This window comes from Chlorocebus sabaeus, chromosome 28, assembly GCF_047675955.1.
Source record: "Chlorocebus sabaeus isolate Y175 chromosome 28, mChlSab1.0.hap1, whole genome shotgun sequence".
In the NCBI taxonomy this organism is placed as follows: Eukaryota; Metazoa; Chordata; class Mammalia; order Primates; family Cercopithecidae; genus Chlorocebus; species Chlorocebus sabaeus.
The window spans coordinates 14157724-14301902 of NC_132931.1; positions in this window are offsets into that span (position 1 = coordinate 14157724).

A 144179-nucleotide genomic window follows, 5' to 3' on the forward strand; every position below is an offset into this window, starting at 1 on the left:
GGCGTGATCTTGCCTCACTGCAACCTCCGCCTTCTGGGTTCAAGCGATTCTCCTGCCTCAGCCTCCTGAATAGCTGGGATTACAGGTGCATGCCACCACACCCTGATTTTTGTATTTTTAGTAGAGATGGGGTTTCTCCGTGTTGGTCAGACTGGTCTCAAACTCCTGACAGGTGATCCACCCACCTCAGCCTCCCAAAGTGCTGGGATTACAGGTGTGAGCCACCACGCCTGGCCAATTTTCTCTATTCTTTTGGAAACTTTTGTTGTTTTTGTTGGCGTTGTTGTTTTAGGGACAGGGTCTCACTCTGTCATTCAGGCTGGAGGGCAGTAGTATGAGGATAGCTCACCGCAGCCTCAACCTCCAGGGCTCAAGCAATCCTCCCACCTCAGCATCCTGAGTAGCTGAGACTGCAGGCATGCACCACCATGCCTGGCTAATTTTTAAGTATTTTGTAGAGACAAGATCTCACTATGTTGCCCAGGCTGATCTTGAACACCTGACCTCAAGTAATCCTCCCACCTTGGCCTCCAAAAGTGCTGGGGATTACAGGCGTGAGCCATTGCAGCTGGCTGAAAGTTTTTAATTTACAAGAAACTTTGTATCTCAATTCACTAGAGAAAAAAATGCCCCCACCTCCGTTTCTGGCTCACGATCATTTTGAATATGAAATTGGTGAAGGAAATATTCTTTCCTAAGAGTTTTTACTAAGCAGATTGTTCAGTTTTTCTTTTTCAGAGAAAGCTCTATGCCATATCTTTCTTGAGACCAAATTTGCTTAATTCTTACCTCCCTGACTGGTGAAAAGATTCACCTTGGATAGCATTACTGCTTGATTTTCATGATTCATTTTTTCTGGCTGGGCCGTGTAATTTCTCTCCTTGTAATTTTCCTTGATATGCGGTGTGATTCACATACTAAGCTTGTTTTTAGTCATTTCCTTGTATTTAGGCTTCTGGGGAACATTAGTGTTTTACTAATGGTGTTTTGGACCACGCCATATCATAATACCAGTACAGCAACACAATAATAATCAACACTGAATGAAAGCCTCGTCTGCATCTGGCGCTGGTCTAAAGGCTTCCATTCTCATCTCATTATACTCTCACAATAGCCTCATCTGTGGAATCCCCATCCTATAGATGAGAAAGCTGAAAGGTTAAGTAACTTGTCATGGACATATGATAGATAAATGGGAAGCTTTTGGGCTGGCACGGTGGCTCATGCCTGTCATCCCAGCACTTTGAGAGGCCAAGGTAAGGGGATCACTTGAGGTCAGGAGTTCGAGACCAGCCTGACCAACATGGTGAAATCCCATCTCGACTAAAAATACAAAAATTAGCTGAGCGTGGTGGCACACAGCTGTAATCCCAGCTACTCGGGAGGCTGAGGCAGGGGAATCACTTGAACCTGGGAGGTGGAGATTGCAGTGAGCTGAGATTGTGCCACTACACTCCAGCCTGGGTGACAGAATGAAACTCTATTTCAAAATAAAAAGGGAAGCTTTATCCCTAGGTTACAGAAGATGGAGAAACTGAGCCACAGAGCCACCCAACTTGGATTTGCTCAGTGCCAGCAGATGTGAAGGTGTGGAATTTACAGGTCTAGCACTATCCATTTGCTGCCCCCAACAAATAATGAGGTAGGCTTTGTGGAGTCACCAGCCATGGCTGGAAGTTCAGGTAACCTGGATTCGGGTTCTGCCCCAGAAACAGGTCACTTTTCACCCCGCAGCTCAGTTTCCCCATCTATAAAATGAAGAAGGCAGACCAGAAAAGGAATGACATGTTGGGGCCGGGCATGGTGGCTCACGCCTGTAATCCCAGCACTTTGGGAGGCCAAGGCGGGCAGATCACCTGAGGTCAGGAGTTCGAGACCAGCCTGGCCAACATGGCAAAACTCTGTCTCTACTAAAAATAAAAATAATAATAATAATAAATAATTAGTCAGGCTTGGTGGCACACACCTGTACTCCCAGCTACTAGGGAGGCTGAGGCACAAGAATTGCTTGAACCCGGGAGGCAGAGGTTGCAGTGAGCTGAGATCGCACCACTGCACTCCAGCCTGAGTGACAGAGCGAGACTCCATCTCTAGAAAAAAACAAAAAAAAAGAATGGCACATTGGTAGCTTGAGGGCCTGTGGAAGCCACAGGATGTGTTTTGTGTGCTTGAAGGGAGTCACATACATTTGAATTCCTTAAGATGGCCAGTTTAGACACTTGACTCCACAACTCCTTATTGTATTAAACAATCTAAGGCAGGTGCCAGGGGTTCATGCCTGTTGTCCCAGCTACTTGGGAGGCTGAGGAGGGAGGATTGCTTGAGCCCAGGAGGTCGAGGCTGCAATGAGCCAGGATGGTGCCACTGCACTCCAACCTGGGCGACAGAAGGATACCCTGTCATAAAATAATAATAATAATGCATAAACAAATCTGATTCATACATTTTTATCCTTGCCTGGCCCCTGTTGGCTTCTGAGATTTCAAATTCAAGATGAAATTATCCCTAAGACCAATGTCAATTGTGCTTATTTTCCCCTGGAGTCCTCAAACCAAGGGGCGATGTGAGGCCCCAGAAGGGCAGGGTAAATGAGGAAACAGGAGCGGTTTGCTGGCCCTGCAGGTTCCCTGTGTCCTGGAATCGTAGGCACTTGGCTGGCCTTGCCCTGAGCTGCCACAGTCCAAAAAAGAACTTCGTTTCCTGCAGCACCTTTATGCTGACTTTTTCCACGCCCGGCTCTCTGATGGACACAATCAGGGTTGCTATTATCTCTCAAGCAAAACGACATTGCAGAACACCCAGGCATCAGGTGGCCCGAGATAATGTCAGGGCAGCTCAATAGGGTTCCTCTCAGCCCTAATGAGAAACACAAAAGGAGCAAATCATGGAGACTTTCTATAGAGCCTTTCGGAAAGTGTGGGGAGGGAGGCAGGGGGAAGAATCCCAGCAGTAATAAGAGCCTTTTTGAGAGGAACTAGTGTTATTTCTCTGCTCTCAAGCCCAGATTGAGTTCCGTGGGTGAGAGAACTCGCCTCTCTCTGGGTGGATTTCTTCATGGGCGCTCAGGGAAAACATCTCGAGCCAAAGATAGAATTAAATCAGCAAATGATGGTGGGAGTGTGCGTGTACCCCTGGCAGAGGAACCCATACGTGAATTCTGTTCCTTTGTTTTGGCTCTCAGCTAGAACCCCTTGTCTCAATTAATGTTTTTAAAACAACATTATTGAGGCTCAGCCGATATTTTACCTTCTTAAGGTTGGAACTTTTGTTTATGTCTACAAAGCTCTTCTGACGTACAGTAGGATTAAAATTATATAGAGAGGAAGTGGAATCCTTGAAGATAAAATGCATGAGCTACTTTTTCTTAAATGCTATATATTTTTACATTATTGTGATATGAAATTCTTAAGAAGCCAGAGCACCTTGACAAGATATTTTATTCTTTTTTTGCAAACCTTGTAGCATTGATTATTATGCCCTTATATGTACATGTTGGGCACCCCGTGAAGATAAGCTGAATTGAGTTTATCAAATATTTATTAAGTCTTCTACATTTAATGTTATAGTTTTGCTAGATTAGGGAACCTCCTCTAATAGTTTTATCCCAATTCAAATTTTGCAAGGTAGACTTAATTTTCTCAATTTATCTCAAATAGCTTGAAAAGTATGAAACATTTCACCATGAACATAAGTCACTGTGAAATAGACCTAGGCTGAACTTTTTTTTTTCTTTTTTAGAGACAAGGTTTCACTCTGTCACCCAGGCTGGAGTACAACGATATGATCATGGCTCACTGCAGCCTCAATATACCAGGCTTAAGTGATCTGCCTGCCTCAGCCTCCTGAAAACCTGGGACTACAGGCACGTGCCACCACGCTGAACTAATTTTTAAAATTTTTGTAGAGCTGGAGTCTTGCTATGTTGCCCAGGCTGGTCCCAAACTGCTGAGTTCAAGTGATCCTCCCACTTTGGCCTCCTAAAGTTCTGGGATTATAGGAATGAGTCACCGTGCCCAGCCCATTTTTCTTACTTAGTACACCCCATGTGTAGTTAAAGTTAAGCTGGCAGAATCCTTAAACAGATCTTTAAATAACCTTCTCCTTGATTATCAAAAAGCATTTGTCTGATCCTTCAGAGTCCCAGCCATCTTAGAGCTTAAAATAGGTTTGTGAACAGTGCAAAGCAAAAGACAAAAAAAAAAAAAAAAAAAAAGCAAGGCAAAGAAACTCGCCATCTAGCCAACTGCGTCAAGAGGAAATCCATTCCCACTTGTCTGCATTTGATTGAACCTTGGTGAACCGCCAACGCCGCACACCGTGGAGGAACCAGATTAAAGACCTACAGGAGACGTTTGATAGATCTTCTCAGACAGGTGCTTCTCACACCTCCGCAGTTTATCTAAGGCTCACTTCACAAAGGCTTGGAGGAAGCTCTGCCCTTCCAAAAGTATATGAAGTAAGAGAAACCCAAAGCTGAAAAATGAGATGCTCAGCTTCAAGCTCAGAATTGTGTGAATGGCAGACAGCAAGCCTCTTTTTATTAAAATCCTAGGTATTGGACGTTGACCACATACAGTGGAAATCATTGTCGTTCACACACAAATTCATTTGTTCATTTATTCAGCCAATTTGGATGGAACACCTACTATGTGCAAGGCACAAGGCTAAGACTGTGTAAGTGACTTTCTACCCAACCAGTTTATGAGTACATGCTACAGGCATGGCTACTTTGTGACTCCATCTCATTGCTCTTGTCTCTTTGGAAGAATAAGGATTTTTTTAACCCAGTTTTCCCACTTGTCCCACAGACTAGGTGATGGCAGATGTCTTGGCCAATAGGCAAAATCTCACTTGGACTCAAAATACCTGAGATCTCAACTCTTTTTTTATTTGGAGACAGAGTCTTGCTCTGTTACCCAGGCTGGAATACAGTGATGTAATCACAGTTCACTGCAGCCTCAACCTCCCAGGCTCAAGTAATCCTCCTGCCTCAGCCTGCCTAGTAGCTGGAACTACAGGTGTATGCTACCATGTCCAGCTAATTTTTAATTTTAATTTTTTTTTTTTTTGTAGAGACAGTGTTTTGCTCTGTTGCCCAGCCTGGTCTCAGACCCTTGGCGTCAAGCAATCCTCCCACCTCAACCTTCCAAAGCATTGGGATTACAGGCCACTGCATGAGCCCCAATTCTTTTTCAAAATCTTAAAATTCCAGAAAGAAATCATTACAGTGTGAGTTGTGTCCCCCCCAACCCCCCAAATTTATATATTGAAGCCGTAACTCCCAGAGCGACTATATATGGAGATAGGGCCTTTAGGAGGTGATTAAGGTTAAATGAGGTTATAAAGGTAGAGCCCTAATCTAATAGGAAAGATATCTTTATAAGAAGAGTAAGATATATCTCTTTCTCTACCCATGCACAGAGGAATGTTCATATGAGGACGCAGCCAGAAGGCGGCCCTCAGCAAGACAGAAAGAGAGCCCTCACCAGGAACAGGTCTTCTGGCATCTTGATCTTGGACTTCCCAGCCCCTAAAACTATAAGAAATAAATGTCTGTTGCTTAAGCTGCCCAGTCTGTGGTATTTTGTTACGGCAGCCTGAGCTGACTAAGATAGAAACAGAGCAAACGTCCCCTAAACTGTTTTTCAGGTAATGGTACCTCATACAATGCCAAGCACACAGGGTAGACAACAGGCATTTGCCAAGTGAATGGTAGAGAGAAAACCCAGGGGACCTCTGATCTTTGAGGCCAAGCAGTGAGTGGGGAAACAGGACCAGTTACCATGTGGCTCAACTCTCAGCTTCCTTTTCCGTGTCTGAAAAATGCAGTTGCTCCTCAATTTAGACCCTTACTATTTTATGGGAAGACACTGTAAAGGTTGACTGATGACCCTAAAACAGCTGAAACTTGAAAATAAAAACTAAAAATGAAAACACTTGATCTTTTCTTCCACATGCCTTTCCCTGACCTACTTCCTCCCTTTGCTGATACCAGGGCAGGATGACAGGTCAGGATCACCTGAACTCCTTGATCTATTGTGTTCATGGCAACTCCCTCTTAAATGAAGAAGACGCCTGCCCAGTTCTTTGGTACTATGGAATGTTAGAAATAACAACCTCTTTGGATATCAGGGGAAGGCCTGTGTTGGGGGAAAATTATAAAGAAGGATTTGCTTGTATTCAGTGTGTCTTCTTCCTACCCCCAAGGGGCCGATTGCTCCAAGCTACCTGGATGCCCCTAGCACGTCTGCTCTGACAAAATAATTCTTAGCAAGGCCTTAGAGATGAATAATTCTCAGCAAGTCCTTAGGGACTAACACTGGCCATGTTATAGGTGAAATTTGACAAGGTTTATATGCATAAGCCATTTCTTTCTTTCCAGGGTTCATGCCTGAAATTTGGGTAACTTCCAGCAGATCAATGATGGCACTTAAGCTAGCGATACGGTCCAAATGGGAAAACTTTCTATAGTGGGGTCAAAAGTTAGCAGGCAACAACCAAACAAAAAGTTAGCATGCTATTCTCCCTCACCGTGTGATTTCTCTAAAAACAGCAGTATTTATTTAAATGTTTGGTCTATTACCTAACGGTAATCAATATGTAATATAACTAATATTAGCATAATAATTTACCTTCGGAAGGAGGATATATAATCCAGAACATAACGTAGGAGAATACTTCAGGCATGGTGGCTCACGCCTGTAATCCCAGGGCTTTAGGAGGCCAAGGCAGGAGGACCACTTGAGGCCAAGAGTTTGAGACCAGCCCGAGCAACATAGCAAGATCCCATCTCTAAAAAATATTTAAAAATTGCCCAGGCATTGTGATGCATGCCTATAGTCTCAGCTACTCAGGAGGTAGAAGTGAGAGGATCCCTTGAGTCCAGGAGTTTGAGGCTGCAGTGAGCCATGATTGTGCCACTGCACTCCAGCCTGGGAAACAGAGTGAGATCCTGTCTCAAATAAAATGTATAAATTAACTACATGAAAAAAGACTTCTCTATATATCCAAAGTCAAAAGACAATGAAGAGGCCAGGCATGGTGGCTCGTGCCCGTAATCCTAGCACTTTGGGAGGCCAAGGTGGGTGGATCACCTGAGGTCAGGAGTTCAACACGAGCCTGACCAACATGATGGAGCCCTATCTCTACTAAAAATACAAAATTCTATTCTATAATACCACCTACTTAGGAGGCTGAAGCAGGAGAATCGCTTGAACCTGGGAGGTGGAGTTTGCAGTGAGCTAAGATTGCGCCATTGCACACCAGCCTGGTCAACAAGAGCAAAATTCCATCTCAAAAGCAAACAAACAAACAAACAAACAAAAACAAAAGACAGCTAAGATACTTTAAAATTTGTTAATTTATAAATGTAATTTATGAATTTATTGATATTAATAACTTTATAAATTTATTAATTGAATAATTAATATTAACATTGATAACTTTATAAATTCATAATTTATAAAGTGAAAAAGTGAAATAAAAATGGTCCTTAAAGTATAATTGACCCTTGAACAACACGGACTTGAACTGCATGGGTCCACTTAAATGCAGATTTTTTTTTTCAATAAAAGAGGCTGGGCACGGTGGCTCATGTCTGTAATCCCAGCACTTTGGGCGGCCGAGGTGGGTGGATCACCTGAGGTCAGAAGTTCAAGACCAGCCTGGCCAAAATGGCAAAACCCCGTCTCTACTAAAAACAAAAAAATTAGCTGGGCATTGTGGCGAGTGCCTGTAATCTCAGCTACTCGAGAGGCTGAGGCACGAGAATCGCTTGAACCCGGGAGGTAGAGGTTACAGTCAGCGGAGATTGCACCACTGCACTCCAGCCTGGGCAACAGAGTAAGACTCCATCTCAAAAATAAATAAATAAATAAATAAATAAATAAATATTACACTGAGTGTGCCTGTCTCTCTTGCCTTCCCTTCCACCTCTGCCAACCTTGAGACAGCAAGACCAACCTCTTCTCCTCTTTAGCCTATTCACCGTGAAGACTATGAGAGTGAAGACCTTTATGATGAGCCACTTCCACTTAAGTAGTTAGTAAATATATTTTCCTTATGATTTTCTCAATAACATTTTTTCTCTAGCTTACTTTATTGTAGGAATATCATATATAATACACATAACATACCAAATATGTTAATTGGCTATTTATGTTATCAGTAAGTCTTCCAGTCAACAGTAGGATATTATTAATTAAGTTTTGGAGGAGTCAGTTACACATGGGTTTTTAACTGCACAGGGAGCCAATGCCCCTAACCTTGGCATTGTTCAAGGATCAACTGTATAAAAATACGTTCAGCCGGGCGCAATGGCTTATGCCTATAAGCCCAGCACTTTGGGAGGCCAAGGCGGGTGGATCATGAGGTCAAGAGATTGAGACCATCCTGGCCAATATGGTGAAACCCCATCTCTACTAAAAACACAAAAATTAGCTGGGCGTGGTGGCACACGCCTGTAGTCCCAGCTACTTGGGAGGCTAAGGCAGGAGAATCGCTTGAATCTGGGAGGCGGAGATTATGCCACTGCACTCTAGCCTAGCGATAGCGAGACTCCGTCTCAAAAAAAAAAAAAAAAAAAAAAAAAAATACGTTCAACCTCACTCATGATAAGAGAAATGCTCATTAAGACTGCATTAAGATACCATTTCTCTTCTACCAGATTGACAAATAATTAAGAAGCATAACAACTTACTGTGTTGTGGAGACTGTAGGGAAATAGACACTCTTACAGATTATCGATGACAGTGAAAATTATTACAACCCTTATAGAGAGAATTTGTCTAGCTCACAAAACTACATATGCTTTTTCTTTTTCACCCAGTAAGCCCACTTCTCGGAATTTTTGCTGAAGATACCACCTCCAACAATGGAAAATATTGGAAACGACCTAAATTCACATATGCAACAGAGTGGTTGAATAAACTGTAGTGCATCCACTCCATGGAGTCCTATGCAGCAGCAAAAAATAAGATCTTGGCTAGGCACGGTGGCTCACACTTGTAATCCCAGCACTTTGGGAGGCCAAGGCGGGTAGATCACCTGAACTCAGGAGTTCGAGACCAGCCTGACCAACATGGAGGAACCCTGTCTCTACTAAAAATACAAAATTAGCTGGGTATGGTGGTGCATGCCTGTAATCCCAGCTACTCAGGAGGCTGAGGCAGGAGAATTGCTTGAATCTGGCAGGCAGAGATTGCAGTGAGCCAAGATCACACCATTACACTCCAGCCTGGGCGACAAGAATGAAACTCCATCTCAAAAAAATAAAATAAGATCTCTATGAATTTATTGAGACTAATTTTTAGGATATATTCTTAAGTTAAAAAAAAAAAGTCAAATGTGAAAGAGCATTGATGGTATGCTACCTTTTGTGCAGAGGAAAGGGTGAATTAGAAAATATACATCTATCTGCTCATTTGACTGAAGAGAACTACAGGAAAGATAAAAAGAGACTAATATGATTGGTTACCTACAGGATATTATTGGGGATGGAGTAAGAAGGACAGAAAGAATGGGAGGGGAAATGACACTCCTCTGAATATATCTTTTTGTATGATCCTGACTTCAGGACCATGTTAAGGTTTTACACAGAAAGAAAGGAAGAGAAAGAAGAAAGTAAGGTTTTACACAGAAAGAAGGAAGGAGAAAAGGAGGAAAGGAGGAGAAATGGAGGAAGGAAGGAAGGCAGGAAAGAAGGAGGGAAGGAAGGAAGGAGAGAGAAAGGAAGAAAGGAGGGAGGAAGAGAGGAAGAGAAGAGGAAGGAAGGAGGGAGGGAGGGAAAAAGGAAGGAAGGGAGGGAGGAGAAAGGAAGACAGAGGAAGACAGGAATGAAGGAAAGAGGAAAGGAAGGAAAAAAGGAAAGGAAAGAAAAGGAGAAAGGGAAAGAAACAAGGAAAGAGGAAAGGAAAGAAAGAAAGAGGGAATGAAGGAAGGAGAAAAGGAAGGAAGGAAAGAAGAAGGAAGGAAGGAAGTAAGGAAGGAAGGAAGGAAGGAAGGAAGGGGAAAGGGAGACAGAGGAAGACAGGAATGAAGGAAAGAGAAAAGGAAGGAAAAAAGGAAAGGAAAGAAAAGGAGAGAGGGAAAGAAACAACGAAAGAGGAAAGGAAGGAAAGAAAGAGGGAATGAAGGAAGGAGAAAAGGAAGGAAGGAGGGAGGGAAGAGAAAAGAAGGAAGGAAGGAAATCAACAAGGATCAGGGAAGAATTCTAAAATTGACTTTAAAAAACCCAAACTGAACCATAATTCCAAAGAGCAGCATAACTACAGAAATAAGGGAAAAAAGAACAAACCCAATGAACTTTTGAAAACAATATTTGAACTGTATGCCCTCAGGTAAAAAACAAAAAGAACTCTAAATAAATATTGAACTCTAACTAGTAGCTTTCTTTTTTCTCAGAGACATGAGCTAGCAATTCTGGAACTACTTTCTGATCATCCTGGGATTGAGCAAATGAGTAAGTACACTTACTGTGGATAATGGGAGTCAGGTTTCTTACTGTCAGAAAAGGAGTGGAAAGGGGGAATGATGGAATGAACCCTGTGGTGTTGGGTTGAAGTTGAATTGTATGAGTGTGAACTCATGGGTTTTAGTATAACTAGATTTAAAAACAGATGAATATTGAAAAGCTATGTATATAGGTGTGCACACACATATGTATGTGTGAATGAATTTACCAATACCTATTACTCAGTTCTGTGTTCTCAGGAAAGTGCTGACACCCCGCTAGCAATGAACACACCTAGTGCCCAGATTTTGGTTTCTAAATACTATTCACCAAAAGGAACCAAGGCTCTTTGGGGAGATGGCTAACTCCAGGGTGAGACAAGAAACATACAAGACAAGACTGGACTATCTTGTACCAAAAAGTAAAGAAAACAATAGTAAAGAAATGCTCAAAGAATCATAGGAGACTGTCAAGAGGACACAGTGGTTAGTCAGAAGGTGTTGCCAGTGGTAAAATATGGAATATTTTGAGCATCAAAATAAATAATGATAGTAAAGCATTCTAACCTATGGAATGCACAAATCCACATGGCCATAAATAAATAAGGAAATAGGGGGAGAGAAAGTTCTTCCTTTTTATATATTTGATTATTTTAATGTTTATATATTGCTTTTTAAGCAACTTTATGGATGTAATTCACACATCAATTTGCCCATTTAAATCGTAAAATGCAGTGGCTTAAGTATACTTACAGAGTTGTGCAGCCATCACCACATCTAATTTTAGAACATTTTCATCATTCCAGGAAGAAGCCCTGTACCATTAGTAGTTATTCCCCAGTGCCCTCCCAACCTTAGGCAACCAGTAATCTACTTTGTCTCCGTAGATCTGTCTACTCTGGATATATCACGGGAATGGGTTCATATAATACGTAGTCATCAGCTTCTCTCGCTTACTGTTTCAAAGTCCATCCATCTATGTTGTACCATGTATCACTACTTCATTCCTTTACATTGCCAAATAATATTCCACTGTATGCATACACCACATTTTCATTTATCCATTCATCAGCTGATAGTCATATGGGTTCCTTCCATGATTTATTTAGTTCTTATAAATAATGCTGCTATGGCTGAGCACAGTGACTCACGCCTGTAATCCCAGCACTTTGGGAGGCCAAGATGGGTGGATGGCTTGAGGTCAAGAGTTCGAGACCAGCCTGACCAACATGGTGAAACCCTGTCTCTACTAAAAATACAAAAATTAGCCAGATGTGGTGGTGCATACCTGTAATCTCAGCTACTCAGAAGAATTGTTTGAACCTAGGAGGCAGAGGTTCCAGTGAGCCAAGATTGCCCCACTGCACACCACCGTGGGTGATAAATTGAGACTCCGTCTCAATAAAAATAAATAAATAAATATGCTATGAATATTCACCTGCAAATTTTTGTGTCACTATATACCTTAATTTCTTGGGTAGGTTTCTCTATGAGTGGATTTGCTGGACCATATAATGCTGTGTTTAACATTTTGAAGAATTGCCAAACTATTTTCCAGCGCAGCTTCACCGTTTTTACATTCTGCATTTTACGTTCCCACCAGCAATACGTGAGTCTTCTGGCTTCTCCTCATCCTGTTACTGTCTTTTTTATTATTATTATTACAGTCTTCCTACTAGATGTGAAACTTTATCTCATCATGGTTTTGATTTGGATTTCACTAATGACTAATGACATTGAGCATCTTTTCATGTGCTTGTTGGTCATTTGCATGTTTTTGTTGCAGAAATGTCTGTCAACATGCTTTGTCCATTCTGGGTGATTTATCTTTTTTTTTTTTTTTTTTTTTGAGACAGAGTCACGCTCTGTCACCAGGCTGGAGTGCAGTGGCGCAATCTCAGCTCACTGCAACCTCTGCCTCCTGGGTTCAGGCAATTCTCCTGCCTCAGCCTCCCAAGTAGCTGGGATTACAGGTGTCTGCCACCATGCCTGGCTAATTTTGTATTTTTAGTAGAGATGGGGTTTCACCATGTTGACCAGGCTGGTCTCAAACTCCTAACCTCAGGTGATCCACCCGCCTCAGCCTCCCAAAGTGCTGAGATTGCAGACCTGAGCCATCACGTCCGGCCGATTTATCTTTTTACTATAGAGTTGTAGGAGTGCTTTACGATTTCTGGATACAAGCACCTTATCAGATACATGATTTGCAAACATTTTCTCCTATGCTGTGTGCTGTCTTTTCATTCTCTTGAAGGCATCATTTGCAGCACACATTTTTAAAATTTTCATGAAGTCCAATTATATCTATTTCCTTTTGTCACTTGTGGTTTTGGTGTCATACCTAAGAAACCATTGCCTAACGCTGATCCAAGATCATGAAGTTTTATTCCTATGTTTCCTTTTATATATATATAGTTTTAGCTCATATATTTACATCTTTTATCATTTATTTATTTATTTATTTATTTATTTATTTATTTATTTGAGACACAGTCTCTCTGTGTTGCCCAGGCTGGGGTACAGTGGCATGATCTCAGCTCACTGCAACCTCCACCTCTTGGGTTCAAGCAATTTTCATACCTCAGCCTCCTGATTCTGGGAGGATTGCAGCTATGTGCCACCATGCCCGGTTAATTTCTATATTTTTTAGTAGAGTCAGGGTTTCGCCATGTTGCCCAGGCTGGTCTTGAACTCCTGGGCTCAAGCAATCCTCCTGCCTCAGCCTCCCAAAATGCTGGGATTACAGGCGTAAGCCACTGCACCCGGCTCTTTGATCCATTTTGATTGTTTTGTGTGTGGTCTGACATAGAAATCTCACATCATTCTTTGGCAAATGAATGTCCAGTTGTCCCAGCATCGTTGGTTGAAAAGACTAACCTTTACCCCATTGAACTGTCTTGGCAACTCTGTCAAAAGTTGAATGTCCGTGATGTAAAAGTTTATTTCTGCACTAAAAATTCTGTTCCATTCATCTATATGTTTACTCTTATGCCAGGACCACACTGTCCTGATTAATGGAGGTTTGAAGTCAGTTTTAACTCAGATAGTGTAAGTCCTGCTTCTTTCTTTTTCAAGATCATTTGACTTCTCTGGGTACCTTGCACTTCCATATCAATTTTAGGGTCTGCTCATTAATTTCTGCAAAAACAAAACAAAACAAAAACAAAGTAAAACCATACACACACATACATCAGCTAGGATTCTGATAGGGATTGCATTGAACGTATAGATCAATTTGGAGAGTTGTCTTAACAATACTACGTTTTCTGACTCATGAACAAGAATGTTCTAAATAAGTGTTTTCACTTATTTAGATTTTCTTTAATTTCATAAAGCTCTTTCTTACTGTAGAAAGTCAGCAAATAATTGCAGAAGGAATGATGGCATTAGAAGATTACCATTTGGCAGTTACCCTAGGAATGACTGATTTGGGTAAGAACTATCCGTGGATGATAGAATTGTCAGAGGCATTTAAACCAGAGCAACTCCATCTTGAATAGGAGCCGGGTAAAATGAGGCTGAGACTTACTGGGCTGCATTCCAAGAGAGTGAAGACATTCTAAGTCACAGGATGAGATATGAGGTCGGCACAAAATACAGGTCATAAAGACCTTGCTGATAAAACAGTTCGCAGTAAAGAAATTGGCCAAAACCTACCAAAACCAAGATGGTGACGAGAGTGACCTCTGGTCGTCCTCACTGCTACACTCCTGCCAGCCCCATGACAGTTTACAAATGCCATGGCAACGTCGGGAAGTTACTCCAGATAGTCTAAAAAGAGGAGGCATGAATAATCCACCCCTTGTTTAGCATATCAAGAAATAACCACTAAAATGGGCAACCAGCAGCCCTCGGGGCTGCTCCGTCTATGGAGTAACTTCTTTCATTCCTTTACTTTCCTAATAAACTTGCTTTCACTTTACTCTATGGACTCTCTATGAATTCCTCCTTTCGTGAGATCCAAGAACCCTCTCTCGGCGTCTGGATCGGAACCCCTTTCCTGTAACAAAACTAGTGGGTAAAACTTTGAAGAGTAACAGGATATTTACATAATCTCAAAGTACCACCTTAAAAGATACTTATTGAGGTCAGCCGCAGTGGCTCACGCCTGTAATCCCAGCACTTTGGGAGGCTGAGGTGAGCGGATCACTTGACATCAGGAGTTTGAGACCAGCCTGGTCAACATGGTGAAACTCCATTTCTACTAAAAATACAAAAATTAACCGGGTGTGGTGGCAGGCACCTGTAATCCCAGCTACTCTGGTGGCTGAGGCAATAAAATCACTTGAATTTGGGAGGCGGAGTTTGCAGTGAGCCAAGATCATGCCACTGCACTCCAGCCTGGGCGACAGAGCGAGACTCCATCTCAAAAACAAAAACAACAAACAAACAAACAAAAACTATTGATAGAAAGGGTGAGACTATTTTCTTTCCTTTTTTTTTTTTTTTTTTTTTTTTTAAAGACAATCTTACTCTGTCACCCAGGCTGGAGTGCAGTGTGGCCTGATCTCAGCTCACTGCAACCTCCACCTCCCAGGTTCAAGCAATTCTCCTGCCTCAGCCTCCTTAGTAGCTGGGATTACAGGCACGCACCACCACACCCAGCTAAATTTTGTATTTTTAGTAGAGACGGGGTTTCACCATGTTGGCAAGGTTGGTCTCCGACTCCTGACCTCCGATCACCCGCCTCAGCCTCCCAAAGTGCTGGGATTACAGGGATGAGCCACTGCGCCTGTCTGAGATATAGCATATTTAAGGTGGAGAAACACTGTAGGCACCATCCTAACCTTCCTTTACCATGAAACCCTTATACCGAAATCCTTTGATAGAAAAACTATCATTAACCCCATTTACAGATGAGACAACTAAGACTTCTAGAGACAAAATAACTTGCAGAAGGTTACACAAGATGGTGAGTTGGGGAAGTTTTCTGACTCGAAAGGCTGTGTTCTTAATTGCAGTGTTACACTAGACATTTTATTCCCGCCAGCAAATCTATTGAGTAAATAATTTATTTAAGTGGAGAAATGTCAGCACTGTTCTGAATAGAAGTCTTTGGTATATCAATAAGAGTCATGTATAATGGCTCTTTATGCAAATGTCCTACTTGGAGTCTTTGCCAAGAAAGAGCGTCTCCCTTGAGAAATGTATCTTCCTTGTTTTATCAGACAATGAGGATTATACAGCCCATTTCCCTTTTTTCTTCTCTGCCAGGGGACTTAAGCTAAATCAAATGCCCAAATGGAGAAACTCATTTGGGTGCCTGGCAAAGCCTATTTCTTTTCTTTTTGAGACAGAGTCTCGCTGTGTTGCCCAGGCTGGAGCGCAATGGCATGATCCTGGCTCACTGCAACCTCCGCCTCCTGGGTTCAAGCGATTCTCCTGCCTCTGCCTCCCAAGTAGCTGGGACTACAGGTGTGTGCCACCAGACCGGGCTACATTTTTTTGTATTTTTAGTGGAGATGGAGTTTCACCATGTTGGTCAGGCTGGTCTCGAGCTCCTGACCTCAAATGATCCTCCTGCCTCGGCCTCCCAAAGTGCTGGGATTACAGGCGTGAGCCCCCGTGCCCAGCTAAGATCTATGTGGGGGGAGCTGTATTGTTTTTATTAGTTGTCCTGTTCCTATTGTGTTTAGTTTTGTAAATAAATAACCTCAAATCCTACTCAGAAGTCACTAAGATCTAAAGAATAAATCAGTTCATGCGAATATGCGAAACACCACTGACCTGTACACTTTAAATGGGTGAATTTTATGGTCTGTATATGTCAAAAAAGCTCTTTTTAAAGAGCAAATTGTCAAGGTGTAGTGGCTCACACCTGTAATCCCAGCACCTTGGGAGGCCAAGGTTGGAGGATTGCCTGAGCCCAGGAGTTTGAGACCAGCCTGGGCAACACTGTGAGACCCTATCTCTGTAGAAAAATATAAAAATTAGTTGGGTGTGGTGGTGCACACATGTAGTCCCAGCTACTTGGGAGACCGAGGCAGGGGGATCACTTGAGCCCAAAAGTTTGAGACTGCAGTGAGCTATGATGGTGCTACTGCACTCCAGTCTGAGTGACAGAGTGAGACAGTTTCAAAAAATAATAATAATAATAAAAAGAAAGAATGAATGAAAGTGGAAAGAAAAAAATTGGGGGAGGGGGGGAAATAAAACAGGCAGGACTCTGAAGCTACCCAAATCAGGAGATGAAAACCCCTGTGCACGAAGCAGTCTGAGTTGCTGGGGAGGAGACATTTGGGGGTTCATTTGCCAGACACTTTGGAGATATAGTACTGTATGCCAGCTGCCTTTCACTGTGCAGTTGCTCAGCTCCTGGTTCTCTTCCATCAGATGTATCGGGGGACCAGGCTCCAGCCCTCACCTCCCATGGGATCAATCTGTGAGGCTGAGATACAGCCTTGGCCCCAGTTCATTATTTGGCCTTTGTCTTAATGGATTGTCACATCTCTTGACTCCTAGTTGATTCAAGCTTTTCTGCTGATTGCACCTTCGCAAATGTCCCCCATCCTTGTCCTAGAATGTCGTATCCTGGGTCTGCAGAAGAATGGAGCCTTTGGGTCCATCCTGTTACTGTTTTGGAAAAACCTCCCTGTCTATTCCACTGCCGTTCCTTCTCTACTTTCCTTCCTTCCTTTCTTCCTTCCTTCCTTCCTTCCTTCCTTCCTTCCTTCCTTCCTTCCCTCCCTCCCTCCTTTGCTCCCTCCCTTCCTTCCTTCCTTCCTTCCTTCCTTCCTTCCTTCCTTCCTTTCTTTCTTTCTTTCTTTCTTTCTTTCTTTCTTTCTTTCTTTCTTTCTTTCTTTCTTTCTTTCTTTCTCTCTCTCTCTCTCTCTTTCTTTCTCTCTCTCTTTCTTTCTTTCTTTCTTTTAGAGAGTCTCACTCTGTCACCCAGGCTGGAGTGCAGTGGTGCCATCTCAGCTCACTACCACCTCCTCCTCCCAGGTTCAAGCAATTCTCATGTCTCAGCCTCCCAATTAGCTGGGACTATAGGCACCCGCCACCACGCCCAGCTAATTTTTGGTATTTTTAGTAGAGATGGGGCTTTGCCATGTTGGCCAGGCTGGTCTCATACTCCTGACCTCAGGTGATCTGCCTGCCTCAACTTCCCAAAGTGCTGGGATTACAGATGTGAGCCACCACACCCAGGCTGTTTCTTTCTTTCCAAAGTGAAAAACCCAGAGTTTTGTTTCTGCCTTGGAGGTACAAAGTCAGGGAAAACGTCACTCCTATCCTAACAATAAGAAAACCATCACTTTTCCTGAACCCATCAGAAAGGTGAAGTTTGCAGGGCAACCAAATAGTCTGAAATCTAAGGAAAGATGGGCTCTTCTAAGGAAAAATGGGATGCAGCCACTGAATCAACTCTGACAGAGCACAGGGGGAAAAGCCTCTAGGTGACATATAAATAGGTAAGAAGAATTTAGATAAAAAATTTAATGAATTTCTAAAGACCAAGAGAGTATAGAGCTCTGGTACGAATGTGGGCTTTTCTCTTCATCTCTCCATCAGGAGCTTGCACAAAAGATTAGACATAGAATGGGACACTAGATCAAACCTTCCTTGCATGCATGCCTGGATGAGGGAAGGAGCTGCTCCTGTAGGAGAGACACAGAACTCACTGAGACACTTGTCCTCTTGGAACAAAGACCATGAGCTGCTGGGTGAAGAGCACAAAACACTGTCACCCCCAGGGCACAGGTGAAGACCCATTGCAGGTGGGAGAAAAGTAAAAGAATAAAAATATATCTTAAAAGGAGGAGCAGAACATCATTCTGGGCCCAAAATTTTATACTAATTCCATTAGAGGTCTTTAGCTGGTTGAGGGAAATAAATTTTCTCCTGCAGAAGACACACCAAGGATGCAAGGCAGTGTTTGCCCACTATAAGTAGGAGTGTGGGAACACAGAGAAAATCCCACTGCCAAGACCCAGGGACACAAGACCTGCCTAAGATTGAGGCTGGACCAGGAAAACAAGGAACATCCTTGTCCACAACCACCAGGCTAGTAAGCACCAAGTGACAGCAATCAGTCTACTGCAGTAGGAGAGCCAAGAACATAGAAATCTTCTCTGAGATGTAGGCACACAGGGAAGGCCAAAAGATGACAGTGTCATGAAAGCATTGAAAAAACCCTCCAGCAACCCAGCCCCCACAGCAAGCACAAGACAGCTCTAGAAATATGCAAGCTGATAGTGCCTTGACAGTAAATATAACAACAACAAAACTCAGTTCCAGTTTCATTCCTGACTAGATTGACTCAACTCCCCCCTCCTGCATACTAGCAGCCAAGCAAAAGAAAAGGCTTGCCATTTTCTGGTATAAATGCTTACTTGTCTCTACTGTTCTGTATACCATGTTCAGCACTCAATCAAAAACTACAAGACACATCAAAAAAGAAAGTGAAAACACTCCTCTGTCAAGAGATAAATCAATCAAGAGAACTAGACTCAGAAGTGATTTAGATGTTAGAATTATAAGACAGAGATTTTAAAATGACTATGATTGATATGTTAAAGGCTCTGGTAGAAAAGATGAAAAATATTCATGAACACATGAGAAATTTCAGCAGAGGTGAAAAAAAGCGTGTAAGAAAGGGTCAACTGTAGATGTTAAAAATACTTTTTAAACAGAAATAACAGAGATTTTTAAAATGCCTTTAGAGATCTCATTGAAACATTTGACACCACTGAGAAAATAACTGGATGTTAAGGGAGGTCAACGAGAATTACCCAAACTGAAACATACATACACACATAAAAATAGAGTAAAAACATTTTACGAGACATTTTACAAGATAGAGCAATAATTAATAGTCTAACATATGTGAAGGCTGGGCACAGTGGCTCATGCTTGTCACCCCAGCACTTTGGGAGACCAAGGCAGGAAGATCACTTGAGCCCACCAGTTTGAGACCAACCGCATTATGAGACCTTGTCCCTACAGAAAAATTTTAAAAATTACCAGGGTTTGGTTGCACACACCTGTAGTCCCAGCTATTCAGGAGGTTGAGATGGGAGCATGGCCTGAGCCTGGGAAGTCAAGGCTGCAGTGAGCCAAGATCATGCCACTGCACTCCAGCCTTGGCAATGAGCAAGACCTTGTTTCAAAAAAAAAAGTTTAACATAGGTGAAATTGAAATCCCAGAAGGCAAAGAGAAACAATGAGACAGAAAAAATAGTTGAGGAGATAATGACCGATAATTTTCCAAAACTAAAATCACATTAAATTATGGATTTAAAAAATCATAGGGATGCATAGAGGGGAACAACACACACTGGGGCCTGTCAGAGGGCAGGGGGTGGGAGGAGGGAGAGGATCAGGAGGAATAGCTAGTGGATGCTGGGCTTAATCCCTGGGCAATGGGACGGTCTGTGCAGCAAACCACCACGTCACATGTTTACCTATGTAACAAACCTGCACATCCTGCACACGTACCCCTGAACTTAAAAGCTGGAAATTTTAAAAAATAAACTTAGTCAATATTAAATGTGACTTTTAAAAACTCATAGGACCACACTAGAACACATAGCTCATCGCCAAAATACAAAAAACCAAAAAACTCAGACGCATCCCATTCAAACTTCTAAAAAGGAGTGATAAACAGAGTATCTTAAAGGAAACTAGAAAAAAAGCAGACACATTACATACAGAAGCACAAATAGAATTATAGTAGAAGACTTCTTCTACTATACACCCCAGAATTCTAGTGCTCGAAAATAAACAAGAAATAAAGACTCTTTCCAGACAAACAAAAGCAGAGATAATTCATTATCTGCGGATCTGTAATACAAGAAAAGCCAGAAGACTATGGTACCAGACAGAAATTTGGATTTATACAAAGAAGCGAACATCTCTAAAAATAGCTTGATAAATATTTAAAAACTTTTTCTTGTCCTACATTGTTCTAAGAGGTCATTGACTGTAGAAAGCAAAAACCATAGCAATATATTGTGATGAAGGACTTGTACGTAGATTTAAAGACTCTAAAACACTCAAGAAAATAAAACGATACAGTCGAGCAAAAGATTTGAAAAGACACTTTACCAAAGAAAATATCCATACGGCAAATACACCCATGAAAAGATATTCAATATCATTAGTCATAAGAGAAATGCGAATTTAAGCCACAGTGAGATACCATTACACACATACTAGAATGGCTTAAAGCAAATAAACAAACTACAGAGCCTGTCAACACAGAACGCCTGTGAGCATGGAAACAAATGAGGCTTCCACTCAATGTTCATGGGAATACCACACGGTACAGCCACTTGGGCAAGCAGGCTGGCAATTTCTTTCTTTCTTTTCTTTTCTTTTTTTTTTAAATACAGTCTCACTCTGTCACCCAGGCTGGAGTACACTGGCATGATCTCGACTCACTGCGACCTCCACTTCAAAACTCCCGGGTTCAAACGATTCTCCTGCTTCAGCCGCCCAAGTAGCTGGGATTACAGGCACGTGCCACCATGCCTGGCTAAGATTTTTAATATTTTTTACTAGAGACAGGGTTCCACCGTGTTAACCAGGCTGGTCTCGAACTCCTGACCTCAATGATCTACCCACCTCAGCCTCCTAAAGTACTGGGATTACGGGCGTGAGCCACCACTCCGACTTGGCAATTTCTTTCTTTCTTCCTTCCTTCCTTTTCTTCCTTCCTTTTCTTTCTTTCTTTCTTTCTTACTTTCTTTCTTTCCTTCTTTCTTTCTTTTTCTGTCTTTCTTTCTTTCTTCTTTCCTTCCTTCCTTCTTTCCTTCCCTCCTTTCCTTCCTTCCTTCTTTCCTTCCTTCCTTTCTTTCTTTCCTTGCTTCCTTCCTTCTCTTTCTCTCTCTCTCTTTCTTTCTCTCCTTTTCTTTCTCTCTCTCACCCTTCCTTCCTTCCTCTCTCGCTTTCTTTCTTTCTTATTTATTTATTTATTTATTTGAGATGGAATTTCGCTGTTGTTGCCAAGGCTGGTGTGCAGTGGCACGATCTCGGCTCACTGCAACCTCCGCCTCCCAGGTTCAAGTGATTCTTCTGCCTCAGCCTCCCAAGTAGGTGGGATTACAGGCATGCACCACCATGACTAGCTAATTTTGTATTTTCAGTAGAGACAGGGTTTCACCATGTTGGTCAGGTTGGTCTTGAAATCCTGACCTCAAGTGATCTGCCCGCCTTGACCTCCTGAAGTGCTGGGATTACAGGTGTGAGCCCCCGTGCCCGGCCTTGGCAATTTCTTATAACATTAAATCCATCTTTACCACATGACCTAGGTATTTACCTGAGAGAAATGAAAACTTATGTTCACATAAAACTTGAACATGAATATTTATGACTGCTTTATTCATAGTCACTGAAAGATACCAGAAATCATCCAAGGGTCCTTCAACTGGGGAAGGGATTAACATACTGGGGTGTATGCCTACCATGGAATACAACCAGACAGTAAAAAGAAATGGACCATTCATAGGCACAGTAACAGTAAATTTAACTGAAAGAAGCCAAATGTAGAAAGACCACACATTATATGATTCCACTTATATGATATTCTGGGAAAGGACAGAAAACAGCTAGGCACAGTAGCTCATGCTTGTAATCCCAGCACTTTGGGAGGCCGAAGAGGGTGGATCACCTGAAGTCAGGAGTTGGAGACAAGACTGGCCAACATAGTGAAACCCCGTGTCTGCTAAAAATACAAAAATTAGCTGGGCATGGTGGTGCACACCTGTAATCCCAGCTACTTGGGAGGCTGAGGCAGAAGAATCGCTTGAACCCACAAGGCAGAGATTGCAGTGAGCCAAGATTGCACCACTGCACTCCAGCCTGGGTGACACAGCGAGACTTCATCTCAAAAAAAAAAAAAAAAAAAAAAAGGTGGGGGCAGGGACAGAAAATAGATAAGGGATATAGAGGCAGGAGATGGGTAGGAAGGTTGACTATTTCAGGGACACATGGGAACATTTTGAGGTGCTCAAATGGTTACACAACTCTATGTCCTTGTTAGAACTCACAGAGCAATGCATTAAAATGAGTGAATTTGACTTTAGGTAGATTATATCTCCGTTAGGAAAATAGACACACCAAGCTCTATTCTCTTTTGTTTTGGGTTTCACACAGTTGAGAAGCTGTGAGCCGTTGGTATAGTGACCCCAAGTCCTTCCAGCACAGATACTGTGGCATTCTGGACAGGAAATGACTTGAAACGGGACAGTTCAGCCTGGAGGTGTGGAGCAGCTGCCACCGATTAAACCACTGTCTTCAAGACAGTGTTTGGGAAAATCAGCTTCTATTTACTGAACACATTTTCGTTCCTATCCCAGCAGGAGCAATGAGTTCACTGCAGGTTGTCATCCTTGCAAAAATTTGTAAAGTGCTTATCCTACCAAATCATGCCTCTTGGGTCCCTAGTGGGAAGGGCACCATCTTTTTGCCGGGCTGTCTGAATGGAGCAGCCCTCTTGGTGGCCTTACAAACAGGGCAAGCCACATCCACGTCTGTCCCCAGGTGCATAGCATTGTGACACGTTTATGTACAAGGAACTTGGTTAAAATGGGCTTCAAGGCTTTGAAAGGGCATCGTGAGATAGAGGTGCTGTTGGAAGTGGAGTGGGGTACAGGCCAGGGCTTCCATCGGACAGGCCTAGGTGGCCACGCACGTCCCTCCCCTCTTGCCCTTGTCATGCAGGGAGTGCCCGTTTGCAGAAAGTTTAAGCCATATGACTCAATGAGATTCAGCCTCTTTTCAGCCACAGCCGTGGGCAGACAAATAGGCTCCCTTGCCCAACTCACAGCCCCAGAATTCTTCCTTCATTGTGGGTGCAGATCCACCTTGGGGAGTGGTAGGTCTTGTTCATCACGGTCCCTCCAGAGCCCAGACAGAGGAGGGAACCAGAAAATGTTTTTTCAAGGCCACGAATGAGTGGATTTGTTTCTCTGGATGCAGCTTGGACATCCAGAAGCCAAGCAGAGTCAGGCAGAGGCCTTGCTTCTCGGAGTATCAACCCCTCTTTGCAAACCCACCATGAGGCCAATGACGCTCATATGTTTAAACCTGCGGACGTCCAGCCCCTGCTTGGGTCACATCCGCTAACCTTCCATTGGCTCAAGCAAGCCCATACCAAGGGAAACCATGATGAGGGCAGGGAAGGAAGGAAGAATTGTAAGCAAATAATGCAACCTGCCCACCACAGCTAGCCTGGAAGTGTCTCAACGCCATGCAAATGTGCCTGCTGTTGGGGTTGGACCAGGGTGCCAAATCTCCCCGGACAGAGCTAGGACGGGTGGGGGAGGGGTCCTGTCCAGTGACTTTCTTTCGTCTCCACACAATCTTTCTTTATATAAGTTACACATTAAATCCAATTATAGTCCTGCTGACTGAGGACTCTCTCTTTAAGGTGACTTTGCCTACTCCGCTCTGATGCAGGGCATCTCAAGTCCATCATTCGACTCTGCAAAGGGAGCCCCTTTCCTTCCTGCCCTGTCCTTTCAGGATGCCTTGCTGAGACCCCCAGGTAGCTGCTTCATGGGAGAGTCACTACTCTAGGGCAGGAACCATATAGTATTCATCTTGAAATTTATTTTTATTTTATTTTCATTTTTTTAGAGACAAGGTCTTGCTCTATTGCCCAGGCTGGAGTTCAGTGGTACAATCGTAACTCACTGCAGCCTCCACCTCCTGGGCTCAAGCAATCCTCCTTCCTCAGCCTCCTGAGCCACAGGGACTACAGGCACACACCACCACGCCTGGCTAATTTTTAAAAAACATTTATGTAGAGACAGGGTCTTGCTCTGTTGTCCAGCCTGGTCTCAAACTCCTGGCCTCAAGTAATCCTCCCCCCTCGACCTACCGAAGCACTAGGATTACACGTGTGAGACACGCCACGCAGCACCTATGATAGAATTTTTCTGATGCTCTCAAACACCGATGTGGGGTTGAACTTTGGCTTTTGACAAAGGCTGGTGATTTCAGCACCAATTTTCAACGTCTCTCTCCCCATGAAGCTTCAGTTCCAAGAAAAGGGTGGTTGTCTTGATCACCAGGGTGCCTACGGTGCCTAGGAGGGTGCTTGTCACAGAGAGAAGCCGATAAACCACTGATGAATGAATAAATGAATGAATGAATCCTTGTTCTGCTCTTTCCACTGTCAGCTGCCGGTGACTTTTCTTTGCCCCTCAGCCTGACAGCCTGAGAATTCTCAAGGCCATCTCTGCATTGTCCCTGCCCTGACGCTGCCAAACAGACGCTTTATCGGCGGAGGACAGAACGGAACGTTCCCTTCCCCGCACCTTTTTTCCGTTCGGTTTTCCCGTTCGCCTCCCTCAGGCCCAACAATGGCTAATTCAAGGACATGAGTCATGCAGACGCTGGGTGTGAATTGATGGGGGCTGCGGGACAGATGTCACAAAAATCACATCTCCTGACAAGGTACTGCTCTCTTTGTTCACTTAGAGGCCAGCCAAGAATTAGTCTTCTGGCCATAAAGGGGCCAGAAGTACAGCCCCCCGCCCGCTCACGCCCTCACCAGATAATTCCTATCTGATGGGTCGGACACAGGGGCTGTCCCACCCGATGTGCTTCTGCGACTTCTGCTCCCGGCTCGGGCTCCGCGTGTGGCTCGAATGTAGCACGTCACACAAGGAGGCCATTGTGTTCTGTTTGTCTTTGCAGAGAGAGCCGTTTCTGGGAGCAGGCACTGTGCCTGTTGCCTGAGAACCATTCAGAAGTGAGCACTTGAATTCCTGACTGTTCTGTTCAGCTATTACTCAGTTTTTGCCAGACATTCAATACACACACACAAAAAGGTACCCTCCCCGTCTCCAATCAATACACACACACACAAAAGGTGCCCTCCCCATCTCCAAAACACTGACAGAAAGACAGAGATCCATCCTGCTGCTATTTTCGTTCTCCTTGTTTCTTTTTTCTTTTCTTTTCCCTTTTTTTTTTTCTTTTGAGATGGAGTTTTGCCCTTTCACCCAGGCTGGAGTGCAGTGGCATGACCTCGGCTCACTGCAACCTCCACCTTCCGGTTTCAAGCAATTCTCCTGCCTCAGCCTCCTGAGTAGCTGGGACTACAGGCACCCGCCACTGCTCCTGGCTAATTTTTGTGTTTTTAGTAGCGACGGGGTTTCACCGTGTTGGCCAGGCTGGTCGCGACCTCCTGACCTCGTGATCTGCCCACCTTAGCCTTCCAAAGTGCGGGGATTACAGGCGTGAGCCACCACGCCCGGCCCCTATTTCTCCTTGTTTCTGAGGTTAATGGGTGGCCCCCAGGGTCTGCAGGGCCATTTTTAACAGGCTCCTCCTGGCTGTGAGCTGAGGGGTGCACGCGCTCACCATCAATGCTGCCGTCGTCTGAGAAGAGTAAGCCATGATCAGAGACCAGAGACCCAAGCTTCATGGAGCAGGGAGGGATTCCTGGGCCTTAAGTGAGGCTGTGTTCTGGCTGCCTGCCAGGGACATGGCTCTGGATCCAGCTCTGGCCACTAATTAAGCCCCACTAGCTTTGCTGCCTGAGACTTGTGCCCCTAACTTTATGTCACGAGTACTCTCCCTCCACCTTTCCCGAAGTTTTTCCTTATTTCCAAATTATTCCACATCCTGCCTGCAGTAATTGGGGGCAAACCTTTCAAAACCTTACACTGCATCAAGAGGGAACATTTCTTAAAAATTGCTTCCCCAGGGCCAGAAGTGGTGGCCCACGCCTGTAAACCCAGCCCTTTGGGAGGCCAAGGTTGGGGGATCAGTGAAGGCCAAGGGGTAGAGACCAGCCTGGGCAATATAGCAAGATGCCATCTCTACAAAAAAATTAAAAAATCAGCCAGATGTCGTGGCTCATGCTTGTGGTCCTGATTATTCGGGAGGCTGAGGTGGGAGGATGGCTTGAACCCAGGAGGTCAAGGCTGCGGTTAGCTATGATTGTGCCACTGCACTCCAGACTGGGTGATAGGGCAAGACCATTTCCAAAAAAAATAAAAAACAAAAAACATAAGGCCGGGTGAGTGGTTCATAAAGTGCTATAATCTCAGCACTTTGGGGGGCTGAGGTGGGAGGATGACTTGAGACCATCCTGGACAACATAGTGAGACCTTGTCTTCACAAATAAATAAATTAATTATAATAAAATTAGCTGGGCATGGTGGCACACGCCTGTAATCCCAACACTTTGGGAGGCCAAAGCAGGAGGATTGCTTGAGGCCAGGAGTCCAAGACCAGCCTGGGCAACATAGTGAGACCCCATCTCTAAAGGAAAACAAATTAGCCAAGTGTGGTGACACGTTGCCTATAATCCTAGCTACTCGGGAGGCTGAAGTGGGAGGATCGCTTGAGCCCAGGAGTTGGAGGCTGCAGTGATTCCTGATCATGCTACTGCACTCCAGCCTGGGCAACAGAGCAAGACCCTGTCTCAAAAACAAAACGAAACAAAAAAATGCTTCCTCGGCCAATATAGAATCAGAAAAATAAGGTCCTCTGACTACTCTTTTCAGATGTATCTTCCAGACTGCGGCTCCCATTGTCAAGGGAGTCATTTTGTTTCTGTAAAGCATGCGTCATCTCTTACTTCTAGGTAGCGTTTTGGGGTGGGGAAAGGAGTTGGGCAGAAATAAAGATGTCTAGGTGCCTTTTGTTCTGCGCAGACACACGCCTGAGAAGTTTTCAGTGCCAATAAAAGGAGAGTCTATCTAGTCACAAGACGAGTCTACTAATTTAGTTAAGCCTACAAAGCAAGTTCCTTATCCGACTGTCTTTTATGATAATTGCTGCGGTGTCTGGCCCTGATAGAAGAGAAACTACAGCCCAGAACCCAGTGTCCTAATGACCTGGAGATGGCGTGGGCTTCACAGAGAAAAAGACAAATGTCAATTAGCACAGAATTTTGAAGACGAGCCAGAAATGTCTCCAAGCAAAGGCCGGTGGCTGTGGATCAAAGGTTCCCTCCGACGCACACGTATTTCCTCTTTGTTTTGCCATCTCTGAAATTAACTAACCTAAAAATATATGTACATTTAAGTAGGAGCTAAGGGCCGGGTGCGGCGGCTCACACCTGTAATCCCAGCACTTTGGAGTTCAAGGTGGGTGCATCACCTGAGGTTGGGAGTTCAAGACCAGCCTGGCCAACCTAGGGAAACCCCCGTCTCTACCAAAAATACAAAAATTAGTGGGGCATGGTGGCATGCACCTGTGATCCCAGCTATCGGGAGGCTGAGGCAGGAGAATCGCTTGAACCCACAAGGTGGAGGTTGCAGTGAGCTGAGATTGTGCCACTGCACTCCGGCCTGGGTGACAGAGCGAGACTCCATCTCAAAAATAAATAAATAAATAAGGAGCTAAGACACCACCCTCCCCGCCCCTCTATCAATTAGTAGATTCTTCTGGAATACGGGACCCAAGAACTGGGATAGTCTCAAAACCAGTGTGACATTCTCCAAACATCACAAAGTTAGTGAAAGATACTTAGATGGGGTTGGTTACAGCCTTGGTTTCTCATCCTGAGACCGAATTCTTCCATCTCCCTGCCAGGGTCATGGCTACCTGGGACCCACAAACCTCCCAGAATGTACAGGGATCCTACGGGAATAGACACGCCTTAGTGGATTCTTCTGGGAATTTCATGGCCTCCGTTTCCCAGTATTCAGGCTGATGTGGAAGGAATGCAGTTTGGACTCCACCCTCTAAAAGGACCTCCGTAGTCCTGGCCAGGACAGCAGACGTGGCAACTCTCATATTCCTCCCTGATACTCTGCCTCTTATCTCTCCCCAAGGCCACTTGTAGAGAAGCTTTCTTGCCTGAGGGCAGATGGGCGCACCTTGCGAGTTGTCATGGGAACCAAGGTTAATTAGTCGACCTGGATTTCAACTCTGATGTTGCTAGAGTGTCTCAGCAAAGACCCTCGGAAATAGCTGTCTCTGGTTGCATGATTCCCTCAAATGAAAAGTGCCCATAGTCTCTGCACTGCTCTGCCCTGGACTTCCTTCCCTATGTGTCATCTTGGGATTTTTCTGTAGTGTGGGACAAATCCTGTAGGAGTAGGGAGCAGCCCATCCGTCCACCTAGGGCTAAATCTAATAAACTAAGTGAAATGAATGCTTCTGCTATTATCTGAGGCAGAAAGTCTATTTGGGGCTAAACTCTTCCCCAGACACCGTGTTGTCATTTCTGCCAAAGGAACTGGACTGAAACACAGAAAAGCAAAGCTATTCATAGGGAAACTAGCAAATCCTCAGGCCTCACTCTGGTGTTAGAGGAAGGACAGACAGACAGACAGATTTTCCCATGCTGTAACAGACTCAATCACAGAATGTACACAAGTAAATGAGAATGCTTTGTCCATTACAACATGCCAAGGAGGCATGAAGCATTGCCATGATGACTTGAGGACATGACACACATCCCCCTCTTCACCCTGTCGTTTACTCATTCATCCATCTATCCATCTGCCTAGCCATCCATCCATTCATCCATCTATCCATCCATCTAACCATCCACCCAACGAGCATTTGTCAGGCACCTGTTATGTTTAGACCCTGACTTAGTCCATTTTGTGCTGCTACAACAGAATACCTGAGACTGGGTAATTTATAATGAGCAGAAATTTATTGACTCACACTTCTGGGGGCTGGGAAGTCCAAGATCAAGGGCCTGGTGTCTTGCAAGGGCCTTCTTGCTGTGTCATCTCATGGCAGAAGAGCAAAGAGTGGGCTAGAGGAGCAAGAGATCAAATTTGCAGCCTCAACACCTTTCATAACCAGCATTAATTCATTAATGAAGGTGGAGACCCTATGATCTAAACACCTCCCATTAAGCCCACCTCCCAACACTGTTGCATTGGAGATTAAGTTTCCAACACATGCTTTCTGGGGGACACATTCAAATTATAGCAGCCCTGATAGCAATTAGCATAATGCTGGGTCCACAGCAGGGGGTTAATTACGCTGCTGAACAAAGATACTGCCAAATATTAAAATATTCTGCTTGCCAGAGTCTCATAGATCCTCAAATGTATTCCCTTTCTTTGGTTGGCATTATTAAAGTTGTACAACCAAACTCCCTATTTAGTATTCTTCTGATACAATATCAGAGAAACTATATGAAATAAGACTGATAGGAGCAAACCAGACATAACTAAATCTTTCATTGGAATAATTTCACTTGTTCTGCACACTGATCCCCAGTTCATCCCTTGAATTTTGAATGGTCTTTTGGGAATAGTCTTTGAGGTCTGACTGAGGCTGGAGTTAAATAGATCTTGACTCTTCGGACACATGGAGGCCATGAGGTAGGACCCCCAGGTCCCAGAGAACCTCCTCCTGAGTTCCCTGTGGTAAGGGCAAGGCCTTCATTACTTGTCTCTGCTTATTATCTTCACTGAAATCACAAGTTTTCAGAGTGGATTTGGATCAGATTTTCTCCTGGGCACTGTGCATGCGTCTCATTGTCTAAAGCCAGAATATGACACAGGGAAAACAGGGAACTGTCTGAATGTCTGAGCAGGGCTTGCCATTCAAGCAGCAACATACTCCAAGTGCTGGTGCCCTGGATCCTGCATCTGCTGTGTTTGTTGGTGCCTCCAGACCCTCTTCTGAGAACAATCCTCTGCAAATCAGCACTATTGTGTGAGTTAATTACATTATGTAAAACCACCTGACCCTGTGTCCTGTAGTCCTGCCCACAGAGCAAAAAAAAAGGGGAGGAAGGGCTGGTCACACGGAACCATATTGCATCCTTCGTGTGCTTTGTAGTGAAGCAGCACAGCTGTATATATCAGAGACAATGACCTGAGAAAAATTAATTCCCCCAAAGTAGATCTTCCCTCTCTGAGGACAGCAGAAGCATCACTTCCCTTGATTTCTATGAAGGCAGCCTATCAGGATGTGTTAGTCCATTTGCTCTGCTATAAAGGGATATGCAAGGCTGAGTCATTTACAAAGAAAAGAGGTTTATTTTGGCTCACAGTTCTGCAGGCTGTACAAGAAGCATGGTGCCAGCATCTGCTTCTGATGAGCCCTCAGGAAGCTTTTAATCATGGCAGAAGGTAAACAGGGAGCAGGCATCACATGGTGAGAGGGAGCAAGAGAGAGGGGAGGAGATGCCAGGCTAAACAACCAGCTCTCACATGAATTTAACAGAGCAAGAACTCACTCATTACTATGGAGATGGCACCAAGGCATCTATGGAGGATCCACCCCCATGACTCAAACATCTCGCACCAGGCCCCACCTCCAATATTGGAGGCCACATTTCAACATGAGATTTGGAGGGGACAAATATCCAAACTATGTTGCCGGACCATTCCCGTGCTGGGGGTTGAGAAGTGGTGTGTTTCAGCAAATGATGTGCAGCTTATCATGGCCATGCTAAGCATCTACACATGTCCTAACAATGGCTGCTGGAAACAAAGGCTCAGCTGGGTGATATGCCGCAGAGCTGGTGAGAGCCAGAGCTCGACTCCAGCCCAGGCTGTCTGTAGTAGGGGAGCTATAACTGCTTCTCACAGGAACAGACACTGGAAAGGAATGTGCAAAATAAAAATGGTAGTGATGCCAAGCCCTGCATCCCCGTCTGCATCATGTGTCTGTGCCGAGACCAGCTTTGTGGAGACCCTAACCCAGCGGTGCTAGAGGAATTAAAGACACACACACAGAAATACAGAGTGTGGAGTGGGAAATCAGGGGCCTCACAGCCTTCAGAGCTGAGAGCCCTGAACAAAGATTTACCCACATATTTATTGACAGCAAGCCAGTGATAAGCATTGTTTCTACAGATTATAGATGAACTAAAAGTATTCCTTACAGGAGATAAAGGGATGGGCTGAAGTAAAGGAATGGGTCTGGCTAGTTACCTGCAGCAGGAGCATGTCCTTAAGGCACAGATCGCTGATGCTATTGTTTGTGGTTTAAGAACGCCTTTAAGCGGTTTTCCGCCCTGGGTGGGCCAGGTGTTCCTTGCACTCTTTCTGGTAAACCCACAACCTTCCAGCGTGGGTGTCATGGCCATCACGAACATGTCACAGTGCTGCAGAGATTTTGTTTATGGCCACTTTTGGGGCCAGTTTATGGCCAGATTTTGGGGGCCTGTTCCCAACATGTGTGTGCCCCAGCTCTGAATCTGGCTACCCTCTGGACACACTATGGCTGTTCAACAAGCACTTCAACACTGGACTTCCATTGACCCATCCAAGCCCACCTCTCACACCTGTGTCCTCTAACTGAATGTTCTAGCCCAGTCACTATTACTTTGAAGATAACTTTGATTTTTGCCACCACGACATCCAGTGGGCAATCAGACCTGTCCTGCCTGGCTCCACCTTCCCAGACTTGATTCCTTCCTGACTATTCCTCACCTGTCACCTGTTCCGCCCTCCTTCATGACCTGCTACATCTCACCCTCTACAGTCTTCAGATGCATCTGGTCCGGGATACCCATCTGCTTGCCGGTGTGACTTGGCACTCCGCTTTCCACTCTATCAAGAAGTCTCTGTGGGCCGGGTGTGGTGGCTCAGGCCTGTAATCCCAGCACATTGGGAGGCTGAGGCAGGCAGATCACTTGAGGTCAGGAGTTCGAGATCAGCCTGGTCAACATGGCAAAACCCCGTCTCTATTAAAAAAACAAAAATTAGCCTGACATGGTGGTACACGCCTGTAATCCCAGCTACTCGGGAGACTGAGGTCAAAGAATTGCATGAACCCAGGAGGTGGAGTTTGCAGTGAGCCGAGATCGTGCCATTGCACTCCAACCTGGGTGACAGAGCAAGATTCCATCTCAAAAAAAAAAGTCTATGTGGCTTAGCCTCAGTTTACCTCTATAGCCTCATTTTCTACCACCACCCCTCCCCCCACATACAACCCTTGTCCCTGTACCCTCCCATGTCCCCTGAACCTCTGTTTCCCAAACATGCCAAGCTCTTTCATGGCCCAGAGCCCAAAGAGTCAGTGCTTAGAAAGCCCGTGCTCCTCCCGTAGAGCAGGTGACCAGGTGCACTCTGACCCACCCTTCCCCACTTGACCCTGCACACTCCTGGACAGGGGCCACCCATCTGTCCCCACAGCACGCTGCACAGAGCCTGGCCCCAGGTGTAGCTGGCAGAATGAATGCTGAATGACAGAACAATGCCATTAAGAGGACCTTGCAGGTGCTCCCTGAGCCACGACCTGGGTGAACTTGAGCCAGTTCCAGGCAGTAACTGAGAAAATGCACAGAACAGCCTGGGGCTCCGAATTAGCTAACAGCCTTCTCTTGTCCACAACTGATGAGAGTAGAATTGATGTGCCCTCCAGGTCAGAGAGGCTGGGTGCCAAGTGGAGCACCTCGACAAACACTGTGGCTGAAGGTTTAGCCTTTGAGTGCCTATGGCTCCCCATCTGGGTGGGTTTTCTTACAGCTCTGACTGCCAGGGACCTGATGCTGTCAGCTCCAGGAGCACCCAGGTAAAGCCACCCACCTTCCCATCCTCCCTCCTACCAAAAGCCCCCGTGCCTGAATTAATTAGGCAATTCTAGGCTCTGATATGAATTCCGTTTCCTGAGTGTGCACAGGTCTGCTAGCGTTGTGAAAAACATCCTTTTGAAACCAGTGAGGACACCAAGTCCTTTGAGAGCCTCTTCATCTGGTTCTTTTTCTCCCCAAGATGCCAGAAATGCATCCATGCATCCAAATAGAGGCTCTGCTGCCTCAGTGAATACACAAAACTGTTCAACCTTGCACTCATGGAAAATAAGTCACCAGCATCCCTGGGGGGGCCCACTAGCACCCCCAGGTCAAGCACACAACAGCACCCAAACTCCCATGAAGCACCTGGCTTCATTCAGCAAGCTGCCTGCCTGCTTGTGCAGTAAGCTCTGGCCACCTGGGGAGACAGAATGATCCCGTGCTCTGGGCCAGAGTGATTGTTCCGAGGGATCCAGGGCTCAGCCTTTCAACCCAGAGTATTCCTGACATGGCCTCAGAAATGCACATGTGTTCAATGGCACATAAGAAAAATGTGTAGGGCCTTCCTAGGTAGGTTTGCTTGCTGTCTGGAAGAGCCTCAAGAAGAGGTATGGCAGCAGTTGTGAGGGCTGGAGCTCTAGAGGCCTTTTTGCCACCATGAGGGAAATTGCACAATGACTAAGCTAGAAGTCTTCCATCCTGGAAAGCAGAAATTGAAGAAAACCCAGATCGCTTGGCCAGGGCACAGTGGCTCAAGTCTGTAATTCCAACACTTTGGGAGGCCGAGGCAGGAGGATTGCTTGGGCCACAAAGTAAGAACTCATCTCAACAAAAACCTTTAAAAATTAGCCAGGCATGATGGTGCATGCCTATAGTCTCAGTTACTTGGTAGGCTGAGGCAGGAGGATCACTTGAGTCCAGTAGATAGAGGGCGCAGTGAACTATGATTGTGCCACTGCACTCTCCTGGATGACAGAGTAAGACCTTGTCTTGAAAGAAAGAAAGAGAAAGACAGAGGGAGAAAGAGAGAGCGAAAGAGAAAGAGGAAGGAAAGAAGGAAGGAAGGAAGGAAGGAAGGAAGGAAGGAAGGAAGGAAGGAAGGAAGGAAGGAAGGAAGGAAAGAGAGAAAGAGAACAGGGTGCTTGATTACATTGCTGGGCTACTGAACCAAACCAACTCTGAAATCCATCTTACCTTTGAACCTTGCTGGTACATGACTCAGTCAATCTCCCTTTGGTGGTAGAGCCAGTGGGAGACAGGTTTTCTTTTTCTGATAGTCCTAATAGAGTTAATCCAGCCTAGAAAATGGCTTCTGTAGAGGTGAGAGTTCTGCACCACAAGACAAAAATCAAAGTTGCCCTTAACCTCAATCTCCCTGTCAATAAAAGGGGTAACTCATTGACCTTGCAATGGAATGGGGGGGGGGGAGTAAATATAGTCGTAGTAAAGTTCCTGACTAGACACTATGAGATCAAGGACTCTCCTTCTCTCCATATCTCACACTGAGGGCAGAGGCTGACCCTCAGCAGATGATTTGGAGAACAAAATCCTAGGGCCACGCGGCACCTTTGGAAAATTTTAAAAAAGCACCCGGGTCAGGCATGGCAGCTCATGACTGTAATCCCAGCACTTTAGGAGGCAGAGGGGGGAAGATCGCTTGCGCCCACAGGTTTGAGGCTGCTGTGAGTTATAATCACACTGCTGCACTCCAGCCTGGACAAGAGAGTGAGACCCTGTTTCAAGAAAGCAAAGAAAGGGAGAGAGAGAAAGAAGGAAGGGAAGGAAAGTGGAGTGGAGGAGAGGGGAAAGGAGGAAGAAAGGAAGGAAGGAAAAGAAAGGACGAGACAGAGAAAGAGGGAGAGAGAGGAGAAGGAAGGAAGGAAGGAAGGAAGGAAGGAAGGAAGGAAGGAAGGAAGGAAGGAAGGAAGGAAGGAAGGAAGGAAAAAGAATGGAAGGAAGGAGAAAGAAGAAAGAAAGAGAGAGAAAAAGAGATAAAGAAAGGGAAAGAAAGAAAAAAGGAAGAAAGAAGGAAAGAAGGAAGGAAGGAGAAAGAAAAGAAAGAAAGAAGAAGAAAGAGAGAGAAAGAAAGAAAGAAAGAAAGAAAGAAAGAAAGAAAGAAAGAAAGAAAGAAAGAAAGAAAGAAAGAAAGAAAGAAAGGAAGGAAGGAAGGAAGGAAGGAAGGAAGGGGGAAAGAAAGAAAAAGAAAGAAGAGAGAGAAAAAGAGATAAAGAAAGGGAAAGAAAGAAAAAAGGAAGAAAGAAGGAAAGAAGGAAGGAAGGAGAAAGAAAAGAAAGAAAGAAGAAGAAAGAGAAAGAAAGAAAGGAAGGAAGGAAGGAAGGAAGGAAGGAAGGAAGGAAGGAAGGAAGGAAGGAGGAAAGAAAGAAAAAGAAAGAAAGAAGAGAGAGAAAAAGAGATAAAGAAAGGGAAAGAAAGAAAAAAGGAAGAAAGAAGGAAAGAAGGAAGGAAGGAGAAAGAAAAGAAAGAAAGAAGAAAGAGAAAGAAAGAAAGAAAAAGAAAGAAAGAAAGAAAGAGAAAGAAAGAAAGAAAAGAAAGGAAGGAAGGAAGGAAGGAAGGAAGGAAGGAAGGAAGGAAGGAAGGAAGGAAGGAAGGAAGGAAGGAAGGAAAGAAGGAAGGAAGGAAGGAAGGAAGGAAGGAAGGAAGGAAGGAAGGAAGGAAGGAAGGAAGGAAGGAAGGGGGAAAGAAAGAAAAAGAAAGAAAGAAGAGAGAGAAAGCATTTCTTTGGGCAGATGTTGGTCAGCAGCCACGTGATCTGTCCAGCAGGCAGTTCTCAACTGCCCTATCAACCTTACTGGTATACGACTCAGTCCATCCTCCTTTGGTGGTGGAGGTTTTGTTTTTGTTTTTGTTTTGTTGTTTTGTTTTGTTTTGTTTCTGACCATTCTAATAGACTCAACGTGAGATTCATCAATAGATTCATACTGAGATCCAAGTGAGCGATTTTTCCTCGATCCTTTCCACTCTCAACCACCCATTTCTTCTTAATACTCCTCCAAACACATTTTCATTCCTGCCACACTTCTCTCCTGGTTCTCCTCCTTCCTCTCCACCCCTCCCAGCCCACCCAAAATGCTATAGGTGTGGGACACTGGCTCTGGGCCCTCGACCCCTGACAGACCTCCCCTCTCTGCCTCTTTCTCTATTTCCCTCCAAGCATCTGCTTCTTCCCGTTCCAGTGCTGCTGGGTTTTTAACTTGGAAAAGAAAGGACCTCAGCCAGGGGTAGCTCTGAACTCACGTTCTGGCTGCTTAGCAGCCCAAGAGAAAGAAATACTCCTTCTTTTGGCTCTAAACTTTAAAATCCCAGGGAAGCACTCTGATTGGCCTTGCTTGAGTCATGTCCCCACCCTTTGGGCCAATCCCTGAGCAAAGTTGTGATGATTGGCAACACCACTAAAATGGCCCAGTGGGAGGGATTAGGTTATCCCAGGAAGTGGGTGATGGCTGCCGACATACACAGAGGAGTCCACTGCAACCCCAGAGTGGATGCTCTGCTTAGAACCCACCCCAGGGGCTCCTTCCACATAGCAGAACACTGAGCCTGAAGGCCAGGGACCTTTCTCCCTCCTCTTCCCCCACACAGGGCATGGCACCTTGGAGCAATGCATGCCATCCCCTTTTCTTCCTGGCATCTCCTCTCTCGGGACCCATTTCCCAACCTGCTTTGTTCCTGCTCCTTACACTCTGCTCAGTCCTTCTGAATCCTTTCAGCCCAGTCCTCTGAGGTTTGCAAGGGCTGGACAACCCCTCCCTGCCTACCAGAAATGGCCCTCTTACCTCCCAAGATACTAGCTGCACGCAGAGAGGCAGGGACAGCAATTGAAGAGAAAACGAGAGCAAATCAAGACACAGAGAAGCCTGAAGGCTCAGCAGGGTCTCAGTAAATGACAGTTTTTTCCTCTTTCTATGACCAGACCTGTGATGGCCAAGCCACTCTGAACTGTGGCAGTTTCTCTCCAGAACGTCTCCCCAGATGTCCACTGGGACTACTAACCCTTAGTAAAAATCTCTATTCCAATGTGTATTTTCACCAGGCGCAGTGGCTCGTGCCTGTAATCCCAGCACTTTGGGAGGCCAAGACAGGAGGATTGCTTGAGGCCAGGGATTTGAGATCAGCCTGAGCGACATAATGAGACCTCATCTCTACAAAAAATAAAATAATTAGCCAGCCATGGTGGTGCATGCCTGAAGGAAAGAAGAAAGGAAGGAAGGAAAAGAGAGAGAGAGAAAGGGAGAGAGAGAGAGGGAGGGAAGGAAGGAAGGAAGGAAGGAAGGAAGGAAGGAAGGAAGGAAGGGAGGGAGGGAGGGAGGGAGGGAGGGAGGGAGGGAGGGAGGGAGGGAGGGAAAGAAAGAGAAAGAAAAAGAAGGAGAGGAAAAAAAGGAGGGAGGGAGGGAGGAAGGGAAGGAAGGAAGGAAGGAAGGAAGGAAGGAAGGAAGGAAGGAAGGAAAGAAGGAAGGAAGGAAAGGAAGGAAGGAAAGAAGGAAGGAAAGGAAGGAAGGAAGGAAAGAAAAAGAGAAAGAAAGAAAGAAAGAAAGAAAGAAAGAAAGAAAGAAAGAAAGAAAGAAAGAAAGAAAGAAAGAAAGAAAGAAAAAAGAGAAAAGAAAGGAAAGACAAAGAGAGAAAGAAAGAAAGAAAAGACAAACCAAACAAGCTACTTGGGAGGCTGAGGCAGGAGGATCACTTGAGCCCAGAAGGTCAAGGCTCCAGTGAGCCATGATTGTGCCACTGTACTCCAGCCAGGGCAAAAGAGTGAGACCCCAACTCAAAACAAAGGTATGTTTACTAGGGAGGTCAGGGCACTGCATCTATCGTCAGTCTGCAATAACTTGGCATGAAGTAGATCCCGGATTAGATGGTTGGAGAGCACAGCCGGAGAGATGCATGACTCAGGATGCCACTGAGCATAAGGAAAAGGCCCTGGGGTAACAGCGGGGACTGGGAGCAGCCAGGAGGCACCATGAAGACCCCAGGAGCTGAGCAGGAGGAGGATGCTGGAGAGAGGCTGCTGTGTGCCTCTGTCTAATGTAGTCATGATGTTCTAAAGAAAAGATGGCTTTGGGCCGGACACCAAGGCTCACATCTGCAATCCCAGCACTTTAGGAGGCTGAGGTGGGAGGATCGCTTGAGCCCAGGAGTTCAAAATCAGCCTGGACAACATAGCAAGGCCCCCATCTCTACAAAAAAAAAAAAAAGAGAGAGAGAGAGAGAGAGACAAAAATTAGCTGATAATGGTGGCACGTGCCCGTGGTCCCAGCTACTTGGGAAGCTGAGACAGGAGAATTGCCTGAGACGGGAGTTGTAGGCTGCAATGCCCTGTGATCTCGCCATTGCACATCAGCCTGGGCAACAAAGTAAGACCTTGAAAAAAAACAAGAAAGAGAGAGAGAGACAGAGAAAGTGACTTCGCTTCTATATATACATATATATATATATATATATATATATATATATATATATATATAGGAGAGGGGCTGAGCACAGTGGCTTACTCCTATAATCCCAGCCCTTCGGGAGGCCAAGGAAGGTGGATCACTTGAGGTGAGGAGTTCGATATCAGCCTGGCCAATATGGTGAAACCCTGTCTCTACCAAGAATACAAAAATTAGCCGGGCATGGTGGCGCATACCTGTAATCCCAGCTACTTGGGAGGCTGATGCGGGAGAATTGCTTGAACCCAGGAGGTGGAGCCTGCAGTGAGCTGAGATTGCGCCACTGCACTCCAACCTGGGCAACAGAGTGAGACTCAGCCTCAAAAAAAAAAAAAAAAAAAAAAAAAGCGGTGGGGGAGGTGGGGAACGCAAGGAAGTACCCTGTGTCTCTGAGTCTGGGTTAGAGGCTGGCTTAGCACCTTTCCAGGAACTTTGCAGAATGTAGGAATGAAAGCATTGGTATGTCATCTCTAATTTATCCATGTAAAACCACCGGGTTTCCAACGATGGGGCCTGGGGCAGTGGAAAGGGAAACCCTCCTGCTAAGAGGCCCCGCTGCCCTTGGAGAGCCCTGATCTGTCATCTCTGCTGTGAGATCCGGAGCGACTGGAAGTCAAGGTCTCCGTGGGCCTCGGATGGCGAGAAAACGTTCAAGGTCATTTTCTCCTGAGTCGCGGGTAGGAGAACACAGGTAAGAGGACATGTGGCAGTGACTAACAGCGATTGCTTCCAGGAGTGCCCCGTCACATCTGTCTGTTTGCCCTTCTCTAAATCTCCCTGACCATGTCGCTCCTTTCCATGTACTGTGCTAATATCAGCAACCCGTGATTATCATTACCACTCTTGTTAATTTAATCGAAAGTCACATTTTATGCAAAAATAGGCACAGATGGCTGGAAGCAAGGTTAATGCTTTCAGCTAGCGAGGTCCAGGGAAACCCGGCCACATGTGCTCAGCCTGCATATGACCAGTTGCCCAGACGCAGACACTTAGGAGAGGAGAGGCTGTTCTCATCCTCCCAGGTTTATGTATCAGCAAACAGGCTCCAAAAAGTAAGAGCCTTGCCCAAGTAGGGATTCGACCCCCGCCTTCTGGAGGCAGATCATTACAGCAAGGGTTTTCTTTCGTTTTCTCTTTCTGTTTTAGAGACGGGATCTCGCTATGTCGCCCAGGCTGGAGTGCCGCAGTGCAATCTTGGCTGCAACCTCAAACACCTGGGCTTAAGTGATCCTCCTGCCTCAGCCTCCAGAGTGACTGAGATTATAGGCATGCGCCACTACACTTGGCTCAATTTTTTTTAAAAATAGAGGTGGGGTCTCACTTATGTTTCCCAGGCTGGTCTCATACTCCTGGCCTCAAGTGATCCTCCTGCCTCAGCCTCCCAAAGCTCTGGGATTACAGGCAGGAGCCACCACACCTGGCACATCAGGAGTTTTCAATATCATGAAGTTTATTTGTTTTCCTGCTCCCCCCACTCCAAGAAAAAGAAAATTCCGGGAGATCAGGAGATAGTGGCGAGATTTTTTTTTTCTTTAGAGGGAGTCTCGCTCTGTCGCCCAGGCTGGAGTGCAGTGACGTGATCTCAGCTCACTGCAACCTCCACTTCCCGGGTTCAAGCGATTCTCCTGCCTCAGCCTCCTGAGTAGCTGGAATTACAGGCACACACCACCACGCCTGGCTAATTTTTGTATTTTTAGTACACACGGAGTTTCACCATGTTGACCAGGCTGGTCTCGAACTCCTGACCTTGTGATCCGCCCGCCTCAGCCTCCCAAAGTGCTAGGATTACAGGCGTGGGCCATCGTGCCCGGCCCGAGGTGTGTTTTAGAACACTTCCTCAAACTGACCTTGGTTATTTCCCTCTGGTGAGTCTCCTGCCCTGCTTGCTCTGGGCAGCTGTGCTATAGCCTTTGCTCCGTGGTCGTCCTTCTGAGCCTCCGTCCACTGAGCCTCTTGGCACCGACTCCGAGGAGCAATGAACACGTTTCTCGCCACTTGCAGCTGCAGCCCCGTATCAAGTCTCAGCAGTGACCACACTTCCAGGAAGCCAGAGAGAGCTCTGTCCCCTGCCGCCTGGAATTTCATTTGGCTCCGGCGCCGAGTTCATGTGGCAGGGGAACAGTGGTGTGTCTGGGCACTTAAGCCATTTGTGGTAAAAGAATCCGGATGTGCAAATGGCTGAGTTCCGTGTTATTGGATTTTTCTTTTCTTTCACTTGATGAAAAACAGAATTTTTTTTTCAACTGTCTGCAGCTCCATTCAAGTAATAACAAAAATAACTTATTTTAGCACAATATATACTTGGTAAGTCTTTTTTTTTTTTTTTTTTTTTTTCCGAAACAGTCTGTCTCTGTTGCTCAGGCTGGAGTGCACCATGACCAGCTAATTTTTTGTATTTTTAGTAGAGACAGGAATTCACCATGTTGGCCAGGCTGATCTCAAACTCCTGACCTCAGGTGATTCACCTGCCTCAGCCTCCCAAAGTACTGGGATTACAGGCGTGAGCCACCGTACCTGGACCTACTAAAAATTTTTAAAATTAGCTGGGCATGGTGGGGCTTCCCTGTAGTCCCAGCTACTCAGAAGGCTAAGGCGGGAGGATGACTTGAGCTCAGGAGATCTAGGCTGTTGTGAGCTACGATCACACCACTGCCCTGCAACCTGGGTGACAGAGCAAGGCTCCAACTCAAAGAAAGAAAAGAAAAGAAACAAACGGTAGAGGAGGTGGGGAGGCAGCAGCCAGCCCTGGGGTGTGAGCGGAGCAGGTAGAGGGAGATGTGGTGTTTATTTCATCCAACAGAGAAAACACAGTGTGATAAGGATATTCAAGTGGATTTTTTTGTTTGTTTGTTTTGAGACAGAGTTTTACTTTTGTTGCCCAGGCTGGAGTGCCGTGGTGTGATCTCAGCTCACTGCAACCTCCACCTCCCAGGTTCAAGCGATTCTCCTGCCTTAGCTTCCCGAGTAGCTGGGATGACAGGCGCCCGCCACCACACCCAGCTAATTTTTTTTTTTTTTTTTTAGTAGAGATGGAGTTTCACCATGTTGGCTAGGCTGGTCTCGAACTCCTGACCTCAGATGATCCACACCCACATTGGCCTCCTAAAGTGCTGGGATTACAGGCGTCAGCCACCACGCCCAGCCTCAAGTGGATTTAGATCCATAGCTTCAACCAAGCAATTCCCTTTCAGAGTGTAAGCAAACCCTCAGTGTGCAGGGCACTCCAGAAGTGTGCATGGAGCTCTTCAAGTCCATTTACACGACTTTATCCTCCCCTCTCCCGCCTCCCACCACTCTGGGCTATGTCAATGCAAGACACTGAGAATTTCACTTTCTCTTCAAATGAGCTTCATGTACTGCCAGAGCCAGCTTTGAGCCTTTTCTTCATCCCTTTTTGTGTTGTGGTTGTGGTTTGGGGGTTCTCTTTTTTTTTTTTTTTTTTTTGAAGATCACATTCCTAATAGGAAACCTAGCTACATTTGGGCACCCCACGTGGGCAGAGGTGTTTTAAATGCCGTGGAGACAGAGCAAGGCTGAGCTATGTCTGGATGTCATATTTTTTTTTAACCGCATAAAAAGAGCAGGTCTTTGTTGGTGCTGCGGGTGATTAAGTCTCAAATCTCTGTGAGATCTGAGATCTCAGCAGCTGCCAAGGCAAATCACCCAGTTAAATAGCAGCACTACAAATATATCACTGCCAGGAACTCCACCCCACAGTGAAGCTGTGCAAAGACTTTGGTTGCAAGGGTAAGACCTTAACTGTCCTGTAGCCTGTGCTTAAAAGAGTATGTCACATGGTCACCCTGAGACCCAATGGAGAGCCCAAGAGACTCAGGGCTTCTCTGTCGTTTTGACGCAGAGCAGGCAAGCCCCAGAATTGGGGCTTAACCTGGAAAAGTTCTTGGCTTCACTCGGAAAAAAAATTCAAGAGCAAGCCAGTGGTAGAAGAAAACAGCTTCATGGAAGCAGCAATGTTACACTCCGTGACTGCTCCTGCAGACCAAGACTACCCTGTGGGCAGTGTGCTAACAGTAGTAGCTCAGGGGAAGTCCTGCAGCAAGATTTATACCCACTTTTGATTCCCTGCAAATGAAGGGGTGAGTTATTCAGAATTTTCTAGAAAAAGGGTAGTACTTACTGGTTGTCACCATGGAAAGGGGCGGTAAGTTCTGGATGTTGCCATGGCAGTGGTAAACTGACATGGCCCTCTGGGCATGTCACATGGAGAGATGCTTTCCCCTCTTCCCTGTTTTAGCTAGTCTTCAGTCTGGTCCAGAGTCGAGTCCTGCCTCCTACCTCAATTTGGGAGAGATTATTTTGACACATGTGCCTGGAGCTGCCATCTTGGTGTTCATTTACACCTTGGGTTTCTGGTTAGCTTGTGGCTTTGTAGCACCTAGATGAAGATATAAGAAGTGTGTGATTGGCTGGGCACGGTGGCTCACTCCTGTAATCCCAGCACTCTGGGAACCCAAAGCAGGTGGATCACGAGGTCAAGAGATCGAGACAATCCTGGCCAACATGGTGAAACCCTGTCTCTACTAAAAAGACAAAAATTAGCTGGGTGTGGTGGTGTGCACCTGTAGTCCAGCTACTCGGGAGACTGAGGCAGGAGAATCACTTGAACACGGGAGGTGGAGGTTGCAGTGAGCCGAGATTGTGCCACTACACTCCATCCTGGCGACAGAGTGAGACTCCATTTCAAAAAAAAAAAAAGTGTGTGATCGTGGTCTTTCCTGGCTGTCAAGAAGAGTTCCCATGAAAAGCCATTTGTCCCCAGGCAAACCCTCTGGCCACACTAGCCTCCCATTGGAAAGAAAGAAGGATCCAGGAGCTCCTGATTCCTTTTAGGAATGTGCGTGGAAATATTTTCCCTGCTGGATGGAAAGAAGAAACCAACAAGGTGTGCAACAATTCAATTCTAACACTAACTACCAAAAGTTAGCATAGACCTCACAAGTTAAGGACCCCCCAAGGCTCCCACTACTTCAGACACACATTGGTGGTCCTCAGTTCACCCACACTTCTAACTGACTGGCTACAAATCGTGAGCTCCCACAACTTCCTCAGGTTCAATCACTCACAAGAATGACTTGAAGAATTCAGGAAAAGGCTGTACTTAGAATTACAGTTTCATTATAAAGAATACAGACCAAGACCAGCCAAAAGAAGAGACTCATAATAGCACAGGATGAGGGAGGATCCCAAATGCAGAGCTTCCTTGCCCTGACCCCATGAACTCGGGAATGTCACCTTCTTATCAATATCTTCACCAACCAGGAAGCCCACCTGAGCCTTGGTGTCCAGAGTTTTTATTGAGGTTTCGTTATATAGGCATGATTGATTGAATCACCAGTCATGTGACTGAACTCAGTCTCCAATCCCCCTCCTCTCCCTGGAGGTCCAGCTGGTATCACGTAGCTCAAAGCCCCAACCCTCTAATCACTCGGTTGGTCTTTCTGGCTTGACCAGCCCTTATCCTGAGCCATCTTGTTAGCTGAAACTCAGATGAAATCCAAGGAGATCATGAAAAACAACGGCACTCCTATTTCTTGGGAAATTCCAGACTTTACTATACAACAACGTCCATAATGGCCCAGGGTCGAAATACAACACTCGGCTCATAAAGCTCCCTGTTATTTGGGCAGAGATGATGAGTTCCGGCTTTGCAGCCCTTTGAAGCAATGGAGGAGAGCATGATACAAGCAGGCATTCCCATTATTTATTCATGCCCACAGTCATATAATTAGTTCCGGAGTCCTGCTTTGTGCAGACGTCGTGGGATTTGTGATACTTCTAGGCCAATTACTTTATGAGAGTAATAAGACACTACTGAACCCTGGGCCCCTCCCAAGGCCAGCCTGGCTGCTGCTTCGGGGAGTGTTGTTTCATCACAGGCTGCAGGGAGAATCTTTCCAGGATAGAGGACTTACCAGGGTGAGAAGCCTCCTAAGAACTGTTGTTTGAGTGACTCCAGGGCCATTTTCCCACTTGGGTCTGGCTTCAAGTTGGGAAGCTGGCCCAATGGGGGCAAGTTAGAAAACAGAGAATAACCAAATACTGCAGCATGTATGAAAACCCCTCCTATGGCCCCTTTGAGGGATGAAAAAAATATGGCATTCCCTGGGCACAGCGGCTCATGCCTGTAAGACCAGCACTTTGGGAGGCTGAGGCGGGAGGACTGCTTGAGCCCAGGAGCTTGAGACCAGCCTGGACAACATAGTGACACCCCATCTGTACAAAAAAATTTAAAGTGAGCCGTGCATGATGGTGGGCACTTGTAGTCCCAGCTGCTTAGGAGGCTGAGGCAGAAGAATCATTTGAGCCCAGGAGTTCAAGGCTGCCATGAGCCATGATGGTGCCACTGCACTCCAGCCTGGGCAACAGAGCAAGATCCTGTCTCTATACATATATATATACATATACATATACATATACATATACATGCCATACATATGACATGTATATGCCATATATATATATGGCATTCACTTCATGAATACTTAGCACTATGCTAGGAAAACCACCATGAACAAGACCCAAAACCCCTGCCCAGTAGTCAAGTTTGTGAGGCCAGCCTGAGACATAGATGATGAAGTGTCAGCATAGCTGAGCTCTTTCATGGAAATAGGAAAAGGTTTTTGCAGGACTAATACTCAGGAGACAGGACTTTGTCTTGCCCTGTCCCAAAACAACCTCTTCCCAGAAGCTTCCCCAGACCCCTCCCACCAAAGGAAAGCCTTCCTCCTCCTCCAGACCGATACAAGGTGCCCACTCAGGTAATCCTCCTGTGGTGCCTACAACATCAGTTTCTTACCTTATATTGAGGACCGTTAAGTAATCACTTCTTCTTATGAGGGTCTTATCCTCCAGCTCGGCAGGAAATTGCCCAAGGCTATGAGGAGCTTCTGAGCATTACTGTGTGATCATTCTCCCCAAATCCCGGTACAATGGTCCTGTGTTTGTCCCAATCTTACAAGGAGGAATTATATGAACAAGACAACGTACATAAAGCATTCAGCGCAGGGCCCAGCATGTTGTAGGCACGAAATTATATCTATAAGTATATATACATATCTATATAACATATAAATTATATATATAATGTAGTGCATTGTATGCACTAAGTTGTATGCAATATGTATAGAAATATATAAAAATACATATATATTAACATATACATAAATATATAAAAATACATAAAATGCATTAAATTATATATAATTTATATATGTATTTATACATATAGAATTCTATACATATTGTTTCCTAAATACATATTCATTATCTTTATACAAATATATGTAATATGTACATATATATGTATTTCCATATACAAATATATGTAATGTGTAATATATATTTATATACCTAAATATATGTATATAAATATATATATTTATATACATAAATATATTTATAATAAAATACATAAAAATATTTATGTATATAAATATATACAATGTGTATATATATTACATATTGTAATATATATTACAAATATATGTTTATGTGTATGTAATATATATTTGTGTAATATACATAAATACATGTTACATATGCATAATATATATAAAAATACAATGCACTAAATTTTATGTATAATTTCTATATGTATTATACAAATATAATTATATACGTATTATTTCCTAAATATGTATATATTCATTTTCCTAAATATATGTACATATATATATTTAGGAAACTGAAGTCCAGAGAGGTCAAGTAACTTCCCCAAGGTCAAACAGCTATGAAGAGGCAACACTAAGGTTTGAATAAATCTCATGCTCCTATTGAAGATTGATTGGCACTTGCTGGGTGTAAGGTAAGGATCCATCAGGTATCAGCCCTCAAGAATCTTAAACCTAGTGCTGGGGGGCAGGCACACACAGGTGTGGTGTGAAGCAAACTGCAGTGAGGGTGTCCAGACCCGGTGAGGACAGGGAGGGGAGCTACCGGGAACTGTGCAGATGGCGTGTGAGGCGGGCCTTGAAGACTGGGTGGGATTTTGACAGACAGGGTAGAAAAGGGCATTTGAGCGTGGGGAACAGCACGTGCAAAGACACTGGAACAGGAGGACACGGCGTATGAGCCAGGGATGGAGACGTGTCCATTGCAGGAGATGCAGGGGCGGGGAGGGGGGCTGCAGGAAGGAAGCCTCAGGGCAGTTACATCTGGATCACAGAAGATGGGGCCACCAGGTTGAGGCACCTGCCCTTCATCTCGGAGCCTCCTGAGAAGTAAGTCGCCCTCGCAGACTCGGCAGATGTTTGGACAGGAGGCCAATGCTCAGCTATTTCATCATGAAAATCCTGACCCCAGGCACCACGCCCAGCCCAAAGCTGTGTCCAATCAGCGTGGGCACCTGGCCCTGCTCGAGGGGAGCCGTGGCAGATCAGCCCTTACGCTCACAGGAGCCTTTCTGGTAGGTCTGCCCTGGGAGACAAGTTCAGTTGTGGGGAGGAGACTGGTGCCTCATGCCGGAGGGTTGAGGGTTGGAACCAACACAAGGACCCTGCCAAGCCACTCTGTCACTAGAGGATGGAGGCTCTGCCCACACCCAGCAGGGGTCTTTCCCCTACCTCCCTCACCCACGGCTTTGCCTCAGTTCTTGTGTAGGTTCCCAGAATAAAACCACAAGCACAGAAAGACTGTAGTTATTCGGGAAAAAAGGTAGGCAGGAAGATAGTTAGCTCTTTCCTGTCTTCTCAAGATAGGTAGATAGGTACCTGCTTACCTATTTAGGAAAGTAGGTAGGTAGGCAGTCAAGCAGGCAGGTAGGTGGGTAGACAGGTAGGTAGGTAGGTTGACAGGCGGGTACATAGACAGGTAGGCAGGCAAGTAGATAGCTGCACAAGTAGGTGGGTGGGGAGACGGGCAGGTAGGTAGACAGGTAGGTATGTAGATAAGTAGGTAGGCAGGTAGGTAAGTAGGTAGGTAGGCAGGTAGATAGGTAGATAGATAGGCAGGTAGATAGGTAGGTAGGCAGGTACATAGGTAGTTAGATAGGTAGGTAGATAGGTAATCAGGTAGATAGGCAGGTAGGCAAGTAGGTAGGTAAGTAGATAGGTAGGCAGGTAGGTTGGTAGGCAGGTAGATAGGTAGTTAGGTAGGCAGGTAGGTAGGTAGGTAGACTGGTAGCAAGTAGGCAGGTAGATAGGCAGGCAGGTAGACAGGTAGACAGGTAGTTAGGTAGGCAGGTAGATAGGCAGGTAGGTAGGTAGGCAGGTAGTCAGGTAAGTAGATAGTAGGTAGGTAGACAGGTAGTAAGTAGGCAGGTAGATAGGCAGATAGGTAGGCAGGTAGACAGGTAGGTAGGTAGGCAGGTAGATAGGTAGTTAGGTAGGCAGGTAGGTAAGTAGGCAGGTAGACAGGTAAGTAGGTAGGTAGGTAGACAGGTAGTAAGTAGGCAGGTAGATAGGTAGGTAGACAGGTAGGTAGGTAGGCAGGTAGGTAGATAGGTGGGCAGGTAGGTAGATAGGCAGGTAGTCAGGTAAGTAGGTAGGTAGGTAGGTAGACAGGTAGGTAGGTAGGCAGGTAGGTAGACAGGTAGTAAGTAGGCAGGTAGATAGGCAGGTAGGTAGGCAGGTAGACAGGTAGTAAGTAGGCAGGTAGATAGGCAGGTAGGTAGGTAGGTAGACAGGTAGTAAGTAGGCAGGTAGATAGGCAGGTAGGTAGGCAGGTAGACAGGTAGGTAGGTAGGCAGGTAGGTAGATAGGTGGGCGGGTAGGTAGGTAGGCAGGTAGATAGGTAAGTAAGTAGGCAGGTAGATAGGTAAGTAGGTAGGCAGGTAGGTAGGCAGGTAGCTAGGTAGGTAGATGGATAGGCAGGTGGGTAGGTCGACAGGTAGGTAGGTAGCATGACTACAGGGAGATGACGCCTGCTTTCAACAGCACCACTGCAGAACACGTCAGATAGAAAAAGAAAACAGCCTCGCTTCACATTAATGGATGAGGCACAGTCACAGTGGGTCGGTGCACCTCGCTGGGAAGTGACCATTTTCTACCCATGATTGTGTCCTGTTCCCCGGGTCCTGCAGCTATAAGGTAATCATGCTCTTTGGCACGTCCAGAAAATAGCTCCATCTCTCATGATGAGACAAGAAGGGCTCACATGTGCCTCGAAACTCCAAAGCATCCACATTCTGCCCAAAGACCAGAGGAATTGTCAGAGTTGATGCAGAGATTTCCCCACATTTTATACGATCAAGAGAAGAGTGGGTCTCCAGGCTTGCATTTAATTCTGCTATCTTGGGTCTTGAGCTATTAAAACTTTATAGAATTCTTGCACAGCCTTCCCTAGGGACCTTCCCACACTGGCAGGTGCTACACTTCAGAATTTATGCTCTTCCCTTTCTCAGATTGAAGATTTCATGTCTTCCCGTGCTGCATCTTGCTTGGGCCAGAGCAGAACAAATTACCTTGGCAAAATAAGTCCTTACCAACTGGCAACACTGCAGGGAAGAAACTAAATCCACACTTGCAATAAATCTGAGCAGAATATTCTGAAGATTTTCCAGAAATAATGTACCATTGGCTAACCTGCTCTATGGATACAGATGTGTCTCTGAGAGTATGCCTTCTTCTTCCAATAGTAAGTGATTTCAGGGCAAGGATGCACTCCACAAAATCCCCAGTAACTGGTCTAGGACGCCGAGGGTGTGAGTGGGAACACCAAAGGCACTGATAGAGTGAGAACTGGAATAGTTAGGGCTTGTCTTTGGGGAAGGATTAGAGGGGAGCACTTTGGGAGGCCAAGACAGGCAGCTCTCCTGAGGTCAGGAGTTCAAGACCAGCCTGGCCAACATGGTGAAACCCTGTCCCTACAAAAATACAAAAATTAGCCAGGCATGATGGCAGGTGCCTATAATCCCAGCATTCAGGAGGCTGAGGCAGGAGATTGCTTCAATCCTACTGTTGGTTGATTGGTTGTTTCTTTCTTTCTTTCTTTCTTTCTTTCTTTGTTTTGAGACAGAGTTTTGCTCTTGTTGCCCAGGCTGGAGTGCAATGGTGCGATCTTGGCTCGCTGCAACCTCTGCCTCCTGGGTTCAGGCGATTCTCCTGCCTCAGCCTCCCAAGTAGCTGGGATTGCAGGCACCTGCCACCATGCCTGGCTAATTTTTGTATTTTCAGTAGAGACAGGGTTTCACCATGTTGGCCAGGCTGGTCTCGAACTCCAGACCTCAGGTGATCTGCCCACCTCGGCCTCCCAAAGTGCTGGCATTACAGGCATGAGCCACCATACCCAGCCAGTTGTTTTGAAAATTAAAACCGAACTGGGCTCGGTGGTTCACACCTATAATCCCAGCACTTTGGGAGGCCGAGGCCAGGAGTTCAGGACCAGCCTGGGCAACATGGTGAGACCTCATCTCTCTCTCTCTCTCTCTCTCTCTCTCTCTCTCTTTTTTTTTTTTTTTTTTTTTTTTTTTTTTTTAAGATACAGTCTCACTCTGTCGCCTAGGCTGGAGGCAGTGGCACGATCTCGGCTCCCTGCAACCTCTACCTCCTGGTTCAACTGATTCTCCTGCATCAGCCTCCTGAGTAGCTGGGATTACAGGCGCCCACCACCATGCCCAGTTAATTTTTGTATTTTTTTGGTGGAGGCGGGGTTTTGTCATGTTGGCCAGGGTGGTCTCGAACTCCTGACCTCAGGTAATCTGCCCACCTTGGCCTCCCAAAGTGTTGAGATTATAGGCATGAGCCACCGTACCTGGCCATGAGACCTCATCTCTACAAAATATTTAAAAATTGGCCAGGTGTGGTGGTGCACACCTGTAGTCCCAGCTACTCAGGAGGCTGAGGCAGGAGGACCTCTTGAGCCCAGGAGTTCAAGGCTGCAGTGAGCTGTGATCATGCCACTGCACTCCAGCCTGGGTGACAGAGCGAGACTGTCTCTAAGAAACAAAGAAACAATTAAAATTGAATTAATTCAGCTGAGTGCAGTGGCTCGTGCCCATAATCCCAGCACTTTGGGAGGCTGAGGCAGGCAGATCGCCTGAGGTCAGGAGTTCAAGACTAGCCTGGCCAACATAGTGAAACCCTGTCTCTGCAAAAATTAACCAGGCATGATGGCGGGTGCCTGTAATCCCAGCTATTCAGGAGGCTGAGGCAGGAGAATCATTGAAACCTGGGAGGCAGCGGTTGCAGTGAGCTGAGATCACGCCACTATACTCCATCCTGGGTGACAGAGTAAGACTCTGTCCCCCCCAGAAAAAAATAAAATAAAATAAAATAAAATAATAGGAGGTGGTACCTTGATGAGGAAGCCCAGGCTCTCCCCGAGCCCACGTATCATGAGGGCACATCACTACGACTTAGACCTTTGGAACAAAGATGTGCCCAGCAGAGAGAGGCCAGTTCAGCCTCTTGCCACAGCTCTCAAACCCCTCCCTTTCCAAAGTACACATTAAACTTTTTTGGGGGAAAACCCTTTTTAAAAAGCCAAAACCCTTGCTTAGAAATGAAAAAATAAATTGTTTTTATAAGTTTAACAGCTCTATCACGAATCATACTAATTTTGCTCTAAAGTTACATTTGACCGCTCCGAGTTGATCCAATTGTACACCCTGAGAGCGTGATTCAGTCCTTCTCAATGCTCAAAATGCCACTCTTCTCCCCAACGGCCTCAAACAAATTGATGTATTTATATCCTTACCAATCTGGAAGTTCTCAGGGTGTGAAGGGGCTGTTTACTTTAGGAGCAGACACAAGTGAGAATCATAATCGTGGTGGTTCTGCTCTGAGGGTTGAACGCTAGGAGCAGGCAGCGCCTTCTGATTCCGTGTGTGGTGACCCACGAGAGTTCGCAAGGAGGGAAGGTAATCCCTTGCTGGGGGTGACTCTGAGGGAGCAAAGCCCACCTCCTACTGCTGATCATTTCAAAATAATTCACTGTCAGTGCATTCACCCAGCAAGTGTGGATAACCGTGGCTGACCTTCACTGAGCTGGGCGCCCACTAGGCGTGCCTTGCACTAAGCTAAATTCTGTGCACAGGAGGCATTTAATCCTCATTGCAGGCTTTGAGGCAGATGCTGGCCTCATTCTCATGGTACCCAGGAGGAGACCTGGAGCTCAGAGAGGCTGAGCTAGGCAGCACAGGACAGAGTCTCAACCCAGGCTCTCAGCTTATGTTTTCCGAGTCCCCCTCTTCCCCGGGAGCCCAGGTCACTGGGTTCCCTACCCACCCCCCCAAACCCCAACCCAAATGCTATGACCTTTGCAAGAAGCTCCCATTGCCGGGCACGGTGGCTCACGCCTGTAATCCCAGCACTTTGGGAGGCCAAGGAGGGCAGATCACCTAAGGTCAGGAATTCGAAACCAGCCTGGCCAACATGGGGAAACCCCGTCTCTACTAAAAATACAAAAATTAGCCAGGCGTGGTGGCATGCACCTGTAATTCCAGCTACTCAGGAGGCTGAAGCAGGAGAATCGCTTCAACCCAGGAGGTGGAGATTACAGTGAGCTGAGATTGCACCACTGCACTCCAGCCTGAGCAACAGAGCGAGACTCGTTTCAAAAGAAAGAAGCTCTCCGCCGGGCGCGGTGGCTTACGCCTGTAATCCCAGCACTTTGGGAGGCCGAGGCGGGTGGATCACGAGGTCAGGAGATCGAGACCATCCTGGCTAACACGGTGAAACCCCGTCTCTACTAAAAATACAAAACATTAACTGGGCATAGTGGCGGCCGCCTGTACTTCCAGCTACTCGGGAGGCTGAGGCAGGAGAATGGCGTGAACCCGGGGGGCGGAGCTTGCAGTGAGCTGAGATCCGGCCACTGCACTCCAGCCTGGGCGACAGAGTGAGACTCCGTCTCAAAAACAAAAAAGAAAGAAAGAAGCGCTCATGGACTGATTCTGTGTTCAGAGGAAAAGATCTCTGCACAGCAGGGCTAGGTCCTACCCAGGTGCTACAGGGCAGAGGTGCCCACAGCAGTGAGCGTAAATGGACCCAGCTCCTCCAACCCGCTTCTTTCAGGATGTCGCCACCCTCAACAGCCTGCCAGGGAGAACCAGCGCTTCACTTACCTCTCTCCAGACTGAATCATCCCCAGAGATGTTAATTCACATAAACTATTCGAATGGCTATTTTAATTCTTACTCATGCATTTAGAGTTCTACCTGATTGGTGAAGAGTTGCCGCTTTTTTCTTTTTTTTTTTCCCATCAGATGTTCAGCCATATCCTCATTTCGGGAAAACTGGACTCATGACACTGAACGTTGTTTTAGGGCAACGTTTATACGATAAGCTGGAGGATGCTGACAAAGGCAGGCCGTGAGGGAGAATCTGACCACTCTGTGGGGACAGGCAGGTCTCCAGGGGCTTCAGCAGGGACTCCCATCTCTACCACTGCAGGACCCAGGGCCTTGGGAACATCACATGCCACCAAGCCTCAGGGTCCCTCGCTGGGCTGGGAGACGATGGCTGAGGTGGGTGGCTGTGATCAGAGGGGCCCTCCCCTGTGTTCTCATGATGAAGCTCTGGAAATGCGGGCAACTCTTAATTTTTTTTTTAATTCTTTTTTTCTTTTTTTTTTGAGACAGAGTCTCACTCCACCACCCAGACTGGAGTACAGTGGTGAAATCTCGGCTCACCGCAATCTCAACCGCCCGGGCTCGGGTGATCCTCCTGCCTCAGCCTCCCGAGTAGCTGGGACTACAGGGGCACACCATCACACCCAGCTAATTATTTAAATGTTTCTGTAGAGATGAGGTCTCAGTATGTTGCCCAGGTTGATCTCGAACTCCTGGGGCCTCAAGCAATCCTCCTGCCTCAACCTCCCAAAGTGCTGAGATTACAGGCATGAACCACCACACCCAGCCTCAACACCAAATTTGAATAGTGTCCTTGCCAAAATTCACGCCCCCTTTGAACCTCAAAATGTGATCTTATTTGGAAACAGGTCTTTGCAGATGTAATCAAGTTGCAATGAGGCCATCTGAATCATTCATCTGGGCGAATCTTAATGCAGTAATTAGTGTCTTGAAAGGAAGAAAGAGATAAAGAGAGGCACGCAGGGCTGAAGGCCATGTGAAAGGTAGAAATAGACTGGAGTGATGCATCCCCAAACCAAGGGACCCTGAGGATTCCTAGAGCCACCAGCCACTGCAAAGAATCCTCCCCTAGGGACTTTGGAGGGATCATGGCCCTGCCAACAGCTTGCACGTCTGGCCTTCTGGTCTCCAGAACTGTGAGAGAATACATTCCTGTTGTCTTAAGCCACCCAGTTTGTGGTACTTTGTCACGGCAGTCCCAGGACACTCATGTAGTGTGGACGTTACCAATCTCAAAACAGAGTCAGCTCCTAGCATAGTGCCTGCTGCCAGGAGGCCATGGAGATGGAACCCTCATGCACGTATGCCATAACAGGACTTATCTCACACACACACACACACACACACACACACACACACACACACAAAAACACCTGCACATATGCCTATGACAGGAACTATGCAAGGAACTCCTCTAAAATCCAGGGTTCCAGGCCGGGCGCGATGGCTCTCGCTTGTAATCCCAGCACTTTGGGAGTTGGAGATGGGCAGATCACTTGAGATCAGGAGTTCAAGACCAGCCTGGCCAACATGGTGAAACCCCATCTCTACTAAAAATACAAAAATTAGGTAGTCACAATGGCATGTACCTATAATCCCAGCTACTGGGGAGGCTGAGGCAGGAGAATCACTTGAACCCAGGAGACGGAGGTTGCAGTGAACCCAGATCGTGCTACTACACTCCAGCCTGGGTGACAGAGCAAGACTCCATCTCAAACAACAACAACAAAAAAAACAGGGTTCCAAATAAGCCGCTAACACAAGAACACCTGCCCAACAATGGCTCCTTCTACCAGTGAGTAATTGCCAACTCCTGAAATGAGCCTCTTTCATCAACGTCTTTGTTTCGAAACAGTTTACATGGACTTCTCTCCTTTTTTGTCTTTAAAAGCTTCCCTGGCCGGGCATGGTGGCTCATGCCTATAATCCCAGCACTTTGGGAGGCTGGGGTGGGAGAATTGCTTGAGGCAAGGCGTTCGAGACCAGCCTGACCAACATGGCAAAAGCCTGTCTCTACAAAAAATAAAAATTAGCTGGGCATTACACACCTATCATCCCAGCTACTCGAGAGGCTGAGGCAGGAGAATCACGAGCCCAGGAGTTTGAGGCTGTAGTGAGCTATGATCACACCACTACACACCAGCCTGGGTGACAGAGCAAGACCTTGTCTTTAGATAAATAAAATAAAAGCTTCCCTCAGCCCCAAATTCTTTTGATGCACCTACGATTCATCATAGCGTATGTATCCCAGATTGCAACTCCTGAATAAACTCTCTCTTTGGAGAGCTGATCTCTCTGATGTTTGTTTGTTTGTTTGTTTTGTTTGCTTGTTTAGAGACAAGGTCTTGCTCTGTTGCCCAGGCTGGAGTGCAGTGGTGCAATCATAGCTCACTGCGGCTTTGAACTTCTGAGCTTAAGCCATCCTCCCACCTCAGCCTCCCAAATAGCTGGGAATACAGGTGTGCGCCACCACGCCCAGCTAATTTTTAAATGCTTTTGTAGACATGGGGGTCTCACTATGTTGCCCAGGCTGGTCTCCAATTCCTGGGCTCAAGTGATCCTCCTGCCTCGGCCTCCCAAAGCACTGGGATTATAGGTGTGAGCCACTTGGCCTAGACCCCTGATGTTCACATAGGAAACCTACTATGTTGACAACAGCCTTGTTTGCCTGTAAGTTCAGAACATCCTAGAGCCTACTGACCCTCCTCCAGCCTTGGGAAAGGGGAATAGAGGAAGAGAATGGTGGTCCCTGGCTGCCCTGATCCTACACTCCAGCTCAGACTGTAGGTCTCACCAAGCCTTTGGAGCCCATGACCTTGAAGGCTTTTGGGGGCAATAAAGAGAGAGCAGCCACTGCCCCAGGGTCAGTCCCTGGCCCACCGTCTCCTTACCCATCTCCATTGTGACTTGGGTCCAGCCACCACCTCCCTCCCTCAGTGGACTCCCTATTCAATGGGCATGTCAGCGTCTGCTCACATGCAAGACCATTGCTAAATGGTGACCAGCAGGCAAGACCCAATGGCAGACACAGTGAGACCACAGGAGGGGTGGCAGGCTGCTGGTCAGGAAGCCTCTCCTGTGTCCACCCCACAGTAAGACCCCAGGAGGACAGGGGCTCAGCCACAGTCCAGGGACTTAGCCACAGTCACCAGCTGATACAGATGCTTTTCTGCAGACCACGCTTGTCCCTCTTCCAGGGTCATCCCGCAAAGTGGGAACCAGAAGGCGGGCCTGCCTCCCACCCTGTGACATTCATGGCTCTGACCTGCTCCCCTCCCTACTCCCCATCCTTTCCTGAAGGCAGCCTCGTTTCAAGGCATCCAGGCCCCTGCAGATGGTATGCTGCCCAGAGGGCAGAGCAGGTCACCTCTCTACCTGGTCTGGCCCTGCCTGGGCACCGGCTGCTTTGTGCAGGGTTCAGTGGCTCAGAGAATAGGAGCCCCAAATCAAGGCTGAGCGGCCATTGAGGCAGAGCCTCTTTTGCCGAGGAGCAGTGATGGTAGCCACGCCACGTGGATGGGTCCGTGCAAGGCCACTCCTCTCATCTCAGCTCCCGAGAGACGAGAGGCGGCAGGGAAGGAAGGCGAGGCTGAGAAGGGGAAGGTAGGGGATTGCCCAAGGCACGCAGCCACAGCCAGCACAGGAACCAGGCAGCCCCAGGACCCCAGGCCAGAGTAGCTGTGGAGACTTGACAGCTTTTTTTTCTTTTTTTTAATTATACTTTAAGTTCTATGGCACATGTGCACAACGTGCAGGTTTGTTACATGTGCCATGTTTGAGTGCTGCACCCATTAACTCGTCATTTACATTAGGTATATGTCCTAATGCTGTCCCTCCCCCCTTCCCCCCCAACAACAGGCCCCGGTCTGTGATGTTCCCCTTCCCGAGTCTAAGTGATCTCATTGCTCAATTCCCCCCTATGAGTGAGAACATGAGGTGTTTGGTTTTCTGTTCTTGGCGATAGTTTGCTCAGAATGATGGTTTCCAGCTGCATCCATGTCCCTACAAAGGACACGAACTCATCCCTTTTTATGGCCGCATAGTATTCCATGGTGTATATGTGCCACATTTTCTTAATCCTGTCTGTCATTGATGGACATTTGGGTAGGTTTCAAGTCTTTGCTATTGTGAATAGTGCCGCAGTAAACATACGACAGCTTCTTAACAGCTTCCAAACCGCCTTACAGCTGCTGCCCTCCCATCAAGGGAGGAAGAATGTTAATTAAAGCGTGAATTAGCAAAGCAGGTAAAATCTAAACAAATAAGATGTGCTGAAGTGCAGGAGAGGTGATCAGATGGCCTCCTGGCATCTATTTATCAAACACCTGTCACCTGGCAGCAGGCGCTGTGCTAGCTGCTGGGAACAAGCCCAGTTCACTGCCCGCCCAAGGATGCAGGCATGGGGAAAGAGGGCATCTGATGCATTTACACCTGCATGCCAGGCCTAGCACAGTGCCTCTGAGGAATGAATGAATGAATGAATGAATGAACAAATGAATCTACCGAAGAAACAATGTGAACATCTAACTGCAACCAGGATGGGAAAAGGATTTGAGCTAGAGTAGAGAGCAGTCAATTCAATCTGCAAGCAATCCGGGAAGGCTGCCTGAAGGAGGCAGCACTTGCTCCAAGCTTGAAAGATTGAGTAGACCTTTGAGAACTGGAGAAGGAGGGCACAAATCAAAAAGTGCATACATTTTTTCAGAGGCAGGGGCAGTATTCCTAAAGAGCCTGTACAAGGTCAAACCTAATCAGATTCTAGAACACTGAGGCATTTTTATAAGTGATAGTGTCTGGGTGCAGTAGCTCTTGCCTGTAATCTCGACATTTCGAAAGGCTGGCAGGAGGATTACTTGAGGTCAGGAGTTCAGGACCAGCCTGGGCAACATAGCAAGACTCCAACTCTACAAAAAATAAAAATAAATAGCTGTGCATGGTGGTGTGAGCCCGTAGTCCCAGCCACTCAAGAGGCTGAGGCAGGAGGATCACTTGAGCCCAGGAGTTCAAGTGAGCTATGATTGTGCCACTGCACTCCAGCCTGGGTAGCAGAGCAGGACCCTGTCTCTAAAAATAAAAAATAAAAATAAATGGTCACAGAGAGATCTCTAGGGGAAGTCAAGGAGGCCCACAGTCTGGCCACGACCGCCAAGGAGAAGTTCCAGCTGCTACTCATTGGCAAATTACTATTGTTACAGATGGGATTGGTTACTCCTTGGCAGGAGTAGGGGCGAAGCTCAGAATGACCCCTGGAGAAGGGCTCATTACAGGCTGAGGAGCAGGTCCTGCCCCCGCACTGAAGGACTCTGGAGTCTGTGAGCCTAAGCAGGGGCACAGGGTCGGGGGCAGAGTGGCAAGAACTAGTATTCCTGAGCCCCATTCTATCTGGGGTGTGCATAGGGAGCAGACAGAGGGACTCTACCAGGAGACAACTGCAGTCTTGGAGAGTAAGTGGGATCAGGGGGCCAAGCCCAGCTGCTTATCTTTTTATTATTATTATTTTATTTTTTGAGATTGGATTTTGCTGTGTCACCCAGGCTGGGGTGCAGTGGCACGATCATGGCTCACCACAGCCTCGAACTCCTGGGCTCAAGCAATCCTCTCACCTCAGCCTCCCGAGTAACTGGAACTACAGGCACACACCATCACGCATGGCTAATTCCTTTTTTGTAGAGACGGGGTCTCGCTATGTTGTCAAGGCTGGTCTCGAACTTCTGGGCTCAAGTGATCCTCCTACCTCGGCTCCCCAAGGTACTGGGATTAGAGGTGTGAACCACCACACCTGGCCCACTTCTCCATCCTTGAGCGGCCCCAGCCCCTGCAGTTTCTCCTCTCAAGGCCAAACTTGGAGAGTTGGGATTGACTGTGTAAGGGAGGTGTGTGCCCTTGGTCTTATCCCAGCCCAGTGGGACGGCCCCACCTTCATCAGGTTGCAGTCAGATGAACATATAAACCATACTGGGCATTTCTGAGTTCCGTTGGAGTTTCAGCATGAAAAATCATAGTGTTGCCAGACAGACTTGCAGCCAAAATACAAATGGGATCCCTCAATCCACACAGGACCAGTCTTGGGAACCCTGGGTCAATCCCCTAGCCAGGACTCAGCTTATAAGTACACTTAAAGAGTCTGTCCCAGGCCGGGCATGGTGGTTCATGCCTGTAATCCCAGCACTTTGGGAGGCCGAGGCGGGTGGATCACCTGAGGTCAGGAGTTCAAGACCAACATGGCCAACATGGAGAAACCTTGTCTCTTCTAAAAATACAAAAATTAGCCGGGTGTGGTGGCATGCACCTGTAATCCCAGCTACCCAGGAGGCTGAGGCAGGAGAATTGCTTGAACCCAGGAGGCGGAGGTTGCAGTGAGCTGAGACTGTGCCACTGCACTACAGCCTGGGCAACAGAGTGAGACTCTGTCTTTAAAAAAAAAAAAAAAGTCTCTCTCAGTAGCCCAAACTCAGAAGTTCCCAGGTAAGTTTCAGAGAGGGGTCTGCTTTTTCTCAGATCTTCAGCATCATGGAAAAATTTAACTCATCGGAAGAGCACATCTAAAGCACCTATCATCTGTCAGCATCTTCTTAAAGGATTTTTTTCAGGTAGAAAAATGACTCTTATACAAATCCAAAGTGAACACATGTCACAAATCTTCTTTAAGTCGTTAATTAATGAGGGAACCTGTAAGATGTTACAAATGGTTTAAAGAAGGATTGAAAGCATCACAATAAACAATGCTGACGTAAATTTGCAAATAGATGCAAAACTGATCTATCCATGGCATGATAATAAATTGCCTTCCAGTGGACACACTTCATTTGCATTTCAATAGACGAGAACCACTTACATCCTATCAGTTGTGCAGAGCATCCTATCACAATGTGCAGAGTGGTAAAAGAACTCAAACACAACAAAAGGCAGAGATAACTCAACTTGACAGGGTGTGACATAATCTTTTTTTTTCATATATATATATATATATATATATATATATATTTTTTTTTTTTTTTTTTTTTTTTTTTTTGGCTGGGCCTGTAATCCCAGTGCTTTGGGAGACTGAGGCAGGAGGATTGCTTGAAGCCAGGAGTTCAAGACCAGCCTGGGCAACCTACGAAGACTCTACAATAAATAAAATTTTTAAAAATTATCCTGGCATGCCTAGTAGTAGTAATCCTAGCTACTCAGGAGGCTGAGGCAGGAGGATCACATGAACCAGGATTTCAAGGCTGCAGTGAGCTTTGATGACACCACTGCACTCCAGCCTGGGCAACAGAGTGAGACTGTCTCTTAGAAAAAAAAAAAAAATTTATTGACACTTTGTAATTGCACATATTTATGGGATACAATTTGATGTTTTGATATATATATATATATTGCATAATAATCATAATATCAAATCAGGGTGCATAGCATATCCATCACCTCATGCACTTATTTCTTCGTAGTGAGAACATTCAAAAGCCTCTCTTCTGGCTATTTTATAATATATACCTTACTGCCCATCATCAGCACCCCACTGTGCATTAGAACCCCAGAACTTACTCCTCCTATCTAATTGTCACTTTGTATCCATTAACCAACACCCTTCCATCCTCCCTTTCCCCCTTCCTGCAAGATGTGGGGTCAACCCAAATATCCAGTAATGGGTGGAATGGACAAATGTGGTATATCTACACAGTGGAATACTATGCAGCCATAAAAAAGAATGGAATCCTGCCACTTACAGCAACGTGGATGGACCCAGAGGTCATTATGTTAAGTGAAAAGCAAATGCCATACACAGAAAGACAAATACTGCACGATCTCACTTATAGGTGAAATCTTGAAAAAATTTAAAAAAAAAAAAAAAGAGTTGATATCATAGAAGCAGAAGGTAGAACAGTGGTCTCCATAATCTTTCTTGCCTGGCGATCATTCCCAGCAGCAAAATAACGATCTATTATGTCTCCCATCTCTTCCATCAAATAAATAAATGAATAAATAAATTAATAATAAGTTTCAAAGAAAGGGAAAAATAATCCCTTAATCCTACTTCCTCTGGAAGCTACCAGTCGTCTTTGCTCTTGTTTACAGTAAATCTCTCTGAAGAGTTATCTATATTTTCCTGTTCCTATTCTCTCTTCCCACACTTTCTTAAGCCTATTGGAGCTGGTGCTACCTTAACAACAGAAGAGTGGCTTAAACAACAGAAATGTATTGTCTCACGGTTCTGGAGCCTGGAAGTCCAAGATCAAGCTGTTAGCAGGGCTGGTTCCTTCTGAGTCTCTCTCCCTGTCTTATGGATAGCTGTTTTCTCCCTGTGTCTTCATATCATCTTTCCTTTGCACACATCTGTGTCTAAGCTCCTCTTCTTTTCTTTTTGACAGAGTCTCACTCTGTCACCAGGCTGGAGTGCAGCAGCGCAATCTCAGCTCACTGCAACCTCTGCCTCCTGGGTTCAAGCAATTCTTCTGCCTCAGTCTACCGAGTAGTAGCTGGGACCACATGCTCAGTTAATTTTTGTATTTTTAGGAGAGACGGGGTTTCACCATGTTGGCCAGGATGGTCTCGATCTCTTCACCTCGTGACCTGCCCGCCTCGGCCTCCCAAAGTGCTGCAATTACAGGTGTGAGCCACTGTGCCCGGCCAACCTCCTCTTCCTATGAGGACACCAGTCCTATTAGATTAAGGTGACGTCATCTCACCTTAATTCACTGCTTAAAGACCCTGTCTCCAAACACTGTCACATTCTGAGATGATAGGGGTTAGGGCTTCAACATGTGGATGCTGCTGATAGCAATACTCTTGTCAAGGTCAACAATGACCTCATCCACCCCGTCACTGGCAGCTTCTTGACCCTCTGTGCTGGTTTGTTCTCTTCTCCTTGACTTTGAAGGGCTCCAGAGCTCAGACCTCTGTTCTCTTCTCTTTTTCATATACCCTTGTTGCTTTGACCTTGTTCAGTCTCATGGTCTATAAATTCCATCTATGGGCTAATGACCCGCAGTTGTACATCACTAACCTGGCTCTCTCTCCCAAACTCTAGATAGACGTTTATATCCAACTTCTGACTGAAGATCTGCATGGAATTGTCTAACAGACACCTCCATGCAGCTGTAAAATCCTTTCACAGCTTCACTCATCTCCTGCCTCTGTGCCTGAAACACACCAGGCACACTCCTGCCCCAGGGCGTTGGCACTGACTGTTCTCTCTGCCTGGACACCCTCCACCCAGATCTCCACTTGACTACTCCTCTTGCGTAATTCAATTCTTTGTTTAAAAATCACCTTCAGGCCAGGTGTGGTGGCTCACACTGGTGTAATCCGAGCACTTTGGGGAGTTGAGGTGAGGAGGATTGCCTGAGGCCAGGAGTTCCAGACCAGCCTGGGCAACATAGTGAGACCCCATCTTTACCAAAAGTTAAGAAAAATAATAGCTGCATACAGAGGTGGGTGACACCTGTGGTCCCATCTACTCAGGAGGCTGAGGCAGGAGGATCCTTTGAATCCAAGAGGTTGAGGCTGCAGTGACCTATGATTATCCCACTGCTCTCCAGCTGGCAGAGTGAGACCCTTTCTCTAAAATAAATAAATAAATAATTTTAAAATAGTAATAAATAAAAAATAAGTCACGTTCTCACTGAGCCCCACCTTCTAGCAGCCTTATAGGATTTTGCAAACCCTCCCCAGGAGCTACCTCTCACCCCTTACCTGCACTCACAGCCCCTTACCCAGCTTGATGCTTCCTTTTCTCATGATGCTTTCTCATGTACCCTCTAGCATGCTGTAGAATCTTTTTTTTTTTTTTTTTTTTGAGACAGAGTCTCGCACTGTCACCCAGGCTGGAGTGCAGTGGCACAATCTTGGCTCACTGCAACCTCCACCTCCCGGATTCAAGCAATTCTCCTGCCTCGGCCTCCCGAGTAGCTGGGACTACAGGCACTTGCCACAGCTAATTTTTTGTATTTTTAGTAGAGATGGGGTTTCACTATGTCAGCCAGGCTGGTCTCGAACTCCTGACCTCATGATCCGTTTCCCCCCCCCCGTTGGATTCTCAAAGTGTTGGGATTACAGGCGTGAGCCACCGCACCCGGCTGCTGCAAAATCTTTTTAAGCATTATACTTTCTGTTTACTGGTTCTCTCCTATTGGAATATGAGCCCAGGAAGGAGGGTTGGCTGACTCTACACTGTTGTGTCCTAAGCACCTAGAACAGTACCAGGCACCAAGCTCCCTCCCCAGTTGCACACAATTTTCTTCCTGACACCAGAAAACATCTTCTCTTTCCTAGCAGGGCACACTCCGGTAGCCACTGAGGCCAGAGCCTCCACCAAAGCCACGGTACTACTAGAGCCAGGAGATGCGACTACAGACGTGAGCAGGCAGGCGGAGGAAGGGTTTGCCCCTGATGGTTGGGTCGGGAGAAGAACCCTACCCATCCCACACCTCACTCCTACCCTAGACTGGGCTGAAGTTATTTTTCTTTTTTTGAGGTGGGTCTCACTCTACCACCCAGGCCGGAGTGCAGTGGCACCATCACAGCTCCCTGCAGCCTTGACCTCCTGGGCTCAAGTGATCCTCCCACCTCAGCCTCCCAAGTAGCTAGGACTACAGGCACACACCACCCTGCCAGGCTAATTTTTTATATATACATCTAAAGATGCAGTCTGACTATGTTGCCCAGGGTGGTCTCAAACTTCTGGCCTCAAGGGATCTTCCCACCTTGCCCTCCCACGGTGCGGGGATTATAGGCATGAGCCACTGCACCTGGCTGGACTGACATTTTCTGATGGCGTGAAGAAAAGGGAAGAAAGAGTATAGCATCCACATTAAAACAGACTGAATGTTCATGTGTTGCTTAATCCATTTAAACTCAAGTGATAACCCCAGAAGAGTATTGTTCTTGCTTTACCCTGAAAAGTAGGAATTTCAGACTCTTGGAGAAGATACTGGGAGCAGAGAGAACAAATGCAGCTTGATCACTAAGTATGTGCCAGACACTTTGCTTTCTCTGATTACATTTGCACCGAACCATCTCTCAGATAGGGGCTGTGTGACTCCGGCTGGCAAAGTGAGGTACCTAAAGCCACCCAGCCAGTAGGGCGAGAAGCTAAGAATTCCAACCCAGGACTCATTCCCCACATGCCTGGAGTCTCTCCCTCAAGAGGCAGGCAGTCCCAGAGAGCAGCATCTTTGTCATCTCCTTGTCCCTGTCCCCACAGGCTCAACTGCAGAGCTCCCCTCAGATCCAAGGGCACTGACATTGACGGAAGTTCATGTTTTACGAGGAAAGACGGGCCCCATCTCTGTGGAAGAATTTAATCTCAGAGCAGCATGCCCTTGTCTAAGACATTGTCCGGGCAGCTTGCAACCCAATAAGGCTCTGACAGAATCAGCCTCTCAGGGCTGCGGCCCTGGTGTGAGATTTGGGACTAGGCTGGCAGCTGTGGTGCCAGAATCCCAGCCAGAAAAAGGAAAAGATGAGAAAGAAAGAACAAATAGCCCCATGCGGAGAATTCTGGTGGAAGGGCCATGCCAGAGGGGCTGATTCATCTCAGGGGTGCTGTGTCTCTCGGTGGCAAGAGAAAGGACTTCCAAGGCCATGCCTGATTTTAAAACCTGGATGACAATGTTTGCCCCATGAGAGACCCAAAATGTGTGCCCGGCAAAATAGGCCTTGGATGCAGATGGACAAGGGGTTTCCCTGCACGACCTTGACTCTCACCTCTGCTCAAGTCAACCACAGACATGGTGGTACATCCTCAGCCATATGCCCACCCTGAGTTTAGGACTGGAAAGTATTTGGAGAAAAATCTGCAAGTCTCATTTCTAGCTATTATGGTGCTTGCTGGTGAGGCCAGAGAGCTGTGGTGGAGCACAAAGGAGTGGTAGAGCATGGGGGGACCTGACTTTGACCTCTCCCAAATCTGCAAAGCCCTCTGCTCCCACTCCCTTGGGCCACGCTCACGCCTTTGGTACCTGATGCCACCCCCTGCTGGCTACTAGAGATAAATGCTTCCCCAGAACAATGCAAGGTGTGCATGAAACCCCTGGTTTCCTATTGCCCACTGGAGAAGGCTCACTACTTCACAAGACCTCACCAAGTAAGACAGGAAAGGCTGAGAAGAGGTAGTTCAGGAACTGTAAACAGCCACATGTCAAAGTTCCACAATGGGCACAGCCAGCCCTGAAAGGCCTCTCCCACCTTGCAGTTCAGCCTGACTCCAGCCAGAAGGGCCCCCATCTTGCTCCCAGGCTCAGAGCTGTAAACCAAACTCCTACTCCCAACCAAACAACTCAGTCAACTCCCTCTGGGTGGAGAAGACCCCAGAGAAACCTGAAAAATGGAATTGTCTGCCATGATAAGGAGGGAGGTTGGACATGTCTCATTATACCTCCTCCCTCTTGGGATTTAGGCACAACTGACCAGCATTAACATTAAAATAGAAATCATAGACTGACAGGACAGACTCTGTGGCAATAAGACCTCAAATTCCAGTCTGACTCTGGTATAACATCACATGACAGATAGTACACCCAGAAGGACATCAAAATATTTTATCCCAAAATATATTTCTTTGACATATTTTGAAATGGCCCTGCAAAGCCATCTTTGGTGGGGGAAATTTGCATCTGTAGAGAATCTCCATTAAAGAAGCCAGGACTTTCCCAGGTCTAGGAGAGATCAACTCAGAGTCTGACACCTTTTAAGGTCAGAAAAGGGACATTTACCACCTCTTCTCTCTGAGGGCTTCCACCTCTAAGGTTCCATCTACATAACAAAAGCCTTGGTGTCCACAACCCCTGTGTATCACTTCATCCTCACATTACTATTAAAAAAAATACCTGCCGTGCGCAGTGGCTCACACCTGTAATCCTAGCACTTTGGGAGGCCGAGGCAGGCAGATCACCTGAGGTCAGGAGTTCAAGACCACCCTGGCTAACATGGTGAAACCCTATCTCTACTAAAAACACAAAATATTAGTCGGGTGTGGTGGCGGACACCTGTAATCTCAGTACTCGGGAGGCTGAGGCAGGAAAATCACTTGAACCTGGGAGGCAGAAGTTGCAGTGAGCCAAGATAGTGCCACTGCACTCCAGCCTGGGCAACAGAGTGAGACTTAAAGAAAGAAAGAAAGAAAGAAAGAAAGAAAGAAAGAAAGAAAGAGAGAAAGAGAGAAAGAGAGAAAGAGAGAAAGAGAGAAAGAGAGAAAGAGAGAGAGAGAGAGAGAGAGAGAGAGAAAGAAAAAGAGAGAAAGAAAAAGAGAGAAAGAAAAAGAGAGAAAGAAAAAGAGAGAAAGAGAGAAAGAGAGAAAGAGAGAAAGAAAGAAAGAAAGAAAGAAAGAAAGAAAGAAAGAAAGAAAGAAAGAAAGAAAGAAAGAAAGAAAGAAAGAAAGAAAAGAAAGGAAAGGAAGGAAAGGAAGGAAAGGAAGGAAAGGAAGGAAAGAAAAGACCTGAGACCAGGTAATTTATAAGGAAAAGAGGCTTAATTGGCTCATGCTTCTGCAGGCTGAACAGGAAGCACGGTCCTGGCACCTGCTCAGTTTCTGGGGAGGCCTCAGGAAACTTTTAATCATGGCGGAAGGTGAAGGGGAAGCAGGAACGTCTTACATGGTCAGAATAGGAGCAAGAGAGAGAGGAGGGAGGTGCCACACACTTTTAAACAACCAGATCTTGTGCACACTCACTCACTCTACAGAACCAAGCGGGAGATGGTGCCAAGCCATTCATGAGAACTCCACCCCCATGATCCAATCACATCTCAGCAGTCTCCACCTCCAGCATTGGGAATTACAATTCAACCTGGGACTTCGGTGGGGACATGGATCCAAACCGTATGACCCCATTATCTCAACTCAAGCATTTGTTTCTGCTGACTTCAAGTTTTTAGCCAAAGCTTAACTCTTTCAACCAATTGCCAATCAGAAAATCTCTGAATCCACCTGTAAGTCCCTGCTTCAAGATAACCCACCCCTTTAAGCTGAACCAACGTACATCTTCCATGTATTGATTTTTAATTTTACCTACAATTCTTGTCTCTCTAAAATGTATAAAACCAACCTGCAACCCAACCCACTTAGGTACACTTTTTTTTTTTTTTTTTTTTTTTTTTTTTTTTTTTTTTGAGACAAAGTCTCCCTCTGTAGCCCAGGCTGGAGTACAGTGGCACGATCTTGGCTCACTGCAAGCTCCACCTCCTGGGTCCAAGTGATTCTCTTACCTCAGCCTCCTGAGTAGCAGGAATACAGGCACCCACCACCACACCTGGGTAATTTTTGTATTTTCAGTAGAGGCAGAGTTTCACCATGTTGGCCAGGCTGGTCTCGAACTCCTGAGTTCAAATGATTCACCCATCTTGGCCTCTCAAAGTGCTGGTATTACAGGCATGAGCACCATGGCCGGCCCTCAGGTACACTTTCTCAGGACCTCTTGAGACTGTTCCCAGGGCCATGGTCACTCATACTGGCTTGTAATAAATCTCTTTGAATATTTTACAGAATTTGTTGTGGGTTTTTTGTTGTTGTTGTTGTTATTGATGTTTTGTTTTTGTTTTTGTTTTTCTTGAGATGGAGTTTCACTCTTATTGCCCAGGCTGGAGTGCAATGACGCAATCTTGGCTCACTGCAACCTCCACCTCCCAGGTTCATGTGATTCTCCTGCCTCAGCCTCCCAAGTAGCTGGAATTACAGCCACCATGCCAGGCTAATCTTTTGTATTCAGTAGAGATGGGGTTTCACCATGTTGGTCAGGCTGGTCTTGAACTCCTGACCTCAGGTAATCCACCCACCTGGACCTTCCAAAGTGCTGGGATTACAGGCATGAGCCACGGCACCTGGACTGTTGGGGTTGTTTTTCAACAGAGCTCTACCTGATTATCCCATGACTGGGGCCCTGGGGGCGGGCTGTCCGGGAGGTGAATCTGTGGCACCTGTGCCCTGTCTACATCATGGGCAGGGGCTGCAGACCTCAAAGGGTGAATCAGAGCATGAGAGAGGCTGGCAGTAAAAGCCACCTGCACCCCAGGGTACGATCAGGCACATCCAGCCAATGGAGACTCTGCAGGACAAATGACCTAGTTTCTTTAAAAAATTAAATTAAATTAAAATGTCAAAACCATAGAGGGGGAACCTATCAAGAGAGATATTTCCTTAAAGATCCCAGGAAGCAAAGCCTGGGGTGCGAATTGGAGAGGAGAGGACAAGGTTTATTGATGGAGGCCAGGGCAAGACAGGGCACAGGGGAAGTCCAGCAAGGATGTGATCTCGGGCCACTGGGGGATGAGAGTTAAGGGGTCTCTGGTGAGAAAATTGCCCTGCAGAGCTGTCCTGCTGTGAAGCAAGGAGTTGGAAAGGGTTTATACCCACAGGCTGCCTCTGGGGTGGAAGGTAACTCTTCCCCTCTACTCCCAGGCAGAAGAGGGGCCCTTGGCCGCCATGGCTGTTGGCACCAGCACTCAAAGCAGTACCTTCGTGCCCACTGATCCCAAGGTAGGGCCCCACTGGGGGTTAAACTGTGTTCCCCAAAAATCCATGTAGAAGTCCCAATTCCCTGAACTTGTTTATGGGATCTTGATTGGAAATAGGGTCTTTGCAGAGGTCATTAATCGAGTTAAAATGAGATCATGCTGGATTAGGATGGGTGCTAATCCGAGGACTGGTATCCCCAGAAGAAGAGACACAGAGACACACACAAGGAGGAGGCTGGTGGCGACGGAGCCAGAGACTGGAGTGATGCAACTGTAAGCCAAGGAACACCAAGACTGCCGGCCACCCCAGGAGCTGGAGAGAAGCAGAGGATGACAGTCCCTCAGAGCTTCCAGAAGGAAGCAGTCCTGCCAATGCCTGGATTTTGGACTTCTGGCCTCCAGACCATGAGAGAATCTATTTTTGTTGCCTTAAGTCACCTGGATTGTGGCAATAGGTTACGTTGGCCCTAGGAAGCTTCATTTTTGGAGGAAGGAGGATGAGGAAGAGAGAGAGAATGAAAACGATGTGAATCCTGACAAGTTATTTAACCATATATATATATGTATATGTATATATATATATTTGAGACGGAGTCTCACTCTGTTGCCAGGCTGGAGTGCAGTGGCATGATCTCAGATCACTGCAGCCTCTGCCTCCCGGATTCAAGCAATTCTTCTGCCTCAGCCTCCCGAGTAGCTGGGACTACGGGCACGTGCCACCACGCCCAGCTAATTTTTGTATTTTTAGTAGAGATGGGGTTTCACCATGTTGGCCAGGTTGGTCTCTCTCTCTTGACCTTGTGATCTGGCTGCCTCGGCCTCCCAAAGTGCTGGGATTACAGGTGTAAGCCACTGCACCTGGCCCCAAATTTCCCCTTTTTATAAGGACATCAGTCACATTGGATTACAGACCACCCTAACGACCTTCCTTTAACTTGTTGCCTCTATTTCCAGATGAGTCATTTCCTGAAGTACTGGGAGCTTTCACATATGAATCTGGGGACTCAGGGCGGTGTAGGGCAGGGGTCCCCAATCCCCAGGCCACAGATGGGTAGCTGTCTATGGCCTGTTAGGAACAGGGCTGCACAGCAGGAGATGAGCAGCTGGTAAGTGAAGCTTCATCTGTATTTTATTTAGAGACGGAGTCTCGCTCTGTTGCCAGGCTGGAGTGCAGTGGCGCGATCTCGGCTCACTGCAACCTCCGCCTCCCAGGTTCAAGCGATTCTCCTGCCTCAGCCTCCTAAGTAGCTGGGACTACAGGCACCTGCCACCATGCCCAGCTAATTTTTGCGTATTTAGTAGAGATGGGGTTTCACCATGATGGCCAGGATGGTCTTGATCTCTTGACCTTATGATCCACCCACCTCGGCCTCCCAAAGTGCTGGAATTACAGGTGTGAGCCACTGTGCCTGGCTGCTTCATCTGTATTTACATCCACCCCCCATCGCTTGCATTATGGCCTGAGCTCTGCCTCCTGTCAGATAAGCAGCAGCATTAGATTCTCATAGGAGCTCAAACCCTATTGTAAATTGTGCATGTGAGGGATCCAGGTTGCACCCTCCTTATGAAAATCTAATGCCTGATGATCTGTCACTGTCTTCCATCACTCCCAGATGGGACTGTCTAGTTGCAGGAAAACAATCTCAGGACTCCCACTGATTATACATGATGGTGAGTTGTAGAATTATTTCATTATCTATTACAATGTAATAATAATTGAAATAAAGGGCACAATAAACGGAATGGGCTTGAATCATTCTGAAACCATCTCTTGCCCCTGTCTGTGGAAAAATTGTCTTTCACTAAGCCGGTCCCTTGTGCCAAAAGGTTGGGGATTGCTGGTATAGAGGACACAGTTAAACCCATAATGGAACCTGAAGGAAAAAGCATAGGGCAAGATGCACACACAAATGAGGATCCAAATAAGTGATCTATTGTCTGTGAATGCCTCCTTTGCCCCAGTTTGGACAAAGACATGCTGATTAATTGTGTTTAAATGGCAAACCCAAGAAGAGTGGAGACTCCCAACCCAAAAGTGAAGAGCACATAGAACAGAAAAGAAATGGACGCTTGTTGATTACAAACCTGCTTGTTTTGCCCCTAACAAAGTGAGTTTCATGACTGACTGGCTCTTAGAACTCCAAGTTTTTGCCATCAGTGACTTCAGACATCCTGAGACACCAAAGCTTGACTTATATAACTCTGCTTCCTCTCGGGGGAGGTAAAAGAAAACCACTGAGCTAGTTATGCAAGGAGATAAAATATCCTTTTCTGTTTGTCTTTTGCATTAGCTAATATTTGTGTCCCTGGAAAAGTTGTGGGTCAATTGATTTTCTAAATGGAATCATTTTAAATGCACCAGGGAAGTCTGTGACTTAAAGGGAACCACACTGAGTTATTTGGGACACTGGGGTGCTCAGTTGGGATGGCTGTGTTTTGGAGTGGTTGTGTTCAGAGGGTGCAAGGTGTGGGGAAAAAAATCCCACCTTGGGCCCCAAAAGTGATGGAAGCTGATACATATAGAACTCTGAGCACAATGCCTAACACACAGCAAGCTGTCAGTCGCTACTAAAGGCCATCGTCGTGTTACATTCAGCCTTCCCTTTCTGGTCACCCAATGGTTCTCCACCCCTGTGCTACAGACTGAATGTTTTTGCAACTCCAAAATTCACAGGGTGAAGCCCTACCCCCACGATATGATGGCATTTGGAAGTGGGGCCTTTGTGAGATAATTAAGGTTAGATGAGGTCTTGGGGTAGCGTCCCCATGATAGGATTAGTATCCTTACAAGAAGAGACATCAGCAAGCTCTCTATCTCCCTCTCTCCCCACCTTGAGGACACAATGAGAAGGTGGCTGTTTACAAGCCAGGAAAAGAGCCCTCACCGGAAGCTGTACCCTGACCTTGGACTTCCATCCTCCAGAACCATGAGAAGGCAAATTTTAGTGTTCAAGCCACCCAGACTATGATATTTTGTTATGGCAGCCTGAGCTGACTAAGATACCTCCGTTTGGGCTGTTTGTGCATGCAGACCCCTGAAGGCATCTCCTAGGACCTGGGGCTCCTCCTTTTTACTCTTTTGAAAGGCCTCTCCCTTATTGCAGGAATGTGACATCAATGTCCCTCCATGCCTCCCTGCAGACATAAGTACCCATGTCACCCCATGTCCCTCCCTCCCCACTTTTTCCAGCACCCCAACTCTTCCTCTGCCCAAACGTATCCCCTGGGAAGAAGGGCATGGCAGCCATCTGTGCCTTAGTGGGATTTCGTTACCAGCTTTTCTCTAGTGACTCATCTGAGTCTTACATTTTGGAATCATAGAATGTTAGAGTTTAGAAGTCCGCTAGTCCAGAGATCTACCAGGCTGCACAGAGGGCACTGGGAGCCACTGTGGGTGGGGAGGAAGAGCCCATGGAAGCACCTGGGTCCCCAACTCTACAGCCAGAGTAACTCCCTTCATCTGTTGCATATGTGCAGCTGGGACAGCTCAGACACCCTCACACAGGCACATGCACACACTCACATACACCGTCCCACACTCATGCACCTGCATGCACACCCGCCCTCACACCATATATTACTCTCTCACACTCATATACACACTCACACCAGTGTCTGTGCATACACACTGATAACCCACCCTCAGGGGCCTGGGGAAGATGGGAGCCTCCAGCTGGGGGGAGGAGGAGGGATGAGGAGGTTGAACAGGTAGCCACCCAGCATCCATCCCCGTCCAGACCCCAGAGGCACCACCCAGATGTGAGAGAACCACTTTCCCCATCCAACTCAGCCCCCTGGCTCCCCTTGGGTCAGGAGCTTCCTGGCCTGTGCCCTCCACATTCCCACAGTGGGCAGGACTGTAGTGAGGACCCCCAGAGGTCCCATGAACCAAGCAAATGGACACAGGGGACTGAGTGGGAGCCAAAGGGCGAGGACCCCACCAACAGTGCCCACAGAGACTCATGACGTGAGCCTGTTTTGGAGTAAGAGGCAAGGACCCAGGACTTTTTGGGCTTTGTAGGGAAACTGGAAACACCTTCTCCTGTCTCAAACCTGTCGTTTTCAGATGGGACGACTGTGTCTAGAAAGCTGAGGGTCACATGGCCACTCAGTGGCATGGCTAAAACCAGAACTCGGTCTCCTGGTTTCTGGTGCATTAAACATTCCCCAAGGGGAAGACACATCCAGGTGCATTGGGTCTCATAGAAGGCTTGGGATAGGTATGCACACACGCTCATGTGCCTTGACCCTTTCTGCAGGGAAAACAATGGGAAACCCAGAGGAAGGAAAGAGGGGAACCCAGTCCTAGAGCCCACCATGTGCCAGGTACCATGTGAGTGCCTCACAGGCACTTTCCCATTTGATCTGTGTGAGGTGACTGTTGCTGATGAGGAGACTGGGGCAAAGGACTTGTCTACCTTATGCAGCGGACAAGCAGCAGAGCTAGATTCTAGATCCAGAGGCCATGGTCTCCCCGGACCACACCTTCTCCCACAGCCTGCCTTTGTCCTCCCATTACCCCTCTTCCAACCACTGCTGACAGGTTCAGATCTGCACCCATGCATGTTCAGAGATCTACACACCCCCATTCAGGGAGCCACGCAACTCCTCCCAAAGCACCACCAATTCTCACCCAAAGCCCCACCCACTCTCAGTCAGAGCCCCACCCACAATCATCCTGAGCCCCACCCACTCTCATCCAGAGCCCCACCCAATCCAGCCAGGCCCTGTGCATCCCCATTCAGAGCCATGCCCATTCTCATCCAGGGCTCTGCCCATCTCTTTTCAAAGTGCCACCAATTCTCATCTAGAGCCCCGCCCACCCCACCCAAAGCTCCACCCGTCCCCATTCAGGGTCTTGTGTATCTCCATCCAGAGCCACACCCACTCCCAGCCAGAGCCCCACCCATTCTCATTCAGAGCCCCACCCATCCCATCAGAGCTCCACCCGTTGCCAGCCAGGGCCTGTGCATCCCTATCCAAAGCCCCGCCCACATTCATCCAGAGCCCCGCCCCTCACAGCTGAGCCCTCACCATGGAAAGTTGACAGGTTCCCTGTTCACCCTCAAGGCGCCTCTGCTCCACGAAATGGGCGTTCCTGAGCCAACACTTTCAGCCTGGATGCAGCCTGGATACCTCCAATTTTGGTCCTGGCTATACTCTGTTCTTTTTTAGTTCTATTAATTAAAGCTCTTTGTAAGAAAAAAATTAAAATAAAACAGTGCCGGTGACGCTTCCTTCTGCACTTTTGTCTGTGCATTACCCAAGAATCCAACGAGGAGAAGAGGAAGAGACTCCTCTGAGAACAGTCAGTGCCCGCCTGTTTGGGGCCATCCCAAACTCCCCCAAGTCAAGGTTGTCATTCACTGTGGCGGTCCTGCCTGGCAACCTTTTGGGGTAATAGAATTAGTCTACAAATGCCAGGCATAGTGGCTCACACCTGTAATCCCAGCAGTTTCGGAGGCCAGAGGGGAGGACCACGAGGTCAAGAGATGGAGACCATCCTGGCCAACAGGGCAAAATCCCGTCTCTACCAAAAATACAAAAATTAGCCAGGCGTGGTGGCGCACACCTGTTGTCCCAGCTACTTGGGAGGCTGAGGCAGGAGAATCACTTGAACCCGGCAGGCAGGGGTTGCAGTGAGCTGAGATCGCACCACTGCACTCCAGCCTGGCGACACAGCGAGACTCCGTCTCAGGAAAAAAAAAAAAAAAAGAAAAGAAAAAGAAAAAACGAAAAAAGAATTTGTCTACAAAGACTGATGACTGGAAATAAGTGATAAGTGAAAGACTGATGACTGGAAATAAGACTGATGACTGGAAATAACTGCTGGAGTGCAGTGGCACAATCTCGGCTCACTGCAACCTCCACCTCCTGGGTTCAAGCGATTAGGAGAGCCATGATTTGATGTGGGGTCCCAGGGAGTGGCTCCAGAGTTGTCCCTAATGCAAGAACCACACTCTGCTAGAAACCGAATTGCAACACGCTCACTCTGTCTGGAGACCTGAGGCAACACCCCAGATCTGTCTGGCAGCCCCTCTATGCCCACTGGTTTCCTCTGGGAAATGGAATAATGCCAGGCTGGGCATGGTGGCTCATGCCTGTAATCCTAGCACCCTGGGAGGCTGAGACTGGTGGATCATTTGAGGTCAAGAGTTCAAGACAGGCCTGGCCAACATGGTGAAATCCCGTCTCTACTAAAAATACAAAAATTAGCCGGGCGTGGAGGCAGGTGCCTGTAATCCCAGCTGCTCAGGAGGCTGAGGCAGGAGGATTGCTTGAAACCAGGAGATGGAGGCTGCAGTGAGCCGAGATTGTGCCACTGCACTTCAGCCTGGGTGACAGAGCAAGACTGTGTCTCAAAAAAAAAGGAAAAAAAAAAAAAAAAGAGAAAAGTACTCACAGAGATTTTTGAATTCATTCAAACTTTTCTTTCTTTTTCACAAGAACTGTTTCCTGGAGTAACCAGGCAGGTAGAAGTGTGCTCCCATGGGCACCTCTTCACGGAAAAAGGGATGTGCAGTTTGGCCTGACTCAACCACCACCTCATCTCCCCCACTCTAAAGATGACTTATTACTTCCCAAATGGCCCCGGGTTGAGTAATTGTTTTAAACCTGCAAGGAAGTTTAGGATGAATAGAACTGCCTGGAACATCCATAAAGGGAACCCAGAAAGGTCCAAGCAGCCCATCATCGGAGATCATGCCTGGGCTTTCTTCGCAGACTATCTGTCCAGGGCCGTCTGGCCGTGGAGCTCGGGCCTCCGTGTGGCGCCTGGAGACCTCTTCAAAAGGCTGATATGGTTTTCCTGGGGAGGAGGCAGACAGGAAAGGGAGGAAAGTTCTCACCTGGTGGGTAAGAAACTTCAGTGGGTTTCTGGAAGACAAGAAAATAAATGAGGCCACACGGAATGATGAAAAGGGGAGGAAGTCGTCACTAGGAATTCAGTGGAATGGTGTGGGGGTGGGAGGGGGGGAATCCAGCCACGCTAGCCTGGTGGAGGCTGGGGAAAGGGGAGCTGAGAAAGGCATGATTAGGAAACGTCTGCTCCCATCTGCTTTCACCAGCCGTCTCCCTGGCCCAGGTGCTGACAAATATGGCAGCCTTCATCTAACCCCAGGCAGACCATTGGTCAATCAGGAGAGGGAGAACCAGCGCCCAGAATTGCCTTCCTCCCACAGAGACTGGGGGCATCTGGGGTAACCTACTCACCCACCCTCAAAGGAAGCCTGGGTGTCAGCATGCCTTTACGATGTCCAAAGACACCACTCAGGGAGCCAATACAAGAAGGAAAAAGAATGTTCTCAGCTCACACGGGAAGAGAAGCAGAGGCAGGAAGAATGTGGTGATCAATTGAGCAATTAAGTCCTTTTTTTATTTTTGTTTGTATTGGTTTTGGTTGTTTTGTTTTTGTTTGTTTGTTTGTTTGTTTTTGAGACTGAGTCTCGCTCTCTTGCCCAGGCTGGAGTGCAGTGGTATGATCTTGGCTCACTGCAACCTCCCCCTTCCAGGTTCAAGCAATTCTCCTGCCTCGGCATCCCAAGTAGCCGGGATTACAGGTGCCTGCCACCACACCTGGCTAATTTCTGTATTTTTAGTAGAGATGGGGTTTTACCATGTTGGCCAGGCTGGTCTCCAACTTCTGACCTCAGATGATCTGCCCATCTCGGCCTCCCAAAGTGCTCGGATTATAGGCTTGAGCCACCATGCCCAGCTTATTTTTATCTTTAGAGACAGGCTCTTGCTCTGTTGCTCAGGCTAAAGTATAGCAGCACCATCATAGCTCACTGCACCCTCCAACTACTGGCCTTAAGCGATTCTTCGCCCTCAGCCTTCTGAGTAGCACAGGACTACAGATGTGCACCGCCATGCCCAACTAATTTTTAAAAATTTAAAAAGAGACAGGGTTTCACTGTGTCACCCAGGCTGGTCTCAAACTCCTGGGTTCAAGGAATCCTCCCGCCTCAACCTCCCAAAGTGCTGGGATTACAGGCATGAGCTATGGCTCTCAGCCGCAATTGTGACTCTTGACAAGTGAAGAAACAGAGAAAGAGGCATATTGTCCAGCATTCCAGCAACAGCTACCAGATGAGTTGCAGAGGGAGACTGTGCAGAGAGGTGGTCCTGGAGTCAGCAGGATGGGGGTGGGAGGATGGGGTCAGGAAACTGCCATTTTCTATCCTAAGCTTCCACTTCGTTAGAATTGTGTCTGAGGCCTTATATTATTGGAAACTATTTGTGTATTTTTTTTTTTTTTTAACCAGAACATTTTCACAAGACTTACGGGCACAGACACCAATCACAATGGAGAAACTTACTGGGTCCCTCATTTCAGAGCTTTGTTTCTTGCAAACATCTGCTGAGAAGACATTAGCTCTCCCTCTTCCCTGACTCATCTAAAGCAAACTGGTTAATATATAATTTGGGGCCAGGCTCAGTGGCTCATACCTATAATCCCAGCACTTTGGGGGGCTGAGGCAGAGTTCAAGACCAGCCTGGCGCCACATGGCGAAACCCCATCTCTACAAAAAATTAGTTGGGTTTGGTGACACGGGCTTGCAGTCCCAGCTACTGGGGAGGCTAAGATGGGAAGATCCCTTGAGTTCGAGGCTGCAGTGAGCTATGATCACACCACTGCACTCCAGCCTGGGTGACAGAGTGAAATGCCTCAAAAAAAAAAAATTAAAAATTTTTTAAAAAGCGGATTTCAATAGAAAAGAGGGAGAAAGGGAACCGGTTGAGGAGAGAAATGGAAGGAAACATTTTAAACTCTGAGTATTCACCTTACATTTATTTATTAAAACAAACAGACAAAAAAAAAAAAATCACTGCCCTGAGAGCTTGCAATGGTGTGTGTTCCAAGATGATGTCTCCAGGGATTCAGAGTCCAGGGTTGCTTCTGAGATGCATTCAAAGAACTTTCTTTGCATCTCATGGGCTAACGAATAAATCAGGCCAGGTGTGGTGCCTCACACCTGCAATCCCAGCACTTTGGGAGGCCTAGGTGGGCAGATCACCCGAGGTCAGGAGTTCAAGACCAGCCTGACCAACATGGAGAAACCCCGTCTCTACTGAAAATACAAAATTGGCTGGGCGTGGTGGTGCATGCCTGTAATCCCAGCTACTCAAGAGGCTGAGGCAGGAGAATCGCTTGAATCTGGGAGGCCAAGGTTGCGGTGAGCTGAGATTGCCCCATTGTACTCTAGCCTAGGCAACAAGAGCAAAACTCTAGCTCAAAAAAAAAAAAAAAAAGAACAAATCAATACCCCTCAGGGACACAGAAAGAAGGAAGAATTCTAGCAAATTCACAAGTCAAAATTCTGTTTTCTAATTCTATTCTAGAGGATAATATTTTGTCTTTTAGTCTAAAGTAAGAACTGTACATGTCACTAACACATGTATGATGGAGCACCCCAAAGTCCCCCAGCTGAGCAAGTCACCCTGTCTGTATGGTTGCCTCTACCTTCGACAGAAAATCTTATTTAATTAGATAGTCATTAGATAAGTGAGAAGAGAGGTATAAAAGTGTTGCTGCTAATTGCATTTCCTGCACAGGCCTGCATCCTGTTGTTTCACTTTTAGCAATTCACACCCGTCGCAAGACGACCTTGACTTCAGGAATTTGAGACCAAAAAGGTGTGACCGTCACTTTTCTTATTCTGCCTGACCTACACTTGTGAGATAGGAGTTCCCTGGAGATGAGGCCCAGTCCACTGGGCCTGCCGTAAACACTATATGTCCCAAAGGCCAAGGCCAATGTCTTCACTGTAGATGACTCACTGTGCAGGGGGCGGCAGGAAAGACTGTATGAATCCAGAACGCTGAGTTTCTGGGTGCTCAGGATCAGATCCCGCCGTGGGACATGTTTAAAATGAGTAGAGACTTTTGCAGACTGGGCAACATAGCAAGACCCTGTCTCTACAAAAAAATTTTGAAGTTAGCGAAAACAGTTAAAAATCAGCCTCACGAGTAGCTGGGACTACAGATGCATGCCAACATTAGGGCAAGGTAGTCCCAGCTGCTTATGAAGCCGAGGCAGGAGGATTGTTTGAGCCCAGGAGTTGGAGGCTGAAGTGAGCTATGGTCATGTAACCGCACTCCAGCCTGGTCAACATAGCAAGACCCCATCTCTACAAAAAAATGTAAAATTAGCCAGATGTAGTAGAGAACACTTGTAGTCCCAGCTACTCAGGAGGCTGAGGCAGGAGGATTGCTTGACCCCAGGAGTTGGAGGCTACAGTGATCTAAGATCATGCAGCTGTACTCAAGCCTGAGCAACAGGGCAGGACCCTGTCTCAAGGAAAAAAAAAAAAAGAGAGAGAGAGAGAGAGCAAGAGAGAGAGAGACAGAGAGACTTTTGCAGGTATAGGGAAGAAACACTGCACCAGACATTCATCATCACAGGAAGGGGGACTTGGGAAAAACCAAGACTCCACATGTGAGGTTCTCTTCGCTGTGTGATGTGAACCTCGTGAGCCAGGAGGCCTTTGTTGGACAGCCTGTCCTGAGTGTGGTTTCTGGGTAACTAGGTGAGAGGCAGATGTGACGTTAGGAGTGTTGTATGGCATCAAATCGGAGGCACACAGATGCAGTGAGTGCCTAAGACAACAGGAGGCCTCATCGTCCTCAGGACCAGCTGCCTCAGGAGCTGAGTCTTCCCCCAGGAGCTGAGCTGGGTAACAGCATCTCTCAAGCAAAGGGCGCCTGAGTTTGGAAGGAAATGAAAAGAGGTGGGACCTCCTTTGTTCTTATGGGGCCAAAGTTGTCTACAGCCCTTAGTAGTCTGGGGTTACAAATGAGATCACAGCAATTTCCACATTACAATATCTCTGAATCCACAGCTGGCCCTAAGACCACAGCATCCCCCAGTGTCACCCAGGATATTTCTGGGACACCCAAGAAATATCGTAATTGGGTTCAGGGACCACGCCCTCATTCTGCAGCTCTAGCCTTCTTGCCTCAGCTGCCTGGTGCCCCCTGTGAAGCCGTAGCATCCATCACACGGTTTAGCCTGCAAGTGTCAATCACAGCTCCCTGTTTCCTGCTCCAACCCAATAGCAGGGACGGAAGGGAGGAGCCAAAACTCCACCCCGGAATAGAGTGCGGAGTCCCGCCTTCCATCCGATTGGACCAGCTTAGGTCACATGGCCAGCCCTGGACCAATCACAGTCACCAAGGGAATGATGACACGTGCTCAGGCTCACTGGGGTCCAAGCGGGAAATGTCAGTGTTGCGGGAGGGGAGACGGTCAACTCTACTAACCTAGGGCCCTGGTGGAAGGAAAGTGGGAAATGGATTTTGGGTAGTGCATAAGAGTTCTCCAGGGAAACAGAACTAGTAAGATATCTATATAAAGCAATGTATTATAAAGAATTGGCTCATGGAATTAGGGAGGCTGAGAAGCCCTAAGATGTGTAGTCCGCAGGCGGGAGGCTCAGGAAGACCGATCGTATAGATTCAGTCCCAGTCCACCTCTGAAGGCAAGAGACCGATGTGCCGGCTTAAAGCTCAAAGACAGGCAGGAGAAGTTCTTTTTCTATTTTATTTTATCATTTTAGTTTATTTCATTTTATTTTATTTTTGAGATGGAGTCTCGCTCTGTCACCCAGGCTGGAGTGCAGGGGGCCGATCTTGGCTCTCTGCAACCTCCGACTCCCAGGTTCAAGCAATTCTTGTGCTTCAGCCTACTGAGTAGCTGGGATTACAGGCACCCGCCACCACTCTTGGCTAATTTTTTTTTTTTTTTTTTTTTTTTTTTTTTTTTTCCCGAGACGGCGTCTCACTCTGTCACCTAGGCTGGAGCGCAGTGGTGCAGTCTCAGCTCACTGCAACCTCTGCCTCCCAGGTTCAAGCGATTCTCTGCCTCAGTCTCCTGAGTAGCTGGGATTACAGGCGCACACCACCATGCCTGGCTAATTGTATTTTTAGTAGAGACGGGGTGTCACCATGTTGGTCAGGCTGGTCTCGAACTCTTGACCTCATGATACACCTGCCTAGGCCTCCCAAAGTGCTGGGATTACAGGCGTGAGCCACCGCGCTCAGCCCATGCTCAGCTAATTTTTGTATTTTTACTAGAGACGGGATTTCACCATGTTGACCAGGCTGGTCTTGAACTCCTGACCTCAAGTGATCTACCTGCCTTGTCATCCCAAAGTGCTGGGATTACAGGCGTGAGCCACCGCGCCCAGCCAAGAAGTTCTCTTTTATTCAGGCTTTTTGTCCTAATGAGGTCTTCGATTGATTGGATGAGGTCCACCCACATTAGGGGGAGGCAATCTGCCTTACTCCAGCCTACTGACTTAAATGTTAATCTTATCCAAAAACACTCTTAGAGACAAACCCGGGATGATGTTTGACCAAATATCTAGGCACCCTGTGGCTCAGTCAAGTTGACACATAAAATTAACCATCAGGTTGGAAGCTGTGGCTCATGCCTGGGATCCCAACACTTTGGGAGGTCGAGGCAGGAGGATTGCTTGAGGCCAATGTTTCAGACCAATCTGGGCAACATAGCAAGACTCCATCCCTCAAAAAAAAAAAAAAAACAACTTTTTTTTTTTTGAAACGAGTCTTACTCTGTCGCCAGTCTGGAGCAAAATGGCGCGATTCTCCTGCCTCAGCCTCCCGAGTAGCTGGTACTACAGGTGGGCGCCACCACACCTAGTTAATTTTTGTATTTTTAGTAGAGATGGAGTTTCACCATGTTGGCCAGGATGGTCTCGATCTCTTGACCTCGCAATCCACCCATCTCGGCCTCCCAAAGTGCTGGGATTACAGGCATGAACCACCGCGCCTGGCCAAAACTTTTTTTTTAATTGGCCTGGTGTGGTGTCCCATACCTCAGGAGGCTGAGGTGGGAGGATCGCTTGAGCCCAGGAGTTCAGGCTGCAGCAAACTACGATCACACCATTGCACTCCAGCCTGGGCAACAGAGTGAGACCATGTTTCTAAAAGAAATAAAAAATAAAATAACCATCACAGGTAGGCACCAACAATGTACACCACAACTGTAGTGTCTGAGCCCAGGATCTGCATGCCAGTGCCCCGGAAGTCACGACCTCCCTGAGGCCAAGCACTGCTGGATCTACCTCTGCATCTATCAACAGAGTCCAGGGCCACTGTGCCCATCTTTGGGGCTTCACTGAGGTTCTTCTGAAAATGCCTCTCCACATCACAACTCCAGTGGCTGTTGAAGGACACAGATACTGCAGTCCCCTCTCTAGGACCCCTCCTCGATATTCTCTTCTTCCCATCTTTCTCCAGCCACTCCTACCCAAATCACCTCCTTTCTCCTTCAGCCCCACCAAGAAAAACCTCTATTCTGATCAATTCCTAAAAACAGATTAGTCGTAATCGTATGAAGAGGGTAAACACGTTCCCTTCACCCTACAATTTTCCAGAGGGGACAGGTTTTGAAAATGTCATAAATGTATCAAACCATCAAATGTATTAATGCATGAAGTCAGCTCGATAAATTGGCATCCTTAAGTCATGGTGGTGTGTGCTTTATGACAAGGTAAAAGTTGCCCCATTTTCATCAAGACCTAAAATAAAAACCAATGACTATGATAATGAATAGTCTGTGTTTCACCCATTCTCCAAACTGGAGCCTGGAAATTCCCTCTCACCAGCCCTGTGCCTGCCACAGGGTTCAGACAGGGAAACAGAGGCACTGTGAAGACCAAGGGGTGGGTTTATACACACGTACACACACACACACACACACGTACACATGTATGTATATATGTGTGTACACGTATGCATATATATGTATATATGTGTGTATATATGTATTCCAAAAATGAGGGAGAGGAAATTTAGGGAAACAGTCCACAAAAGGACTCTCACTTCTGACACCCCCAGCAAGTTCAGGAGGTCTCCAAGACCACCTCCAGGTTTGATAATTTGCTAGAAGGACTCACAGAACTCAGAAGGGCATCCTACTCACACTTACTGCTTATTACAGCAAAAGGACACAGATTAAAATCAGCCCAGGGAAGAGACACGTGGGGCAGAGTCTAGGAGGGCTCCCCACACGTGGATCTCCCAGTTGTCCCCTCCCAGTGGAGTCGTGGGCAGCGCTGACGTCTCCCAGCAGTGAGGTCTGACAATGCACACGGATACGTTTCTCCCTTGACATTTGGACAACAAGGATGTGTGGCGTTGGCAAGAAGGGCTGCCCACAAGGTGAGTTCTGTTTCCCACCTTCACCCTCACTTCCTCTGATGGATTTCTCCTGCGGAACATGCCAAAGACAGCGCAATCTCATGCCATGTCCAAGAGGTATCCTGAGCTGGCTTCTCTTGGGCTTCTCTCTTCCTCCCTGGGCCACCTTGCCTCCATCGTGGCCATCTGCACACCACCCCAGGAAAGGCTCTTCCATTTAGGGGTGGCACCTGGACACATGCCACCCAGGCTCGAAGGGGGAGCAGGCAGCCTCCCAGACCAAGCTCCCCATGCACGGGTGGCTGTGTGTGCTGCAAAGAAACATACAGATGTCAATGAAAAAGCAAAGATCCACTGACGGCTCTCTTCCTCGCCACCTCAGGTCTCCCCACAACAGTCAGGAATAAGACTCGCCTCCTTCAACCAGCTTCTGAATCTCCCCTTTAAAAAATACAATATTTCTTAAGATTGTTTAATTTTTAAAGAAAATTGGCCAGGCGTGGTGGCTCATGCCTGTAATGCCAGCACTTTGGGAGGCTGGGTCAGGAGGATCGCTTGAGCCCAAGAGTTTGAGACCAGCCTGGGCAACTCAGGGAGACCCTGTCTCTATTTAAAAAAAAAAAAAAAAAGGAAAAGAAAAAGAAAATTCAAAATAAGCCATAATCTCTCCACCTAGATAATTCCTACTGACATTTTGAAATAATAAAATATATATGTATGTGTATCTATATATAGTCATATGTTGAATATATATTCATATGTTGAATATATAGTATATGAATATATATTTATATCATATATTCATATATTCAACATTATGTATTAATATGTATATTCATAGGTTGAAATTATGTATATATATAGGCACACACACATATACATATATATGTAAAATTAGAAACAGATCAAAATCTATAGGGGACCGGGTGTGGTGTTTCATGCCTGTAATCCCAGCACTTTGTGAGGCTGAGGCAGGCGGATCACTTGAGGTCAGGAGCTCGAGACCAGCCTGGCCAACATGGTGAAACCCAGTCTCTACTAAAAATACAAAAATTTTAGTTGGGCATGGTGGTGCACACCTGTAATCCCAGCTACTCAGGAGGCTGAGGCACAAGAATCACTTGAACCCGGGAGGCGGAGGTTGTGGTGAGCTGAAATCATGCCACTGCACTCCAGCCTGGGTGACAGAGCTCAAAAAAAAAGTTTAGAGGGGTATTATATTAGTCATCTACCAGAGCAATCATGCTGCATCCCAAATAACCCCCAAATCTTTGTGGCTTACAGTGGCAAATACTTTCTTCATTGACAGGTCTGCAAGTGGCTGGAACAGCTCCAGTCTGTGGGTCTCCACATCTTCCCCAATCTAGGACCAGTGATAACTTTGAGCATGTTCTTCTCAGGTCATTGGCAGAAACACAAGAAGCCGGACCAAACCACAAAAGCACATTGAAAGCCTCTGTTTGCACAACACTCACTCACATTCTGTTGCTGAAAGCAAATCATATGAACAAATCCAAGTAGAGACGTCTACTTCACCCCCAGTGGGAAGAGGAAGGGAAGCGGAGAACTACTGAAAAATGGTTCAGTCTACCACAGATTTCTACAAAGCTAAGAAATTAAGTAAACATGCCAGGCATGGTTCACACCTGTCATCCTAACATTTTGTGAGGCTGAGGTGAAAGGATTTCTTAAAGCCAGGAGTTTGAGACCAGCCTGGGCAACATAGCAAGACCCTCATCTCTACAAAAAATAAAAATAAAAAAATAAAGAAAATGAAGTAAACACTTCCCTCCCTACTCCCATACAGAAATATACACATAAACACATGTATAAAGCAAATATTCACATTTATGTGGATGTGCTTTTTAAGTACAAAAAGGAGTCCTATCATTTACACACTATTTCTTTTTGAGAGCTTTGCACATATACTTTTTCTGTTGTTTTATCTAATAAACACTTACATAGGACTTCTTATGTGCCACACACCATTTCAAGAGCTTTACAAATATAACCCATTTATTGGCACAAAAAGATACTGGGGTGGCCGGGCATGGTGGCTCACGCCTGTAATCCCAGCACTTTGGGAGGCCGAGACAGGCAAATCACAAGGTAAGGAGATCGAGACCATCCTGGCTAACACAGTGAAACCCCGTCTCTGCTAAAAATACAAAAAATTAACTGGGTGTGGTGGCGGCTGCCTATAGTCCCAGCTACTCAGGAGGCTGAGGCAGGAGAATGGTGTGAACCTGGGAGGTGGAGGTTACAGTGAGACGAGATTGTGCCACTGCACTCCAGCCTGGGGGACAGAGCATCACAAAACAAAACAAAACGAAAAACAAAGATCCTGGGGCACGTATCTTGAGAAACTCTTGAGAACAGATTTTTAGCATAACTTTATTGCTGAGAATATTTTTAATTTTCATGATTATTTCCTAGTTGTCTTCCAGAAACAGTGCACTGATTTACACTCCCACTAGCACATAGGAAAGTGTCTACTTCCCCATCCTCACCAGCCCTGAGGCATCACAGTTTTCCATTTTTGTTAACCTGATAGATGAGCAACAAATTTCACTGTTGTTTGTTTTACATTTCATTCTTTAAGAATGAGGCTGGGCAGCTTTCCCACATTTACTGGCCATTTGTGTTTATTTTACTATAAATTGACCATTCATATCCTTTGCCTATTTTTCTATTGTTTTATTTTCTTACTGACTTATGCAAATTATTTGTAAAGCAGAGAAACTGGCCTGTCCCATTTGTCTGCCACAGATGTTGCAAATACGTTTTCCCAGTGTTTCATCATTCTTGACTTTATGTTATGGTCTTCTCTATCAAATGGAAGTTTTAGAAGTTTTCTGTAGTCAAATTTATCAGTTCTTTCCTTTTTGAGTTCTAGGTGTTGTATTTTATTTCACTCACACTTTCTTCTATAATTTTATTTTCTTTTTAAACTTTTTATTCTGAAACAGTTATAAATTTATAGAACGTTGTCAAGATAGGGCAGAGAGGTTGTTTATAATCCCACCCAGTTTCTCCCAGTGATTACAGCTTACATAGCTTTAGAAATTGATGTTGGCACAATGCGTACTTGTAGTTCTATGCAATTTTATCATTTGTGTGGATTCGTGTAACCACCATTGCAATTAAAATACAGAACTGTGTATCACCACAAAGATCTCCCTCATGCTATCTCTTCATAGGAATATCCATACTTCTTCCCTCCACCACCTCTAACCCCAAGCTAATTTGTTTTTCATCTCTATAATTTTGTCCTTTTGAAAATTTTATATAAATGGAATCCTACAGTCAGTGACCTTTTGAGATTGGCTTTTCTGAATCATCATAATGCCCTTGAGACCCATCTGAGTTGTTGCCCGTATCAATAGTTCATTCCTTTTTACTGCTAAGTAGTATTTCATGGATGCTTCACAGTTTGTTAAACCATTTACCAAATGTAGGGTTATTCCAGTTTTTGCCATTACAAATAAAGCTGCTATGAATAGTCCATTTTTGCATGGATATGAGTTTTCATTTCTCTAGGATAAACATCCAAGAGTGCAATTGCTATACCGTATGGTGAGTGTATCTTAAATTTTTAAGAAACTGCTAACTTATTTTCCACAGTGGCTGTTTTTGAATTTGCTATGCTAATATCTGTATTTTAACTAGTATATTTAGGCCATTTACATTTAATGTAATTATTAATTTGTTGAGGCTTAAGCCCGATATTTTATTTTTTGTTTTCTTTTTTGTGTCATTTCTCTGTTTTCTTTTTTCTGCCTTCCTGTGGTTTACTTGAACATTTGTTTAGAATTCTATTTTTATGTATGGTTTTTAATGTATCTCTTTGCATACTTTTTAAGGTTAGCTTAGATATTTTACTATGTATACATAATGAATCATAGTCTACTAGTGTCAACATTTAATCAGTTTGAAGGTAATGTAGAAACTTTACTTCCCTTTACATCTTTCCATTTATAATTTAATTGTCTTAAATATTTTCTCTACATAAATTGCGTACTTCATCAGACAATGTTATACTTTTTGTTTAACCATCAGACATAACTTAAAACACTGAAGAATACAAGGAAAGCATATTGTATTTATCCATATTTTTAGCCTTTCTGTCTTTTTTTCTTTTTTCTTGGTATTCCAGGATTCATTGTTTTATCATTTTCTTTTTTCTGAGACAGGATCTTGCTCTGTCACCCACGCTGGAGTGCAACGGTGTGATCATGGCTCACCTCAGCCTCAACCTCCTGGACTCAAGCAATCCTCCCACCGTAGCCTCCTAAGTAGCTGGGACTACCAGTGTGCACCACCATGCCCAGCTAATTTTTGTATTTTTTTTGTAGAGACAGGGTTTTACCCGGTTGCTCAGTCTGGTTCTGAACTCCTGAGCTCAAGCAATCCATCTGCCTTGGCCCCTCAAAGTGCTGGGAGTACAGGCATGAGCCACTGCACCCAACTGAGACCTACCTTTAGCCATTCTTTCAGAGTAAGTTGGCTGGTGACAGAATCTCTTAGTTTCTCTTAATCTGAGGATGTCTTAAATGCCTCTTCATTTCCAAAGGACATTTTTACTTCATGTAGAATTCTGGGCTGACGATTCTTTTCTGTAAGCATTTGAAAACTGTTGTGCTTCTTCCTTTATGGCCTTTATGGTTTCAAATGAGAAATCTGCTATAATTCTAATTATTTTTTCATATAGATAAAGTATTATTTTCTCTCATTGTGTTCAAGAATTTTTTTTTTTTTTTTTTTTTTTTAGAAATCTGATTATGATGTGTCTTGGAATATATTTCTTTGCATTTTCCTGATTGGGGTTTGTTTACCAAGCTTCTTCAACCTGCAGGTTTATGTCTTCCATCAAATTAGGTGTGGGGGTTCAGCCATTCTTTCTTTGAAGAGTTTTTAGCTCCACCCTCCTTCTCCTCTCCTTTCAGGACTTCTACAACATTAATGTTAGATCTTTTATTATTATCCTATGGATCCTTGAGGCTTTTTACAAGCCCATTTTCTCCCTGTTGTTCAGCTTGGGTAATTTCTATTATTCTTTTATCAAGGTTGCCACTTCTTTCCTCTGTCCCATCATTCTGTGGTCGAGCTCATTCACTGAGGTTTCATTTTGATTATTGTATTTTTCAGTTGTCAAATTTCCATTTGGGGCCGTGTCTCACGCCTGCAATCCCAGCACTTTGGGAGGCCAACGCGGGTGGGATCACCTGAGGTCAGGAGCTTGAGACCACCCGGGTCACATGGTAAAACCCCTGTCTCTACTAAAAATACAAAAATTAACCAGACGTGGCGGCACGTGACTGTAGTCCCAGCTACTCAGGAGGCCGAGGCAGGAGAATTGCTTGAACCCAGGAGGCGGAGGTGGCAGTGAGCTGAGATGGTGCCACTGCACTCCAGCCTGGGCAACAGAGCCAGACTTTGCCTCAAAAACAAAAAAGTAAAAATAAAAATAAAATTTCCATTTGTTCTTTTTCGTATCTTCTATTTATTTGCCAGGACTTCCTATTCCTTTGCTGAGACATTCTACATTTTCATTTGTTTCCAGTGTGTTCACAATTATGGAAGCATTTTTATGACAGCAGCTTTAAAATACGTTTCAGATAATTTTAACATCTGTGCCATCTCAGTGTTGGTGTCTGTTGATTGCTTGGTCTCATTTGAGTTGAGATATTTCTCGATTTTGGTATAATGAGTGATTTCTTAAGTTGAAATCACTCTTATAATGTGTTACAAGACTCTGGATCTTATTTAAACCCTCTGTTTTACCAGGACTCCTTCTAATCGCTCCAACGGGGAGAAGGGGTGCCTCGTTATCACTGGGTGGGGGTGTCAGTGTAGGCTCCACAAGGGTGTCCACGAAACCCGCAGAGGCAGGGGGTCTCATGAGCACCCAGCAGGAATGCAAGTATCAGCCCTCACAGGAGACTTCTCTGCCACCACCTCAGTGAAGGGGTGGGTTAGGGTGCTTCATTACAACCAAAAAAGGTGACAGTCTGAGTTCTACACTTGGTCTTTGCTGGCAGAAGTGGGCAGAGGGTCTTAGTGCTTTCAACCTTATTTGGCTGGAGTGCAGAGGTTATTGTCTAATGTTTTGGGATTTTTTTTTTTTTTTTAGTAAGAGTCTCACTCTGTCGCTCAGGCTGGAGTACAGTGGCATGATCATGGCTCACTGCAGCCTCGATCTCCCCAGGCTCTGGTGATTCTCCCACCTCAGCCTCCCAAGTAGCTGGAACTACAGGTTTGCACCACTACGTCCAGCTAATTTTTGTATTTTTTGTAGAGACGAGGTCTCGCTATATTGCCCAGGCTGGTATTGAATGCCTGGGATCAAGCGGTCTGCCTGCCTCCACCTCCCAAAGTGCTGGGATTATAGGTGGGAGCCACCACCTGCAGCCTAAAGTTTTTTTTTTAATCTCATGAGGCTATCCCTTTCCTGGCCCTTTCCTCTAGTTATCTGGCTTTAAAAAGCAGGCTTTTTAAAGAATGTTTAAAAACAAAAACAAAACAAAACAAAACCTGTACCTGTTGGCATTTCTAGGCTGCCAGCTTCTCCAGAACGCAGTCTGGGATATATGAGACAAGAAGAAAACCCAGGGACCTCACTGCCGTGCCATTCCTCGAGTTCGGAGCTCCCAGACCATCTGCCTTCTCTCCCCACCGTTCACAGTCTTCATCTGTTTGTTTTACATCCAATATTCAAAGGTTTTAGCTGCACTTAGCAGGAGGAATTGTGAAAAGTATGTCTATTCCACCATCCTGGAAGCTGTGGCTTTGTTTTTTGTTTTTTGTTTTTTTTTTTTTTTTTTGATAAGACATTTAATTCTCTGATCCATCTAGAATTCATTTTTACATAAGAAGCAATGGAGGTATAGAATGAGACCACCACTTCTCACGTTGTCTTTCCCAGCTTTTCCCCGTCTCCCCTTTTCCCTAGTTTACAAGACAGGAGAAGGGGGAGAAAGCAAAAAGTTGGAAAGAAACAGAAGTAAAATAAATAGCTAGACGACCTTGGCACCACCACCTGGCCCTGGTGGTTAAAATAATAATAATAATATTAACCCCTGACCAAAACTACTAGTGTTATCTGTAAATTCCAGACATTGTATGAGAAAGCACTGTAAAACTTTTTGTTCTGTTAGCTGATGCATGTAGTCCCCCGTCGCGTTTTCCACGCTTGCTTGATTTATCATGATCCCTTTCCACGGATCCCTTAAAGTTGTAAGCCTTTAAAAAGGCCACATATGGCCGGGCGCGGTGGCTCAAGCCTGTAATCCCAGCACTTTGGGAGGCCGAGACGGGCGGATCACGAGGTCAGGAGATCGAGACCATCCTGGCTAACACGGTGAAACCCCGTCTCTACTAAAAAATACAAAAAACTAGCCGGGCGAGGTGGCGGGCGCCTGTAGTCCCAGTTACTCGGGAGGCTGAGGCAGGAGAATGGCGGGAACCCGGGAGGCGGAGCTTGCAGTGAGCTGAGATCCGGCCACTGCACTCCAGCCTGGGCGACAGAGCGAGACTCCGTCTCAAAAAAAAAAAAAAAAAAAAAAAAAGGCCACATATTTCTTCTTCAGGGAGCTCGGCTCTTAAGACGCGAGTTTGCGGATGCTCCCGGCCGAATAGAAAACCTCTTCCTTCTTTAATCCAGTGTCTGAGGAGTTTTGTCTGCGGCTCGTCCTGCTACGTAGGGACCCCGGTTTCATGTTTTTCAGACTGTGCTGAGTCATCTCAATACCATGTCTTGGATAATCTCACTTTTTCTCTGCTGATTTGAAATGCCAAACATATTTCCATGCGTATGAGAAACTGTTTCTGAATGTATTGTGTGCTATCAACCAGGCATTCAAGACCAGCCTGGGCAACGTAGCAAGACCTCGTCTCTACAAAAAATGCAAACATTAGCTGGGAATGGTGGTGTGAACTTGTAGTTCCAACTACTTGAGAGGCTGAAGGGGGAGGATCACCTGAGCCTAGGGAGATCGAGGCTGCCGTGAGCCATGATTGTGCCACTGTACTCCAGCCTGAGCAAGAGTGAGGCTGGTCTCACTCTTATACCAACCGGTTTATTTGCTGTCACATCCAATGTATGCACTTTTCTAGAGCTTGTCTCCTCCTTGTTCTGCCTGGGGGGGGGGGGGCCCAAGACCCCAGACTCTGCAGACCCTCTTCCTCACACCCTCTGGGAGTCCCTGTCTTAGTTTCCTGTGACCCAAACTAGGTGACTCAGAACAACACCAAACTCAAGCTGTTGCAAGGTTATTTTCTTCTTGGGGGCTCAGGGGGACCATCTGCTCCTTGCTTCCTTCCTGGCTTCTTGAGAAAGGGTCTCACTCTTGCTCAGGCTGGAGTACAGTGGCACAATCATGGCTCACGGCAGCCTCGATCTCCCTAGGCTCAGGTGATCCTCCCCCTTCAGCCTCTCAAGTAGTTGGAACTACAGGTTCACACCACCATTCCCAGCTAATGTTTGCATTTTTTGTAGAGACGAGGTCTTGCTATGTTGCCCAGGCTGGTCTTGAATGCCTGGGACCAGGCGATCCGCCCGCCTCTGCCTGTGGCTGCCAGCAAGCCTTGCGGTACGGCAGCTTGTGCATGCATCACTCTACCCTCTGCCTCTGTCATCCTACGGCTGTCTTCCCTCTGTGTGTCTCTGTGTCCTTCTCTGATGATAAGGACACCAGTTGTGTCAGATCAAAAGCTCCCCTACCCCAGTACGATCTCATTTTACCTTAACTCATTACTTCCATTACTTCTGCAATGACCCTGTTTCCAAATAAAGTCACATTCTGAGGTCCAGGAAGGACATGAATTTTGGGGGGGTACACAATTCAACCCAGGACAGACTTCAAAAGGCTGCACTTGGCCAGGCGCGGTGGCTCGTGCCTGTAATCCCAGCACTTTGGGAGGACGTGGCAGGCAGATCACCTGAGGTCAGGAGTTCAAGACCAGCCTGGCCAACGTGGTGAAACCCCATCTCTACTAAAAAATACAAAAACTAGCCAGATGTAGTGGCGGGCACCTGTAATCCCAGCTTCTCGGGAGGCTGAGGTAGGAGGATCGCTTGAACCCAGGAGGCGGAGGTTGCACTAAGCCGAGATGGTGCCACTGCACTCCAGCCTGGGCGACAGAGCAAGACTCTGTTCTCAGACAAAAAAAAAAACAAAGGTCTACACTTGTCAATACACTCCCTCCCCACCCTGCCCACAACATTCATTCGCCTTCTCCAGCTCCTCAGCACAGGAGCTCCAGCATAAGGCTCTGACCAGAGCCTGTCTCCTGCCTCCAGGTGTCAATCACTCTGCACACTCCAGGAGCCCATCAACCCAGCTTCCCCAGTCTACATGCACTCCACCACCTTTTGCATGAGGCCTTCTTTTTTCCTTTTCTTTTCTTTTCTTTTTTTTTTTTTTTTTTTTCTGAGATGGAGTTTTGCTCTTGTTGCCCAGGCTGGAGTGCAATGGCACAATATCAGCTCACCGCAACCTCTGCCTCCCAGGTTCAAGCAATGCTCCTGTCTCAGCCTCCCATGTAGCTGGGATTACAGGCATGCACCACCACACCCGGCTAATTTTTTAGTTTTAGTAGAGATGGGGCTTCTCCATGTTGGTCAGGCTGGTCTCAAACTCCTGACCTATCAGGTGATCCGCCCGCCTCGACCTCCCAAAGTGCTGGGATTACAGGTGTGAGCCACCGCGCCCAGCCTGCGTGGGGCCTTCTTAAGAGGGGCAGCCTGTCGGGGACTCACTTACGGTGGGAATTCCTTGGTCTGCATCACAGGTCACACTCCACAAGGGAACAGGGCAAATGGGCACCAGCAGGGGAGGTCATCAGGGCACCTCTGTCGGGGCAGGTGGGGCTCAGAGCTCTCAGAAGCATTGCACAGGAGGGCAGACATCCGTGAAAATATTTTTCCACCTGACACCTTGTTCAAAAGGCACTGAGTCCAGCCAGGTGCAGTGACTCACACCTGTAACCCCAACACTTTGGGAGGCTGAGGCGGGCAGATCACTTGAGGTCAGGAATTTGAGACTACCCTGGCCAACATGGTGAAACCCCATCTCTACACAAATACAAAAATTAGCCGGTCGTGGTGTGGTGGCGGGTGCTGCAATCCCAGCTACTCAGGAGGCTGAGGCACGAGAATCACTTGAACTCAGGAGGTGGAGGTTGCAGTGAGCCAAGATCATGCCACTGAACTCTAGCCTGGGCAACAAAGTGAGACTCCATCTAAAAAATAAAATAAAATATGCACAGAGTCCTAGCAGAGTTGACAGTCTGTGCTGGAAACCAATTCAATGTCAAGCATATCACATAGAATATCCTTGTTCCTCATGAAAGCCCTGCAAGGGATATATTATTCCCATTGTACAGGAGAGAAAACTGAGGCTCAGAAAGGGTTAAGTAATGTGCCCAGGTCACATACAAGGAAGACGCAGATAGGGGTCTGGACCAGCTCTGTCTGGCTTCTCTATTCCCCTTCCTGATGCACTGGGACTCTCTGAGGGCTGAGCCTTTCTGTGCTGCTGGGTCTACCCTCTACTATTTATTACCTGCAAGACCACCGGCTTCAACCTCAAAAAAAAGTTCCAGGCCTCACATGGTGGTTCATGCCTGTAATCCCAGTGCTTCGGGAGGCCAAGGCAGGAGGATTGCTTGAGATCAGGAGTTCAAGACCAGGATGGGCAACGTAATGATACCACCCCTCTACCAAAAAAAAAAATGTTTTAGAAAATTAGACAGGCACGGTGGCACATGCCGTAGTCCTAGCTACTTCAGAAGTTGAAGCGGGAGGATCTCTTAAGGCAGGAGATTGAGACCAACCTGGACAACATAGTGAGACTCCATCTCTATCCAAAAAATATATATGTTTATATATATATATATTATATTTTTTTATTTCAGATATAATATATAATATATATTATTATATAATAATATGTAATATATAAATATATTATATATTATAATATGTAATATATAATATATTATATATAATATGTAGTATATAATATATATAATATGTAATATATAATATATTATATATAATATGTAATATTATATTATATTAAATTATACATTATTATATATTATATATAATATATACATTTATTATACATTATAATATACATAATATATGTAAAAATACATATTTTTTATATATTCCCCTGTACAATGGGAACAATGTATCCCTTGCAGGGCTTTAATGAGGAACAAGGATATTCTATGTGATATGCTTAACATTGAATTGGTTTCCAGCGCAGACTAACTTTATATATACATATAATGTTCCAGGCCAGGTTCGGTGGCTCATGCTTGTAATCCTAGCACTTTCGGAGGCCGAGGCAGGTGGATTGCCTGAGCTCAGGAGTTCAGGACCAGCCTGGGCAACATGGAGAAACTCTGTCTGCACTAAAAATACAAAAAAAAAAAAATTAGTCAGGTGTGGTCATGTGTGCCTGTAGTCCTAGCTACTCAGGAGACTGAGGCATGATAATCGCTTGAACTGGGAGGCAGAGGTTGCAGTGAGCCAAGATTATGCCATTGCACTCCAGCCCCGGCAACAGAGCAAGACTCTATCTAAAAGAAAGAAAAAAGAAACAAAAGAAGTTCCTGTTCCTGTCAATGACCTCCATCTTTAGCCAGGAAGAACTCAAAAGTATTGAATGCAATTTGTCCAATTAGCCTCAGGGAAAAGGAGGCTCTCACGACAATGTTACTTTGATGGAAATTTTATGTTCTCCCTTTTGAACTTGGAGAGTGTTGCATTTAAGCTCCTTTGAGGCCCTATGTTGCTGCAAAATCATTAGCACTAGACGGAGACCCAGCTGGGACCTTTCCAACCACCAGCCACAGATGACAGCATTTCCATGCATTATGTCATCATCTTCACTCTCAGACAGGGAGCGATGCCTCCCCTCTGGCCACCCTCCATCTGTTCCGGACGTGACAAGACCTCCCTTGGTCTCATTTAACCCTAATAAAGACCACGTGCCATGGTGGTTCGTAGGGAGGTTTTGGTGTCAGACTCCAGGTTCAAATCCTCACTCTGTCACTTATCAGTCAAGTGAGCTTGGGTAGGCACATTATTTTATTTCTTTAAGCCCCAGTTTTATCATCGGTGAAATGGCTTTCGTGTGAGTTGGATACAGCAGTACGTGGAACGTGTTTAGCACAGTGTCCAGCCCATAGAATAGTTTTCGTAAATGCAAACTGTCAGTACTGCCATCACAAGTTATTACTGTCATTGCTATTATTCAAGCAGAACCGTGATCTCTCACTGGTCTAAGACACACGAGCCTCCGTCTCCGAAGTTCAACCGGGAGCCAGAAATGTTTGCCATAATTCAGGCTGGTGCTGCTATGAGGAATTGGGTCTTGATTTTCGGCTTATTGGTGGGGCTGTCCAGTAAGAACCATTTGACATTTGTACCATATGCAACACCCACCTGTGCCAGCTGGTGCATATGGCCTTTACTGTATTCCTGATATGGTTCGGCTGTGTCCCCACCCAAATCTCATCTTGAATTGTACTCCCATAATTCCCACGTGTTGTGGGAGGGACCCAGTGGGAGATAATTTGAATCATGGCAGCAGTTTCCCCCATACCGTTCTCATGGTAGTGAATAAATCTCATGAGATATGACAGTTTTATAAAGTGAAACTCCTTTCGTTGGCTCTCATTCTCTCTTGTCTGCCGCCATGTAAGACATGCCTTTTGCCTTCTGCCATGATTACCAGGCCTCCCCAGCCATGTGGAACTATAAGTCCAATTAAACCTCTTTTTCTTCCCAATCTTGGGTATCAGCAGCATGAAAACGGACTAATACAGTCCCTGAGAAGAAGCCAGGGAGAGCTGTCAGTCAGTATGCAGACAAGCCACAGAGAGGGCACACCTGGGCTCCAGTCACCTCTGCCTGGATTCCATACATTCAAGTTTGTTTTTTTTTTTTTTTTTTTTTTTTTGAGACAAGGTCTTCCTGTCACCCAGGCTGGAGTGCAGGGGTGCAATCATAGCTCACCGAAGCCTCAAACTCCTGAGCTCAAGTGACCCTCTTGCTTCAGTCTCCTGAATAGCTGGGACTACAGGTGTGCACCATCATGCCCAGATAATTTATTTCTTTTGAGACAGGGTCTTGCTGTGTTGCCCAGGCTGGTCTTGAACTCCTGGGTTCAAGTGATCCTCCTACCTCTGCCTCCCAAAGCGCTGAGATTACAAGCGTCTGGCCCATCCAAGTTCTGAACTTGGATTTTTCTGCCTTCTGCTCTTCCATGCCTGCATGGGAGAAGTGCTGGGACCCTCTCTGAGGATGTCTTTGTCGTAGCTCCTAATTCCTGCTCCAGATGATTCCTGGGGAGATCTTAGGTAGGTTTTGAGTCCAGTTTTTATTTTATCATTTTTTAAAATTTTTTGAGACAGCATCTCACTCTGTTGCCCAGGTTGGAATGCAGTGGTGCCATCTTGGCTCACTCCAACCTCCACCTCCTGGGCTCCAGTGATTCTCCTGCCTCAGCCTCCCGAGTAGCTGGAATTACAGGCGCCGACCACCACGCCTGGTTAATTTTTGTATTTTTGGTAGAGATGGGGTTTCACCATATTGGCTGGGCTGGTCTTGAACTCCTGACCTCAAATGATCCATCCACCTCAGCCTCGCAAAGTGCCGGGATTACAGGCATGAGCCACCATGGCTGGCCTATTTTTTATTTTTTATTTTTTGCTTTTGTCACTTGTGACTCAATTTTGTGAAAACCTTTGTTTAGCAGTCCAGGGAGAAGGCCTCACCCTGTTGCCCAGGCTGGAATGCAATGGTGCCATCACAGCTAACTGCAGCCTTGAACCCCTGGGCAAGCAAACCTCCCACCTCAGCCTCTGGAGTAGCTGGTTCTACAGGTGCACGCTACCACATCCCACCAATGTTTTAATTGTTTATAGAGACGGGGTCTCATTATGTTGCCCAAGCTGGTCTTGAACTCCTGACCTCAAGCAATTGTCTCACCTCAGCCTCAACTGAGTGAGTCTTGCCTTGTTGCTGATGACCTTGACTAGAAGATGTTGCTCTCAGCACATCCCACTTTCCCCAGGCCTGAAGCAGCACCCACATTTCAGGTGTTTTCCTGTCCCCAAAAGTTACTCTCCTCCATGTCATCTCATCCACAGAGGAGTGAAAGATCGATGGCCTGTTGTCAGTCAAGTGCTCTGGACCTCCAGAGCTGGATTTGGATGTATTCTGGGTCAAACCACAGTTGCTCAAAAGCAATTCTTTACTTCATTCCTTCCACCACATTTAAGAGCACCTGCAATATGCACAATGCATTGGAGATGCAGCTTTGAACAAGATGTGCCTGTCCTCCAACCTCACAGAGACAGACAATACACTCCACATGAAGACCAGAAGACCGGGCGCAGTGGCTCACGCCTGCAATACCAGAACTTTGGGAGGCCGAGGCAAGCAGACCTCTTGAGGTCAAGAGTTCGAGACCAGCCTGGCCAACATGGTGAAACTTGTCTCTACTAAAAATACAGAAGTTAGCTGAGTGTGGTGGTGCACACCTGTAATCCCAGCTACTCGGGAGGCTGAGGCACAAGGTGCACACCTGTAGTCCCAGATACTCAGGAGTCTGAGGCACGAGAATCGCTTGAACCTGGGAGGCAGAGTTTCCAGTGAACCAAGATCGCACCACTGCACTCCGGCCTGGGCAACAGCGCAAGACTCCATCTCAAAAAAGAAAAACAAAAAAAAGACCAGAGAAAATATTAGCATGTGAGGGTATTTAAACAAGATGGCATGATGGAAAGTGACCCAGTGGCCACTCTAGATTGGATGATCAGGGATGGTTAATGTTAAGGTGGTATCCATGCCATGAATGGGATGACAAAAGGAGTCAGCCATGCAAATGCCAAGGAGGAAAACATTCCAGGTGGCAACAAGGACCCGTGCAAAAGTCGTGAGGCAGGAGTGAACTTCAACATCTTCAGAGAGCAGAGGACCATATTGCTGAACCACTGAGTCAGGACAGAGAATTCTGCATGCTGTGGGCTTCAAGCCAGACTCCAGATGGCAGCAGGTGGGGTTCTAAGATCGTCCTCTGCCACTTTGAAGTGGAGTCACTTGGGCAAGTCACTGTCCCTCCCAGCCTCAAGTGGCCCAGACAGTGAGTGCCCTGTTTAGACACTGAAACTGTCCCTATAAACTTTATAAAATTAATCAGGGAAGAAGGGAGGGGAAGAAATGAAAATAAACAAGCTTATAGCACATTCAGCATCTATCATGAGGTCTCAGCCTGCTTTCTGACCTGTTTCCACATAGCTGGGTGGTGTCTATTATCCTAGAATCATGTAGACCCTGTTAGAAGATTACAGGTCGCCTTACCAGCTCTGTAGATACCTACTTGAACATTATAAAACATTACGTTTTCCATTTGAGATGTTCTTTCAGGTCCTGCATACTGACACCAACTGGTCTGAAGGACTGCATGAGAAGCTGACTCACCAAAGAATGCAGTTTCCATATCCTGATGATTTCATCCCCTTTACCCCAATCAATCAATGACCCCAATTTTCCAACCCTTTGCCCTCCATGGTCCCCTTAAAAATCACAGCCCAGAACTCAGCCAGACTTGGTGGCTCACACCTATAATCCCAACACTTTGGGAGGCTGAAGCAAGAGGATTGCTTGAGTCCAGGAATTCAAGACCAACCTGGGCAACATAGCGAGGCCCCCATCTCTACAAAAAAAAAAAAAAAAAATTAGCTAGTCATGTTGGCATGCACCTGTAGTTCCAGCTACTCAGGAAGCTGAGGTGGGAGGATTGCTTGAACCCAAGAGGTAAAGGCTGCAGTGAACTATGATCACACCACTGCACTCCAGCCTGGGTGACAGAGTGAGACCCTGTCTCAAAAAAAAAACAAAAAACAAACAAACAACAAAAAAAACAACCCAGGTCAGAATTCCTCAGGAGGATGGATTTAAGGATCTTCTCCCATCTCCTTGCTCAGTGCCCTGCAATCATTAAACTCTTTCTCTGCTGCAACTCCTGCTGTCTCAATGTATTGGCCTATTGTTTTCCAATGGGCATACAAACCTGGTGGTCCTATAACAACACTGCCCAGCTGCTCATGTCACTGGGCCTCAGAATTCCCCTAAATTCCACACTGGGTTGACATTTTGGCTTGTTGACAAAGATGAGCTATTCATGGACCATTGAGGCCCAGATGCATTTCTGCATGCCATACTCTGCAGGGGCCAATGCCCACAAGCTCTTCCCCATACCATAGAGACATCCAGTGAGCTGGGAATTCTGCCCCTCTCCCTATGGCCAGCTCACACCAGCCCCATCCTGACTGCTACGTTTGCTACTATCACCACAGTAAGGAGAACTAGACTTGCTGGGCCACCGTTTGTCAATTTTACTAGCAGATTTCAGTTAACTCTGCTCTCCAGCAAGGCTGGTGGAAAAGGCCCTTCTGTCTCAGATATCCAAGTTAATGGAGCATTCATGTGTACCTTGCACAGATCTCCTGTTCTCAGAGAATTATAAAAGAACAAAATGCACTTGGCACTAAAACCTTGGTGACCATAATTTAATCTGGCTCTGATGCACACAAAGGCTCACCAGGATTTTTTGTTGCTGGAGGGTCATAGTTATGAGTATGAGTTACTATTCCTACCTTAGGTGTGCAGATCTGCTTGTTAATAGATATTTCTGTTGGGGAAAAAATGCTCTATCAACCACTCTTACAACCTGCACTTCTTGCCTGCCTGCAAAGCTATGCGTACGGATGAAGGCGGTTTTTCAGGCCCCACAAATATCTGTCTTAATGAAGATGTACGCTACCCCATTAGCACGCCCTCATTTCCTCCAAAGCTTGCCGCTACATTTGCAATGGATGGCAGATGTTTGCAGAACTACCAAATGCCTTTACACTGAGTTCCAGTAAGATCTTCCCCCTCACACTTTCCCTCCACGAAGGCGAGTGATGCTGGAGAATTGGCTACCGGATCATTCTGCCCTTGCCAATCGCAGAACTAACAGAAATATACTCCATCAAGCCCTTGTAATTAGACTCTGTTGCGCTGATATTTCAGATGGATACAGTAACGTTCGAAATAAGCCCAGATCCATCTCACAGAGAAGAGGAGGATGCAATCCAAGAGGATTTTCATGTCAGGAAGAGACAGTAACCATGTAGATTTATGTTCTTATTACCTATCACACTCACATATGAGAAAAAAAACAAGTGTAAAAGCACCTGTTTGCCTGTTTTCCCATACAGGGGATCTCATAAACTGCATCAAGAATGGGATCATTATACTTACACGTTTTACAGTAATGTTTTCTTAACAGCCTAAAGCGCTTTCATTCAATATTAATAAAGCAGATGTTTTGGCTGAAAATGACTGGAAATCACGTGGCTTTTATGTGTTCACGAACGATGGTGCCTTCCTCTGTAATGTTCTCCAAGCGGGTCAACATATCCCCAGCCCAGAGACCCAGCCTCCCATCAGAAACAGAGGCAGGTTGATTGCTGCGATCCTGGTCCCTCTCATCTTTTCTTAAAGCCTTAAGTGAGGGTAAATTAGGGAGAATAGAAATCCCATTCTAATAAATCAAGGTCCGAAAGACAACACTGCCCAGCTGCTCATGTCACTGGGCCTCAGAATTCCCCTAAATTCCACACTGGGTTGACATTTTGGCTTGTTGACAAGGATGAGCTATTCATGGACCATTGAGGCCCAGATACATTTCTGCATGCCAAACTCTGCAGGGGTCAATGCCCACAAGCTCTTCCCCATACCATAGAGACATCCAGTGAGTTGGGAATTCTGCCCCTCTCCCTATGGCCAGCTCACACCAGCCCCATCCTGACTGCTACATTTGCTACTATCACCACAGTAAGGAGAACTAGGCTTGCCGGGCCACTGTCAATTTTACTAGCAGATTTCAGTTAACTCTGCTCTCCAGCAAGGCTGGCGGAAAGGGCCCTTCTCTGTCTCAGATATCCCGGTTAATGGAGCATTCATGTGTACCTTGCACAGATCTCCTGTTCTCAGAGAATTATAAAAGAACAAAATGCACTTGGCACTAAAACCTTGGTGACCATAATTTAATCTGGCTCTGATACACACAAAGGCTCACCAGGATTTTTTGTTGCTGGAGGGCCAGCAAAGGAAGTGTGGGAAGAGACACGTTTCTCTCTTATCAGCCCCTCCACTAGAACTAACTTTAATTTTGAACTGGAATACAGAAACAGTCATAGGCAGCCGGGTGCGCTGGCTCACACCTGTAATTCCAGCTCTTTGGAAGGCCGAGGCAGATGGCTCACTTGAGGTCAGCAGTTCGAGATCAGCCTGGCCAACATAGAGTGAAATCCCATCTCTAGTAAAGATACAGAATTAGCTGGGTGTGGAGGCACGTGCCTGTAGTCCCAGCTACTTGGGAAGCTGAGGCAGGAGAATCTCTGGAACTTGGGAGGCAGAGGTTGCAGTGAGCCGAGATCGCACCACTGCACTCCAACCTAGGTGACAGAGCAAGACTCTGAAAAAAAAAAAAGAAAGAGAGAGAAAGAGAAAGAAAGAAAGACAGAGAGAAAGAAAGAAAGGAAGGAGGGAAGGGAAAGGAAGGGAAGGGAAGAAGAAAGAAAAGAAAGGAAAAGAAAAGAAAAGAAAAGAGAAGAAAAGAAAAAAGAGCCATGGGCCAGCCACAGTGGCTCATGCCTGTAATCCTAACATTCTGGGATGCCAAGCTGGGAGGATCACTTGAGGCCAGGAATTCAAAACCAGCCTAGGCAACATAGTGAGACCCTGTGTCTACAAAATAAAATAAAATAAAATAAAATAAAAATTAGGCGGGCACAGTGGCACGTGCCTGTAGTCCCAGTTACTTGAGAGGCTGGGCAGGAAGATCACTTGAGCCCAGGAGTTCAAGACTGTAGTGAGCTATGATTGCACCACTGCACTCTAGCCTGGGTGACAGAGCAATATGCCATCTCTTAAGAAAGAAAGAAAGAGAGGAAGGAAGGAAGGAAGGAAGGAAGGAAGGAAGGAAGGAAGGAAGGAAGGAAGGAAGGAAGGAAGGAAGGAAAAGAAAGAAAGAAAGAAAGAAAGAAAGAAAGAAAGAAAGAAAGAAAGAAAGAAAGAAAGAAAGAAAGAAAGAAAAAAAAAAAGAAAGAAAGGAAGGCTCAAAATATAAAAAAGAAATAGCCATGAAGCTCAATAGCACTAATGTCAGTAATGATCAGGGAAATGCAAATCAAAACCTCAATGCAATACCACCTTACTCCTGCGAGAATGGCCACAATCAAAAAATGAAAAAACAGTAGATGTTGGTGTGGATGCGTTGATCAGGGAACACTTCTATACTGCTGGCGGGAATGTAAACTAGTACAGCCACTATGGAAAACAGTGTGGAGACTCCTTACAGAACTAAAAGCAGAACTGCCGTTTGATCCAGCAATCCCACTACTGGGTATCTACCCAGAAGAAAAGAAGTCATTATTCGAAAAGATTCTTGCACACGCATGTTTGTAGCAGCACAATTCACAATAGCGAAATCGTGGAACCAACCCGAATGCCCATCAGTCCACGAGTGGATAAAGAAACTGTGCTATATTTGATGGAATACTATTCAGCCGTACAAAGGAATGAATTAACAGCATTTGCAGTGACCTGGATGAGATCGGAGACTATTCTTCCAAGTGAAGTAACTCAGGAATGAAAAACGAAATATCGTATGTTCTCACTGATACATGGGAGCTAAGCTATGAGGATGCAAAGGCGTAAGAATGACACAATGGACTTTGGGGATCTGTGGGGAAGAGTAGGAGGGGTTAAGAAATAAAAGACTACAAATATGATGCAGTGTGTACTGCTCAGGTGATGGGTGCACCAAAATCTCATGAATCTCCACTAAAGAACTTACTCATGTAACCAAATGCCATGTGTACCTCCATAACTTATGGAAAAATAAAATTAAAAATTAAAAAAGAAGAAATAGCACATGACTTTACCACTAAAGCAAATCACAGTACAATTTGTGGGATGGTGGGAAGTGACAGAGCTGCTCTACTGGGCCCTGGCTGGGAACACGTCGCGTCCGCTTTACAAACTCTGCTTTGGTGGCCGCATGACAACGTTCCAATCCAACAATAAGCCTGGACACTCTCCCTCTCTTCATCATAAAAAAAAAAAGCAGCTGGTTAGGTAAATTTCCCCTCGGCAACCCCTTGTTCAGACAGATAGAGGATTTTTGAAATGTGCAGGGATGTTTCCTCCGTAATACCCTGGACGATTCAACACTTGGCTTGTCTCAGACATGCATTATAAATAAAAATGAAAACCCCGCACCGGTAATGCAGAACCCGGCTGGCTCCCCTGCCTTCCAAAGGCAGACGATTGGCTTATTAGGAATGCCTCCCGGTTGTAAGCCAGGAAGGGACTGGAAGAGCGAAGCCGTGCAGGTTAAAACGTACAACCTAATGAATTTATCCATTGATCGGGCAGCCCTGCGGCAAACACAAAAACACAGGGCATGGTGGTGAGGTTAAAGGGTTGGATTCTCTCTGGCTTTGAGGAATAGACGTTGGCAACACTGATTAAAATGGGGTCCTGGGGCACTCAGCTTTTTCCCTGGGCCGAGGAAATATTATTCTAAAGACCCGGCAGCCCCCTCTGGAAGTGGTTCACGGAGTGTGCAGAATTGATGAACGGTCCGCTGTATTCACAAGGAGCCAGGAGGAAGGCTTATTTTAGCCAGGGGCTGAACTCATCTGAATTTGTCACCCTGCACAAGGACCTCTAATCCACAGGGACTCACATCCCTCCAGTCCATTACCCAGATAACCTGGCCTTGGGTGGACAAATAACTGGAGAATCGATTGTTTTCTTTGACGCTGAACAGGGCTTCAGGGATACCCTTAATGAACGAGGGAACGAGTGAATTAACCCACCCAAGGACGCCACAGCTCTCTCAGGCTGGGGTGATAAGTCGATGCTCCAAGCAAAATGTGTGTGTAGTCCAAACCGCCTTGGAGAAATCCCTTAGATGGGCCAGAGAGAAGCAGGACAAATGTCACCCTGGCGGGGGTTTCTTGCAGCCACCGTTACAGGCACCGTCACAGGCTTTGCTCCATCGCTCAGAAGGGCCGTGACTTGCTCAGCTCCAGCTACCAAAAGAAAATACCGCAGACTGGGTGGCTTCGACCCAAGACGTTAATTTCTTACAGTTCTGGAAGCTGGAAGTTCTAGCGAGTGCCCTCTTCCTGGCTTGTAGATGATGACTCCTCATTGTATCCTTACACTCGATCTTGCCAAAAGGCCAAGAAGAGAAGCGATATGATATCATTGTATCGTTACAATGTAAGAAAGAGAGCAAGCTCTCTGGTGCCTCTTCTCATAAGGGCGCTACTCCCATTCATGAGGGCTCTACCCTCATGACCTAATTACCTCCACCTCCTAGTACCACCCCATTGGGACTTAGAGCTTTAACACATAAATTTGGAGGGGACACAGACATTCAGCCCAGAGCAGACTGGCTTTCTAGCCCTGGTGGGACCATCCTGTTTCTCCAGCTACACCCAGACAGATGGAGCAGGGGGATGGATTGGTAGGTGTGCAGGTGCCCGGCTACACAAAGCCATCAGCTTAAACACCAGAATCCACTCTGCAGCCAGGGGCAAAAACGCACTTCCCACCTCAAGCTGCTGCAACTTGTGGTCTTGTGTGTTTGCATTAAAATTTTCCTGTCCTCGCCACCCACCCTCCTTTATTTTTATGCCAGGCGTGATGATTAAATTCTGGAATTTTAAATGACTACATGAGGCCATTGCAAGATAGAGCTGTTTGAAATCCCGACAGCTATAAGCCCCTTCGCCCAGGAATCGATGGCTAGTCCAGGCCCAGGGCACGGGGCACCTGTCCATGCCGGTCACAGAGCCCGCCAAGCCAAGAGCTCCCCACTGTCAGCTTCTAGAGCGGAGGGTGTAACAAGGTGGTGTCATGAAGCCCAAGACATTTCAAGGGAGTGGTGGAAAATGATGCTTGCAATCAAAATGCAAGAATGTTCCACCCAATGAATAATGGAGTGGTCTTCAATAATCTATTGGCTTATATTAAAAATTCCAAAATGATATAAAATATGAAAATCATGGGAAATGATCATGCTATATTTTGGGGAAATGGAAGCTGGCATGAGGGATGCCTCTAGACCTCCACTGGCTCAGCTATGCACGCACCAGCTTCTCCACCCACAGCTTCCTGCCTGACTCCACCTCCCTCCCCCACCACCATTCCATTTCTTTGCCCCAGTTCCTCTCTTTCTCCCTCTTGTTTTTTTTTTCCTTTTTTTTTTTTTTTTTTTCTTTTTGAGACAGAGTTTTGCTCTTGTCTCCCAGGCTGGAGTGCAGTGGTGCGATCTCGGCTCACTGCCACCTCTGCCTCCCGGGTTCAAGCAATTCTCCTGCCTTAGCTTCCCAAGTAGCTGGGATTACGGCGCCCATCGCCACACCTGGGTAATTTTTTGTATTTTTAGTGGAAATGGGGTTTCACCATGTTGGGCAGCCTGGTCTCAAACTCCTGACCTCAGGCAATCCGCCCGTCTCCAGCCTCCCTCCTCTTAAAGAGTCAGGCTTGGCCAGGCACGGTGGCTCACATCTGCAATCCCAGCTGTTTGGGAGACCAAGGCAGGAGGATTACTTGAGGATTGCTGGAGTTCAAGACCAGCCTGGGCAACATAGTAAGACTCTGTCTCTATAAAAAAAATTTTTTAATTACCCAGGCGTGGTAGTGTGGCCTGTAGTCCCAGCTACCTCTGGAGACTGAGATGAGAGGATTGCTTGAACCCAGGAGATGGGGGCTGCAGTGAACCATGATCGTGCCACTGCACTCCAGCCTGGGTGACAGAGCGAGACTTGTCTCTAAAAAAGAAACAACAACAACAAAAGACTCAGGCTTAAACCCTCACTACTGTGCTGTGTTAGTTTCCTGTGGCTACTGTGAACAAATTATCATAAAGTGGGAGACTTAAGACAACAGGAATACGTTCTCTCAAAGTCCAGGGGACAGAAGGCCAAAACCACAGTGACAGGAGGGTTGCCTCCTTCTGCAGACTTGGAGAGAGGATCTACCCTACCCATGGCCCTCTCCATCTTCTGCTGGTCAGCAGCAACCTCCGGCTTGCAGTGGTATGCTTCCAATCTCTGTCTTCAAAGACCCCGTGCGTGTGTGTGTGTGTGTGTGTTTATGTATGTCTGTGTGTGTGTGTCTGTGTGTGTGTGTGCGTGTGCGTGGGTGTGTGTGTGCGGGTGTGTGTGCGTGAGTGTGCGTGGGTGTGTGTGGGTGTGTGTGGGTGTGTGTGCACGTGTGCGTGGGTGTGTGTGTGCATGTGCGTGGGAGTGTGCGTGCATGTGGGTGTGTGCGTGTGCTTGGGTGTGTGTGTGTGCACGTGTGTGTGTGTGTGTGTGTGTTGGTGCGTGTGGTCTTTTCTGCCTCTCTTTTTTTTTGAGACGGAATCTCGCTCTGTCGCTCAGGCTGGAGTGCAGTGGCACAATCTCAGTTTACTGCAATCTCTGCCTCCCAGGTTCAAGCCATTCTCCTGCCTCAGCCTCCCAAGTAGCTGGGATTCCAGGAGCCCACCATCACACCGGCTAATTTTTGTATTTTTAGTAGAGATGGGGTTTCTCCATGTTGGCCAGGCTGGTCTCGAACTCCTGACCTCAGGTGATCCACCTGCCTCGGCCTCCCAAAGTGCTGGCATTACAGGCATGAGCCACTGCACCCAGCTTGAGATTCTGACCTTACTTAATTGCATCTGCAGAGAGCCTATTTCCAAATGAGGTCACATTCATACGTATTATGGGTTAGGCCCTGGATATATCTTTTGGGGGACCACTAGTCAAGCTACTCCATCCACCACAGCTGGCATCATTCCAGTGGCCAGGGTCCCCAAACTGCTGAGTCCAGTATTGATTCTCCATCTTCATTGTATCTAACCCATCATCAGTACCCCTCTTCTGGGTACTTCTGCTCGCAGCTTCCAGGACCCCACCTTCTATCCCTGGTTCTCCTCCTAGCTCCCTGGAGGCCACTTCTCAGTCTGCTGGTTCCTTCTCTCCCCGATGTGTTCACATTGGAAGGCCCCAGGCTCAGCTATTGCTTTTTTTTTCCCCCAGAAACAGGGTTTTTTGCTATCACCCAGATTGGAGTGCAGTGGTGCAATCACAGTTCACTGCACCCTCGAACTCTGAGCTCAAGCAATCCTCCTACCTCAGCCTCCCGAGTGGCTGGGACCACAGGTACATGCCACCATGTCCAGCTAATTTTAAATTTTTTTGTAAAGATGGAGTCTCGCTATGTTGCCCAAAATTAATCACAATCCTTCATTTGTGTTAAATCATTCCTCTGCTTTTCTTTTTCTTTTTCTCTTTTTTTTTTTTTTTTTTTTTTTTTTGGAGAGATAGGGTCTCACTCTGTCACTGAGGCTGGAGTGTAGGGGCATCACCATAGCTCACTGCAACCTCCAACTTCCTGGCTTAAGCAATCTTCTCATCTCAGCCTCCCGAGTAGCTGGGACCACAGACATGTGCCACCACGCCCAGCTAGTTTTTTGTTTGTTCATTTTGTTTGTTTGTTTTTTGTTTTTTGTTTTGCATATACAGATAGTTTCTCGCTATGTTGCCCAGGCTGGTCTCGAACTCCTGAGCTCAAGCTATCCTCCTACCTTGGCCCCCCAAAATGCTGGATTACAGGTGTGAGCCACTGCACTCAAACTCTGCTGCTCTTTAATGTTTTCCTCAAATATATGTATCCCTAAATACATATATTACACATATACATAATATATAAATACATGCATAATATATATGATAAATGTTTTTTCATTCACATGTTTAAAAATTTGTTTACGTACATGGAAGTGCTGACAGTAGTCATCTCCAAATTACAGGGGCTTTTAATTTGCTCTTCGTTCTTTTCTGTATTTTCAAAGCTTTTGTACTAAACACGGATCACTTTTGCAATCAGACAATGATGAAATGCATGCCCAGAGATCTCTAAATGGCCTCATTGCAAAACAGGAGGCATGTTTGTTTGTGAGGCAAATAAATGTCACTTCTGTCCTTATGTCCCTCTATGGCTTACCCTCAAAAACAGGTTCAGGTTTGTTTACCGGGGCAGAGGAGCAAATATTGCATACATGAATCTCAAGAACGACATGCTGATAGTGGCTGACTGAGTGAGCTGCAATGGAGGCTTCAACATCCTGCTCCCCAGGAGGGGACCCCCCAGGTTCTGCTGCTGCCCCTTCCTGTGATTTGCAAAGCTAATCTGCAACCTGGATGGTCTCCAGTCTTATTACGGTGATTTATCTCTTCTATTATTAAAGACACTGACAGTCCTATATTTTTTCCCTCTTGCGACTGTCAGGGACAGCCATCCACTGAGGCTGAGGATCGTGCAGGGCAGTGGGCCGGGAGGCTGCACTGGGAAAATCACACCTGTAATCCCAGCACTTTGGGACGTTGAGGTGGGAGGATCATTTGAGGCCAGGAGTTGAAGACCAGCCTGGGCAACATAGTGAGACCCTGCCTCTACAAAAACAAACAAAACAAAACAAAAACAGCTTTGTGGGAAGACAGGGGACTGTGGTGGGGGAGGGAGGGACACACAGGACATCAAATGAACTGGCTGTGTTCTCATTTCAAGCTGGGTGGCGGGCATGTGTGTTGCCCAGGCTGGTCTCAAACTCCTGACCTCAGGTGATCCACCCACCTTGGCCTCCCAAAGTGCTGGGATTACAGGTGTGTGCCATCACATCCGACCCTTTGCTTCTTTCTTGTTTGTTTAGAGACAGCGTCTTGCTTTGCTGCCCAGGCTGGAGTGCAGTGGTGCAATCATAGTTTAATGCAGCCTCCAACTCCTGGGCTCAAGCTATCCTCCCACCTCAATCTCCTGAGTAGCTAGGATCATAGGTATGCCCTCCCCGCCCCATCCCCCCACCCTCACGGCTGACTAATTTTCTTATTTTTTGTAGAGACTGGGTCTTTATTTAAAATACTAAAAAAGAAAAAGAAAAATTAGCCGGGCATGGTGGCACACGCTTGTAATTCCAGGTACCTGGGAGGCTGAGGCATGAGAATTGTTTGAACCTGGAAGGTGGAGGCTGCAGTGAGGCACAATCATACCACTGCACTCCAGCCTGGGCAACAGAGTGACTCTCTCTCTCCCTCTCTCTCTCTCTCTTTCTCCCTCTCTCTCTCTCTATGTATATATAGTAGTGGAGAGACATTGGATTTTTCTCTAGGAGTTTCTCCTGCTCCCACCCTACAGCCATCACCCTCCCAATTTTACACACGCATACATACTTGCACACACACAGACACAGGAAGGTACATGCATGCAGACACATATGTGCACACACACGCTCACGCACACATACCTCTACCTACGCATGCACACACAGATACACATGTGCACACACGCTCATGCACACATACCTGTACCTACGCATGCACACACAGATACACATGTGCACACATATGCTCGTGCACACATACATGTACCTATGCATGCACACACAGATACACATGTGCACACATATGCTCATGCACACATACCTGTACCTATGCATGCACACACAGATACACATGTGCACACATATGCTCATGCACACATACATGTACCTACGCATGCACACACAGATACACATGTGCATACACACGCTCATGCACACATACCTGTACCTACGCATGCACACACAGATACACATGTGCACACATATGCTCGTGCACACATACATGTACCTATGCATGCACACACAGATACACATATGCATACATATGCTCATGCACACATACCTGTACCTACACATGCACACACAGATATACGTGTGCACCCCCATACCGACATACGCACATGTGCACAGAGACGTGCATGCATACCGAGACACACACACACACACACCACGGCAGCCTGTTCTCTGAAATGCCACTTCCCTGCGTCTTCCCTCTGTCTCTTCTCCTCATCGGCCCTTGCCCATCCTGGGTCCCAGTTCCTCAGCATCTCCCAGGATGAAATCCCTGAGACACCATATCAGACTCTCCCGAGGACCTCAGATTAGAAAGGCATCAAGAGAAATAACCACTAAACGCATGTGGTCTGGGCAGGATCCTGGAACAGAAAATGAACATTAGCACAGAAAATCGTGCATTGCAAATACGATCTGTCGTTTAGTGAACGGCATTGTGGCGTGTTAATTTCCTGGGTCTGATCATTACACAGTGGTTATGTCTGATGTTAGCTAGAGGCGAAGCTGGGTGAGGGGGGATAGGAGAACTCTCTGTACCATTTTTACAGCTTTTCTGTACGTTTCAAGTGAACTCAAAAAGTTTTTTTAAATCACCTTGGAAGTTTTTCAAATCGATGTTCCTGGGCCCAGTGCAGACCCAGGGAATGAGAAACTCTAGGGGTGGTCTCCAAGTAGCTGCATTTATTTTTTTAGACTGTATCTCCAAATGCAGTCACGCTCTGAGGTTGTGGTGGTCGGGACTTCAGCAGATGGGCTTTGAAGGGACATAGTTCAGCCCCTAACAGTCTAACATACTGATTCCCTGTAAACCCTCTGGCCTTTCTCCCAGGACACATGTGCTTTGCTCTGGGCACAGTGCCAGGACTGTATCATCCCTGAACCACACAGGCTCTGCAGAAGGGCAGCAGCACAGAACCCTACTTCTGCTCCCATTCCCTTCCCCTAGTTAGGGTTTGAGGGTGGCTGACAGATCCACCCTTGGGCCAGCCTAGCATTAGGGAGCCAGGAAGGACCAGCCTTTGAGGCCAGGAGCAAAGCAGAAGGCAGGACAGAATTGAGATGAGAAGGCTACAGGCACTCGGAGCCCAGGTCACGAGCCGCCCACTCCACATGGCTACATTTTTAACAAGGATCCAGGGAGCCCTTCCTTTCCGTGAAGGCTGAGAACCACTTTTCGGGTGCTCACCTATATGAACCAAGCAAGGCTGCAGGCACTAGCCCAACATGGCCAATGGAACCTGCTTTTTTCTTTCTTTCTTTTCTTGTCTAGAGACAGGGCCTCGCTCTGTCACCCAGGCTGGAGTGCAGTGGTGCGATCACAGCTCACAGCAGTCTTGACCTCCTGGGCTCAAGCAATCCTCCCGCCTCAGCCTCCCGAGTAGCTGGGACTACAGGCAAGCGCCACCATGCTCGGCTAATTTTGAACTTTCTGTGAGGACAGAAATGTTCTATATTTGCACTGTCCAATACAGCAGCCAGCTGTGGCTACTGAGCACTGGAAATAGGGCTAATATGACTGAGGAACTGCATCTTAAATTTTACTTAATTTTGGCTGGGCACAGTGGCTCACGCCTGTAATCCCAGCACTTTGGGAGGCCAAGGCAGGTGGATCACCTGAGGTTAGGAGTTTGAGACAAACCTGGCCAACATGGCAAAACCCTGTCTCTACTAAAAATAAAAAAAATTAAAAAAAAAAAAAAAAAAGCCACGCGTGGTGGCAGGCGCCTATAATCCCAGCTACTTGGGAGGCTGAGGCACAAGAATCGCTTGAACCCGGGAGGCAGAGGTTGCAGTGAGCCGAGATCGAGCCATTGCACTCCAGCCTGGACGACAAAGCAATACTCCATCTCAGGAAATAAATAAACAAATATTTTATTTTATTTTAATTTTAAAAGTCACATATGGTCCATGGCAAGCAGATGGACACGTATCTTCAGCCCTCTCCTCTTCCATCCCATCTCACACTGTTCACAAACCATAGGGTGACATTTTCCCCTCAACACCAGAACTCAAGAGGGTGACCTGCATCCAGGCAGACCACTGGGGGAGGGGTGGGGCTTGCCGGCACCTATTGCAATCAGCCTCCCTCCCCACCCACGAGCCACAAGTGACCCTGGATGGCAAAACGGAGTCCTCCCCAAAAGTCAGTCCAAAATAAAATAGAGCACAGGGTGGGCGCACTAGCTCACACCTGTAATCCTAGTACTTTGGGAGGCCAAGGCAGGAGGATCACTTAAGCCCAGGAGTTCCAGACCAGCCTGGACAATAGAGTGAGACCCCCACCCAATCTCAAAAAAATTAAACAAATAGAATAAAACAAAACAGGGCACAGATGCCTTGTAATTTGAGTCTCCAAAATCCAAACACCAAGGTCCTTTGGGGTCAGGTAGGAACACGTCTCCTGCTCGGTCCAGCCTTGTCTAAGCAGCCACAGCTTACACAGGCCTGCGCTGGGCCACTGTTGCTCTGAAATCGGATTGGAATTTACATATAGAATGGAAATGTCTGAGAGAGGGCTGCTGAAGGCTGCATCAATAATAAATGTGAAGCCACAGACTGCTCTCAGAGGTGTCATTCCCTTCAAAGCAGACACAGCGTCCAGGATCCTAGACCCCTGAGAGACAGGGACACCCTCTTTTGTCGTCAAGGGCAGGACTGGGGTGGGCCAGGGCCTGAGAGGGGTCACCAGGCAGGCTTTCTTCCAGTCATGGCCAGGACCTCTGCCCTCCAGGGTGGGACGTAGAAGGCCTTCTTGTACCCTACCCATTGGCTGAATCTGGCCCCAGATTTGAGGCCCCAATAATGAAAGCCCCTGGATGGCTTCCCCTGCCCTTGGTGGGGCAAGTCCCTGATGGGGTTAATGAAGAGGTCGGAATGCAGCAGAGGCTGAAAGATGGGAGGACAGAGATTGCCCCAGGCTGTGAGCCCTTGGTAGGAGCTGGGGCTCGCCCCACTGGCCTGTCACCTGTATTGTTGAGCATTTGTGGGAGGACCCCCATCTGTTGTCAGCGAGCCTGCAGTCCAGAAAGGACAGTCCGAGAAGCATTGCCTTAGAGCAGACCCAAGACAAGCGTTCAGGGTCCTAAAGTTTTCCTGGGAGGTGATTCCAGGAAGCACTTTCAGGGGAATCACTGAAACAAGGGATTTCCCTGTTGAAACAAATAGTTTCCCTGTTGAAATTTATATGTTGAAGCCATAACTGCCAATAAGACTGTATTTGGAGACAGGGCTTTTAAGAAGGTCATTAATGTTAAATGAGATTATAAGTGTAGGTCCCTAATCTCATAGGTCTGATGTCCTTATAATAAGAGGAAGAGACACCAGACTCTCTCTCTCTCTCTCTCTCTCTCTCTCTCTCTTTCTTTCTCTCCTCGAAAGCACAGAGGAAAGGCCATGAGAGGATGCAGCTAGCAGGCGGCCATCTGCAAGCCAGAAAGCGAGCCCTCACCAGGAATCAACCCTGACGGCACTTTGATCTGGACATGCAGCCTGCAGAACTGTGAGAAAATAAATTGCTGCTGCTTAACCACCCAATCTATGGCAGCCCTAGCCAAGTCATACAGGAGGGAAGGCGGCCAATAAAGAGTGTGTTGTTAAGTCAGTTACCCACCTAGGCAATGAAGGTTGGCCTACTGCAGAACTCTCTGGAATGTGGCATGAATGCTTCAGAGTTACCCATCCAAGAGGGCAGGCTCATACATTTATCCACTAATTCCTGGAAGTCACTGAGGACGACTTCCAGGAGGTGATAGTGCCCTAGATGTAGAACAGCTTCAGAGAAAGCCCTAGGGCAAGGTGATGCGACTGCTGGCAGCTGGATATCAGGCCGGTGTACACTGAGAAGGTAAGTCCCAGGGTATATGGGCAGGCAGCAGTGAAATCTGCACCTGACAGCCTAGCCAAGGTGGGAGCCTGGTGAAAAACACAATGCACACTCAGAGGGCCCAGCTGAAGGGAGCTGGAGGAAAGGGCTGAGTACAGAGGTGTGAGTGGAGTTCATGGATAGTGAACATCCAGGGTTTAGCATCAGTCAAAAGCTGTTACAAGCAGCCAGGCGTGATGGCTCACACCTGTAATCCCAGCACTTTGGGAGGCCAAGGCGGGCAGATTATGAGGTCAGGAATTTGAGACCAGCCTGACCAACACAGTGAAACCCCGTCTCTACTAAAAATATAAAAATTAGGCCAGGCATGGTGGCTCACGCCTGTAATCCCAGTACTTTGGGATGCCGAGGCAGGCGGATCACCTGAGGTCGGGAGTTCGAGACCAGCCTGGCCAACACGGAGAAACCCTATCTCTACTAAAAAATACAAAATTAGCCAGGCATGGTGGTGCATGCTTGTAATCCCAGCTACTTGGGAGGCTGAGGCAGGGGAATTGCTTGAACCTGGGAAGCAGAGGTTGCAGTGAGCCGAGATCACGCCATTGCGCTCCAGCCTGGGCAAAAAGAGCAAAACTCCATCTCAAAAAAAAAAAAAAAAAAAAAAATTAGCCGGCCATGATGATGTGCACCTGTAATCCCAGCTACTTGGGAGGCTGAGGCAGGAGAACTGCTTGAACATGGGAGGCAGAGGTTGCAGTGAGTCTAGATTGTGCCACTGCACTACAGCCTGGACGACAGACCAAAAATATGTCAAAAAAAAAGAAAAAAAAAAAAGCTGTTACAACCTAACGATAGGACGGGGCTGCCAGTCAGGAGGAGAGTGTCAGAATCATGGCCAGGCAGGCAGGTAGGCAGCGGGGCGCTATATATCCCAACCTTTCCTCCCACATCTCATCTCTGGCATAGGTAATAGTATGACTGGATGATGGCAGTGGTGTGCTGGTCAATGTTCAACAACCAGCTCTCTGACTGTAGCATCTGCCAATTCCTGTTGTGTAAATACTCCCACCAAAGCCCACCAAAGTTACCAATGTGATATCCGCTAGCTGGTAAAATTCCTGAAAGTTTAACAACAGCTCTCACCAGCCAACCATAGCAGCACCACTTGATGTTGATGTCATTCAAAGAAACAAAGACCACGAGACAAGGAGCAGGAGGGGAAATAGTAATTACTATAAGTAGTCTAATGATAATGCTAATGACTAGCACTTCTTGAGTGCTTGCCAAGTGCCAGGCACTGCTCCAAGTCCAACATGTATTAACCCATCAGGTCATTATGACAACTCCATAAGGGAGGTGCCATAATCCTGCCCTTCTTGTAGATGACAGGACTGAGGCACAGAGATCCTAATTACCAGGTTCAAAATGCCCCAACTAAGAAGTTCCAGAGCCAGGATTCAAACCTCGTCAGTTTAGTGTCATAACTCATCCCATTCGACACTTCTCTACACAAACTCCCCTGGGGTTCTAACTGTTACATTTAAACAAAGCTGCCTACAGTTTTGAGAATTATTATTAACATTGTTATTATTATTTTAGAGATGAGGTCTTGCTCTGTCACCCAGGCTGGAGTGCAGTGGCACAATCATGGCTCACAGCCACCTTGAACTCCTGGGCTCAAGTGATCTTCCTGCCTCGGCCTCCTGAATAGTTGGGATTACAGGTGCATGCCACCACGCCTGGCTAATTTTTTTATTTTTTATTTTTTTTGTAGAGATGGTATCTTGCTGCATTGCCCACACTCATCTCAAACTCCTGGGCTCAAGCGATCCTCCCACCTCAGCCTCACAAAGTGCTGGGATTACAGGCCTCAGCCACCATGCCTGGCCCTTAGACTTATTAACTGGCATAGCAGCCTGGAACTCAAAAATGAACAAAGGAGAAATGGGAAAACTGAGGCCTCACAAGGAAAAGGACCTGCCAAGACCACGGCATGTGACTGGCTGACCCAGGACCGGGACCGAGGCCCCTGCCTTCCAGGAGTTTCCTGCCCTCAGCCCTGTGGCCTGTCCCTGTGGGTGGCTGGGCTAGGGCAGGGGCAGTGTGATCACATGGAGATCTGGGGTCCAACAGAGGATACCAAGTGTCCTGGAGTCTCAGCATAGGATCGTATTTAAATCCAGGGTGCCAGGAGACCTTCCCCAAGAAGAGTAGCTAGAGCAGTGATTCCCAACCTTCTTGGCACCAGGGACTGGTTGTGTGGAAGACAATTTTTCCATGGACCAGTTTGGCAAGGGTGGGTGATGGTTTCAGGATGAAGCTGTTCCACTTCAGATCATCAGGCATTAGATTTTCATAAGAAGCACGTGACCTGGATCCCTTCCAATGTGCAGTTCACAGTAAGGTTTACGCTCTATGAGAATGTCATGCTGCCACTGATCTGACAGGAGGCAGAACTCAGGTGGTAACGCTTGCTCACCCACTGTTCCCCTCCTGCTGTGCAGCCTGGTTCCTAACAGACCATGAACTGGTACCGGTCCATGGCCTAAGAGCTGGAGACCTCTAGAGGACCCAGATGTAGGACAAGCCAACATTTAAAGACTTAGGGAGGGATGTAGAAGAGAGGTCAGGCCAGGCACAATGGCTCACGCCTATAACCCCAGCACTTCGCAGGCCGAGGTGGGAAGATGGCTTGAGCTCAGGAGTTCAAGGCTGCGGTGAGCTCTAGCTGCACCACTGCACTCCAGTCTGGGCAACACAGCAAATCCCCTGTCTCTACTAAAATTTTTTTAAAGGCTAGGCATAGCCAGGAGTGGTGGCTCACACCTGTAATCCCAGCACTTTGGGAGGCCAAGACAGGCAGCTCTCCTGAGGTCAAGACCAGCCTGGCCAACATAGTGAAACCCTGTCTCTACAACAATACAAGAATTAGCCTGGCGTGATGGCAGGTGCCTGTAATCCCAGCTACTCAGGAAGCTGAGGCAGGAGAATCGTTTGAACCCAGGAGGCGGAGGTTGCAGTGAACCGAGATTGCACCACTGTGCTCCAGCCTGGGTGACAGAGTGAGACTCCTTCTAAAGAAAAAAAAAAAAAAAGACTCTGTATTTGTCTATTTGGCCTCCATTCATCTTAGGGCCTAACAGCCAATGCTGTTTGCATCTCCCCTGCAATCTAGCTTTTGCTGGCACATAAGAATATATTACAAACTGTGATAGTATGATATAATAAGAAATATATGCTTGGTTTCTTTTCTTTTTTCTTTACTTTTTTTTTTTTTTTTTTTTTTTTTTGACAGGGTCTTGCTATGTTGCCCACGCTGATCTCAAACTCCTGGTCTCAACTGATCCTCCCACCTCAGCTTCCCACAGCACTGGGATTACAGGCATGAGTCACTGTGCCCAGACAGTATGTTTGATTGATTGGTTGATTGACTGGTTGATTTTGAGACAGCATTTTGCTCTTGTTGCCCAGGCTGGAGTGCAGTGGCGTGATCTCTGCTCATCTCAACCTCTGCCTCCCGGGTTCAAGCGACTCTCCTGCCTCAGCCTCCTAAGTAGCTGGAACTACAGGCATGTGCCACCACATCCGGCTAATTTTGTATTTTTAGTAGAGATGGGGTTTCTCCATGTTGGCCAGGCTGGTGTTGAACTCCCGACCTCAGGTGATCCATCCGCCTCAGCCTCCCAAAAGTGTTGGGATTACAGGCACGAGCCACCATGCCCGGCCCTGTGTTTGATTTCTTACCACAGTTCCTAGCACAGAGCTCCTAAAACCCTTGTAATTTCCTGAGCCAGGTGGGTGCTAGGAGCATTTTTGGTTCTAATATTTAGTCTTTGACCCTAGTTTCTGACATGTAGCCCCTAAAGCCCTTAAAAAGTCCTGGGTGATAGGAATGTATTTTGTTCTAATGAGGCAACTCTTGGAAGGGGAGAGGGGCTGGAGATGGGGTGGATAATTCATCATGCCTATGGGATGAAGTCCCCATAAAAATCCCTGAACTACAAGGTTCAGAGAGCTTCCAATTCACTGTCACATCCCTGGAGCTGGAGGGTGGCACACCCCAACTCCATGCGGACAGAAGCTCCTGCACCTGGGGCCCTTCCAAACCTCACCCCATGCATCTCTTCATCTCGTTGTATCCTTGGCAACATCCTTTTTCATAAACAGGCCAATGGAAGGAAAGAGCTTCCCTGAGTTCTGTGAGCCACCCTAGCAAACTGATAGAATATGAGGAGGGGTCGTGGGAACCCCGATTTACAGCTGGTCAGTCAGAAACACAAGTAGAATAGCCTGGAGTTTGGGATTGGCGCCTGAAGCGCAGGGGCAGGGGGCCGTCTTGTGAGACTGAGCTTTTAGCCTATGGGATCTGACACTACCTGTGCTGAATGTTGATTGGGTAAGAGAAGAAAGTGTTGATTTTTCCGACGCACAAACCCTCCAACTAATTCCAAGTCCATACTACCAGCCACCTCCTTTGATTGTCATGCAGCAAGACAGTACTTTCCCTATCCTAAACCACCCAGAGCCAGGTACCAGACAACCACGGACCCTTCCTATAACCCAGAACCCGCCAGCTTTATTCAAGCTAGCTGGTCCTAACTGTTTCTGCCATCCTGCACTGCCTTCCCCACAGGAAATGCAACGAAGGTCACTGCCTGGGCTGTCCCCACAATCCTCTACCTCCTGACCCACGTGGTCGCTTCCCCCATGCAGGCCTGCCTGGGTGTCACGCCTGTCACTTCCAGGGGAACTGGGAATAACATGAAGCTTTTTCTTGTCTATTTTTTAGAGACAGGGTCTCACTCTTTCACCCAGAGCTGAAATGCAGGGGCACCATCGCAGCTCACTGCAGCCTTGACCTCCTGGGTTCCAGCGATCCTCCCACCTCAGCCTCCCGATAGCTGAGACTACAGGTGTGCACCAACACACCTGGCTAATTTTTTAATTTTTTGTAGAGATGAGGTCTCCCTAAATGGTCCAGGCTGGCCTCAAACTCCTGGCCCCAAGCAATCCTCCTGTCTCGGCCTTCCAAAGTGTTGGGATGACAGCTATGTGCCAACATGCCTGACCAACATTAAACTTTTCCTTCAATATCATTGACTCCTCTGTCATCACCCTCAGTCACCTTTATAAATTAAGACCCAGGCACAAAATCATAAAGGCAGAAGAAAGCCCGGTCACAGAAGCCGAGAAAGAAAAGAAGTGAGGGTCAGGCGCGGTGGTTCACGCCTGTAATCCTAGCACTTTGGGAGGTCAAGGTGGGTGGATCTCCCAAGGTCAGGAGTTCAAGACCAGCCTGGCCAACATGGCGAAACCCTGTCTCTACTAAAGATACAAAAATTAGCTGGGCATGGTGGCAGATGCCTATAATCCCAGCTACTTCGGAGACTGAGGCAAGAGAATCGCATGAACCTGGAGGGCAGAGGTTGCAGTGAGCCCAGATGGCACCATTGCACTCTAGCCTGGGCAAAAGAACAAAACTCCACCTCAAAAAAGAAGAAAAGACTCCAAGTTCTTCAGCTTTGGGACTCTAACTGACTTCCTTGCTCCTCAGCTTGCAGATGCCCTACTGTGGGACCTTGTGATCATTTGAGTTAAGGAGAATTAACTTATATACCCTATTAGTTCTGTCCCTCTAAAGAACCCTGGCTAATACACACCCATTGGGTCTACTAACCCAGAGCTCCGTGGTGACTTGGTTGTGGGTAATTTTGGCAGAGACAAATTGCGGGTAATTTCAGGGGAGCAAACACGCGAGGGAAAGAATGGGTTCAGCAAGTGTAGAGGGATGGTTGAGAGACTCTACTCCAAAGGAGGGTCCAGAAATGGGGCCCAGCTGGGAGGTCAAGACAGGATTATTTTAAATGGAGCCAGGCACAGTGGCTCATGCCTGGAATCCCAGCACTTTGGGAGGCCAAAGTGGGAGGATCGCTTTAGGCCAGGAGTTCGAGACCAACCTGGGCAAAATGGTGAAACTCCCCCAGCTCTACAAAAAATTTCAAAAATTAGTCAGACATGGTGGCACATGCCTGTAGTCCTAGCTACTCAGGAGGCTGAAGTGGGAGGATTACTTGAGCCCAGGAGTTTGAGGCTGCAGTGTGCTATAATCACACCACTGCACACAAGCCTGGGTGACAGAAGGAGACACTGTCTCTAAAGAAATAAAAATAATTAAGAAACAAAATGGGGCCAGGCACACACCTGTAATCCCAGAACTTTGGGAGGCCAAGTCAGGAGGATCCCTTGAGCTCAGGAGTTCGAGACCAGCCTGGGCAACACGGCAAAAACCCCATCTCTACAAAAACTAAAGAAAATAGCCAGACCTGGTGGTGTGCACCTATAGTCCCAATGAATCAGGAGGCTGAGGCTGGAGGATCACCTTGAACCCAAAAGGTTGAGGCTGCAGTGAGCTCAGATTGCACCATGGTACTCCAGCCTGAGTGACAGAGTGAGGCCCTGTCTCAAAATAAATACAATAAAACAATAATAAAATGGGAGACACTGTTTTGTAGGCAGGAATGGTCCAGAAGACAGGCACGGTTGCAGACGGCACTCTTGGCACCTTCTCGCACAGGCTGTGCTGCTCACTGCTTCCCAGGAGACCATGAACAAGTGATTAAAGGTCCGCATCGATCCACAGACCTAAGGCCCATTTATTTCTGACTCTTGTCTTTTCCAGGGGGTGCTCTAAATAGATGCTGAGGAGGCAACCCTTGGACCCTAACAAAAACAGCACGCTCCCTATGCTTGTGAAACTCAGTAAACCCCTTTTCCAGCTGAGACCTCTTCTCTCCCTTGCAATGGCCCTTTATACCTGTGAATCACAGGGCCTGATCCCTGTCTGCAGGGATGAGGTTTAGAAGGACACACTTTGGATGCAGGGCAAGCGAGTCCCAAGTTGGGACTCAGTCTGTGAGGATTGGCTTCACGCAGGAAAGAATTCAAACGCAACTCTCTCCAGTCCAGGCCTCCAAGATGACAAAAAAAGAAGGAACAACGATTATGCCCAAAAGGGTCATGACCATGCGCAGTCTATTCGCTGCACGAACTATGCCCGACGCGTGCCCAGGGACAAGACCATCAGGAATTCATCATTCGGGCCAGGCATGGTGGCTCACACCTGTAATCTCAACGCTTTGGGAGGCTGAGGCGGGTGGATCACCTGAGGTCAGGAGGGCGAGACCAGCCTGATCAACATGGTGAAACTTCATCTCTACTAAAAAATACAAAAATTAGTGGGACATGGTGGCAGGCACGTGTTATCCCAGCTACTCTGGAGGCTGAGGCAGGAGAATCGCTTGAACTCGGAAGGCAGAGGTTGCAGTGAGCCGAGATCGTGCTACTGCACTCCAGCCTGGGTGACAGAGCAAGACTCAATCTCAAAACATAAAAAAAGAAATACGTCATTTGAAACATAGTGAAGGCCACAGCAGTCAGGGACATTTCTGAAGTGAGCGTCTTCGATGCCTACGTGCTTCCCAAGCTGTATCTGAAGCTGCGTTACTGTGTGGGTTGCGCCATTCACATCAATGTAGTCAGGAATCAATCTCGTGAAGCCCTCAAGGACCAAACACCCCCATCCCAATTTAGACCTGCGGGTGCTGCCCCGTGACCCCCATCAAAGCCCATGGAAGAAGCTGAGTCCTTAAAGACTAAAAGACTATTCTCTGGAGAAAAATAAATTGGAAATTGTACTTAAAAAAAAAAAAAGGAGAATTCAAGGGCAAGCCAGTGGTAGGGCAGAAGAAAACAGCTTTACTGAGGCTGCAGGGTTACAGCTCCATGACTGCTCCTATGAGCAGCGCTGCCCCGTAGGCAGAGAGCAGCAACTCAGGGCAGCTTTGCAGTCACATTCACACCTACTTTTAATTACATATAGATTAAGGAAGTGGCTTATGAAAAAAAAAATTTGTTTTTGTTTTTGAGACAGGGTCTCACTCTGTTGCCCAGGCTGGAGTGCAGTGGCACGATCTCAGCTCACTGCAACCTCCACCTGCCGGGTTCAAGCCATCCTCACACCTCATCCTCCTGAGTAGCTGGGACTACAGTCTTGTGCCACCACATCTGGCTCATTTTTGTATTTTTTGGTGGAAATGGGGTTTCACCATGTTGGCCAGGCTGGTCTCAAAATCCTGACCTCAGGTGATCCACCTGCTCTGGCCTCCCAAAGTGCTGGGATTACAGGTGCGTACTGTGCTGGCCTACGCAAAAGTTTCTAGAGAAGGGGTAGTAACTTTTGGGTCCTCGAGTCATTGTCCCGGAAAGGGACGGAAACGCCCAGGTGTTACCATGGCAGTGGTAAACTGACATGACACACTGTGGGGGGTGTCTTATGGAAAGCTGCTTCTACTCTGTCCCTGTTTTTTGTTTTGGGGTTTTTTGTTTGTTTGTCTTGTTTTGTTTGTTTGTTTGTTTGAGACGGAATCTCCCTCTGTCACTCAGGCTGGAGTGCAGTGGTGAGATCTCCACTCACTGCAACCTCTGCCTCCCAGATTCAAGCGATTTTTCCACGTCAGCCTCCCAAGTAGGTGGGATTACAGGCGCAGGCCGCCACGCCCAGCTAATTTTTGTATTTTTAGTAGAGACGGGGTTTCATCATGTTGGCCAGGCTGGTCTCGAACTCCTGACCTCTGGTGATCCACCCATCTTGGCCTCCCAAAATGCTAGGATTACAGGTGTGAGCCACTGCGCCCAGCTCCCAGCCCTGTTTTAACCAGTCCTCAGTTTGGTCCGGTGTCCAAGCCCCACCTCTAGAGTCAAGTCCTGCCTCCTACCTCCCTTTGAGAAGATGGGGCAATGGCCTGTCCCCAAAACAGCCCTTATGATGGCTGGCAAGATCTTGCAGGGTGCAAGGGGAGGGACGGAGAAGAGTGGGGTTGCATGGAGAGAGTTTCTGTTACAGCCATAAATCCTTTGTCTCTCAGAAACGTGGACACTCTTCCCAATAATAGGCATTTTTTCCAAAAAGCGTTTCTTTAAAAAGGTTTCCTTTCACCAGTCCAAGGCATGTCTGAGACGCTCTTTCCCCAGGCACTACAAGTTTCTACTCTCCTCTCCCACTCTGTGAATTACAGCCTCTTCCTTCTCATTTATTATTCATGATTACGGTGACATATCCGGCCATCTAATTCATTGTCTCCGAACGCTGACTTCATCTCCTTCCTTAAATGCTCATCCAGCTGGAATTTCTTCTGAGAAAGTTCTGGGCCTCACACTGGTGTTATCTTCCCCCTGAACAGGCATGATCCGCTTAGAACTTTATTGGCGATCTCGTAAAAGAGCCATTCGGAAACAGTCAGGGCCTCCATGTGTCACCAATCACTTACCACGCAGAGAGGACAAATGAGTGCTAAATGCAATTGCTGGCTCCCGCAGCACTGCACAGAAAATTCAAGGTGTCATCCTGCAGCTTTCCCCGGGTCAAGAAGGCTCCAAACACACCCCCCGGATCCGAAGAGTCCATCCTGACCACAAAGGTCACTGACTGCCTGGGGACAGTGGAGGATGGGCCAACATCTTGAATTCCCACAGGGAGATAAGAGGCTGTCCACCAGCTGAGAAGTGAGATGGAGCAGGGACCTCTTTTTTAGGGGCCTGGGGACCCCACAGCATGGAAATTAAGGAAAATTCTGGTTCTTTCGAGGGAAATTCCAGGCACCTAGCTAGCCCCAGAAGTAAGTAAGTCAATTGTTAAAACAAAAGGTAGCAGTAAGGCCGGCACGGTGGCTCACACCTATAATCCCAGCACTTTGGGAAGCAAAGGTGGGTGGATCGCCTGAGATCAGGAGTTTGAGACCAGCCTGGTCAACATGGTGAAACCCCATCTCTATTACAAATACAAAAATTAGCGAGGCATGGTGGTGCATGCCTGTAATCCCAGCTACTCCGGAGGCTGATGCAGGAGAATTGCTTGAACCCAGGAGACGGAGGTTGCAGTGAGCCAAAATTGTGCCGTTGCACTCCAGCCTGGGCAACAAGAGCAAAACTCTATCTCAAAAAAAAAAAAAAAAAAAAGGTAATAGTAGCCTAAAACAATAAACCAAGCCAAGACAGTAAGATTTCCAGAGATGTTTGCTTTCCGTATAGAAACTAAAGATAACATCTTACCGTGTGTCCCTGAGCTGTGTTTCAGAAACCTGGACCTCCACTGAACGCCTGAGATAAGGGGGAACTACCGACTGAATTCTGACCACCATTCTTTGGTCTAAATTTCTTTCTGAGGGGCTTGGAGGGCATCACACCCCTGAGACAGTTAACATTTTTCTCTGCTGACCCCAGTTTTAAACAAAGCTTCTCTTCCTTAACCAGTTGCAAATCAGAAAATCTTTGAGTCCACCTGTGACCAGTAAGCCCTCGCTTCAAGATGTCTCATCCTTCCAGGCCTAAACCAATGTGTAACCTCTGTGTATTTGTTCATAATTTTGCCTGTAGCTTCCGTTTTTCTGAAATTTACCTCTGCCTTTAAAACTTTTGCCTGCAAGCCATCTGTGAGCCTGGATTCAAGCATTTTGCTACTGGGTCCTTCTCACTTGGCATACTACAAATAAATGCCTCCCTTCCTCCTTCTCTCCCTCCCTTCCTTCTTTCCTTCCTTCCTTCCTCCTTTCCTTCCTTCCTTTCTCCCTCCCTCCCTTCTCTCCCTCCTTCCTTCTTTTCTTCTTTTCTTCCTTCCTTTCTCCCTCCCTCCCTTCTCTCCCTCCTTCCTTCCTTTCTTTTCTTTCTTTTTTTTTTTTTTTGAGACGGAGTCTCGCTGCGTCACCCAGGCTGGAGTGCAGTGGCCGGATCTCAGCTCACTGCAAGCTCCACCTCCCGGGTTCACGCCATTCTCCTGCCTCAGCCTCCCACCTAGCTGGGACTACAGGCGCCCACCACCACGCCCGGCTAATTTTTTTGTATTTTTTAGTAGAGACGGGGTTTCACCGGGTTAGCCAGGATGGTCTCGATCTCCTGACCTCATGATCCGCCCGTCTCGGCCTCCCAAAGTGCTGGGATTACAGGCTTGAGCCACCGCGCCCGGCCCCTTTCTTTTCTTTCTTTCCTTCTTTCTTTTTCCTTCCTTCCTTCTCTCTCTCTTTCTCTTTATTTCTTTCCTTCTTCATTCCCCCTATCTCTCTTTCTTTCCTTTGAGAGGGTCTCACTGTGTTGCCCAGGTTGGAGCGCAGTGGTATGGTCTCGGCTCACTGCAGCCTCAACCTCTCCAGCTCGGGGAATCCTCTCACCTCAACCTCCCAGGTAGCTGGGACTATACGCACACACCACCACGCTCAGCTAATTTTTTGTATTTTTTGTAGAAATAGGGGGTTTTGCCATGTTGCCCAGGCTGGTCTTGAACTCCTGACCTCAGGTGATCCACCCGCCTAGGCCTCCCGAAGTGCTGGGATTACAGGCGTGAGCCACCACACTTGGCCTATATTTTTGTTTTGTTTTTAAGATGGAGTCTTGCTCTGTCGCCCAGACTGGAGTGCAGTGGCGTGATCTCAACTCACTGCAGCTTCCGCCTCCCAGGTTCAAGGGATTCTCCTGCCTCAGCCTCCTGAATAGCTGGGACTCCAGGCACAAACCACCACGCCCAGCTAATTTTATATTTTTTTAGTAGAGTCAGGGTTTTATCATGTTGGCCGGGCTGGTCTCAAACGCCTGACCTCAAGTGATCCACCTGCCTAGGCCTCCCAAAGTGTTGGGATTGCAGGCATGAACCACCGCGCCCAGCCAATACATTTAGATAAATAAATACTTACCATTGTTTTGCAATTGCCGGCAATATTCAGTAGAGTCGCACGCTGTGCAGGTTTGTAGCTTAGGAGCAACAGGCTACATCATCCAGCCTAGGTGTGTAGCAGACCACACCATCTAGGTTTGTATCAATACACTCTATGATTTCATATAACCATGAAATCGCCTAACAATGCATTTCTCAGAAAGTATCCTTGTCATTAAGCAACACATGACTCTCTAGATGAGTTAATAAATATGTTAAAACTGACCAAATTGTATGCTTTTTTTTTTTTTTTTTTTTTGAGATGGAGTTTTGTTCCTGTTGCCCAGGCTGGAGTGCAATGGTGAGATCTCAGCTCACTGCAACCTCCACCTTCCGGGTTCAAGAGGTTCTCCTGCCTCAGCCTCCCAAGTAGCTGGGATTACAGGTGCCCCCCGCCACCATGCCTGGTTAATTTTTTTGTATTTTTAGTAGAGACGGGGTTTCACCATGTTGGCCAGGCTGGTCTGGAACTCCTGACCTCAGGAGATCCGCCTGCCTCGACCTCCTAAAGTGCTGGGATTGCAGGCATGAGCCACCACGCCCAGCCCAAATTTTATATTTTAAATATGTGTGGTGTAACATACTACAATTATACCTGAATCAAATTGGGAAAAAAAAAAAAAAAAGTCAACTCAAGGAACTAAAATAAAACATTTTGAGAAGGAGAGCTTCACCTCCCCACTGGTCCTGAATTTCTACGTCTTTTAACCCAACTTCTAATTTTAGATAGAAAAGAAAGAAAAGGAAAAGAAAAAACGACACTAAAGTGAGACTTCACTTTAGAAAAGTGTTGAAAATACATTAAACACTGAGGTGCTACCATAATAAATGAATAATTCCAGAGCTGTCTTATCAAATATTTTAAAATGTTTAAAATTAGCAAGTGCAGAGAAAAGTAATGTTGAGTAAATAATTTTAATGAATAGATCCTATTATGTTCTAATGAGGGTTTTTTTTTTTTAATTCTGATTTTATTTTTGTAACAGAAGCTTTTCTTTCCAAGTCATTTTTTTTTTTTTTTTTTTTTTTTTTTTTTTTTTTTTTTGAGACAGAGTCTCGCTCTGTGGCCCACTACAACCTCTGCCCCTCCAGGTTTAAGCAATTCTCTGCCTCAACCTCTGGAGTAACTGGGATTACAGGCACATGCCACCACACCTGGCTAATTTTTTTGTATTTTTAGTAGAGACGGGGTTTCACCATCTTGGCCAGGCTGGTCTTGAACTCCTGACTTCGTGATCCACCCGCCTCGCCCTCCCAAAGTGCTGGGATTACAGGCATGAGCCACCGCGCCCGGCCTCTTTCCAAGTCTTCTTAAAGGGAATTTACTATTCCATATGTTTAAAGCACAATTTAAAGAGAACGAATCCGTTTTAAACTAGATAATGAAGTCTACAGTGTACAGACAATTTCGTGTACAGACTTCTTGTCTGGTCCTTCGGTTGATTCCCAGTCTGTTTCTTTTCTTTTCCTTTTTTAAGAAACAGGGTCTCTCTCCACCACCCAGGCTGGAGTGCAGTGGCGCAATCACAGCTTACTGCAGCCTCCACCACCCGGGCTCAAGTGATCCTGCCACCTTAACCTCTCAAGTAGCTGGGACTACAGGCGCGTGCCACCATGTTCGGCTAATTGTTTGTATTTTTCGTAGAGATTGGGGGTCTCACTGTGTTGCCCAGGCTGGTCTTGAACTCCTGAGCTCCAGTAATCCCCCTGCCTCGGCCTCCCAAAGTGCTGGGATTACAGGTGTGAGCCACCTCTCCTGGCCCTGTTTCTTTTCTGTTTCAAGGCCTTACACAAGTCACGCTACCACTCTGAGCCTCAGTTTCCCCATTTGTAACACTGAGACAATAATTCCTCAACCCCAAGTAGCCTGATGCATGGCACACACTATAGCGATGGAAGACAGATTTCCTTCCTGTATAGCAATAGCTGATAATTATTTGATGTTATAGTCAGCCCTAAAACTGTTATCTCTGAAAAGGATTTCTGAAGGGAGAAAATGACTATGCTTGTTGCCTTCACTCAAGTCTAAGTACTGTTTATACAATAAACTGGATACTTCTGGATGCAACATAAAATGTTCCTAAAATAATCCCACCTTTCATTCCTCAACCTGCCAGACAGCTGAACCACAGCTTTATGAAATATGAAGAGAGCCCACTTTTATGGCCGGGCATTCATCTTCAGGCTCCTTGGCATACGAGTCCCTCCGAGTTACTTTATTATTTCCAAGAAACTGTAACTGAGCCTTTTTATATACCTGCTGTTGTCGTAAGAGTGATCACACATAAAGCATGTCAACCGAATCGGAGAAAGGCATCCTTCATCTGGTTTACTGTTTCCTTGAGACAGCTGCTCTCTGGGCTTGGTCGGCTGACAGCTTTGATAGGATTATTGAGCACAGCTCTTCATGCAAAAGAAACCTGGAGACCGAGGCAGTCCTCCCTTGGTTGATCCAGCCAGGGGACTGGGTTTGACAGGACGCTCCTCTCAGCAGATGAGGGTCAGGTGAGCCTGACCCGCAGCTGCTCCTGGGTGCAGGCAGCTGGACTTGGAGTAAATGCTTAACCACAGAGACAGCTGCGAGGGTCTCAGGCACTCTTCCCTCTGTGTCTCCATCCTTCCTGTGGCTCCAGCCCAGCCTCAACTCCCTGTTGGGGCCAGCCATCTTGTCCCTTCTCCGCCAAAGGACCAGGTAAGATGTGTCTGCACAAGCAACGAATCAGGGTACAAGTCTGTGCCCTGTGGTAACTTAATTATATAATTATTGAAATCTGATTTGTTCTCTCTCTCTCACTCTCTCTCTTTTTTTTTTTTTTCCACAGACAGGTTCTCCCTCTGTCACCCAGACTGTAGTGCAGTGGCGCCATCTCGGCTCACTGCAACCTCTGCCTCCCCGGTTAGGTGATTCTCCTGCCTCAGCCTCCTGAGTAGCTGAGATTACAGACATGCGCCACCACATCCAGCTAATTTTTTACTTTTGTAGAGCCGGGGCCCCACTATGTTGCCCAGTCTGGTCTCACACTCCTGGGCTCAAGCGATCCTCCTGACTCCCAACGTGCTGGGATAACAGGCATGAGCCACAGCACCTGGCCTTGTTCTCTTTAAATTGTGCTTTCAACATATGGAATAGTAAAGTCCCTTTAAGAAGACGTGGAAATAAGAGCTTCTGTTACAAAAATAAAATCAAATTTTAAAAAGCCCCTCATTGGAACATAATAGGATCTATTCACTAAAATTATTTACTCAACATTCATTTTCTCCGTACTTGCTAGTTTTAAATATGTTTATCTGACAAGACAGACCTGAAATGAGGCAGATCTAGCTCCAACTTGCCTTCCCAGGACTCAGTTTCACCATCTTTAAAATGGGGACAGAAAAAAAGGCTTAAAAAAAAAAGGATCAAATGAGATAGTGGTGGTGAACATGCTTTGTAAATTAGCCCAAAGCCTTGGTGGCTCACCCCTGTAATCTTAGCACTTTGGGGGGCCGAGGTGGGGGATCACTTCAGGTCAGGAGGTCCAGACCAGCCTGACCAACATGGTGAAACCCCTTCTATACTAAAAATACAAAAATTAGCCGGGCGTGGTGGCACATGCCTGTAATCCCAGCTACTTGGGAGGCTGAGGCAGGAGAATCGCTTGAACCCAGGAGGCGGAGGTTGTAGTGAACTGAGATCGCGCCACTGCACTCCAAACTGGGGCACAAGAGCGAAACTCCGTCTCAAAAAATAAATAAATATAATAAATTAGTCCGAGGCGAGCTGTTATTGCCATTATTATTCCTCCTTTGCATTAGAAAAGACGCTCACCCTCCTCCCGCAGGCCCTGAGGCTTGCAGATAAACAGTAAATGTTTGCCGACTGTAATCCCTGCAGAAGCGCTCCTCCCGTGAGCCAGCTCAGCCTGGCAACCCTGAAGAAATCACTTATCAAATCGAGGAGCGTCCGCCTTCCCGCAAGGTACCCCCTACTACCTAAAGGGAAGTCTCTAAATGCCCTTAAAAATAAATCTCAACAATAATTTTAGTCTCATTAATTCTGGAAACAAACAAATGCAGAGGAAAGACGACGACCCGAATTAAAGGACAAGGCAAAAGGGGACGAGAGGTCCCTGGGGGGCGGGGGCGCGGCGACCCCATACTTGGCCGCAAGTACCTGGACCCGCAGAGGAGCGGAATAACGGGGCGGGGCCTTGGCGAGGTGGGACCTGGGGTGGGCGGGGTCTGGATGGGGCGTGGCCCGCAGTTGGGGGCGTGGCGGATCGTGGTCCACCGGCGGGGGACTGGACCCCAAAGGCTGGAGAGGGGGCGGGGGCCGGGGAAATAACGGGACGCGGCGGGACAGAGAAGGGGCGTGACCTTGCCGCCTCCTGGGCATTGAGGGTTCAGGCAAGGGGGCATCCCGGCCGCGTGGCCCTGCAGGTGACGTGCGTGGTGGAGAGCACCCCAGGTTGGGGCGACGGACCAGTGAAGACAGCTTTCTCCTCTCTAGGGTTGAAGCTACGCGAGCACCACAGGCTTGAGGGAGCCTCCGCCTCGCAAACTAGGGGGACCCCAAGAGGAGGAGGAGAAGAGACACCCCCAGAGTATTAGGAAATTCCTGGCTCCTCATTAGCACCCTGGGGTCTTTCCAAAGAGAGACCTGCACACCCTCTTAGAAGGTGAAACCCCTCCCCTAAACTACCTTGGCCCCGGGCTCATATTTCGGTAGTCACAGTGTGGCCCTAGGAGCTATCGCCTTCCCTGTCTCCCCTCCCCTCCCTCAACTCTGCAGGCAGGCAGCTGTGAGCACTGGCGCTGGAGGAGATAGAGGAGATAGTTAGGACACCTGCCTCAATACCCTGGATCTAATGTAGAGGGGGTAAAAGAAATCGTTATAGGCCAGGCACAGTGGCTCATGCCTGTAATCCCAGCATTTTGGGAGGCTGAAGTGGGCAGATCACCTGAGGTCGAGAGTTTGAGACCAGCCTGGTTCGAGACCACATGGTGAAACCCTGTCTCTACTAAAAATATAAAAATTAGTTGGGCATGGTGGCGCGTGCCTGTAGTCCCAGCTACTCTCAGGGCTGAAGCAGGAGAATCACTTGAACCTGGGAGGCGGAGGTTGCAGTGATGAAGATCGTGCCACTGTACTACAGCCTGGGTGACAGAGCAAGACTCGGTATCAAAGAAAAGGAAAAGGAAAAAAAAAAGAAACCTTTATAGGGTGGAGTGGTGGGGTCACTTTCCAGCAAGGTCTCAGAACCTTTCTTTCCAAGTTGTTTATGCCCTTTTTTGTCTGTTTGAAAACTGAAGTTTGCAAAATCCTTCAAGGACCTACATTGCAAACCCAGGTTTATGTTTTAAGCCTGTGGCTCCCCGAAGTAAGGTGCAGGGAATGTGTTCTGTGGACATGTTCACATCCACAGGGCCCAGGGCTTCTCTGCTTTTTGGTTACTTTTTTTAAGAGAAGGACCAGGAGTGGGCAGGTGGGCATCCACTGTGTTATTTTCTATTAGCGGACATGATGCATTCCAGGTCCAAATGGGAAGTTGCATCCGCCAGCTTCTGCTCTCTGCTTTGAGAATGGGAGAGTTCCACAAGGAAGCAGCTCCTTCCGCCTGGGTTCCAGAATCAGACACATGGAGCTGGCCCACAGCCACAGGCTTGCACCATGAGAGAAAATAAATGTTTGTTGTGGCAAGCCGCTGAAATGTGTGTGATGTTTGTTATTGCAGCAAATCTGACTCATACAATCTGCAAACTAAAAACAGAAACAGCAGGAAGGGGCATGGGTGTTGGAAAATGTCTGAGCAAAATGATGATGTATTCTATGCACTTTGGGTAAACAGAAGATTTCTTGCAGAAAGGGAGGAGGGAAGGAGAAAAGGGACAGGCGCAGGTTTTGGAATGGGGGTGGGAGGAAGGCTTCTCCACTCACTACTTTGTGAATGTAGAGATCACCTCATTGTTTGAAGACCCTGTTTTCTGGTCTCTTGAGAGGATCTGAGGAGGTCATATATAAGCTGGCACACACCAAACCTTCAGGACAGATTAACTCCCTTTCTTCCCTTTACCTCATTCCAGACTCCACTAAGGCCAGCTGGGCATGAGCTAAGCAGTGCTGACACAGAGCAGGTGAGGCCCCTGGCTGAACCCTCTGGAGCCCCAGCATCTTGAGAGATGGGTCCAAAAGCATCCATAGAGGCTAGGCCAAGTCTACCCCAGGAATGACCCCATTAGTGTGCCCTGAATTTGAAATAACCAGTTCCTCAGAATACCACCCCATAAGATCCCACCATGCTTAAAGTGTACCAAGAACCCAGCTCTGCCCTTGTATTAGTCCATTTTCACACTATTATAAAGAACTACCTGAGGCCAGGCACAGTGGCTCACACCTGAAATCCCAGCACTTTGGGAGGCCAAGGCAGGCAGATCACCTGAGGTCAAGAGTTCAAGACTAACCTGGCCAATATGGTGAAACCCCAGCTCTACTGAAAATACAAAAATTAGCCGGGTGTGGTGGCATGTATCTGTAATCCCAGCTACTCAGGAGGCTAAGGCAGGAGAATCGCTTGAACCCAGGAGGCAGAAGTTGCAGTGAGCCGAGATGGCGCCACTGCACTCCAGCCTGGGTGACAGAGGGAGATTATGTCAAAAAAAAAAAAACCTACCCGAGACCGGGTAATTTATAAAGGAAAGAGGTTTAATTGACTCACAGTTCTGCATGGCTGGGAGACCTCAGGAAACTTACAATCGTGGTGGAAGGCGAAAGAGAAGCAAGTACCTTCTTCTTCACAAGGCAGCAGTGAGAAAGAGCGCGCAGGGGAAACTGCCACTTTTAAACCATCAGATCTTGGGGAAACTCCCTCAGTATCATAAGAACAGCATGAAGGAAACCTCCTCCATGATCCAATCACCTACCAGGTCCCTCCCTCACCACGTGGGGATTACAATTCAATGAGATTTGGGTGGGGACACAGAGCCAAGCCATGTGAGTCCTCCAGCAAATTCCCCAAAATAGGGTCATAGGGGACGTCTCACAGGCAGTCCAGGAAAGAGAACAGACTCACAGAAGGGGTTGGACTCAAAATCCCTCCAGCGGGTTCAGCTTTGGAATACAAAATAAGAAAGCACCTATGTTTCAGATGCCCCTTTCTCAATATCAGGCTCAGGGTGTGGGGTTTCAGCTACACATACATGTAACGTGGACTCTTGTGCCCTTACGATGTGTGCTTCCTTCTTGCAGTGTGGACTTGTGCTGCCCAACCAGGGACAACATCTCCCAACCTCCCCTGCAGGTGGGCGTGGCCACATAGGATCATATGACTGAGTTCCAACCAATGGAATGAGAGGACCTGGTCTATGCACACCTCCCCGTCCATCCTCCCATCTCTGACACATTATCAGGTGGGTAGTGATGCCCATGGTGCCCTTGGAGCCAGCTGGTGACATTGGCAGAGACTCAGGAGGAACCCGAACCAACCACCCACACCCTACCTCTAATTTGAGAAAGAAAAACACTTCTGCATGTTTGGCCAGAGAGTCTGTGAGGTTTATCTGTTACAGCAGCTGTTACTTTAACTAACTCACCTCTCAATGTCCTTAGCCCAGGGCTGGGCTTTCTGGTCCTGCCCTCAAGGGGCTCTCAGTCTAGTGTCAACAGCAGTTGACCATTCAGTGACAATGGTGAAGCACTTAAGAAGATGAATTCAGCCTCTTCCAGGACAAGGAAGAATTATCAGGGCATTTGGAGGGGAATGGAGGGAGGGACAAGAAGAAGAGCATGGATCGGGTGCAGTGGCTCAGCCTGTAATCCCAGCATTTTGGGAGGCCGAGACAGGTGGATCACCTGAGGTCAGGAGTTCAAGACCAGCCTGGCCAACATGGTGAAACCCCAACTCTACTAAAAATACAAAAATTAGCCAGGCACAGTGGTGGACGTCTGTAATCCCAGCTACTCAGGAGGCTGAGACAGGAGAATCGTTTGAACCCGGGAGGCGAAGATTGCAATGAGCTGAGATCATGCCACTGCACTCCATCCTGGGTGACAGAGCAAGACTCTGTCTACAAAAAAAAAAAAGGAAAGAAAGAGCATGCCAGATGGAGGGAACAACATATGCCAAGGGTTTCCCCCCAAAATGTGTCCCCCCAAAATGTCATATGTTGAAATCCTACCCCAGAATGTGACCTTACTTGGAAATAGGGTTGTTGCCGATGACATTAGTCAAGATGAAATTATAAGGATGAGCCCTAATCCAATATGATGGGTGTCCTTATAGAAAGGGAAAGTTTGGATACAGAGGTATGGATGCAAGAAGAACATTTTGTCATTTAGTGAAGAGATACGGGGAGAAGATGGCCATGTACAAGCCAAGGAGAGAAGCCTGGTGTAGATGATCCCCACAGGCAGTGGCCCACACCTGTAATCCAGCACTGTGGGAGGCCGAGGCAGGTGGATCACCTGAGGTCAGGGGTTCGAAACCAGCCTGGCCAACATGGTGAAACCCCGTCTCTACCAAAAATACAAAAATGTATTTGTACATTTTGTACACCCTGGCTACGCGTGGTGGCACGTGCCTATAATCCCAGCTACAAGGGAGGCTGAGGCAGGAGAATCGCTTGAACCTGGGAGGCAGAGGTTGCAGTGAGCCAAGATCGTGCCATGCACTCCAGCCTGGGTAACAGAGTGAGACTCTGTCTTAAAAAATAAAATAAATGAAATAGCTGCTTCCAGCCTGCAGAAGGAACCAACCTTGCTGACACCTTGATCTGGGACTTTTGGTCTCCTGAACTGTGAGAGAATAAATTCCTGTTGTTGAAGCCACCCAGCTTCAACTTTGTTCCAGGCAGCCCTGGTAAATGAATTCACCAAGTAAGTTATGGAAGTTGAAGCTGCAGGCAGGTTGGGGGTGTGGGGCGGTGGGGGAACTGCAGACAATCTGTAGCAAAGTAGGATGTGGGAGTGAGGGCAGATGAAGTAGGGAGGAGGGGAGTTCAGTGACATGTTCAGGAATTTGAGGTTTGTCTTTGGTTAATGGCGGGGGAAGACAGGTCTTCAAGCTGGGAGGGAAGGTGGTTGGTTTAAGCTTTATAAAAACCCACCTGAGCCAGGTGCAGTGGCTCACGCCTGTAATCCCAATACTTCAGGAAGCCAAAACAGGAGTATCTCTTGAGCCCAGGAGTTCAAGACCAGCCTGGACAACACAGTGAGGACCCATCTCTACAAAAAAGTTTTAAAAATTAGCCGACCAAGCGCAGTGGCTCACACTTGTAATCCCAGCACCTTGGGAGGCCGAGGCAGGTGGATCACGAGGTCAGGAGATTGAGATCCTCCTGGCCAACATGGTGAAACCCCTCTCTGCTAAAAATACAAAAATTAGCTGGGCGTGGTGGCACATGTCTGTAATTCCAGCTGCTCGGGAGGCTGAGGCAGGATAATAAATCCCTTGAACCCAGGAGGCGGAGGTTGTAGTGAGCCGAGTTCACGCCACTGCACTCCAGCCTGGTGACAGAGCAAGACTCCATTTCAAAAAAAAAAAAAAATTAGCCAGGCGTGGTGGTGCACCTGTAATCCCAGCTACTCAGGAGGATGAGGATTGCTTGAGCCGAAGAGGTTGAGGGTGCAGTGAGCTGTGATCACACCACTGCACTCTAGCTTGGGCAACAGAGCAAGACCCTATATCAAAAATAAAAAAGAGAGAGAGAGACAAGAGAAGAAACCCAACCAGGCTTCAGAGCGAAGGAAGCAGCTATGGCCATCTAGGCAAGAGAGAGTTCTAGGGCAAAGAGATGGAGAGAAGAGGGCAGCTCTGGGGTATTTCAGCAGTAGCATTAACAGGATTCCACAGCAGTCAGTGGAGGCCGAAGATGATACCCACCCACGCTTCTGTTGCTCACTGTGATCCATCAGAGAGAACCCAGCACAGGCCGGCTGCTCTCCAGCCTAGCCCGAGCAAGGCGACCATTTCCTTGGGAACTCGCTACTGTCTGAGCCCAGCCCTTCCCAGCAAACTCGGAAATCTAATTTTCATTCATTCCGGTGATATTTATCGAGCGCTGGCTGTGCACCAGACATTGATTTTCTGGGCACAGGGAAATGGTTCCATCTCTCTTGGAGGTGACCTGGCATGAACCAGGTTCAAAGAAACGGATGAATAAAACCACAATGCCAATTTAGTGACTTGCCCTAAGAGACACAGTTATCGGGCATACAGGGTGACAGACTAGTACCCTCTGTTCCTCAGACAGGCTCCCAGGAGAGCCAAGATGAATATCGTCTGGCTGCTTCGGATGGACAGACCTCCTTGCAAACTGGCTTTAATTTCTTGTCCAATAAGCAGGTCTCCTAGAGAAAGCCACCGATGCCCCCACATTTGCCTGTTTAACCCAGAATCGGAACAAGGAGAGGGAGGCGAACGTGGGCGGGGGCTCTGGGCTTGGGCAGCCTGAGACGTTCTCTCCCACACGAAGGACCAGCCCTGGCAAGAAAACCTCAATACCTTAGCCAAGATGCCTCTTGTCTGGCCCCAGCTGAACGGCTGTCTGCCCACAGCTGTCTCCAGGCCCTGTGCTCACCAGCCTGCCTCCCTGTGCTTGGGCTCTTTTGCAAACAGAGTATGATTCAATTGGCCAGATTTCCACAAACTGGAATTACAAACCCAGGCCAGGCTGCCTTCCGGCAACTGCCCCCAGATCCCAGAGCACAGATATTCTGGATTTTTCTAAATCCTCCAGCCTCCCACTCATAGACCCTGAATCCCACTGAAAGCAAATCCCAGTCAGGGCAGACACATGGCTTTTCTGGGCACCCTCATTTCCAGAGACACATTTTGGGTAAAGCTAATGATACCCCAATGTCAGGACCTCTTGCTTGCTTGGCTCCTGCAAGAGTTGGGAGATGCTGGGAGCCATAGAGTGTTCTAGGTGGAGACAGAAGCCAGGTTGGAGTCTACGAACACGTCTAGTAAGTTACCTAAAGGGGTGGCAGAAGAAAGGGACCTGAATATTCAGGGTGTCTATACTTTGTAGTGATTTCTTTTTTTTTTTTTTTTTTTGAGACAGAGTCTCGCTCTGTTGCCCAGGCTGGAGTGCAGTGGCCGGATCTCAGCTCACTGCAAGCTCCGCCTCCCGGGTTTATACCATTCTCCTGCCTCAGCCTCCCGAGTAGCTGGGACTACAGGCGCCCGCCACCTCGCCTGGCTAGTTTTCTGTGTTTTTTAGTAGAGACGGGGTTTCACCATGTTAGCCAGGATGGTCTCGATCTCCTGACCTCGTGATCCACCCGTCTCGGCCTCCCAAAGTGCTGGGATTACAGGCTTGAGCCACCGCGCCCAGCCTGTAGTGATTTCTTTTCTCATTATAAATAAACATTCAATTTCGTCCCTAAGCTTATATTGTATTTACATATTCTTTTCCTCAAAGGGAATCCCCCAAAGTATCTAAGCCTCAGGCTTCACAAAGCCTGGATCCACTCTTGCGGGTTTCCCTGGAGTTCTCATCCCAGCTCTTCTCCCACAGGGAAAATCAGCCAGCACCCCTCCGACCCTCCCCAAGGAGACCACTGCTGTCAGGAGCATCCACGTGCCTGGTGCGATGATGTTTTTCCTTCATTTCATTGAAGGGAGAGACTTTCATCTTTTCATAACACTTGTCTTCATATTCCTTTCCAGGGACATTTTTTAAGCTTTAAATTGTTTTTTTAACTTTGAACATTGCTTTCAAAGTTGAATCACGAATTTTGGTGCCTCCCCCTCAAAATCAGAGTACTGTATTTTTGCAAACGACGGAAACATCAGCTGTCTTCCCTCAGTCATCTGTCTGTCTGACTGACACATTTTAGGGACAGACGGTCTCAGTGCTTAATTTATGCCTTTGGATATTGGAGCGAGCTTCGTGCAATCATTTCGATTTGGGAGTTGCTGTATAGCCGTCTACGCAACTCTTATTAATCTGGTCTCTGCTTTGCTGTCTCTTCAGCCATGGAGATTTTGCAGCACACCCCCCCCGCCCCCCCACCCAACCCAGTGCTTTGTTTGTGTCTGTTGGTTCCCTCCCCACCCCACCCCCATGTCAGCTGGGCTCCATATGGGACTGCTTCAGGTGCCAAATTCTCCATTCAGGATAAAGCCTGTTACGTATGGACATGTGCAGGAGGTGCTGTAGCCAGGGCGCCGTTGCCATGTGAACAGGTGGCAGGGCTCTGGACTCTGCAAGCTTCCCCTCCAGGAGCCTACATCCATCACTCCCTGACAAGGTCTGCTTCTTCCCGTTCCCTGTCCCCATCCCAGCCACAGTCCCTGACCCTTCATCTCCTGCAGCGTCTAAACATTCACTTTGTACCCCTCCCTTTGCAAGAGTTGCCACTCTGTGAACAGCAATCACAGGAACAAATGCATGATTCATAGGACGCTCTTGGCCTGGGAGTGGGTGCTGAGGGAGGGGACCATGAGGCCCACGGAAGCACTTTGGTTCAGGGAACATTCATCCATTGATGCACATCTGTGCTGCCTGGAAGTGCATTAAAGAGAATCAGATGTGCTGCTATTTCTGAAATAGCTTTTGAATGTGCAAAGTGCTCGGGGAGGACGGGGAATGGCAGTGGGATTGATGAGGCACTGGGCCGCTAGGGCTTCATTCCAGCTCTGTCCTTGAAGCACAAAGCCTTGAGTGCCCTGTAGCAGCCCTCCTGAGTGCCTGGGGAGGAGACGAGCCTGTCTCGGCAAAAGCAGGGCCACTTAGACCTCCGAGGGCCCGCACTCCACTCTGTCACCAAACAAAGAGAAGATTCTTTCAGCTCTATGGCCATGTTAGAAACAGGAACAGCCGGGCCCAGTGGCTCACGCTTGTAATCCCAGGGCTTTGAGAGGCTGAAGTGGTAGGATTGCTTCAGCCCAGGAGTTCGAGACTAGCCTGGGCAACAAAGTGAGACTATCTCTACAAAAAGTTGAAAAACTAGCCAGACATAGTGGTGTGCCAAAGTGGTCCTAGCCACTCAGAGGCTGAGGCAGGAGGATCACCTGAGCCTAGGAGTTGAAGGCTACAGTGAGCTACAATTGTGCCACTCTACTCCAGGTTGGGTGACTTAGTGAGACCCCGTCTTTTAAATAAATTTATAATAACAATAGCAATAATAAATAAAACAGGAACAGCTCTGTCATCCTGGTCTAACAAGGATGCCCCCTCCCCCGCACCTGCCTTCACCAGGCTCCCAAGTGTGGACAAACCAGCCAAGTGGCCCCACAGCCTGACTCAGTCCCAGTTCCACCACTCACCATCCAGGGTACCATGGGTAAGTCCCCAAGTCTGAGAATCAGCAAAGATGCATCTTCCCGACTCAAAAACTCTCAGCTAGCCTCCCACCAACTTCTGATCTGCCTGTCTCTGTGCAAACCAAGGAAGTACTGAGGCGTATTCAGAGGGACCACCTGTCTGGAAGACCAGACTTCCCGAACTGCAGCACAAGGAATACAGAATCAAGAAGGCACGCAAAGGCCAGGGCTTGGGCCCCGAGGCACGTGCATCGGTCATGACCTCTAGTGGCAAATGACAGAAATCTCAACCCAACCAGGCCCTGAAAAAAGAGGGAACTTGTGAATGCCCACAGGTGAGAGGTGGTTTTAGGCATAGCTGTATCCAGGCACAGAAACAAAGTTGTCAAGACTCCCTGCTTCTGCAATCCTGGACTTTATTTTCCTTCTGCTGGCCTTATTCTTAGGCAGACCAGCTCCTTGCAGTGCTGCCTTCTCAGCCCGGCCTTACCATCCTGTTACAGGAAAGGGGCCCGGATCCAGACCCCAAGAGGAGAGGGTTCTTAGATCTCGCATGAGAAAGAGGTCAGGGCGAGTCCGTAAACTGAAAGCAAGTTTATTAAGAAAACAAAAAAATAAAAGATGGCCTGGCGCAGTGGCTCACACCTGTAATCCCAACACTTTCGGAGGCCGAGGTGGGGTGATCACTTGAGGCCAGGAGTTCGAGACCACCCTGACCAACATGGGGAAAACCCGTCTACTAAAAATATAAAAATTAGCCAGGAGTGGTGGCGTGCACCTGTAATCCCAGATATTCAGGAGGCTGAGGCACAAGAATCACTTGAATCTGGGAAGCAGAGGTTGCAGTGAGCCAAGATCGCGCCACTGCACTCCAGCCTGGGCAATAGAGTGAGATTGTGCCTCAAAACAAACAAGCAAATAAACAAAACACTGGAAGCTTTGTGCGCTGCTAGTGGGAGTGCAAAATGGTGCAACTGCTTTGGAAAACAGTATGGTGCTTCCTCAATAAATTAAAGCAGAATTGCCATATAATCCAGCAATTCCATTTCTGGGTGTATAACCAAAAGAATGCAAGCAGGGTCTCAAAGAGATATTTGTACACCACATGTGTATCGGCATTATTTACAACAGCCAAGTGGCTGTTGTAAATAATGTAAAGGTAGAAGCAGTCATGTGTCCACTGATGAATGAATGAATGAATGAATGAATGAGGTCTCACCCATACAATGGAAGATGATTTCACCTTAAAAAGGAAGGAAGCTGGACATGGTGGTACTCACCTGCAATCCCAGCTACACAGGAGGCTGAGGTAGGAGGACCCCTACAGCCCACGGGTTCAAGGCTTCAGTGAGTTATGACTATGCCACTGCGCTCTAATTGGGGCAACAGAGCAAGACCTCATCTCTAAGACAAAAAGAAAAGGAAGGACATCCTGACACCTGCTACAATGTGGATGAACCTTGAGGACATTATGCTAAATGAAATAGCTCAATTGCACACAAAAAAATACTGTATAATGCTATTTGTTTATTTATTCATTTATTTATTCTGAGACAGAGTCTCGCTCTGTTGCCCAGGCTGGAGTGCAGAGGCATGATCTCAGCTCACTGCAACCTTAGCCTCCTGGGTTCAAGCAATTCTCTCGTCTCAGCCTCCCGAGTAGCTGCGATTATACGTCCACGCCACCATGTCTGGCTAATTTTTGTATTTTCAGTTGAGATGGGGTTTTGCCATGTTGGTCAGGCAGGTCTCAAACTCCCGACCTCAGGTGATCCACCCACCTCGACCTCCCAAAGTGCTGGGATTACAGGCGTGAGCTACTGCCCCCAGCCTGTATAGTTCAATATATATGAGGTATCTAGAGCAGTCAGACTCATAGAGACAGAAAGTTGAATGGTGGTTGCCAGGGGCTGGGGGAGGAGAATGGGGAGTTGCTGTTTAATGGGGACAAAGTTTCAGTGTGACCAGATGACGAAGTTCTGGAGATGGACGGTGGTGATGGTTGCACAACAATGTGAAAATGTTTAACGCGACTGAAGTGTACACTTAAAAGTGGTGCCGGCCAGGTGCAGTGGCTCACACCTGTAATCCCAGCATTTTGGGAGGCCAAGGCCGGAGGATCGCTTGAGGACAATTCAAGATCAGCCTAGGCAACATAGCAAGACTCCATCTCTACATATCATTTAAAAATTAGCCAGGCACGATGGCACGTGCCTCTAGTCCCACCTACTCAGGAGGCTGAGGTGGGAGAATCGCTTGAGCTCAGGAATTGGAAGCTGCAGTGAGCTATGACTGCAACACTGCACTCCAGCCTGGGCAACAGAGTGAGACCCTGCCTTAAAATAAATAAATAAATAATATAAATATTTATCATATATATTTTTAATGGCGCAGATGATAAACTTCCTGTTATGTGTCTTTTACCACGGTTTTAAAGAAAAGACTAGAAGATGGGGTAAAGGGAGAAACCAGGGAATTTCTCCTGCTCTCTCTCCCTCTGGGTAAAGCCTCTGGTCATGGTTCCTCCACAGTCACAATCCCTCCCTCCGTGGTCCCAGCTCCCTGTTGGTCAGCCCCTGCCACGGCTCCGCCCCCAACCCCATGGCCCAGATCCTTGGCTCCAGGAAATCCACTTCCCCCTGGGTCTTACCAACCCTAGAGCTGGTTGCGGCTTCCTGCGTTGCTAATCTCTGGCTTGCCTCATTTTACTCTTTTTGTTTCTTAACTCCCTCCTATTCCTGGGTAACCAACAAGTTCACTCTGAAATACTCAGAGTGGTTTCTCTTTTCCTGACTGGGCCTTGTGTGTTACACACCTTCATGAATGGCTCCCCGGCAGAAGCCCATCTTAGCCCAGGGGCCAGTGTGGGCAGAGGGGTCCCCGGTAGCCCTGACTGGCTGGGGAACACGGTGGGGGGTCCAGCAGAAGCCTGAATGCTTGGCTACCTCTCATGCAATCTGCTTAACCCAGAGCCAAGCTGCTGTCCTCTCTCAAACCCGAAGCACCCAGCCGGGCCCCTCAGCTTCCCTGGCAGGTGGGGACACACGTGGCAGGCACTCCACAGGTGCAGAGGAGAAATCAAAGAGAATTCACAAGCACCCTTCCAATGGTGTGGTTCTGTCAGTAGCTGCAGTGTTTTATTATTTATACCTGCCAGGGGTAACTGCTCCCCTAGCCTGGGCTGGGCCTCCATCCCTGGTTCTGCCCTACGCTGGCCTTGGGGACTCCCTGGGAGGTTGTCCCATGACTCTTTAAATTCTCCTACTTTTCCTCAGATTGCCTGAAGATCTGCAATCCGGAGCTCATCTCCCTCCTGCCTCCAGAACCCCCCAAGCTGTCCCCCCATCGGGGACAGCCTTTCGCCAAAGCCTGGAAAGAGAAAATAAAATAAAACTTGCTGCGCTCCCCAGGTGGGCCAAGGCCTGGCCTGCTTCCCGAGGCTTTGGACTGATAGGCAGATAGCACCCAGAGCCTCCAGCCACCACAGCACAGCCCAAATGCAGAGACAGAGAGTCAAAGGTGAGGAGGGGGCTCCCCAGAGGTTACCAGCGCTAGCCCCCAGTCCATACAGGAGGAGCCAGGCTCAGAGAGGGGAGGCGGTGGCCCAAGGTTACACAGCCTGTTGGATAGTCGGGGCAGGATGGTATTGGAGACTGACAGTTTTGCTTTCATTGGGCTATGCAGCAGATCCGTCATTGTCCTCCCTCACTTTGGGGGACCCCTACATGTGACCCAGGATCCCACCCTGGCTGCCCTGTCCTGGGGTGTCCAGCCCTGCTCCCTGGACCCCCTTCCACATCCCCAGGCTGACTTTGGTGGGCTGCATTCCCTTTCATATCAGCCAGCTTACGAGTTGCAAGCAACAGAGATGGATCGTTAATTAGATAGAAGGGAACTGATGGGCAGGGTACTAGGGGGTCCACACACTTGCATTTGGGGAAGGCATGGCTGCCCTGAGACAACAGGGTCCATGTGACCACCACCACCACCAGAAGGAGTGCCCAGGAATAGCAGACATCTCTGATTGGCTGAGCTCAGGTCACATGCTCAGGCTGCAAGGCATGCTGGGAATGGAAGACCTTGTGTTTTCAGTTCGTAGAGTGGGAGGTGTCCCCACTGCCCACCAAGATGCTTAAGGAGGAGCTTTGGGAATGTGTAGGACAGGGCTTCAGATGTCAGACTGCAGAAACAGATGATCTGTATCCTCCAAGCTTGGGATTCAAAATCCAGGCTAACCCCTTATATACACTGGGTCCCACCCCCCATTCATTCTGCACCCCCAACCCTTCTGCCTACAGCTCAGAAATTCAGGGGCATCTCCACCACCGCCCTGCACCAGGGCCTTCTTGGGAAGAAGCTGGCTATCATTGATGTCCTTCTCTGAGTCCCAGCTCAGCATCTGTGGCTGCAGAGGGGCAACTGGCCCCAAGGAGGCTCTGATCTTTCCAGGAGCAGGAGTCCCCTGTGGTGTTTAGTGGAGGCAGAGCCAGGAAAAGAAGCCAGCCTTAGGCCAGGTGCGGTGGCTCATGCCTGTAATCCCAGCACTTTGGGAGGCCGAGGCAGGTGGATCATTTGAGGTCAGGAGTTTGAGATCAGCCTGGCCAACATGCTGAAACCCCATCTCTACTAAAAATACAAAAATTAGTTGGGCATGTTGGCGGGCACCTGCAATCCCAGCTACTTAGGAGGCTGGGGCAGGAGAATCGCTTGAACTCGGGAGGTGGAGGTTGCAGTGAGCTGAGATCGTGCCGCTGCGCTCCAGCCTGGGTGACAGAGTGAAACTCCGTCTCAGAAAAAAACAAACAAACAAACAAAAAACCCTGCTGCTGTTGGGGCTGAGTCCTCTAGAACCCAAAGGCCACAGATCCAAACTCTGCAGGTGTCTGAACCTTGCTGGTCTCCAAAGGAAGCCCAGCCCTGGCTACTCCCCTGAGAAGGAAGTCGAGCTCCTGCCTTGGTTCCTAAAATAGGAATTTCTGCCTCTCCGGGAGATACTGCTGTGGGGGCGACCACCCAGCTCTCTTTCCTTCTCCGTTCTTGTTATGGCCAGCAAGTGACCATTGTGATTGTGAGGCTGGCAAGGGCTGGTACTACCAGGAGTCCAGAGACTGCTGCACCTGTTCTCCTCTAGGCAGAGACCTCAGGAACCAGGCAGAAAAGACAGTCCTTCTTGCCTCCCTCCTCTTCCAGCCAATGGATATGTGAGGCAGGATCCACTGGCTCCCCACTCAGCCCCAGAAACTTATTGTCTTACAGTCCTGGAGGCTGGAAGTACAAGGTCTCAGCAGGTTGGTTCCTCCTGAGGCCTCTCTCCTTGGTTTGCAGACAGCCGTCTTCTTGCTGGGTATTCACATGGTCCTCCCTCTGTACCTCTATGTCCTAATCTCCTCCTCTTATAAGGACCAATTTATATTGGGTTAGTGCCCACACTAATGATCTCATTTTAACTTAAACACATCTTTAAATGTAGTCACTAGGGGGTGACAACTTCAATGAATGAATATGGGGACAGAGGGACACAATTCAGCCCACAATAGGCTGGCTCATCAGGTGGCCCAGTTGATGTCAGCCCTTCAGCAGAGCCTGTTCCCCATCCATGGTCATTACCGTCTGCCAGGTGGATCTCGGGACTCAGCCTTGACATCTTGGGCCAGAGTGTCTCCCTGTTTATCCAGATGGTGTGGAATGAAGCTGTGGCGACAGATGATGTGGACCCAGGAAGAGGAGCCTTCCTGGGGATAAAGCTTTCATCACAGAAAGCAAAGCAGAGATAGGAAGAAACCTTCATGACATTGGACTCACTAAATGAAACCCATGCTGGCACCCACCCCCTGCCTCTGGCCTTTCAGTCACATACGCCAGGAAATCTCCTCTAGTGTCTGAGCCAGAGTGAATTCAAACAGCTGAACATATTTTGATGAATGTGGCTGTGTCTTTGCGGTTCCTATCAAATGTCATTCCTATGCACCACCGTGCTCCCTGGGGAGGTATCGGGCCAATGGTCATAGGGAAACAGGTGTTCCACCCCCTTGGGCTTCTTTCTCAGAAACTCGTCATATCCTGATGGACGTTCAAAACGTTATCTTTTTACAAATCTATATCCAGCTTCTCTGGGTGTCCTTTGGAATTTACACAGTAGGATGTCCCGGAGAAACGGCCGCCAGGCCTTCATTACCTTGCGTAACCTGAATATATTTGGCTGTTCTCATGAGCCAGTCCTTGCAATGTATACTCATGTAAATCTTTCATATCAGTTTCGTCAAAAGGGAGGCCCAGGGGCCTTAGACAAATCCTTTCATGAAAATTTTCTGAAAATCCTCACTGGACATCTCTTTCTCTCTCCAAAGTTTCCCACTACTAGCATGTACTAAAATAGCTCTACAGCTGATTCACACAGCACCCTGGCTACCGTTTATTTCTCTCTCCTCCTCTCTGAGCCCCTCAATCCACTCTGGATTTCTGAATTTCTGCCCTGTGACTTTTCTCTAATATGTCCTCCTTCCATTGTTCTTATTCTTGAGAATTAACTCTTTCTTAAAAAATAGTAAATCAGGATCTCACGCATGCTCTCAATCCATGCACAACACCTCACACG